This window comes from Miniopterus natalensis, chromosome 12 (genome assembly GCF_054644295.1).
Source record: "Miniopterus natalensis isolate mMinNat1 chromosome 12, mMinNat1.hap1, whole genome shotgun sequence".
Lineage (NCBI taxonomy): Eukaryota > Metazoa > Chordata > Mammalia > Chiroptera > Miniopteridae > Miniopterus > Miniopterus natalensis.
Window position 1 is genome coordinate 64,498,557 of NC_142092.1, and position 122,011 is coordinate 64,620,567.

At 51.4% G+C, this 122,011-nt stretch overlaps 1 protein-coding gene across 6 annotated transcripts; it reads right to left on the reverse strand.

Annotated features, from left to right (window-relative positions):
* Positions 1 to 3,809: 3,809 nt before the first annotated feature.
* RGS3 (regulator of G protein signaling 3) lies at positions 3,810 to 111,629 on the reverse strand. 6 transcript variants are annotated; one of them, XM_087822877.1, is made up of 23 exons: positions 111,548 to 111,629; positions 101,270 to 101,320; positions 98,794 to 98,852; positions 97,627 to 97,721; positions 96,585 to 96,653; positions 88,948 to 89,008; positions 87,680 to 87,770; positions 87,002 to 87,057; positions 81,999 to 82,080; positions 81,115 to 81,220; positions 80,016 to 80,367; positions 79,115 to 79,154; positions 74,945 to 75,141; positions 72,542 to 72,625; positions 67,151 to 67,262; positions 62,630 to 62,673; positions 57,122 to 57,244; positions 18,692 to 19,624; positions 10,516 to 10,580; positions 7,029 to 7,130; positions 6,573 to 6,634; positions 5,793 to 5,959; positions 3,810 to 5,085 (listed from the first exon to the last, which is right to left on the reverse strand). In XM_087822877.1, exons 1-23 carry the CDS (start codon positions 111,624 to 111,626, stop codon positions 4,900 to 4,902), a joined length of 3,216 nt encoding a protein of 1,071 aa, XP_087679003.1. In that variant the 5' UTR covers positions 111,627 to 111,629; the 3' UTR covers positions 3,810 to 4,899. The 6 variants fall into 6 exon arrangements, with proteins under 6 accessions (XP_087679003.1, XP_087679004.1, XP_087679006.1 ...); XM_087822879.1 differs by lacking the exons at positions 3,810 to 5,085; positions 5,793 to 5,959; positions 6,573 to 6,634; ... (1 more) ...; positions 10,516 to 10,580; positions 18,692 to 19,624 and adding an exon at positions 51,927 to 52,776; XM_087822878.1 differs by lacking the exons at positions 87,002 to 87,057; positions 87,680 to 87,770; positions 88,948 to 89,008; ... (3 more) ...; positions 101,270 to 101,320; positions 111,548 to 111,629 and adding an exon at positions 85,981 to 86,084 and having other exon boundaries at positions 4,008 to 5,085.
* Positions 111,630 to 122,011: the final 10,382 nt, after the last annotated feature.

Below are 122,011 nucleotides of genomic sequence, written 5' to 3' on the forward strand. Positions count from 1 at the left end.
ACACACACACACACACACACACGCGCGGCTTGGATACCAGTCCCTCACCCCACACAAAGCACCACCTGCCCCTCCAGAAGGTCCTCAAACAGGAGGAAAAGCTTGATTTTCCTTGTTTTCCAGAAGAAAACAACAGAAAGGGGGAGGGGCCGCATGCAAGGTAGAGGAGGGTTTGGGGCAGGCCAGCCACCTGCTGGTGTAGGTGCGATTCAGTTGCTCCTGAAACTGGCAGGTAGGACCCTGCTGAACCCACGTGGAGCAAGGGACCCAACCCCACCCTCTGGGGCCCTGACCTTGTCACTGAGTCACTGGCCATCTCTTCTCAGAAACTGACCATGAGGCAGATGCGGAGGCGGCTTCCTCCTGCGCAGCTGTTTGGGGTTTGGCCTGACCTCGCCTCCTGGATCAGTCAGTCACGGCCCCAGGCCTCCCTCCTCTCTCCCACATGGGGCTCCCCTTCTCTGGCTGGCCCTGTGCTGAGGGTTTATGCATGTTTATTATCTCACTGAGTCCACGTGAGTCCCATGAGGTGGAAATTATTCCCATTTTATGCATGAGATGACTGAGGCTCAGAGAGGTGAGGCAACTCATCACACAGCTACACTGAGAACTGAGATTCAGCTCAGGACCAAGTGTCTCTACACATTTCAGCTCCTGCCATCCCTTAGCCTGACTTAGAAAGGCTCTGCCCTCAAGCCAAGGAGAGCCTGTGGTAAGAGCCCTCATCCAAGCCACTAAATCTCAGCCCGGCTGGAGGTGAGGCTGCCTGGGAGTCAGGGATCGGGTCCCAGCTCCGTCACGACATACTTGTCCACTTTCTCTGAACTTTAACTTCCTCATTTGCAAAATGAACACAATGCTCAGACCTTCTCCAGACCTGTTGTGAGGACCGGTGGAGATGAGGCCTGGAGTGCCCTTGGTGCGTGTGGCCGTAGCTATCATTTTGAATCCGCCACCTGTCACTGCCCGCCCCACCCAGCCAAGCCCTCGCTCCCACGCGGGCTGAGCAGGCCCAGCTCAGTCCCAGCTATTCCTCATTCTCCTTTTCCAGCCCGAAAAAGGGGCTCCTCAGGGGCAGGGGCCAAGGGTACCCCCCCCCGCCTGCCCAGCCAGGGAGAGGACAGGCAAAGCCAGATGTTCCCCAGATGTTGCCGACTGTAAGCAAAACAATCACACAGGAGCATTCCTCTGAGGCCCAGCGGTTGTTTGAGGGCCTGAGCGCTCTGAGGAAGAGGCGGGGAGGGCCTGGGGCAGGCTTTGGGAAGAGGGGTGAATGGCCGAGGCTTGCTGGGGTAGGCTGTCAGTGGGAGGCGCTAGAGAGGGGCTAGAGAGGGGCGAGTAAGCAAAGGGTCTGGGGAGCAAGGCAGGGAGGTGAGGGTGGGGAGCTCAGAGGAGTATAGTGACAGTGACCGTGAGGGGAACAGGGCGGAGTGAAGCCTGAGAATCCGGCTGCCCTGCCACCATTGCCCCTTCCCCACCCCAGGATCCCCGCTTCACAGGGAAGGAACTTAGAGCTCCACAGGGGCTCTCGGCCCCCCTGAGCTGCGCCTGGAGAAAATGAGCTCCCTGTTGCCGGAGGGAGGCAAGCAGAACCCCAAGAAGGGGCCCAAGCACCAGGCAGCAGTTTGGAGTAGAGGGAGAGTCTGGGAGGCCCTTTCTGCCCCAAGCCAGGCCAGGAGGCCAAGAACTCCAGGGACTTGACTCACCCGCAGTAAAGCTGAAGCTGGCACAGGCAGGCCAGTGCTGAACCTCCACCGGCTGGCATCCAGCCACGCAGCACTGCCGTGCCCTCTCCCCTTTCTACCCTTCGCACCCTATTCGTCAGCTGACCCCAAATGTGCCCAGCGAGGCCAAGACCAGGCAGAGGTGCAGAGACAGGCTGTTCCAACTTAGTCCCTGGAATAGGCCAGCTTTGTCCTCTAGCAAAACTGTTCCTAGAAGGACAGGGAGCTGGGGTCTGAGACTAAAAGCTCCCTGTCCTCTCTAATAAGGGCAGAGCCCGGGCTGGGCAAGTGGAGGAGCTTTGCCCCGTCCCTCTGACCCTGAATAATGATGTCACTTACAGCAGCTCGTGCTGAAGGATCGCATCCCTGTGCCAGGGACTGGGCTGAACTTGCCACAGGAATGACCTTGCTCAGTCATCACAGCTCTGGGGTAGGTGCCAAAATACGATTTACAGATGAGAAAACTGAGGCAAAGAGGGGTTACATGATTGATTCAGATTTGCAGTGACAGTCAGGTGGGGCCAGGAGCTGAATCTTAGAGCCTGACTCTGGGCCCTGGGCCTCTCACCTCACTGGATGCTGCTTCCCTCCCTCCCCCTCAGTCTTCCCACCTGTGGGATGGGGAGGGAGCTGGACATACTGACCTCACAGCTCTCAGATCCCACACTGACCAGCCTGGGATTGCCAGGCAGAGATTAAGAAACCCACCCCTTCCTCATATGGGAAGCAAAAGTGGGGACCAGGCCAAAGAACACTGTACAGGTAAGGGGACTGAGGCCTACGGGGAAAGGGCTGTACCCAAGGCCCCCTGGAGCCCAGGGCAGAAGGACCAGGCACCTTTGCAGTCTGCTCTCCAGCAGCCTGGCAGAGCCCAAGCCCCTCTGAGGCCGAGGGGCCTGCGTGTGAGTCATGGAAACAGGCGGTGGGGCCTTCCGAAATGGGAATTCCATCTGCCTGACTGTTCTCCTGGACTCTGGTTTCCATGGCGATTTGGGGTGGGAAGGTGGAGGGTCTGGAGGAGGGCTACATCCCTGGCCTAAAGAAGGGGAGTCTCCTGCAGGCTGTGTCTCCTCCAAGCAGGAGATGTCCTTGCTTCCAAATAGGAGCCCATCTCTGCTCCCCAACTTTCCTGCCTCCCCGAGGCACTGGCAGCTGCACCGGTGGGAAAGCCCTTCCCCATTACACAGCCACACAGGGCTCACTGGCCAGCTCCTGTGCCTGGAAGGAGACAGCCCGACTCCTGGAAGAGCTCACATTCGGTGCTAGGGAAAAGGCTATAACATGCATTGAGCACCTACTGCATGCCTAGCCCCAGGTTACACCTCTGGAGACCACCATCTCTGATGCTTTCCACATGGGGGTGGCCTCGCCCAGGGAGACCAGCAAGGGAAAGCAGGGAGGAGAGTGGCTGCACAGCCCCATGTCCTTTGCATCTCCAAGTCCCCAGTGGGCAGACCTGAACTCAGGACACCAGGCAGAAAACAAGATCCAAGGAGAAGAGTCCAGCCCCTCCTGCAATAACCAACTCTGTCCAGCCTTAAGTCAGCCTAGCTGAGCCAGTCCCTGCCCTCAGACCATGCCCTGGCCCCTGCCTGAGACCCTGGCAGGCTGTATGTGTGGGTATCAGAGGAAGCTTTGGCATCGGCTTGGCCTAGGTTCCAGGCTCTCCACCCGCCACCCCCAAAAGTGGGCTGGGGCCTCCCCTGAACTGTGGCTTTGGACCAGGTCTTTCCTGAATTTGCATCTCCTGTGAGGCACAGAGGGGGAAGTCTTCCCCAGGGCCACAGAGGGTCCCTATTCCCTGTCACCTCCTCAGTTCTTCCTTCTGTCCTAAAGGCCTCCGAGAGCCTGCCTATCTGCAGCTGCTGCCCAGCCGAAGATTCTGGCCCATCTATCTCACCAGTCATCCCTGTGACACCTGAAAGTTCCACCAGAATCTCAGGGTGCAGAGGGCAAAGAAAGGAAGGAACTTGCTGAAGGTCACATAGCTGGTGGCCGAGGTCAGACTCCATTCTGTAGCTGGCAGAGGACAAGATCCAGAGCTTTGCAGCCAGTTGGGCTTGGGTTGAACCCTGTCTCTGCCACTTGCCCGCTGTGTGAACTCGGACAAGTCACCTTACCTGCCTGTGTTTCACTCTCCTCTCTGTGAAATGGGGATGACCCCTCCTCCCAGGCTAGCAGAGAAGATGGTAAGTGGAATGAGCATTGAGCGTGGCGGAGAACCTGTCACCGAGGCAGAGGTTGTCAGGGAGCAGCTCTTGCCAGTGTATCGTGCCTATGACTCCAGGATGGGAGTAGGTGGTGGCTACAGAGGAGAAGCTGGACCAACAGCCCAACTACCAACCCTCCCAGTCCAGTCACCCTGGGAAGCGTCAAAACCAGGAACACACAGAAAGGGTCCAAACCAAGAAATAACACAGGCCTTTTATTTGCTCCAGAACTTGGCTGCTGTGTGGTCGGAGGGTGTCATGCTTTCCCAGGGCCCCTAAGGGACCTCCTTAGTCGAGGGGCTGGATTTCTGTGCGAGGTCAGACTACATCACCTGCCCCTCCAGGCCTCCTCAGGCCAGAAGGCCCAGCAGCCTGCCTCGGGTGCCTGGGACCAGCAAAGCCCTGACACTGGAAAATGACGTCCACCGTCTCTGCAAGGTGGCTTTTCACAAGGCATTGGTTAAAATATTGCACTTGTAAATTAGGAAAACTGATGAGGCAAAGGTTTCCTGTCACAGGAAGACATGCCAAGCATCCTACTACTGTTTAAATAAATAAAACTCAAGGCAGGGGTCTTAGCTGCGAGCCCCAGTGGCCCCCCTGGAGAGCCCCGGAGCCTGGGCCATGCCCCTGCCCCATCAGCCAGCTCTTTAAGGAACTTGGTCAATGTGAGGTCTCTGCAGCAGGGAGCAGCAGCTCCGCATCTGGCTCAGCCAGGGCCGCTGACCTGCCGGGGCCCTTGGGCCCCCTCGTACCGGGGCAGCGGGGACCCAACAGGGCCAGTCCTTCTCTCCTCCAGTGGCCTGGGCCTCTCTTGGTCCAAGCCTCTCATCCAAATGTCCATCTGTCTGTCCGGAGACGTGGCCTCTGGGGGCTTGGTTGCCCCCTCCGTCGCGGGGGAGAGGGAGATGTAGGAGGAAGCCCAGCCCTCCTGGTGTGAACGCTGAGCTCTACCCTGGTGACCCCTAAAGGGGGGGACTCATCTTCTTTTGGTTAATGAGGTCCAGGTAGAGGTCAGAGCGGAGAAAGCGTGGGTACGAGTCCTTTTCCATGAGCCCAAAGATGCGCTTCTGTGCCAGATCGAAGCAGCCCCTCGTGACGCTCTGCAGGTTGTCCTTGGTGTGCTCCCGTGTGTACGAGTCCAGGTTTACCTTCAGGGGCAGAGTTGGCATGGTCAGTGCTGCCTGCAGGGGGCTCGCCTTGGGGACTAGGGGCAGGGGTGGGACCTATCCAGCCTCTCACCTCCAAGCCCCCCTGCTCCACAGCTTAAGGTTCAGCGTGGAGGCCCCCGGGTCAGCAAATTCAAGTCTTAGCTTGGTCACTTACGCCACTTCTAGGGTCAGGCTGCCGGAGCAAATCACTTAAGTGCTCTGAGCCTCAGTTGTCTGATCTACAGATTAGGAGTAATAGTACATTCTTCAAAGAGTTGTGCATTAAGCAAGGTCATCCATGTTAAACATATAGGGACTGGATCACAGAGCATCCCTGTGACTGACTGCACGCAGTGCCTGCACACGGTAAGCACTCTACAGGTGCCAGCTGCTATGATTAGGCTCGTCAAGACTGTCCCTCATTTAAAAATGAAGAGAATATTAAAGCCTATTTTACAGGTTGTCATGAAAGCATAAGAGCCCATTCAGAAAGGGCTTAGCATCGCAACACAGGCCATTTTTGTTATCAAAGGCATTCAGTTCTTCCTGAGGCCCCAGCTTGCTTCCTCTCCACCCAGGACACGCGTCCCTAAGAATCACTCTGTCCTCTCCCCTTCCTGATGTCCTCCTTGAGGCATCCAGGTACCCCAATCACTAAGAGGCCAGGGGCGGGGGGACAGGGCTGAGGGCCCAGCCCGAGGCCCTACCTCCTTGCACGCCTGGATTGCGATGTACTCAGCAAAGATCTTCTTGGCCTTGGCTGCCATCTTGGACTGAGACTTGACCTTCTTAAAGTCCTCGCATGCCAGCCAGAATTCCAGGTTCTCCTCACTAAACTCAGTGCGAAGGAAGGCCTGGAACACTGCTAACCCATCTGTGAAGAGAAGTCCAGAGCCTAGGTGAGAGGGAGAACCAGCCCCTCCTGCCTTCAGGACCCCCCGATTACCCTCTTGGGACTGTTAGGGTACAGATGCTGGGAAATCCCGCGAGCCTGAAGCCCTAGGAGGTGGTCCCACCCCTGCCATTGCCTCTTTGTGGGTCTTGGCCAGGTTTCTCCCCATCTGTGCCTCAGTTTCCTCATCTATAAAATGGGCATCGTCGGTCAGTCTCCTGGAGCCCTGTGAGGATCAGAAGGGATCCTGCCCATGAGAGGATGGGCACATTTGGCCCAGTGCAAGCCTCAGTACAGGGAAATGTTTATTGCAATTCTGGGAACATGGGTCTGAGCACATAGGTCCCAACGGCCTCTAGCAGGCAGTGCCAGCTCCCACGGACAGGGAGGGGCTGGCAGAAGTAGGCTCCAAGGCAATACCGAGGGCCTCAGCCCGGGCTCAGCCTCTCCCAACAACAAGGACACCTCGCTGGGCCCAGTAAAGAAGGAAAGGCCACCTCTGCAGGATCAGTCGCATGCACCCTCTGATGTGGGAGAGAAGGCCAGAGAGAGGGAGGGAGAGAATCCAGGGAGGGGGTCACTGGCCCCCACTTACATTTGTGAAGCAGCAGCTTCTCCAAGGACTCGCCCCATTTGAGGGCCTCCTCCGAGGTGGGCCTGAGGGGAGAGGGAAGGGGCACAGTGAGGGCACTGTGAGGCTCCGAAAAGTGGGGTGGCTAGCTCTAGGCAGCCTCTGTTAGCTGCTCTTGGTGCGGGCAGTGGCTGATCCTGATTGGGGAGCCCAGGAGGGGTCCACCCCTTTCTTGGGGCCAGCAGCACTTCTAGCCCCTACCTTGCCCCTGCCTGGCCCCTGCCTGGCCATCCTTCCCAGGGCAGCTGTTCCCCGAGGGCTGCTGCTTGCAGGTACCAGGCTCCCTCTATCAGAGCCTCCATCCAAGCCAGAAATGGATGAAGCCAGCAACATCCCTTCCCCCTTAACTCCACCACCAGCCCCCCTCCCCCGGAGACCAGTGAGCACCTAAGGGGTCCCAGGGTGCCAGGGAGGACCTACTTGAATGACTTCATCACTTTGTCTGCCTTGCCTGCTGGCTGGGCCCCAGGGGACTCGTTCCGCCGCCTGAAGATGCCCAGCTTGTTCTTCATGTCCTTGGCTCTGGGGGCAGAAGCAGAGAAGGGGGTCGGTCAGCCCGGCACGCTCGGCGCCTACAAATTCAGGGTGGGGAGGCCACGGGCTGGGGTGAGGGGCACCTACTCCTTCATCGTGTGCCGCCTCTGTAGGTTCCCGTTGCGCGTGAGGTACATGCCTCGGAGCATCTCTGTAGGGCCCCCCACCTTGGGGCCCGGGAAAGTCTGCAGGGAGCACCCGCGGGCTCCTGCACCCCACTCTCGGTCCCGGCGGCAGGCGAGCAGCAGTGGGGCAGGACGCAGCCAGCCGAGCGTGCTCCCCGGGATCTGAGCAGGACGCCCGGACTCCCAAGCATAGGCTGGGCTGGGACTCGGACGGGAGGAGCCAGGAAATGGGAGGGACCAGGACTGGGAGCAGGAAAAAACCCTCCCGGCCAACCCGGCGAGGGAGCCCTGAAAGGGGCTGTGTCTGCGCCGACGGCCTCTGGCCCGCCCCGGCAGGAAGCCAGACCCAGTTATTTGTGAGTGGTCTCCCCCGTTTCCAAGGCAGCGCCCGGAAGAGGGAGAAAACAAGTCCGCAAATTGCTGGGAGGGAAGGGGGAGGGAAAGGGGAAGGGAAGAGGGGAGGGAGGGGAGCCTCCGCACACCAGGGTGGCAGGACTGGCTATTTTTAGGCAAGAACTATTTTTAGCTTAGCGCCCCCCCCCCAGGCTGCAGATTTCAGTACTGGGAAGCTGCTGGCAGGAAAGGGGTTAAATGTCCCATGCTCCTGTGTACTCCCCCCCTCTTCTCTAGACCCCCTACCCTGGGCACCTCCGGAGAATAGCTCCTGCCAGCTGGCCTCCCAGCTTCCAGTCCCTGGCTTTGGACACTCCCATCCACGAACATGCAGAACGCACCAAATATCTTAGTACAACTTTAAGCTTCAATAACTTCAGAAGTACAAGTCCTATAAACCTCCAAAAACGGCAATTATTTAATTTTTAAAACATTTTGTTTTATGATTTTGAATAATAAATGTTTTGTTTTAATTTTTGTCCCCACCCTCTTGATTAAAGATGAAAAATGCTGATTGAAACCAAAAGTTTAAAATGAACGATCTAAATCACAAAGCTAAGTAAGTGCAAAAGAAATGCAAACCATTCAGCTTTCAAATGTGTTGTGTAAGTCTGCAGCCTTTATACTTCTGAAGTTATTCCAGCTTCAAATGGCTCTATGCTCTATGGGACACCCCTGTAACTGAGGGAAGTGGTACCCAGTGGAGGTTAAGAGTAAGAATCTGAAGCAGACAGTCCCGGGTTCAAATCCCAGCTCCAGCAGTTACCTACTGTGTGTCCTTTGTCAAGTTACCTAACCTCTTTGAACGTCATTTTCTCATCTCTTAAACGGGTGATAAAGGTACTCACCACCTGCTGGGGTTGTTTCAAGGCAAGGATAAGATGCACATAAAGCTTAACATGGTGTTGGGGCAAAACTGCTCCGGCTTAGGAACTGAGGCCCACATGCCCACTGAGGGTCTGGAGCAGCTGCCCAGGGATGGGGACCCTGCTCTAGAAGGTTCCAAGCCAATGAGATAAGGCCAAGCAGTCAGGGATTGGCAGCCCTCTGGGTGAGGACTGGGCCCTCAGAGAGCTCTGGGGTGGCCAGGAATAACAGAGCACAGCTTCCTGAGCTGGTGCTCTGAGAACCCCTGCTCCAGGCTCACACTGTCCATGTGGGGACACAGAAGCCAGGAAGGGGGAGGGGCTTGTCTGAGGTCCAACCTTCAGGGGCTCCTTGCTGGCTCAGAGCCCACAGTGTTTCTCTGCCACTGGCCCAGCCAAGCCTTTCCTCTCAGATGCATAGCTGGGTAGACCAACAGCTGCAGGGCACAACTGGAGAGGTCCTTAGAAGCCCTGATGGGCACATGAACATTTTGAGAAAGGACAGCAGAAGTCAGAGGACAGATCAGGGACTCACAAGACGAAGCTGAAGGAGCATGGCCTCTAATCAGAGCCATGAAAAGATGGGCTGAGTGGCCTCTGGGCTCAAAAGCTACATAGCAGGGGTGCTATGAACTTCCTGCAGAGTGCTTTGCACCAAGCTTAAAAATGACTGGCTCTGAAGAAAAAATATATACATGTATGTGTGTGTGTGTATTAGAGCCAGCATGCTAGGTTTCAGATCCCACCTCTACCACTTACTTTCTATGTACTTCCTGCCTCAGTTTATTTGTAAAATAGAGTAAAAAAGAAAAAAGAAATTGTAAACTAAAAGTAATGGTAAAAATTAAATTAGATAACGTGTAATACACATAGAACAGTATTTAGCACAATAAATATTAGTTATTTACATTATTATCCCAGATTCTAAAAGTCCTCAACCAAACTCTTAAGAATGTGACCTGCTGGCCTTCCAAAGGCAGAGCCCACTCTGAAAGGAGGCCAGAGTTGATGAACCAGGGTCGCTCCAGCACCCTGGACACCCACCTCCACTGCCCTCTTCTGCTCCACCCAGGGAGCACCACCCACAGCAGCTCTGGCCTGGACCAGGTGGTTGGTGGAGAGGACTATTTTTGTTTGTGCATTTCACCTTCCCTAGAAAGTGTGACTGTTCCTGGCTGCAGACAGAAGCCTGAAGTTGCTGCAGGGAACTGGGGAGGGCAGGGGAGCTGGAGGAAAGAGAGTTTGTAGGGCAGTGGACTCCAGCTAAGGTCCAGACAAGGGAAAAGGTTGCAGGAGGCATCTGGGAAGGATCCCTCTGCTCCTCCCCCAAGCCCCACTTGTGCATAATGGTGGGCACTACAGAAGGGAGGAGGGGGCCCCCTCCAGGGGCCACCATGTGTCCCTCTGCAGTCTCCAGGGCCTTGGACCTGGGGGTAAAAGGAAACCCAAGGAGACACACCATTAACCGGCACTTCTAACAAACCCCAAAAAACGAAAGTGTGAGTGGCCTTGACCGGGGCCAGAAAGGCCTGGGGAATACGGGATACGTTATCTGGACCAGCAGCGCTCCCTCCTGGCAGTGTCTGAAACTGTTAGCATTCAAGAGCCAAGAGGAGAAAGGGGGATGTTACCAACTCTCTGTCCAGCCCTTTCTCGGGGGAAGCAAAGAACTTGTCGAGGTCACTCAGCCACTACTTGTTGCGGAGGCTGGGACAGGGCCATGGCAGCCTGGCTGGCTGCTTCTGCTTGGTTCCCTGTGGCTTCCAGGTACTGAATCAGCACCTTGCCTCACGCTACATAGATGCTGAGGGCAGTGCTGGACACCCAGCACCCTGGTGACCTCACCGTGGGGCCACTGCTAAGTCCCAAGACCCTGCTGTTCAATGGTGTCTGTCTGGGGCAGGACTGGGTGCAGCCCCTTCTCCCCACCTGTACCCCTGGAGGAGGAAGGGGGTGCAAGGGTGAGGACCATGAATATTTCCAACGTACAGGTTTTTGCCCTTTCTCTTCCGGGAGCCTTCGGCATCATCCCCAACTGTGTCGGGCCCACTCATCTGTGGAGAAAAGACAGATACATTTAATCGGGGTATTCAGGGGCTGCTGCCTGAGCAAAGAGAGACTCGGGGATCCAACACCTCCTGCAAAATCACCCCCACCCCCCAAAACCCCCACCCCGCACAGAGCAGGTGAGGGAGAGAAATCCCACTACAGAAATGGCCTGTCCATGGATGCGGCTGGCTTGGCAGGGCCTCCACCCAAAGGGATCTCCTCCTAGTGCACCTAGGACCTGGCTTTCTGGAAAAATGCCAGAGGCATTGCTGCAGGCAGTAGGGCAGGCTGGAGAGTAGCGCTTCAGTAGGTCTGCTGTGCGACCGGGCCCATTGCTGTCCTTCTGAGCCTCTACTCCTTAATTTCAAAATTGAGATCATAATGACCAACTCAGGATTCTGAGGTTTGAAAGATACCTGGGATTGGTCAGCGGTGTGCAAAGTGAATTATTGCACAGGCCTGAGAGTACCTCCTTTGCCTTAAAACTTTCCATAGCTCCCTAGTACCCTCGGGATAAAATCCAAACTCCATAACATGATGTACAGGGTCTACCATCTTAGGATCTAGGCAGAAAGTTTCATTTTACCATCCATTAGAATTCCTTCAGTTAACTCTCCAGCCTGACTCCTGCTCCAGCAACCTCCTTGACCTGCCTTCCAACCAAACAGAAGGTCTTCACTTGCCTTGGCCCCTCACGTCAGGCCTTTGCTCATGCTAATCCTTCCATGGGGAATGCCTCTGTGACTCTCCCACATCCCTCTCCTCCTAAGACCCAGCTTCAGGAAAGACCTAGACCTCAGGAAAGCTGCTTAAATGCCTCCTCACCTGGGAGCCCTCCCTGACTCCTAGACTAAGGTTGTGTCCTTTTACCCCCTTTGAGGTCCCCACTACATCCAAAATGGCTTGTTCCAAATCTGTCTTCTCCACTGGAGAAGGTCTCTGTCTGGGTCACCTTCACCAGACCTAGTACACATTAGTACCCAATAAATATGTGTAGAATGAATGAATGAATGAATGAATGAATGAATGAAGAGGGAAAGCAGCCTGGGAAAGACACATCATGAGTCTCATACTGCTTGATTCAAAGCCTGCCACTTTATCCCCCGGGGCACACTTCAGCCCGCAGAGCCCCCCCACTCCACCCCCACCTCCTTCCGCCGCCTGTGCTGTGCCCCTTCCTGGAATGCCCTCTCCTCTTCTCCCCAGTCTCCACCTCCCCCCAGTCCACCACTCCCCCAGAACACTCCAGACTCCCACAATCTCTCCTGGGGCCCCCTCTGTCTCCCTTGCCCTGCCTGTGCTTGCCTGTCCTTCTCCAGGGGAAACAAGGGCCCCAACTGTGCCACCCAGAGCAGAAGCCCAGGAAATGCTCCGAGACAGCAGAGGAGCCAGAGCTCAGAGAGGGATGGGCTTGGACTCTCTGTCCCAAGACAAGATAGAAGGCCTCCAGGTGTGGATCTCAGCTCTGACTCCTCATGAGCCCCACCCTGGGCCTCAGTTTCCTTATTTATAAAATAAAGAAGATGGGCTAGGCCCTAAAATGCTGTATTAATCTGGAAAGAAAAGTAATCCAGACACATCCAGCAGGAGGAGCTACTAGCCTCAGGGAAGCACCAGCCATCTGGTGGGTGGGTGGATGGATGGCAGGATGGATGGATGGAGTAGCGCATTTACAGAGCTTGTACTATAGGCCAGACCTTGGAATGGGCAGTATTTAGGTACTATCTCATTAATCTTCAGAGTCAGTCCATAAAGTAAGCAGAGGCTCAGAGAGGTTAAGTTATTTGACTAAGGATACCCAGTGTTTAACTGACAGCTGGAATCTAGGTCTATCTGAATTCAAGCCGTGTGTTTCTCCGCCAGAGGATGCTGCTACTCAAACACAAGAACCGAGTACATTTTTAATGTTTTCAGTGAAAGACTCAAGGGAAATGCGGCCTCCTTCCTGAGAACGCTGTGCCACCAAGGTTGTAAACACGTGTGTACGTGCACACACAGGCACACGCCCATCTGTGATGTGAGATTCCAGAGCTTGGTTTGCAGCCAGGCCTGGTATAGATCCCACTTCTACTGACTTTGGAGAAGTCTCCCAGCCTCTCAGCTTCAGCATCTTTAGTTCTAACACAGGCATAATGATCACCACACACCCCACTGTTGGAAGATTCACTAAGAAAACATCTGGGCTCCCATGGCCCAGCCTTGGCACACAGTGCACCCTCAGTACCCAGGGGCTGCCAGTGTTCATTGCCCACTGAGGGTTACTCTGTCACCCATTGAATATACAAGCTGTGGTCATGCTGGCTGGGCTAGGCAGTGCCCACAGCCCCCACCCGTGGGAAAGGGCCCTGGGCGCTGCGCTTCCTCCCATTCTAACCTTAGCTTCCGCACTTTATCAGCGCCACACAATGGGCCTGGGGACCACTCCCACCCCACCCGCCACCCCCAGCCTCGGTACTGCTGGGAAATGGGTTCTTCCTTCCACTGCTGGGAGGGGGTCATCTTCGGGAGAATGGTCATCTTCAGCAAGGACCAGACCAAGCCAATTGCCTTGAGAGAGAGGCCGGGCAGCTCTGACCCCGGGAGTCAGCCCCCAAAGCAGCCAGGGAAACCCAGGCACCAAGGAGGTAGGGTGTGGAGTTGTGGGCCAGAAAGAGAAGAAACTAAGATGAAAAGGTGGAATTCTGATTTGCAGCCCTAGAGTGGCCCCCAAGGCTCCTCTCTATAGGAGCTGCAGCAAGGCCTGCCCAGGGCTGGCACTCAGAGGGGCTCTCCTTCCCATCTGCTGCCCACCATCTCTGTGCCATGTGACCCTCCCTGATTAATGGCTAATGGAGGTGAGGGGAGCCCAGAACCATCTCCCCTCACCACAGACAGGAATCCCTGGGGCCTGCCCAGCCCCACCCAGACGCCTCCAGGGACAGAGAGCTCATTGCCTCTTGGAACAATGATTAGAATTTTTATTGTAATTAGAACTATAATCATAGCAGTAAAGATTCTAAACTGCCTGGATTTGGATCCCAGCTCAGTCATGTATTAGCTAACAGACCTCAGACAAGTTACCCTTCTCTGTGCCTTGGTTTCTTTACTTGTAAGATGAAGGTGATAGACCCACCTCTTAGGCCTGTTATGAAGATTAATGAAGTTAACACCGGTGAAGTGCTCAGCACAGTGCCTGCCCATGGACGTGCTCGATAACTGTAAGCCATTGTAACTGCTGCTGTTACTTGATGAGCACTCACTATGTGTCAGGCACTGAGCTAAAGTGCCATTACAAACTTGACCTAATTTAATCTTCGCAACAATTCTAAGGGCTATTTGCTGTTATTTCTCCCAGTGTACAGGTGAGGAAACTGAGGCCCAGAGCAGCTCAGTTATCTCATGGACTCTCAGAGCTGGCAAGTAGCAGAGAATTTCAGGTCCAGCTCCAGAGCCCACCCATGACTGAGGGCTCTCCTGTCAGCAGGGCCCAACCTGGTTCCCCCTACTGGTCCTGACCTGACTTCCAGAGCCCCATGGCCAGCCTCGTTGCTCTCTGACCAGCCCAGCCTGGCAGGCCCCATGGAACCATGTGGAAACACTGGATACAGACTCTACCCTTATTTGTTTAGACACAGGAAATCATTTTTCTTTAAGCTTTTCTTAAATAGGAGGCTAGAAGGTGTGATCACATCTTGGAGCTGGAAGTCATCTTAGGAGCCCTCTGTCTGACCCACAGCCTAGAGGGGAAGCTTAGTGTGGCAGGGCGAGCCCCCTCCACTGATAGCCTCTGCACAAGCCTCCGCCCTGAGGAGGAGGGAACAAGGAAGTGTGGCCTGGGAGGGGCCCAGCCTCTGTCTCCTCACTGTCGAAAAATGACCTGTGACTCTGGGCTGGGCCAGGCCTGACTGCGATGCAATTCAATGGCAGCATCCTGGGCCCAGACACAGATACAGATGCTCTCAGGGCTTCCCTGCCTCCCTGGGGTAAAGGGAGATGGTTCTGGGCTCCCCTCACCTCCATTAGCCATTAATCAGGGAGGGTCACATGGCACAGAGATGGTGGGCAGCAGATGGGAAGGAGAGCCCCTCTGTGTGCCAGCCCTGGGCAGGCCTTGCTGCAGCTCCTATAGAGAGGAGCCTTGGGGGCCACTCTGGGGCTGCAAATCAGAATCCCACCTTTTCATCTTAGTTTCTACTCTTTCTAGCCCACAACACCCCCCTCCCCCTTGGTGCCTGGGTTTCCCTGGCTGCTTTGGGGGCTGACTCCCAGGGCCAGGACTAGATCTGCCTGGCGTGGCCTCCAGGGAGCAGCCAGCAGGGCGAGGGTCTGGCAGCAGAGGGCACTGTGAGACAACTCAGCTCAGCACAAGGAGCCAGGCCCAGGGCGTGACTCATGGGATAACCTTGTGGGGTCTTCTCCTCTCTGGACCTCAGGAGGCCCAGCAGTAAGATGACCATAGCCAAGCAGACAGCACCTTAGGTCTGTCTGGTTCGGACACTCATACTCAGTAGAGGTCACTCAGTGCACAAAGAGGGCAGGATGACAGGTGGGGGAGGGTCAATGTAGGGATGGTCATCCTGTGACAGGCAACTTGTGTTCCAGGCAGCCTCCGCTTGGCCACACAACTGCACAGTGACCAGCCTGAGGCCGTGCCAGCTCTGTCTGGCACTCCTAGGTTTCACATCGCCTCAGGGTCAGTGCCATGGGCAAAGAGCTTTCTACATGCGGCAACCTTCTTGAATCCCTGGACAACTCCAAACAGACTCAAGTCTTCCCATTTGATAAGAGAAGACTAAAGCTCAGAGAAAGATGTCACTTGACGAAGGTCTCAGGACCAGGCAGGAGGAGGCAGAGCTGAGACTGGAACCCGGGCCTGTCTGATTCCACAGCCTGAAGACTTCACCCCCCTCCTCTTCACCTCTTGCCTGCAAACAGTGGGCTGTCGGCACCCACTGACCCACCCAGGAGAGCCAGGCCTAAGCCAGGAAGATGGAGGTCATGGAAAAGCACTGCCTCCCCAGCTGTCAGCCCCCACCCCTGGCCATCACCAGCATGAGGTGCACAGGGCCTGGGGTAAAGCCAGAGAGGACGGGGCAAGGGTGAAGCTGCTGCCCAGCTGCTCTTGCTGTATGGTCTGGGACAAAACATTTCTCCCTCGGCCTCAGGCTCCAAACTGTAAGACGGGTAGAGCTGGGCCCACCTTGAAGCAGTGTGTGAAAGCTAGAAAAGGGAGCCCGGCCGGGCGCGGCTCAGCGGTTGAGCGTCGACCTAGGATCCAGGCGATCGGGGTTCGATTCCTGGTCAGGGCACATGCCTGGGTTGTGGGCTCGATCAGTGACTCTCATCATTGATGTTTCTATCTTTCTATCCCTCTCCTTTCCTCTCTCTGAAATCAATAAAGATTTTTTTTTTTTTTTTAAAAGGGGGGAGCTGGAGGCATGTGGTGAATGCTGGGATGACTGTTACTCTTCTTGCTGCTGTCCTCCCTCCTCCTCATCAACGTGATTCCCATTTATGGCGCACCCACCAGGTGCTGAGTGCTAGGCCCTGACCTTAACATTTTACCCAAGTTGGGTTATTTAATCTTCTTAGCAACCCTACAGAGGAGGTGTTATTACCATACCTATTTCATTGATGAGAAAACTGAGGCTCAGGGAGGGGCAGGGACTTGCCCAAGGCCCCCTGCCAGTGAGGGATGGAGAAAGACCAGGGTGCTTGTCCAGCCTAGACCTTCCTTCCCCTTGACAAGGGTAGGTTTCTTACTAAAGCTGTCTGGCTGGAGGGAGCAGGACACGAATGATGATGGAGGATTCAAGGCCTGGGAAGCAGAAGCCACACAGAAGAGCAGCCACCACGGGGCTGGGGGCAACTTCGGAGGCCCTAAGTTCAACCACTTAAGCCCAAGAAAGGAAGCAGCAGGCTAAAAGAGGGTGGGGAAGGAGAATGCCAGTGTGAACCCTGGGCACCCAAAGGAGAAAGCTGAGGCAGGAGAGAGCTGGTCCAGCCCTGCTGGACTCCCAGGCAGAAGTATCTATCCCAATACAGGAGCTGAGGTCAACTAACTTGAACTAGAAGTGTATGCATGAATGTGTGTGAATTTATCTGTATTATGAGTATTTGTATTGGAGCAAGGGGGGAGGGGAGAGAGCTTGGAAGGGTCTGATGGGGGGAGCAGGATTAGGAGGCCCAAGGCAGGCGGTGGACCTCAGCCACCCCCCAGAGAAGAGTGCCCAGGCCTCCGAGTCAGATGAGGCCACCTCAGTAGGACAGAGGTCTGGACTCTCTCTTGTAGGAGGTAGATCGAGAAATGGCCTAAGACAATGATACTCAAACTATGAGGAACAAAGTCCCTGGGGGGCTTGTTTATAATGCAGGGTCTGAGCATCTCACATGGAAATTCTGATTCTAGAAGTCTGGGGTTGGGGACTTAGAACCCTAGATATTAATAACCGCCTCCTGGTGATTTCAAAGCACATCAAAGTTTGAGAACCACACGTGTTTGCAGATGAGGAAACTGAGATCCAGTCCCAACTCCTCCGGGATTTAGTTCCAATTCCTGGACCCAAAGTTTAAGGTCCTGTTCTTGAGGGCTCCAGCCTGCTCTGCCAGCCCGACCACCTTTCCACAGGTGTCCTCCCAAGTGCTAAGTTGGCTTTCTTGCTAGTGGCTTCGAAGTTAAGGTTTCCGAGGCATGTCCCAGCTCTATGGGGACGCATGCTGGAAACTTAGTCACATCTGCAATGGGTTTGGAGGCAGGCACAGCAGTGGGGGTGCCATGTGGCTGCCATCCCTGCAATTCAGGAATACCTGCTCTAGTCAAACTGTGCACATTTCTGTCCAGGTCATGTCCTCTTTCCCAGAATGCCTGCCTCAGCCTGTCTGCTTATTCCAAGGCTAAGCTGAGGGGAGCTGAGACAAGGGAGAGCTGGAAGACTTCTCTAGAAGCCTTCCCTGATGGGCCTAGGCCCTGGGATCTCTCCTCCCTGAACTCACAGGTCCCTGAGGGTCTGCTGCCCTCTGGGGACACTGACCAGCCCCACTCACGCAGCCTCACAACAGTTGTCACAACAACACCTTGCACTGCACTGGCTGTTGGCACCTCAACAGCATTTGCTTAGCGCCTGCACTAATGTCATTAGGCCCCAGGCTCTTCTGGATCATTCTCAACCACCCTGGGATATTGAGTACCATTAATCTCTGCTCTTCAGATAAGGACACTAAGGCCCACAGGAGCTCAGTGACTCACCTAAGGCCACACAGTAAGAGAGAGAACCCAGACTCAAGCTGGCTAATGGGCTTCAAGGACACGGCGCAATCATGTCACAGCTAGGCCACCTTCCCGGCCCACACAGACAGTTCATCCCTCCCAGGTTGAGACGAGCCTCACACATTTCTGGGGCCCAGCTGTGGCACAAAGAACAGAGGCTGGCACACAGCAAGAAATCAATAAACACTTATTCCTCTACTTATAAATATTTGCAGGAGGCAAATAGCATGATGGTTAAGAGCTCCAGCCCTGAAGCCAGATGCTAATTCTGGTTCTGATATTTAAAAACCTGGGCAAGTGAGATAACCTCAGTGCCTCAGTTTCCTCATCTGTGGGGAACAGTAATAGTGCCTACTTCACCAGGCTATTGTGGAATTAATGAGTTGATGTAAATTGCTTAGAATAATGCCAGCATAGAGCAAATGTGTGTTGTCATTGTTGTTGGCTGATGGATTTCTAATCTGGCTGGGCCTGGACCAAGTCTAAACTGTAACTGTTTCTCTAGCTGCTATCTTGGATCTTTAAGATCCACATACACCATGTCCTGGGCTAGGCCGCATCTGCTCTCCTTTCTGTGGGGACCCCCAGTACAATGGAGCCGTAAGAACACAATGTCCGGAGTCATAAAGTCATGGGTTTCAGTCCAGGTTCTGCCTCTGGTCTCTCCGGGTCTCAGTTTTGTTCTCTGTCAAATGGGTATAAGGCTCATTGGAAAAACTCACTGGAAGGCTTAGCAGGAAGGTCCTGGTAGGGGTGGGACAAAGTGCCTGCTCCTTCCCTGCAGCTCCTGGACCCCACCCTACCCCACCCTACCCCACCCCACCCCACCCTTTCCTGGACCCATTCCTCTTCCTCCCTCCACCTCCTTACCTTCCTGTGTCCCGTGAAAAAGAGGGAAAGGTGGTGCATGGAGCCGCCGTTGCGGCCGAGCTCCTTCTTGAGGGTGCGGGGCGAAGGCATGGCCCAGGAAGACGCGGCACCCTCCCCGTCGGAGCAGTTCAGGGTGGTGTCGGAGGAGAAGCAGGGCCCGCGCGCCTCCTGCAGCAGGCTGCCCTCGCTGTGCGTCCGGCGCCGCAGCGAGTTCTGCACGCGCAGCGACAGGCCGCCCTCGGCGCCCGGGCCCGTCTCGATCATGCTGCTGCGCTTGGCCTCGCTGCGCTCCCCGTAGTTGTCGTCACTCGTGTCCTCATCATCGTCTTCCTCCGCCTCCTCCCCCTCCTCCGCCTCCTCCCCATCTTCATCCCCCGAGCTGCCCCCCTCTGCCCCTGCAATGTCCAGCCGGACCTCGGGAATCACAAAGGCTGGCCTGGCGGCCACAGGCGGGCCCCCGGTGGCTGCCGGGGGGTCTGCAGCGCTCGTGGTCTCCTCCGGAAGGGCCTCAGCTGGTAGGGGGGCCTGGGCTGGGGGCAGGTCTTCACATGGAGGAAGGTCTTGAGCTGGAGGGTCCTGGGTGGCTGGGAGGTCTTTGCTGAGCGGAGGCTCTTGGCTGGGAGGGGGCTCTTGCTCAGCAGGAAGGTCCTGGCAGGGAGGGGGCGCTGAGGCTGCAGGGGGTTCCTGGCATGGTGGGGAGTCCTTGTTTGGTGAGGGTTCCTTGCAGGAAGGTGACTCTTTGCTGGACAGGGATTCTTGGCCTGGAGATGGTTCCTGGCCAGAAGCAGAGTCCTGATGGGGTGGAAGGTCTTGTCCTGGAGGAGGCTCTTGGCCAGGAGAGGGGTCCTTGCTGGATGGGGGGTCCTCGGCACCTGGCCCCTTCCCTTCCTCCAAGGGCATCTCCCTTTTCTCATCCGCCTCTGGCTCAAACATCTGGGAAACAAAGAGAAGACAAAGGGTCAGAAGGGGAGGCTATGAGATGCCAGGTTCTGTGCACATAGAGACTGAAACACAATCAGGCAGAGGCCTGAGCCCCACACCCTGCACTCTGCACCCCACAGTCTGAAAGCTGAAGCACCGGATGGAAACCTGAAAGCCCCTTTGGCTTAGCCGTATAAGGGGTCCCGGCCTTATAACTTCTTGAAACTTCTTGAAACTTCTGCCCCATCAAAAACATGGTCATTGAGGCCAGGCTCTCTCTGTGTTCATGGACAACAACCAAACCAAGCCCCAAGCCAGATCCATCACTGGTGGGAGAATCTTGGACCCAGCCAAAGGGTACCTTCTACCTGAACCAACATTTTTTAAAAAGTGTAGTGAGTCATTCAAATGAGAACTTGCTTTCCACAAAATGAAAAGCAGACTGGTACAGCCACTGTGGAAAACGGTATGGAGTTTCCTCGAAAAATTAAAAATGGAACTGCCATTTGACCCAGCGATCCCACTTCCAGGAATATATCCTAAGAATCCTGAAACACTAATCAGGAAGAATATATGCTCCTATGTTCATAGGAGCGTTATTTACAATAGCCAAGATCTGGAAACAGCCCAAGTGCCAGTCAGAGGAGATAAAAGAGCTGTGGCACATTTACACCATGGAATACTATGCAGCTGTAAAAAAGACCCTTTTCAACAATATGGATGGACCTGGAGAGCATTATCCTAAGTGAAATAAGCCAGGCAGAGAAAGACAAGTATCACATGATCTCATTTATATGTGGAGTCTAATGAACAAAATAAACTGACGAACAAAATAGGAACAGAGGCATGGAAACATGGAACAGACTGACAGATCTGAGGTGGGGGAGGGGGGCGGGGGCTGAAAGAGATTAACCAAAGAACATACTATATGCATATATGCATAGCCCATGGACACCGACAATATAATTCACGAGGCCTGGGGGGGTGTGGAGGGGGACATCTGTAATACTGCCAACAATTAAAAAAAAAAAAGAACTTGCTCTCAATGTTTAAGTGTCTTTTTTAAAGTATCTTTTTGATACTAAATGGAATGAAATGAGAACTTCAAAATACTGCTGACATCTGGACTAAACAGATGTCTCCGACACATGGAACTGAGGGACCACCCAGGGACTTTTAAACTGTGCCTGGAGGAACCTCAGGAGTTCCACACACAGGAAAGAAATCATTTTCCACCTTGCACACAACCCTGAGAACGCTGGAAGTTTTTGCTGGGTTCCTGTGGATTTCATTTGCAGAGGGGAAAACAGTGCCCTTGATGAAGTTTGAAAAGCAGCTGTCTCGCACGAAGTCAGGCTCAGAGATCAGGAGTGTCCACAGTGCCGAGGTCACAGGGGAAGCGGGTCTCAGGCCTGCGCTCATCAGAGTCAAGGACTTGGAAGGCTGTTGCTAGAAGTATTTAGAGCCTAGTTTCGATCGTGAAGAGCTGTAACCAACTAGGACTAATGAGAAAGAAAGACACCATATCTACGCAGAAACTGCAGATACATGAGAATGTGTGATGTGTATATACGTGCGCACACCAAGAATTTCAAGGGAACACGCCCCTAGAACACAGGTTAGGAGCTCTTGCTGTCGAGACCCTTAATGTCCATTTCACAGATGAGAAAGCCGAGCGAAGAAGCAAGGACTTACCCTCCACTGCACAGCCACCCAGAGACTGAAAGGCTGCACCAGCAGCTGAGAAATTTTATTAGCTCTCAGGAGTCCTGGGAGTAAGTGGCCAGCCATGGCTCAGGGCAGCTGCAGGGTACAGCACACGTGTCAGGGGTCACACTGGGAGCAGCAGAAGGGATGTGCAAACTAAGTGTGGGTGAGAACCACCGCCTGGGAGCATGAAAGTGAAAGCGTCCCATCCCTGGGGAGGTGGTGCTTGGAAAAGGGAGGGGAGGCCTCAGATGACTCTAGGTGATCTGGAGGGTCTGGTTCGCAGGCATAGACAAAGACAGGTGCCCACACACTCCCATGGACTCCCTGCCCTGGAAATCCTGCCAGAATCTGGGAGATGACACTACCCGGGGCCGTCAGACCTCATGGCCTCAGACCCTGCAACATCAGCAATCCTGAATCCCCATTGCACAGAGAGGGAAGCTGAGGCCCAAGAGGGGCAGGAACCAACCTGGACTCACACTGTGGGGCCACATAGAGTCAGTCACTAAATCCTCTGAGCCTCAAGGTACCCACATATTCAGTGGGACATCTGACACACCCAAGTAACAACCAAGAGAACATACTATAGAAAGTATAAAGCACTCAATGGGATTGTGGTGGTGGTCGTCACAGTGACTTTAAAAAGAGATCTGGAGACCTCAAACAGCAGCACATCTTTCCCAGGGACTCCTAGAAGCAAATTCTGTCATAGACCCCCAGTCAAAGTTGGTAACAGTTCTCCCAATCCAGAAATCTCATCTGGAAACTAAGGGCTGTACTTTGCCTGATCAGGCTGCTCCCAGGCAGACAGACCTGTGGCCGAAATGACAGGAAGACTGACAGCCCAGCCTGGACAGTGGCCTAGGGACTTGCCCAAAGGCACCAATCAGGGCCAGGCTGAGGTTAGAGCCTCAGGCTTCTAGCTCCATTTTCCCAAGATCTCAGTCCCCAGAGCAGCCCAGATCCCCGCCCATTGCCCCACCCCCAGGGAGCTTTCTCCATCAGGAAAAACAAACTGCCCAAAGCCCGCTCCTAGACAATCCACTTTTGCTCAGCTCACCCCCACCTGGGAGGACCATGGAAGGAAGCAGCAATTGGTGCCCTGGAGCCTGGCACTAGTGGCTTGGAGAGGGAAGCAAGCCGAATTTCCCCTTTCCTGAGGGGTGGGGGTGGGAGTGGGAGTGGGAGTGGGGCCGGGCCTGTCCCAGCTGTGACTGCCTCCTGCCTGAGCCTGCCCACCCCTCGGGAAAGTGCAGCAACAGACCCAAAACCAGAAATGCAAGTCAGCCTGCCTCTGGAGGCCAAACCAAACAAAGCCGGGAGGAGAAGTGCCACTGTCTCCAGAGGTCCCCTGTCCAGTCAGCTGAGAAACCACCAAGGACTGAAGGGCTCTCAGAATGCCCAGCTGTTTGGTGCTCAGACGTGAGAGTCAGACTTTGGTTTTGATCCCTGTAGCGCCACTTCCCAGCTATGCAACTCTGCCCAAGCCTTCCAACCTCTCGGAGACACAGAGCTGAGATATCACACTGGACTCACAGGCCTGGCCCAGCAGGAGCATTTGATGAAATGGTGGCTATCATCAGTCTAGTTTTATTTTAGGGATGGGGAAACTGAGATCCCAGAGGCCAAGAAGATTACCAAAGAAATCAAGAGAGTGATTCAGTCATGTCTCCTGGCAGAGGGTCTCTCCCTGCTTCCTTAGACTGTTACACACAAGTGTTTGGGACCCCCAGGGTCTAGAAGGAGGGGGAGCAGGCTGAGCACTATCAAATCTGGGCCGATCCCCCGCAGGCAGGTACTAGCAAACAAGGACCAGAATTCATTGGTTCTGTCCTGTGCTCCTGATGGGCCCCCCAGGCAGGTTTGGTCAGGCTGTGTTCTTGGGAGAGCTGGGGTGGAGCCTCTGGAGCAAATACAGGAAACCTCAGAAATCTGGGGGGAGGGGTGGCAAGTGAGAGAATTAGGAAAAGAGAAGAGATAAAGATAAGGGAAGATGCCAGGGGTGGGACTGTCCTGTAAGCAAAGAAATGACACATGCAGAGCCGTGCCACATGAAAAGCGTTCTGGGCAGGATGAGCAGGACAGGGTCGGGGAAGGGGGACAGGACTGGGGCATACGTGCACTCATTCACTCTCCAGGCACTGAGTGAGGCCCTGGGGGAAAGCAGAGGACAAGTCGGACACAAGCCTGGCAGTCAGTTCAGCAGAAAAAACAAGAGGTTGGACAATGGGTCTTATCGAGCGTGGTGAGTGATCTGATGGAGGAAGTACTAGCGGCAGGGGACACCCAGTTAGGTGTCTGTCGCAACTGACTGGGGTGACAAGAACCCAGCCAGAGGGACCAGCCTGCTGGCCCAGGGCCTTGAGTCCAGAGTCCTCAGTGCTCCTGTCCCCCTTCTGCCTCTCAGTCCCATCCATCACTTCTCTGGCTTGCCTGGACCAGAGTTAATTCTGTCCATGTCTCGCCTGCTAGAAGCACACAGGAAATGAACCAGGCGCTCTAAATGGAGCTGCTGCTTAGGATCTAATCAAATCCTCTCCCCAATCCAATCCAGGGCTCGGAACAGGCTGAGGCGGGGTGGTAGGTGTGACACCAGAGCTCTTGCTCATAGCAGCTCTCTCTAGACCCCGATCCCCACCTGCTGTTGCAGCTGGGGCTGGCAGTGGGCTGCTGGAACTGACTGGCTCAGTGTCACACAGCTACTAAATGCGGAGCCAGGTCTGCTGACCCCAGAGTCAACCTGCAGCTCTCACTCTGAGATGACTCATCACATCCACTCCACATTTCCAGCTCCACATGCACCCTCAAAAACCACTTCCTGAATGAGGTAGGAGGGCGTGGCATGGGAAGGCGTGAACTAGGGTTTGCCTCCATCGCAGGGTGGCCCTTACATGGCTAGGATTTGACAGAAAGAGCGCTGGACATAAAGCCAGGAGGCCTGGGCTGGAATCCTCACTCCATTATTTGCTAGCTGTGTTCCCGGCGACCACTTTAGGTTTTCTACCATAAAATGAGATGAGGGTGCCTCTTGCCCCCTGTCCCAGAGAGCTAAGGGGATGGAGTCTGAGAAAGGACGGCAAAGTGCTCTGTGACCTCTAAGTCCTTGGAGAAAGGGAGCGGCTATTCGAATTCTGGCCAGCGTTTGACCTCCAGGCTTGACCTTTGAGATGGGCTGCTCCTTCCAGTTTGGCATGCTCTGGGCCTGGCTTCTGGGTCCCTGGCTCAACGCTGGCCTCCAGGAACCTCAGTTGCTCGGCTGACAATTAGCTCCCAACCCAGCCTCAGTCCAGCTCCTCCAGGCTGGCTTCTTGACACCCAAAGGCTGGAGCCATCACCTGCCTTGGGCCGCCAGCTCTGGATACTGATCCCGACTTCATACTGGCTGGGTGGCCTCAGGTGTAACCTTTCTGGTCCTCAGTTTCCTTAGTCATAACACGGGATTAAATAGCTCTTTGCAGTGTTGTGGAAGGAGGGACTGAGCTGATGTCCACCTGGAGCTCATCACCATGCTGGTACATGATTTACTCCAGAAACAGCAGTCACAACCACACAGTACAGTCCAGCTTTGATAATGTTCACCTTGGGTTTCTTCCAACAGATCCGATGACCCCTTCTCCACTCTGTCACAGCCTGTTCACTGGAACCATCCCAGGCTCCCTTTCATCTCAGTCCCTCTTGCTCTCTCAGGCACCCATCCACTCCCCAGGCTACAATTACCATCTGCACCATCTAGCCACGGACAATGCCCAGTCCACTGCCAGCCCAGACCTGCCTCCTAAGTCCAGTCCCATCAGTAATTGTTCACTAAGCACTTGTGGGACAGTGCTGCCCCCACTGTTCTAGGCTCTGTGGACACAAAAGGGAATGAGAAAGACATGACCCCTGTCCTGGTGGAGCTTATAGGCCAAAGAGGAAGGACTGACATTAACCAAGTCATCGCCCACAGAAACATAACAATGAATACAAACTGTGGTCCATTACGTGCAGGAAACCTATAAGGTGCTCTGAGAGAAGAGAGGGGTGGTGGGAAAGGCCACTCTGTGGACTGACACTGAGCCTGAAATCTGCTCACTGGGCTGGGAGGGGTTCCCTCGGGAGGAAGCAGCAGATGCAAAGGCCCCGAGCCAGAAAGGCTAGCACCCTGGTGGAACAGAGAGGGCGCCTGTGGGGCTGGAGTCCAGGCATGGAGATGGAGACCTCCCAGCAGTGCACCCAACTCAACATATCCCAAACGGAATGTATGGTCTTCCACTGAGTCCATCCCTCCTCTCCCAGTCTCTGTATCAATGATGCCAACACCAGCTGCCCAAACCGGGGACCTGGGTATCAGTCTCCCTTCCTTTTCCTTCACTACTACCCCCTTGGCCAATCACCAAATCCTCCTGATTGTCCCTCATAAAATCTTAAGAGTGATTCCATTGTGGGAGGTGATGCATGTGTGGGGACAAGGAGTGTACAGGAACTCTCTGTACTTTCCTCTCAATTCCTAAAGCTCCTCTAAAAAATACAGATTATTAATTTTTAAAAAAGAATCATCTTTCCACCCCCTCCCTCTCCACTACCACCCCCTCCCTCCAGCCCACTGTCATCTTCCATCGGGATTGATGTGACCTCCCAGTGGCAGTCCAGACCCCTCTGTCATTCTCTGAGCCGTGCCAGGGGAGACTTCTAAGTGCAAACCTGACCCTGTCACTCCTCTGCTTGACACTTGGCGTGGCTCACCAATGCTCTCCAGATAAAGTCCAGACTCTGTGGCCCTGAGAGACTCTGCTCTCCCTCTAGCCTCACCACTCCCCATCTTAAGTGTTTGATGAATGAATGAATGAATGAATGAATGAATGAATGAATGAATGAATGAGTGGGAAATCCAATGAACTTCATGGGGCCACCCAGACTCTTCCTACTCAAAGTGTGGCCTGTGAACCAGCAGCAGCAGCAGCAGCAGAATCTTAGACCATAATCCACACCTCTTGGATCAGAATCCGGCATTTTACTGAGATCCCAGGTGATCAATTTGCATATTAAAGTTTGAAAAGCACGGATCCAGACTATTGGTTATCAACAGAGGAATATTGTAGAGTCACCTGTGGAGCATTTAAAAATATCTGTCTGAGCCCAATTGCAGACCTACTGGATTCCCTAAGAGTAGGGCCTGGGCATCTCGGTTTTTTCTGACTCCCCAGGTAATTCTGTGAAGCAGCCTCAGTTAAGAAATGAGGCAAGTAAGGCCCAGAGAAGGACAGTGACATGCCCAAGTTAACACCACAGAGGACAGAATCCAGACCAGAATCTAGTTTGGGGCCAGTTCTAGCACACACCGCTCCCTCCGTGACGAGAAGCCGGTGAGAAGAGGCATGCCCTCAGAGCACCCGTGCCAGCATGGGGAGCTGGCAAGCCTGCTGGACTCAGCTACCCATTCATGTTCCCTAGAAACAGAGGCCCAGCTGAAGGAAGAGCGAGAGGAAGGAGGACATGAACTGCAGACTGAAAATTCTCTCTTCCTAAAGGATCCCACAGTAACTTACGGGTCTCTCGGGGGCTCGGGAAGGTGGGGAGCGTGCCCATTCTAAGGAAAACAATACTGAGACTGAGGAGAAGTAGGTCACTCAGTTCAGGAACTCTCAAGACAAAGCCACCCTGAGGCATGAGAAGAGAGGAACCCCCACTAAGAAGCTTTTCCTACTCTTAGCACTGCCACCAGGTTAAGCAGAAGGACATACCTCCAGGCCTGGCCTTTGGAGCCTGCTGGGATGCCCCCCCACACACACATGTCCAGCCTCTCACTGGGCAGGAGGTGGCAGTTTCGAAGGTCTGAGTTTCCAGTACTAAGCCCTGTCACCACCTCACCAAGCCTCTTCTCCTCTGGGGAGTCAGACACCACTGTTTCAATTGTCCGGGGGAGGCTAGACTCACAGTCCCCGCCCCCCCCCCCCGCCCTGCCCCCCAATAGCCCCAGGGACCCATCCCTTCCATACCTGTAGCTCTCTTCTCATCTGAGAGGCAGGAGCAATGAGAGCAGGGGTTTCCCCAGCCTCTTCCTGTCCCTGTGGTGACTGATGCCTCCTTCAGTCAGAAGAACACCAGGTCCCTTGGGCCTCTCCTGCCCCACCCACCCCTGGGCTCTCTGCTCAGGAACCAGTTCACCTGTGGGCTCCATCACCACTCCCCTTCCCTCCTGGCACCCTCTTTCTCTGCCTGAAAGTTTCCCTATTATCTATCTTCTCAAGCCCAGTTCCTGCCCATCCCTTGGAGCCCAGCTAAATGCTGCCCTGGGATGGCCTGGCTAGAGGGCTCTCTGCTCTCCTGCTAATGCCTGGCCTGCCCTCTCTCATGGCCCTGAGGCAGGCCCTGCTTTGGCTCATCAGGATTGAGTCTGTGGCTTACTCACCCCCACCTCCACCCTCACTCCCCGAGTTACTCAGCAAATACCTACCGATCCCCAGCCATGAGCAAGGGCCTGTGCGGGAAAACGGACCTAAACAATGGCAAGACCCGTTCTCCTCCCCGAAGGCATCAGGACTATGGGGGAGAGAACCAGGTAAGGGGCCAAGGCAATCTCCCACCCACCCACTACCACCGCAGGGGGCTATGAAAGCAGAAAGGGATGGGAAAGGAGACAGCATGGAACATTCGAAGACAGGCAGGTGGATCTATGGAGCGGAAGGGAAGCAGGGCCACGTTAAGGAATTTAGACTTTTCCCTGAAAGCAGTGCAGACTTGGGGCTGTGGAGATAGGGAAGGTGGAGCTAGAGATGGTGGAAACAGAGAACGGTGACAAAGATGGGGAGGGGAGAGAGACCATTAATGGAGCGTCCACTGGACACCAGGCAGTGACAGTTGCTTTACATACTCTCACTTCCAGCAGCCCTATGAGCTCCATAAGGAACCTGGGACTCAGAGAGGTTAAGTAACTTGTGCAAGATCAAAAAGCAAGTAGAGGAGTCAGAACTGAAGCCATGGTCTGCCTGGCTCTAAGGCCCGGCTTTTTCTACTACCCCATGATCTCCTCTCCTGCTCCCTTCACTGCCCTCCCTCCCTTCCTCCAAAAGACTTTTACCAAGCACCCACCTGGGCCAGGCACTGTGCTAGGCATGGTGAGCAATACCAGATACAGGGGCCCGGCTCTTACCTATAATCTGTGGAGACTAATGGGCCGACGTCTGACTCACCCGGTGGGGGAAGGGGTGGTACAGAATTCCGTACACATGGCAACCCTCCCAAGCTCTCTGCCTTCCAGGGACCACTTCACAGACAGAGCCAGCAGCATGTGGCTTCTCTGATGTCTACACTGGGTGTCAAACAAAACAGCTCTGCCAAGCTAGGAGGACCCCAGGGAAGGGCACAAATGGCTCTGTGGCCAGGAGACCAGGATCTGGAGTCAGGCAGGCCTAGGGTTGAATCCCACTGAGTGGCTGAGTCATGTGCCGCCTCCCTCACAGGGCTGCCAGGGGGTGGGAGGCAGGGCCTGGTGCACAGTATGCCCAGCCCACCACACCCTTCCTCTCCACTGCCTGACTCTCCATCACCGGGAGCACCAGGGACCAAGTCCAAATCTACGGCTTAACTCCAAACAACAGCTCAGAGAACAGGGAGCACTTTCAGAGCCCGGGTGATGGAGAGAAGTCTATTGCCAGTGAAGCAGTGGGGTCTGGAGACAGACAAATCCAGATTCAAATCCTGACTCTGCCACCTCCTAGCTCGGTGCCCTTGGCCAGGCTGCTTAACCTCTTCAAGGCTCATTTTCTTTACCTGTAAAATGGTGATACAAGTAGCGAGGACCTACAGCACAGCACAGTTGGGAGACAAGCCACATAACTGGGGTGGACATCTGGCCATGGACTCAGCTGCAACCCTGTGGCCAAAGGTCACCCTCCAAGGCACGCTGCAGCCTCGGCCACTGCCCCCTGAAGCAGATGCCTTCTGTCTCTGTGGAGGGGTGACACCCAGGCTGGATGTGGCTGGGTTTATAGCGGCTCCAAACTCATTCTCCTGCCATCCTCCCATCACAGGACTTCCCCTCAGGTCCCTCACATGCACCAGTCTATACTCCCCTCCTGCTTACAACCCCTCCATCCCTCTGGGATAGTCCCAGCTCCGTACCCTGCTTGTTCTGCCCCTGCCAGCTGGCCCTTCTGCTATACCATTTCTCCTCTCTCCCCTTCAGCCGGTCTGAACTACAATTGACCTTGAACAACACAGTTTTGAACTGCACAGGTCCACTTATATGTGATTTTTAAAAATTTATTCTTAATGTTGAAAGTATTACAGATGTCCCCTTTTTTCCCCCATTGACCTCCTCCACCCCCTCCTACCTCTCCCCAGGCCTTCTCCCACCCCCTCCACCCTGCACTATTGTCCATCCATAGGCTATGGATATGTGCATACAAAAAAATTCATTGGTTAATCTCTTCCTGCCCCCTTCCCTCTGAAATATGTCAATAAAATATTGTGCATGTATTTTCTCAATAATATTTTCTTTTCTCTTGTTTACTTTACTGTAAGAATATAGTATATAAGATACATAAATACAAAACATGTTATTGACTATTTATGTTATCAGTAAGGTTTACGGTCAACAGTAGGCTATTAGTAAAGTTCTGGGGGAGTCAAAAATTATACATGGATTTTCAACTGTGCAGAAGGTCGGCGCTCCCTAACTCCCACATTGTATAGGGGTCAATTGTATTTGTATTTCCCCAACACCCTACTCTCAGGCACCTCTAAACCTGTGCTCACTGTAGTTCCTACCTAGAAAATTACCCTGCTTTCCCCTGTTTATTTGGCAAACTCTTACTCATCCTTAAAACTCAGCTCACCCACACATGTATTGCCCGTTGATTTCTAACGAAGGTGATATTGCCCTACAGTGAGAAAGGTCTTTTAAATAAATTGGATACCCACTCAGAGAAAAGGAGTCTCGGCCTCTATATCACACTGTGCATAAGAATCTAGTCCAAGTGGATTTTAGATCTAAATATAAAACATAAGACAATTAAACTTCTAGAAAATAAAGTAAGAGAATATATCCATAACCTTGTAACAGGTCAAGAAACAGAACTCAAAAAACATTCTCCATAAAGAGAAAGACTGAGAAGTTGGACTGCATTAAACTAAGAACGTTTTCAAAAGATACCCTTAAAAGTGAGAATACAAGCCAGAGGGGGAGGAGATAGCTGCAGTGTGTATATCCAACAATAAACACTACCTAGAATGCCCATTCTGTACTAGAATATTTTTAAGCTCCCACAAGAATAAAAGCAGATAATCCAACAGAAAACTGGGAGGAATGCTTGAACAGACACTTCACAAAGAGCTCCTTCAAATGGCCAATCAACATATGAAAAGGTCATCAAGGAAATGCAAACAAAAACCAGTTAGATATCAGCATATCTAATCGCAATAATGTCAATAATGTCAGTGAGGACATGGAGCAACATGCACTCATCCGAGGCTCCAGGAAGGTGCACCGGTGTCACACTATGGAAAATTATACGATGGTATCTACTAAAGCTAATTATATACAACTCTGACTCACAGTTGCAAACCGTAGGTATTTACCCAACAGAGAAGTGAGTATACATAGTGCTTCAATAGACCTGCGCAAGAGTCCTCATAGCAGCACTGTTCATTATAACCTCCAACTGGCAACAGCCCAAATATGCACCGATAGTAGAAAGGGTGAAGTGTGGCACTCGCTCAACAAAATACCACACAGCAACGAGAACGAGTGAAATCAAACTTCACATAATAGCACGGGCAAGTCTCCCCATCAGAATGCTGATTAGAAGAAGTCAGCATAAAAGACACACTCAGTGGCTCCATGTGTACAAAGTTAGAAAGCAGGCGACACTAGTCAACTGGGGAAGTCAGCAAAGGGGTTACCTTGGAGGCAGTAGTGACTGAAAGGGGGCAGAGGGGGGTTCCCAGGATCCTAGAATGTTCTATTTCTTGTTCTGGAGGGTGTGTTCACTTTGCAAAAATTCATTGGCTATATACTTCTAAACTTTCTGTAAGTTCCACTTCAATTTCAAAGTCTATTTAAAAACAAACAAACAAAAGCCTTCCTCCCAGTGTCTCCCCTGCTCCCTGGGCTGGGCTTCCTCCATAAGCCCCTTGTACCCACCTCTGACAGCACAGTCCAACTGACTCTCCCCTGCAAAAAGCTGCTGGACCACCTCCCGAATGCCCACTCTGTGCCAGGCCCTGTGCCAAGAGCCTCACTCCGCCCACATCATCTCATTCAGTAACAGCCACCATGAGGTAAAGTGTCAGCGCACTCCGGCTGCTGGCATGACCCCATGTCAACGCACATGAAGCATTTCTGGTACACACCTCATCTCACCTAACCCAGTGAGGCTGGGCCACTGCCTGAGAGAAAGGAGGCACAGAGAGGCCAGAGTCTGGCCCAGGGGCACGCAACTGTAAAGTTGGGGAGCATGCCCTCAGGTCCAGAGCCCACACACTACAAGCACACGTCACTCAGCCTCCCCCAGGATAAGAAGATGCACGTGGCTGGAGACAGGCGATTTTTATGGCTGGGCAGCAATCACATCTACACCTCAGAGGGGTGCGCAGACCAGGACAGAGACTGCTCCTTTGATGGGCAGGCGTCTGTGTAACAGATTCAGCCTCACCCCCTGCAGCAAGCTTCGCTGAGGCTCCCAGGCTGGGTTGCAAGCTTTCCCAGGATCCCCACAGCCCCCTCCCCAAGCCTCCCCATCCAAGCTGGGTTGTTACCATCCATTACATGCCTGTCCTGGCACCAGACTAAAGACGGGGCCTTGTATGTCTATACCTCCAATACCTGGCAATGCGTGGCACTCAGTAGACATTAACCACGTGCAGAAGGAAGGAAGTGAGGGAAAGAGGGAGGTGCGTGGACAGGACAAGTACAGAGCAGCTCCTTGGATCAGTGGGAACTTCATTAACCGAGGTCTGAGCAGTGAAGGTTTCCACATCCTGGATGGATATCAGTTCGGAACCCTGACTTGAGGACTGGCACGACCATGCCACCTTTCGTCCCATGGCCTTCCCCCGGCAGCCTCCAGGCTTTGCTCAAGATTTCAGCCAGCCATTTGGCACCCAGAGGCTCTGCCCAGCTCTTTTCTGCCTCTCCCCAGGTCTCCTGCACTCTGCAACCCGGTCCCAAGTGTCTGAGTTGCCCTTTATCCCAGGCTAATCCCATCAAAAGGTAAAGAGGACACCACAGAGGGTCCTGGCTGCATGAGGGAAAGTGTGCCCAGTTCTAAATAACTTATTGTGCCCCCCCGCCTGTCTAAGTTGGGAGCTGCTGACAATTCTCTGCCAGCAGCCTTAGCCTCAGTGCCAGGTGCAAGCAGGCTGGCCTGTGGCAGGAGGGAGAGGGGAGAAGCCCTGGGCCATCTGGACTGATGACCTAGGCCCTTTGCCAGAGGAAGAAGGTATCCTGGGACCCTTTCTCCTCTCTTCTGTGCCTGAAAGCTTTGATCTCACAAGTGGCTCATGGCCCTGGCAGCCCTCTCCCCAATCCTGCCTCACCCCATCCCATCCAGAGGCCTGGGTGCAGTGGGTTGTGCAGGGAAGGTGGCGGCTCCCTGGGGCTGAGCCTGGCTGGCCTGTGGTGAGTGGCTCCAGCCTCTGTGGGCTGAGCAGGCTGAGCGGGCTGAGCCATAAGCAGCCTTGTTTATCCCTGAGAGGAATGATGGCTTTCCCTGAGCAATGACATCTTGGAAACAGCCTGGCTCCACAAACAACAACAAACCTCCTAGCCTCGGCCTGGGCTCCAGCTTGCATGAGAAGGCTTCTGGCCAGAAGTGCCTGATAACAGGTTGGGGGCTGCTTCCCTGCCGAGCCAGACCCTGGCCTTGACCCAGGAGGAGAAGAGGGTCTGCAGAGAATCAAAGAATCGGATGGCTGGAAGGTGCCTGGCAATACCTGGTCCAGTCCCTGGTTGCTCCAAAGGCGAAAATGAGCCAGAAGGGGAAAAGGCATATTTGCCTGAGATCCGCCACTGAGCAGGGACTAAAATGTGCCTCAGTGTCCAGCCTACTGGCAAACCAAGGGCCTTCTCTACTGCACACACTGCTTTTCTAGAGGAGAGCCGGGCTCCAGCCAGGAAGCCTAGAGGTCCTAGAAAAAAAAGCGTCAATGGGGAGTCCAAAAAAAGGGAGCACCAAGACGGAAATCAGGTGCTCAGCGTGGTCCAGTTGGTGTGATGGAGAGAGACCCGGGCTGGGGAGCTGGAGACCTGGGTCTTATCCCCACTGTGCTGCTGAGTCACATGTAACCTCAGGAAAGTCCTTCCTCTCCTCCTTCATTCCCCTATCTGTCCAAAAGGCAAATGGACTCAGCCATCTTCAGGGCCTTGGAGAGCAAAAGGAAAAAAGCTCTAAGGCCCTGGTTGGTGTGCTCAGTGGTTACAGCATCGGCCCAAGCACCAAAGGGTATCAGATTCGATTCCCAGTCAAGGGAACATACCTGGGTTGCAGGTTCGGTCCCGGTCCCCATTGGGGCATGTGTGGGAGGCAACCAATTGATGTGTCTCTCTCACATCGATGTTTCTCTTTCACTCTCTCTCCCTCCTCTCCCTCCCTTCTACTCTCTGTAAAAATCAATGGAAAAAAGATCCTCGGGTGAGGGTTAACAACAACAAAAAAAGCTCTAAGGAGCCCCAGGAACCCAGCTGGGAATGAGCACTCCCTTCCTCAGCTGTGCCTCTTGTAGGGAAACCAGGCAGACCACTGGCTGAAGAGCCACCCAGATCTAGCCCCCTGGTTGGCACCATCTGAAGGGGGCCCACGCTGAGCTCCAAGCCACTACAGTCTGTGCAAAGGACCATAAGCATTGCATTCAAACAAGCCAGGGCTGCCCCTTCCACCCTCAAGCCCAGGCCACGGTGTGGATACCATCCTAGCCCAGTATGACCTGAGTGGGCTCTCCCTGTGGCCTCACCTCCTGTCAAATCTACACACTTCCAATTCCGTGACCCTATGGGAGCAACCCTGACATGCAGAAACTAGGGCCCCTCCAAAGGGACTCCTTGCCAGGCCCTCAAGTTGGTGGTACCACTCTCTGCCAGGCAGAGCTAGGAGATGGGCAGAAAGCTGACCTGGACATCAGTGCTTGTCCTCAAGGAAAACCCATCCTAGGGGAGGATCCCTTTCCTCTCGTGCCCTGGGCCGCAGGCTAGGCCCTTGGGCCCAAGGGACAAATAAGGCCCATAACCCACACAAATAGGACATGAAGCAACCACCACGGTGCCACCACCAATGAGCAGAGATTCCAGCCACAGTATTTGCTCTCATTGTGAAAGTTTGGGTGGATTAAGACCTGGGGGAAAAGAAGAGATGGACTTTCCAGGAACAGGAACAGCATGTGCAAAGGCAAGAAAGCTGGGGTGGGGTGGTCTCATTGATACCAATAAGGCCAATGATAGAGGCCTCATCAATGATTTCTGGGTCAAAGCCCTGGAGATATCCCAAGAGGGGGCCACTTGCCTCAGCTGCCTCTATCTCCATCGTCCCCCTGCTGCTTCAGATGCCTGGCTGGGCCAGGAGCAAGCCCTGCTGTAGAACTTGGCTCCCTGAAGGGCCCGCCCTGGGCTAAGCCATGCCACGTGCTAGGGCTGGGGAAGAGGGGAGGTGCCCCTTGGCTGGGCAAGGAGGACTCCAGGGGCCCTGGTGGAAACTTTGACTATGTCGGCAGTGCCTTGGCTGGGATCCCGCGGGCATTGGTGGGGCAGGCACTGCGGCTCCTTCCTTCTAGGAGATATATCCATTCCAGCCATCTCGAGAAGGGAACAGCTCCCAGCCATAGGCCTTAGGGCAGCAGAACGTGGAAAGTTTTTGGTGAGCAGCCCGGTGGCGCTGTGCTGAGCAAGGCATCTCAAGTCACCAGTGCCAAATTCACAGCTGAAGTACACAGCTCAGGCTGGGGTGATGGTACCCACATACCCTGTCCTCACTGTTCCAGGAGGCAGAAGTCCATCTTGGTCCTGGCCATAGACCTGCTGTGTGAGCTTGGACATGGCCCCTACGCTCTCTAGACTCAGGCTCTTCTTCAGCTCTGAGGTCCCAGGGCACAAGGGCTCTTCCTGAAAACCTCAGGACAAGAGTAGAGATGTGGGGCCTCCAAGTTAAAGCAAGAATTGGCCTCTGCCCACTCACAGTGGCCAGCTCTGTGGGGCGAGTGGGTCCCTAACCACTGCCCCCTGCCCCCTTCCTTACAGGTCTCATCAGCTGGAGCCAAGGGAGCAGGTGCAGGACCTTCCCAAGGGGCTCAGGGGGCAGCGCATCCCTGTGCGCTTCCAGGGTCATTTCAGAAGAAGCCTCAGGGCTCAGAGGCAACCCCAGGGGCCAGCCCCCGAGACCACCCCGGTCCCCGACACGGAACTAGGCGTGTGCGGTCAGCATCCCTGACATAATCACCAGCACCACTAGCTGAGCACTCCCTCCCCAGGCAGCGTCCCGACTTCTGGTTACCGAACATTCCTTTCTCCCAGAAAGAAAAGCCGAGTGCCCAGCCAGGAAGTGGAGAACAGCACGGGGCAGAAGCACGCCCCTGCCCTGCAGGGTCCCCACCCCTCACACACACACACACACACACACACACGCACACACACGCACACACAGCTATCTCAGATCAGAACATACACGGCGTGGCTGCAACATGCCCATCAATGGCTGCCCTGGGGAAGAAACAATAGAAACAGGGGCACAGGGTGGCTTGGGCAGGATCCCCCCGCCCGCCACACACACACCCTGACACCGAGGCACCTACCCAGCACACTCCAGCAGGGACCCAGGCGACTTGGGGCTGCCGCTGCTGCCAGCCCGCCCGCCCGCCCGCCCGGGGCTCTGCCGGGTCTCCGCCCGGATCCTCCCACAGGCGGGCGGGCAGCGTGTCCGTGGCAGCTCCTGGCGGCCAGCCGGCCGTGTCAAGCAGCTGCCTTCCCAGACAGAGCTCCTTTGTGTCAGCAGAGCTATTTATGGACTTACCCAAGTTCCCCAGGGGAGCGATACCTGCTGGGAAAAGCAGAACCAAATGACCAGGTTCCACCTCCCACATCTAGGTAGCGTTTCCAAAGCCCTTGCATCACTCGGCCCTCCCCCCCCTCCCCCCCCCCCCCTCCGGAGCCCTTCCCAAACACACACCCTGTCCAGCCAGCTGCCACCACTCCGGAGAGAGGCTGGGTTTCTTTCTTCCATCAGACAGAAAACTCTGATTTCCCAAGCCACTTTCACCCAGGGAGTCCAGATGTCTCAAACAGGAGCCCGCCACAGCCCGGCTCCCGCCTGCGAGGGGCTCAGCTAGCTGCTGGGTTACCGCTCACGCTTGCGGACCCTCGCTCCCCTACCACCGGTCCCCAGGGCCCAGGCTGGCCCCCCGAAGTGTCACTCGGAAGGGAGAGGCATCCATCCCTCACAGCGGCACCCCTTGGTGCTAGGATCCCAAGCTGGCTGCACCCCACACACATCCTGAGGGCTCCCCCTGCGGAGGCAGTGCAAAGCCACCGGCCACCGCTCAGGAAGGATGGAGCCAATCACTGAGGCTTCCCTGTCACACCCCCACCCCCATGCTGCTCTCATCCCAATGGGTAGCTGCAATTCAACCCAGGTCCTGCAGCCAACACAGGATGGCTCTGCAAATGCCACCGCCTGGGGCTGGGGGGAGTGGGAAAGTGGCTGTTTCAGTCACCTCCCAGCAGCACCATCCAGAGCAGCAGGACACATGTTTTTATTTAGCAGTTTTCTGTACCAAACTCTGGGGAATCAGAGATGGACAAAGAGCTCAGGGCTTCCTCCCCTCAATCTGATGGTACATTACAATAGCCCAAGAGTGAGGGCCACAAGTGAAGGGGACATCCCAACAGAGGGACCATGGGGGGCAGAGGAGAGAACAGGAGACTGGGAAGCAAGCATCCCCGATTCTAGTTCCAGCAGCAGCACTGGCTGCCTGGGTATCACTGAGCAAGTCCCTGCCCACCCCCGCCCTTTGGTTTCCTCATCTGTAAATTGAGGCTGACAACCCTTGACCCGCCCACCTGTGGGATTAACAGAGGATTCAATGATCCCCTACCAGGCACTATTCGGAGAGCTCGGCCTTCATTAATTTATTTAATTAATCACCACCAGCACCTTGTCAGGCGGGGACTATCACTACCCTATGAAGAACCCGGGGCACAGAATGGCAGAGGAAATTGCCCACAGTCACACAGCTAGTTGGGTGTGGAGCCAGGACTGAACATCAGTGGGTCGGACTCCAGGTGCCCACACCCAGCCACTGTGGGGCCCAACACTGCGGAAGCGGCTTTGCCAGCACAAAGCTGTTTGGTGCTGCCGCTATGGCTACTGCAATCGGTTGCCTGATGTCAACAAACACACCCTGGGCTGTGCCTGGGGCCCAGATTTGGGGTGCCCATCCCAGAGCCAGCTCCAACCTGAACATGAGCACTACCAGAGTGGCACAGGAAAAATGGTGCAGGAAGGGCCCCACTCTCCTTTTTCACCCCGCCTCACCCCACCTTGGCCGCCCTGGACTGAAGCGCTGTCCCTTGGCCCTTACTCTCCCTATATTGGCCCTGATGCCTCTGAGTGTCTATCCCTGCCTGTCTCCTGCCCCTGTCTGTCTGACTCTCTGTTCCTCTCTTTCTCACACATACAAGCATGTGCATGCATGCTGTTATAAGAGAACATCCTTTATCAGGGTCCACCTGGCGCGGTCCTCAACAGGTAGGCACTTACAAACTCCAGCCAGTGCTGGGCCTTGTCCCTGGGGGCAGAGCCAGGGCAGTCCTTGCAGGAAGCTTCCAGACTGGAAGACTGTCATCCTACAGGCTCCTGGGAAACTGGGAAGGTGAGTCCCAGGAGATGGTCAATTCCAACAGGGTTGACCGATCCCCAGTGGGGCTGACTGGTTCCCAGGATGAAACCTGTGGTGCTTGGGATAAAATTTCTTAGGGTGCACAGCCTGAATATAGGGTCCCTTGACATGAGAGGAGCCCTTGAGCTTCAGTCTTCACCTTCTTTCAATCAACAAATAGTTCCGGAGCACCAACTATGTGCCAGGCTCTGTGCCAGGCCCTAAGGGCTGGGTCCTGCACTCATGAGGCTGACAGACATCAGCAACACAGTCAGACTAATGAGTCCATAAATAAACATTGTGCCACGGCGGGCAGAGCAGCTCTGCCAACCCAGGGCACTGGGGCCAGAACAGATCCAGAAGGCATTCATCAATGTCCTGGACCACAAGGATAATCAGGGAAGGGCATGACAGTCAGTGCCTCGGGCCCAGGCATCTGCCAGGCCAGCTGGGAAAACATCTAGTATCTGGGGGAGCCCAGGCAGTCACTGTCCTCTGCCTGCCCATAGTTTCAGACACAGATCAGAGGGACAGGTGGGCCCTCCCAGGGCACAGCCTGGAGCAGGATGGGGGAGTCAATTACAGCCAGGCTATCTAAGCTGGAGGGTCCTTGGAGATCTTTCACTCCCATTCCCCATTTACAGCCAGTGAAACTGAGGCCCAGAGAGGGAAAATGACTTTACCAAGGAAACAGAGCAACTGAGTGGCAGGGCTGGGACTAGGGGTTGCAAACTCCCAGTCCAGTGCTCCTTCCAGCACATCCCAGTGCTTCTCAGACCTACATAAATGATGGTGCTGTTCAGTATAGGAGGGATTGGGATCCAGGGAGCAGCAACATCTAAGTGGCTCATCTGCCACAGAGATTGGCTCGTGGGTACTCAGGGCCTGGGCCCCATTTATTGATCCACATATTTTATTTACCAAACACTTATTTGACAGTTACTATGTGTCGGCAGTGTTCAAAGCACTTCCTGGTTACTGACTCCTTAAATCTTTATAACACTATCAGATATGATATCTAATGACACCATTTTATAGATGGGTAAACAGAGCATAGAGAGATTAGGAAACCTGCTCAAGGTCACACACTAGCAAGTGCATAGCTACGGATCAAGCCTAGCCCACTTTCCACTGTGCCTTGCACTACTGCACAGGGCAGCCCATGCAACCGAGGAGTCCCCCCAGCAACACTGAGAAGCCGACTGGCTGGACGGCCCAGTCACCCAGGCGCACTTCCCACTGTTCAGGCAAGCTGGCAGCAGCTTCCAGGGCTCGGACCAGGGAGCAGTGTGTGTAACCTCCTATTTGGGGGATGGGGGGCAGCACCCCCAGGCAAAGCTCAAAGCTCTAGAGATGCCCTAGGGAAATGTGGCAGCAGCTGGATATAGCCCAGGTCCCCTGGACAGGACGCTCTCCTGCAGCCCACACCACCGCCAAGTTTCCCCCATCTTCCCCTACTGCACCCACTGCATTAAACCTGACACATCCAGGCCTGCGGTCCCAAGATCGCATCATGAGCCCTGCCAGACGCAAACCCACCCACCTGCCACTGTAGACTCTACCTTGGGGAGGCCGAGCCTCGGTAATGCTCTCCTCAGAGAAAGGAGGGTGCCTGCCAGAGGCTTTAACGAGCTTCCTCAACCTGGCTTCTGATCCAAAGTCCACTAAGATTTTGTTCCAGGGTGGGGAGGAGGGTGATGCCGCTATGACAGAAACTGGGCACAAGCAAGGGAGAGGTATGGTCCCAGGAATTCCAGAGCCTACGACAGACTAAGACCAAGCCCTGCCCCCACCAGCAGCGGCTGGGCTTTCATTACCCCTGGACAATGAAAGGGCCAGGCCTGTGCTTGGGTGTCTAGGGTAATGCAAGCCTCAGCTGGGACACTGCTCCCCTTCTGCAGAACCCTTCCCCCGCCCAACCTGCTCCAGAAGATGACGACGACGCTGGGCTGCCCTGGGAAACTGTGGAATTATGTATATGCCTACCGAGCCCATGCTTTGAATCTGCTAACCCACTCCGAGAGCTCTGGGCTTTCACTCATTGGATCTTGCAGCCCTGGTTTGGGGGTCTATGGATTCCATGCAGAAAGGCCCTCCCCACCAAAGAGTAGGCCCAGAAACAGTTATTTGTTATTTCCATAACCACTGATCCTACTATGTGCTGGAGCCTGTGTTCAGGGAAGCAGCCTGTTCCCAGGGTCTGACTTGAAGGGGGGCATGGCTGACCCTGGCACTGATCCTACAAGCAGGGACTATCCTGTCCAGTCTGGCCTCTATGACCCTAACACCAGGGTAGGGGACAATCTCCCACTGCTGGCTGAGGTCATGCACCTGGCTCTTCCTGGTGGCCTTCGCCTTGATCTTGGGGCATATGCTGCAAGTGGTGGGGTGGGGTGGTCGGGTGGAACAGAGCAGGCATCCTCAGGTTCAGACTCACAAGGAATCTGGCCTGTAGCCTGCAGAGCCAGGGTAAGTCCCTTCCCCCTTCCTGGCCTCAGAGTGAAATCTCTAAAATGAGGCCACACAGGCATGTCTGGTGGCCCCAGTCCCACTCCTGCCCTTCAGCGGTTAGTCCCAGGCCCCTCCAGGCTTTCTCACTGACGAGTTTCAGGCAGGGGTATTTAGAAAGAGCACAGGCTTCAGAATCCAAAAAATCTGAGTGTGAGTTATGTTGGGCAAGTCACTTCAATGGCCTGAGTCTCAGTTTCCTCATCTATACAATGGGGCTATTACCATCCATCTCACTGGGTCCTGTAGGGACTAACTGAAGGTGTATGTGGAGGGCCTGGCACATGGTAAGTGCTCCATAAAGAAGAGCGTCATTGTTGTCATCTGTAAAAGGACAGAATTCACCTTGAGAAGGTCAATGCAAAGAGCAAAGTTAAATGTGCTATCCTTGGAAGGTCTAAGAGATAAGGACCGGACTGGTGCCTGGCATGTACTAACAGCTGATAATCATGACAGTCATTGAGCAACGGGCTGCTATCATCAATCCCATCTTATAGATGGGGAAACGGGGGTTCAGAAAGTAATGGGAAACAGGCAGTGCAGCTCCAACGACGTCTATGTTATTAACCTGTATGCTCTGCCCCCAATTCACGTTCCCGAAACGTCTCTCCCCTTGCCATCTGCCTCTTCCTTGGCAACTTTAGGCAATGGGGACAATTCCCAACTGCTCATGGGAACTGTATCTCCCAGCCACAGCAAGAAGAAGCCCATATGCAGTAAAAGCCAGGAGACCAAATATCCTCCCTGGAGATCTCGCCCTGAGAGCTGTCACTGGCTGGATTCTGCCTCCAGCTTGGGCGCATATCGCAGTCACTGACCTTGGGCGGCTGCAGTGATACAGGATGGCCAGCAGCTGTGACCATCCCCCTTCCTGGCTCCAGCCCACGCAGCCATATGTGGGCCTGAGGTTTCAGGCTTTTGGGAACAATCCTCGACCCACTGAACTTTTGCCAGCTCCAGGGACAGGTTGTGTCCTGACTACTCGAGTTCCTGGGAAGTGTTCAGCACAGAGCAACTGACTCAGATATGTGGAGGCCAGCCTTGTGGCCTTGGCTGCTTGATGCGGTTCATCCACACACTCCCCCGAGTCTACCCCCTGCTTGGACTGCTGGGCCTATGCCCAGGCCACCAAATCAGAGGTCATAATCCTGGTACTTCTGGCAGTATTACTGCCACCACTAAGGGTGTGAGCCAACACATATGCAGGTAGAATCAAGAGATGGAGGGGGTGAGGTCGATTGTCGGTGATACTGCTCAAGGTCCTGAACTCAGCTATGCCTGAAGGCTACCCTCCATAATCCCATCAGTTCCATTTCCTAGCTGAAACTAATTTGAGTTGGGCCCTTGTCACTTGCAACTGGAAGAGTTCTGACTAATACACACTGCATCACCAGTACTTAGCCCAGTGTCTGACATACAGGCACTCTGAAATTATTTGTTCACTCAGGCAGTCAATTAACAAACATTTCACAGTGAGAAGGTGATCAGGTTTGCTCTTTAGGAAGAGTCACCTTGGCTGCTGTTTAGAGAGGTGACTCAAGGGACAGAAGAAGTTACAGGGAGATCCACAAGGAGGCATGCAGTAGTCCCAGGGACAGAGATGAAGCCTGAAGAGGGTGGCAGAGCAGAGGGAGAGGGAGGAAGGGGAAGATCCCCAACTCTAAATGCACTGGGAAACCTCTGATGATCCCATCTCCTCTTTGGTATCAAGCCGTTTTGCTTCCATCATTATAGCATCCCCATGTTTTCTCCCCCTGCGAACACTCCAAATTTTACTGAAGGGTCCTGGGGCCAGGGTCTGGGTCGAGCCTGAGGGTTGGATTTGATAAGCAGGGAGTACAGTGTAGCAGCTAAGAACATGGGCTCTGGAGTCAGATGCCTGGGTTTGGATCACGGCCTACACCTCCTAGGTATGAAACCCTGCACAGTCTACTCAACCTCTCTGTTCCTTTGTTTCTTCATCTATAAAATAATAATAGTGTTGGGAAGATTACATATTGTGGCAGAAGGAAAAGGCACATTTGATAAATATTAGATGCCATTATTACTATCAATATTGTTATTATTTGTAGTAGAAAATCAAGAAAGAGGGAAATGAACACATAGAAAATAAACAATTCCAGAAATTAATAGAAAATTTCCCTAAACTAAGGGAAGACTTGAGTCTTCAGAGTGAAAGAGCTGAGGTCAGTACCAGGAAAAATTACCAAAAGAGAGCAAACTAGAAATAATCTAGCAAAGTTTCTAAATTCCAAAGGTGAGAAAGCGAAGTCCTGACCATCTCCGTAGAGAAATCTGAGCACATTGAGTAAGTGCTGCGTGAGTTACAACGGGGATGCAGGGCGCTGCCCCCGGGTTTCCAGGGAGCCCGACTGTTAGACTAATAGTCCTGGATCCTTTCCTCAGGAAAAGGGCAAACATTTTCAAACTTACAAAGACTGAGGAAGTCTGCTACCCACCCCTTTCTGGAAAAATCACTCGAGAAAGCTCTCCAGACACAAATGGATCAAAATCAAGAAGTCAAGAGTGAGCTGAGGAAGTACGTTAGAGGCCGACGAGCAATGAAGCCAGGAACATTTATTCACTTAACTACTGATAACATAATTGAGAAGTTAAATGCAATTTTAGTAAATGACTCTTAAAACATAATAGAGCTAATGTTTAAAACAGTAACAATTAGAAACTAAAATTCTAGATGCTTCCAGCAATACTGAGGAGGTATGGAGAAAAGCAAAGGGACGTACGGGCCAGCCCACATGCTTACTATGGGTGGTTGGAGGCGAGGACAAGCTATTCTAGATCTGGTGTCATTCCTGATATTGAAAAGTGTTTGTGAAAAAGTAAGCATGAAACCACTAGAATTAGGGTGCATAACTTCAGAGGAAATAAATTTTGCAGAGTAGTGGGGATTGGCCTTGGGATGCTGACTACTATTAAAACATATTATGAAGCTATAGTAATTAATATGAACCTGATGTAGTATTAGACAGATTAATGAGGGAGCCAAGAGCATTCAAAAACCCACCCGCTTATGTGGGGAAATTTGGTCTATAAGTGAGAACGGAAAGATGATTAAAAAAATAGGTTTGGGGCCCGGCCAGGCGTGGCTCAGCAGTTGAGCATCGACCCAGGATCCAGGAGACTGAGGTTCGAATCCTGGTCAGGGTACATGCCCGGGTTGCGGGTTCGATCCCCAGTCAGGGGCGTGCGGGAGGCAGCTGATCAATGACGACTCTCTTATCATTGATGTTTCCATCTCTCTCTCTCTCTCCCTTCCTCACTCTGAAATCAATAAAGATATACTTGAAAGAAAAAATAAAGACATATAAGAACTTTAAAAAAAAAAGTTTGAAAAATTAGTTTAACTATTTAAGGAAAAATAATGAGAGTTCCATCAGACACTAGGCACTAAATTAATTACAGACAAATTGAAAATATGAATGTTCTTGAATAAAATACAGAAGAATATCTGCTATAATCGGAGTGTGAAAGGCCTTAGGAAGTGTAGCCCTCTACCCTCCACCAAAGGTTTGATTATGAAAAAACTTGATTACAAAGAATATTAATTTCTGAATGATAAAAGATACTATAAATAAAGCTAAAAAACAAATGGCAAACTGGAAAAGATATTTGTATTCTATATAATAAGTAAATGGTTAATATTCTGACCATATAAAGGGATCTTACAAAGAAGACAAAAGGCCCAGTAGAAAACTGGGCAACTGATATGAACTGACGAGCAAAGAAGAAGAAATATAAATGACTAATAAATGCAAAGAGAAGTAGAACCTCACTAATAATCCAACCATTACAAATTAAAATGAAAAAAATCTTTTCACTTCTCATACCAACAAAGAATTAAAAGAGCTTTACCACCTAGCGTTAGGTAGGGTGCAGGGGAATGGGCACGCATTCACTGTTAATAGGAATGTGAATTGTACATTTACTTAACCTCTCTGTTCCTTTGCTTTCTCATCTGTAAAGTGGGGATAATAAGAATAGTGTTGGGCAGATGACATGTTTAAACGGAAGGAAATATTTGCAGAGCACTCTGGTAGTTGGTGTCACGCTCCGTCCCAGAGGAAAATGCGGTAGGACTTAATACACGGGACAGTCTTAGATGTTTATTGCAGGATTGTCCACACTATCAGAACACTGGGAACGCCTGATTGCACATCGAGAGGGAGTGGTTAAATAAGTGATGGTCCATTGGATACTAAAAGGAAAGAGAGCCCAGCCAGGCGTGGCTCAGCGGTTGGGCGTCAACCTAGGATCCAGGCGATCAGGGTTCGATTCCCAGTCAGGGCACATGCCCGGGTTGCGGGCTGCGGCCGATCAATGACTCTCATCATTGATGTTTCTCTCTCTCTTGCTCCCTCTCCCTTCCTCTCTCTGAAATCAATAAAGATATATTTAAAAAAAAAAAAAAAAAAAAGAAGACATCCCTCAGTGGGATGGACTCAACATTTAAAAAAAAATAAAAGGAAAGAGAGAGAACTTTAGGTATGGATGTAAAAGATTTATACACTAGATTGAGTTCTAAAAAATTAGTTACAGAAACTTTTGTATGATGATAAAAAACATAAAAGGCTAACAAATATCATTATAGAAAGAGCTCCTGTGAACTAATGATTTAAACGATAAACAACCCAATAAAAAATGAGCAGAAAAAACTTGAACATGCTACTCGCAAAAGAGGCAACATAAGTGACAAAAAGGCACATAAATAAATGTTCAGTATCTCTAGTAATCCACAAAATGAACCTACTCACAGTGCTGGTGAGGGTGTGGGGAAACGGGCATTCTCTTACCCAGATGTTTGCTTGGGGCTCAGGGGTTTCCCAGGAAGCAGGATTTCTGTGCTAAAAAAGGCAAAGTTCTGGGCAAAGCAGGATGAATTGGTCCTTTTAAAGTATGGATTATATAGTACAACAGTTCTGCAGGGTCAATAGGTATCAAGAGCATCTTTTATAAATGCATACCCTTTGACATGGAAATTCTACTAGGAATTTATTCTAACAAAATGTTCATTCACTCAACAAATATCTGTGGAGGGTCAATCATTTTCACTGGATGCTGGAGATATACCAAGATACACCTACGAGGGTTTTTTTAATATCAGGTTTTCGTAACAATGAAAAAATGGAAACTACCTAAATGTTAAACTTCTGGAGGTTATTTAAATAAAGCCTGTTTCATCTACACAATGAAAGATGCAGGCACTAAAAATGATGTGGTTAGAGGATCATTTATTGACATGGAAACGTGGATACATGACATTGTTAAATGGGGAAAAGCAAGTTAGAAATCTGTGTGCACTAGTAACCCCAACTTGCAAATAAGATATATGCATGTATAAACAATTGCCTGACAGGATACACCCCAAGATGTTAATAGTGGTTATCTCCAGGTGTTGTGACTAAGGGTGAACTTCATTTCCTTCCCCTGGTTCATCTGATTTAAACGTTTTCTTCATGATAAACGTGAGTAACTTTTGCAACAACACAACAATTCCCACAAGAACCCAGTGAGATGGATGTCTTTCTCTCGTTTGACCGCTGCTAGGTGACCCACCAGTAATCCCATAGCTAGGGAGAGGCACAGCTGGGATCTGAACCCTGGCCTGCCTGCCTTGAAACTCTAGCCCCTGCCTCTACCTGAGCTGCCTCTGCTTGTTCCTGGGGCAGGGCAGAAAAGAGGTCCCAGGCCACGACAGCCCCTGTCCTGCAAACCAGCTCTATGCCAGCCCTTGTCCTCTCTCCCTGCAGACATCTAGGCGGCAACAGAAGGACAAATCAGCGAGGATGGAGACACCAGCAAAGGGAAAGAGTGGTGCTGAAAGGCCAGCTGGCAGAGGTCAGGGCTCAGGGCAGACTAGAGGGGGACTCCTCGCCTGCTGGGCGACTCTCAGGAAGCCAGACCACATCCGGCCCCAGGAATTCCCAGGCCCTGTGTGCTCGCCCAGAGGCAGTGACAGAAAACCTCACCAGGCCTGCAGCCGCCCTGCTGAAACAGCAGGAGGGAGACAGCCTGCCATCTGGGACCTTCTCCCTGGGCTCCGTGGCTGCTGGCCAGTCCTGTCCCCCCTCCTGGCCTCCAGAGCCTCCTCTTCTGTATGAGAGGGGGACATGAGGGCTGATGGCTCCAGCACCCTCCCAGATCTAAAGTCTGAATCTATAGCACTTCTTCACAAAAGGCCTGGCAGGAAGAGGAAGGGGGTGAGGTCCCACCCAGCTCCCGAAGGAGCCCCCTCCTCTGCCCCTCAGCTCTGATCCCACTGCTATTTTTAGAACTGCTCGGACCTCCAGGTGAAATACAGCAGCCTCATTGCCTCATTCATTCCACTCCAGCAAGAACACGCCAGGACTTTATAGACAAGCCAGCCTACTAGACAGCCTCTGCCCACGCCTTCAGCACAGCCATTTCTCACTATTTCCATTACAGCCCAAAGTGGTGACGTACTCTTTCTAATGACAGTATAGCTGAGTCAGATGACGAGAGCATCTCTAAGACAACCCGTGTCCCTCCCCTTTCCCAACCTGGCAAACTCTTCAAAAGTCACTAAAGAGGAGCACTGGCCTAGAAGGTAAGGGATTGGATCCTAGTTCCAGCTCTGGCACCAACCACATACCAAGTTCTTGCCTCTCTTGGTCTCAGTTTCTACAAATCAGCTTGTTAATCAATTGATCTCAGTGGGGGGAGCTCTTCAGCTCCACATTCAAAGATTCTGTGGTTCTATCAAATTTTTAGTCACTCGTAAAATAAATACTATATTCCCCAATTTGGGGGTTTGTGTTGAAGAGAGATGAAGTAATTTGCCCAAAGTCATACAGGAAAAATCAGGATTTGAACCAAGATCTTCAGAATCCTACTCTAGTGGGAATCCAAGCTTTGATCTTGCAAAGCTGAGGTGCAACGGAGAAAGCTCAGAGCCAAGAGAGTCAGGACACCTGAGTTCTAGTCCTAGCTCTGCCAGTAACTTGTCCCATGAGCCTGGCCAGGTCACTTCCTGTTTGTGATCCTCAGTCTCCTCGTTAAATTCTATAACATGAAAGTTTAGAATCATGTGACCCAATTCAATTCTACAACATCTACTAAGGACCAGGCAGTCACAGAAAAAGAAATTATAAGACCTCCATTGGCTTCCAAGGAGCCACAGTCTCGCAAGTGAGACACATCTGCCTGCCACACTGTGCCGAAGATGAACAAAATACTGTGGAAATGCAGAGGGGGACACAGGCCTAAGAAAGGTGTCTTCAGGAAGTGCCAAGCCCTGAAGGTCAGGGATTGCATCCGGCAGAGACAACAGAGGGAGGCAGGCAACAGCAGACAGAAGAAACAGCCTAGACATGAATGTGCACAGGGAATTTGGGAAGGGGAAATAGTCCAGTGTGGCCAGGGTGCGAGCACAAAGCAGGAGGGCGATGCAACCAGGGAGAGCCTTGAGAGCAAAGCTGAGACCTGAGCCTGACTCTGAAGACGATGGCCTCCCACACTGGTCTTGAAACCTCCCTTTCCCCTTCAACTTGGATGGTCTGTGATTGCTGGAAAGCAGTAGGACAGAGCAATCAAAAGCAGGTGCTCTGGAGCTGGGCCGCTCAAGTTCCAATCCCAGCCGCCACTAGCTGTGTGACCTTGAGCAAGTTTCTTCACTTCTCTAAGACAGCCCCTTCACGTATCGACTGGGTATAATGGGAGTAAAGGTGTAAGGGGGAGAATGAACCCCGTGAGGCTGAATGAGGGTTAAGAGGCCATGTAGGTCAAAAGCTTGACACTGGGCCAGACTCGCAGTACATGTGCTCACCGAATTACCTAGTGTTATTGTTCTATCCTTAAACCAAAGATCTGGGAACAATTTGAAGGATGGTGGCCCTATTCAGAGAAAGGCTTGAGGTGAGATAAGGTCAAGACAGGCTCAATGATAAGGTTGTGCTGTCTTTGTTAAGAGCTAAAAAAAAGCATAGCAAGATGGCTGAGTCCAAGGGCAAGATGCAGAAGAAAGCAGTCTCTCTATAGCCAGACAGGCAGCAAGGAGGTGGGAGAGGAGCTGGAGAGACTGGGAAACAGCTGAGCATTTTAGGAAAGAGTCTGCTTCTTTGGGGGATATCTGAAATCCAGTCCAGTTACTTAAGAGTTGAGATTTGAAATCAGTTAGCAAGATCTGGGCCCAAAACCTGGAACAGTCTCTCCCCACCCTCGACAGGGCTCAGGGTCGAAGGCCTTCTTCCAAGACTCACGCTCAGCGCACCTGGCCTGAACCTGAAGTCATTCCTTTCTGCCTTTGGCCAATGTCCCATTGCCGCCAAGTACCCCAAGGCTGTGTCTGCTGATCCTCTCAAATGCCAGACTCAAAGGGGAAGGGAGTCACCCGACAATCCCAGTGCCAACCCCTACCCCACCCCAGCCTGTCTGAAGGAGCTCCACCTTGTCTTTCATTTCAGACTTTTCAAATCTTGTGTGAAGCTACTGATCCTTTCAGCCTGAGCCACCCCTCAGGAATATGAACTCTGGAAGTGCCTTCTCCACTGTGTGGAGAATACTGCATCTCACCTATTTGTCCTGAAGCATCCCCCCCTAGAGCTTAAAGGGCCGCAGCTTCTCCATGCAGGAGAGTCCCCTCCTGCCTCTTGCTGGAGGAGAGGACTGATTGCTCTCACTTTCATCCTGAAACGGCAAATCTCTGCATTGGGAAGAGCAATGGATTGGGTTCAAAGGCCTTGGCTTGAGAACTAGCTCGGCCTCTTAAGTCTCTGAGTCCTAGTGCCTTTCATCCACGAAACCAGGCTGCTGGGAGGCCTAGGGGAGATAATGCCTGGGGGCCAGGTTGCCATCTCCGAAGCCCTTGCTCTCACTGTGGGGGGCCCTCCCCACAAGATGAATCTCCTGCACCTTCACTTTACAGAACCATCTTGGTAACGTGTGCAAGAAATGAGGATTTTGGTGACAGAATTTATGAAAAAAAAATTAAAGAATAAAACATAATAGACAGACATAAATAAATGTCATCATTATTTCCAACAGGTCCCAACTCCCAAAGGGCCAAAAGGTCCAGGGCCAGCAGAGGCCCCCCAGGTGACTGCGTACTGGAGAGGCAGAGTGTTTCAAAAGACCCAGAGCCTGGGACACATGAGAACAGGATCAGAGGGTGTAGGGGGAACTAAAAGGATCACTTTGTATTCAAATCACACAGATGGCCTTTTCAACAATACATGCTTGTGCTCCCATCCTCCCAGCTCCTAGGGCCTGAGACACCAAACCAAGACAATTGGCCCATCAGGAAAGAGACCATTGTGTGTGTTTCTCAGGGTGATTTATGTGGAGGGAGGGGCTCGGCTGTGTTTCCCGTGATTATGACTCTCAAATGCAATTCTGATCACTTGTGTATCTTCCTGGACCGCCAGGGTGGATGGGGGTGCTGAAGAGCAGTGGCCACCGGTCAAATTTCATCTTCTCAAGCCCGAGGAGCCAAATTAATTGAGTCATCCATTTGAGAGGCAGAGCAGCAACGGTACTTGGACCACAGTTGCTGGGAAGACGGGGTTCTTCCCGAGTGGATGTCTGCTTTCCCAAAAGCCAGCGGGCGGAGGACCCTGCCGTGAGCATCCGCCCTACTCAGCAGCTTACTGAGACAAGCTGAGGGAAGAGCCCTGTCCCCAGCGCTGGGTGCTCTGGGTCCTCCATTTCCCTGTGCCCAGAACTCCCGTCCTCGGCACCTGTCTGGTGGACAGAGGTAGGTCACCAGGTTCCAGAGAGACAAGCGTGCTGTCTTCCCAGACAGGTGGTTCTCCTGCGCCCCACATTCCCCTTAATGTCATTCTGTGAGGGCATCAAATGAAATCAAGTGCGGCTGCAGGACTGTCTGTGCAGACCCAGCTGCTCAGCATTAACCCTGCGCTCAGCCCTGGCTGACAGACACTGTGTGTCACTTGTCCCACTTCAGGCCCAGTCTGTTCCCCTGCTGGGGGCGGCCTGGTCATGGGCAGATACATTCCATTCCCCATTAGACTGCTGATACCACATGCCTGGTCTTTCCTAGACTGGGAGGAGGGCAAGTGGGAGGCAAGGGAAGAATCCTCTTCTGGGCCACCCTTCTCCACAGCAGTGGAGCACACTCACCAGGGCACAAGACCCTCTCTAAAGACACTTACGAGGTCTTACAGGACATGGTGCAAAGTGTCCAGGGTCTGGAGCTTCTCTGGTCTGAGCCACCTCTCTAACCTCTGACCCCCTCTTCCCATGCAAGTGACCCTGCTTCTGCACATCCCCCTCGTGGGTAAGCAATGTCACTCACACCTGTGGCCTTGGGCTGCCCTCACTCTAGGTCTCCGCAGTTAGGAAAGGGTGTGAGAGCTGCCCAGCCCTGGGCTCCGGTGGGGGCTGCAGCAGGCAGGGAGCAGGCTGAGCTCTAGTCACTGTCCCCTTGGTAGGTCTCTCTTTAGCCTTGTGGCAGGACAGTCCCCTCTGGAGTGCTGAGCCACACCTAGCCCTGGTCCCTGACTTTAGAAGCTGTGCAGAAAGAAAATCCAAATCAGTTTCCGGAGGGCTGTGTTCCAGCTTCGGACCAGACCACTCAGCACAGGATGGAGGGAGAGCACAGGCACCCCTGCTGCGGCGGGGGCTGTGAGCTTCCCACCTTGGCCAGAAGCAGCCCCTGCTCCCAGCTTCCAGAGACATTCCCAGAACTCAGCGCTGGTCCCTACCCAGGCCTGGCAGGAGGGGGGTCTGGGAGGAAGGCCCCCATCCTCACCTGCGTCCACTAAGAGAATACAATGAAGGGGGGTGGGGGGGGAGAAGCAGGGAATTCTCTCTACTCACTCCAGAGCCTCTACCACATCCTGGCGTTTGGCCACTCCCATCCTCACCTCCCCAGCCACCATCCAGGACAGGCCACCACTGCCCCTCACCTGAAGGACTAAAGGGACCCCTAATGGATCTCCTCACAGCCACTTGGGCCTCTCCTGAGACTGATCTAGAAATGTGCCTGAAAATCTGCGACTCCCTTTCTCAAAAGCCTTCACTGGCTTCCCACTATATCCAGAATAAAATCAATGAAATATTAACAACCACAGTCCTGTGCGATCTGGCCCCCACCCACCTTATCTGCCTCCTCGCTAAGCTCCAGCGACAGTGGCCTGGTCCCGTTCCTCCCGGATGCCAAGCCTTCCACCTCAGGTCTCCGCAGGCTGTCCATATGCCTGGAACGCTCTCTCCAAAGTCCTTGACTGCCTAAGTCCTTTCCGGCCTCCAAGTCCCGGCTTAAAAGTTATGATCTCCCCTACTCCACCCACCCCCCCACACAGCAATCTAATTAATGTTCTCTCTTAAAGGAATCCGTTCTTTTACTTCATAGATTATCACAGTTTGCAATCACGAGTGTGTGTGTGTGTGTGTGTGTGCGCGCGCACGCACGTGCGTGTGTGCTAATGTTCATTTATTTAATGTGACTCCCCCACTAGGACAGAAATGTTGATAAGAGCAGAGACCAGGTCCATCTCATTCTCTACAGTATCCCCGGCTCCTAGCGCAGAGCCTGGCATAAAGTAGATGCCCCCCAAAATATTTGTTGAATGAAGGAAGGAAGGAATGAGTACAGATGCATGAATGGGTAAAGGCGTCTTCGGGCAGTAGAGGGTCATGGCACTGTTCACCACCGGGTCTGACCTCTGCCACCCTCTCCTGCTGCCCCCAAGGCAGGCGCTGGAACCACCAGAAGCCCAGATGCTGTTTCAGCTCCTTGTTCCTTGTAGGGAATGTTTCTGAGTCTTCTCCAGTTGGGACTTTCTGATGCCAGTCTGCAGGTGCCCACAGGACCTCTCACACCACTGCAGTCCTTCTGATGCCAGTCCACACACACCCGTGGGGCTGCTCCCTTCAGATGACCCTAGGCCCACCATGTTGGTCCTCAGATTTGGGTCCAGTTGAGGTGAGGTTACTGTGTGGTAGGGGATGCCCAAGAAAGGGTTAAGTTGCCAGGAGCAGAGTCCTGCCCTTGGGTTTGCTCAGCCAATCAGAGTCTGTCCTGATGAGGTAAAGCTTCTATCCTGGGCAGCATTGGTAGCGTTGGCCAGCCCCATCTCCTGCTGGAGAGGGCCGTAAGGGTGGAGTTTCTGTGGAACCAGACAGAACTGGAATTAGCTTGCTGCCCGCTCAGGCCTGGGCTGCCTGGCTCCAGGACCTGCCCCTGTGCCTTTCTAAGGTGCTCAGACCGACCCTGGCACCTCCATCTCCGGGGTCCTGTCTAGCTGCCCAGGAGAGATGACAAGGTGGTACATGCCTCAGCATCACATCTGGGAGAAGTCTTACAGCCAGAGTGGACCCAGGAGTCCTCAGTTTCCCTGCCTGGGCCCCGGGATACAGCAGTTGGCACAGGAAGTGACACGGAGCAGTTGTCACATGGGCTCAGAGCAGATGCATTCAGCTTCAATAAACAAGGCCACTAGATGATTCTTCCTATACAGACTCAACTTTAGTAATAATAATTCACAGAGTTCTTCTTGTGCGCCGCTTTGCTAAGCGCATGACAGGAGTCTACACGAGAACCCTATTCATCCGTGTACTTTGCTGATGAGAAAACTGAGTCTCAGAGTGGCTCGGTGCCTCGCCTGAGGCCACGGAGTGGTAAAGCTTATATCTCCCGTATCGTTTGCTATGCTATTTTTGAATGATCTGTTGGCATATCTGTCTCCACCGTTGGACTGTGTCTCCCAAGGAGAGAGTATGACAGATTCATCCGGGGATTGCCACCATCAGGCCCAGGGCGTGCCCTGAGAACAGGGCAGTACATGCTGTCCTGTGCCCCCTTCTCATCCATGGTGGCTCAGTCAAAAGCCTACTCTCCTCAGACGCTTCCCGATGCCCTGTCCAACTCTGTGCACGTGGTGGGCTCAGTGGAGGGTCAATGAGTGGACGACAAATGTGCAGCCAAGCCCCCACTGGACTGCTCTTAGGATCCATCAGGCATGGCCTTTAATGATCAGATTGGCACTTCACATCTGTCTAGTTAGAGAATTCCAGAAGGACATGAATCAGGTCTCATTCATCTCTGTGGCCCCAAAGGACCTAAACTAGCGTCCGGCACAGAGCAGGCATTTATTATGTATATTTTATTAAACAACCAAAGTAATATGTAGCTGTCTGTCCCTACTAGCTTAGAAGCTCAATGGCCACAGGTAGGACCACCCGTGAGTTATTCTAGATGAGACTCAGGGTAACATGTTCCGTGCAGAGAGTTTAGTAAAAGCTACTGCGGGAGGAAGAAGGAAAGTAGGGTCCCTCCAGGGTTAAATAATGAAGAGAGGGGCAGACAAGGAGGGAGAGGGAGCGGTGAGCACAAGACAGAGGCCAGGGCGCAAAGGGGGTGGCCATTGACTTCTGCAGAAAGACGGAGAGCAAGCAGGCCAGTCCCAAGCAGCCTCCCACCTGCCGTGGCCAGCTAAGAGTGGGCAAGGAGAAGCAATGGATTCCCCAGAGAAGAAACGCAGCCCCCCTGCTGCCTGCCTCACTGTGTCCACCCTGCCACAACCGGGCCCCCCACCCTGCAACCCACAGGCCAAAGGCACCTCAAAGACAGCACAGAAAGCCTGAGCCTGCCCCTCTCCACCCCCAAGAGAAAAACAGACCTGGCCCCTAAGATAGCAGGTTTCACAGGCAACTTCAGGGTATATAGCTCCCTAATGGGGCCGGATGACCCCAGGTCCTCAGCTTTCGTGATAATTGCAAAGCTTGAAGAGCTGGAAAGAGCCACAAGACCAGTGCTCGGGTGGAATCACTGTGGTCACAGAGGGAAGCGGTGGCCAAAGGTCACACAACAAGTAGTGGCACACCTGCCTCTATCCTTTCAGTCCGTCTTGCCCTAATTCCCTCTGTCCTTCTCAACAAGCATTTCATGTTCAGGGTACATCACATTTGTTGTTTTGCAAATTTGGGGAAAACTTTGTATTCCATGAAATGTTTGAAGAATCCCCATTCAAAGGTGTCAGCAAACACCGCTGAAAGGAACAGGGTGGAAAAGGGGCAGCATAGGAGTTTGGGGAGGTGCCTTGCTAACCCCTCTTTCCCCTGAGAGGCATTTGAGTGGGGGCGGGGGCGGGGAGTGGCTTGGACAGTGGTCTCCATTGTGCAGCAGAAAGAAGAAAAGGCATTAAAAGTCATGCTACTCAGTCAGGACAATTGGTCAAGCAGGGCTCTCTTTACTTAAAGAGCAAGAAGCTCTGCTTGGCCTTCCCTCTTCTGTCCCCTGGAGAACAGCAACCCTAGTGGAGAGGCTGTGGCCCAGCCCTTGGCGAGGAGGTTCCCAGCCACCTCTGTGGCTGCCAGGACCTGATGGAGCTGAACACAGGGGAACACCTGTGGCTGGGTGAACAGCCACCTGGGCTGCGTCATAAAGGTTGCTTGCAACTATATGGGACTGGAGAAAACCCTATTTACCAACCTTTCCTCAGGGAGCATTCTGTGAGTGAGCAGAAGAAATAAGTTGCTAAGACTCTGTAATGTGTATGGTGGGAGTGGGTAGAGTTGGGCAGCAAGACCCCCAAGGGGCCTGCAAACAAAAGACAATTACATAAGTGCCTCCTAAGGAGGGTGGGCCGAGTGGGGTGTGTGAGGCAGAGCTGGGCCCAGGTCTCAGGGGAGGAGGCAACTCTGAAACTATCCCAGCAGTTAGCCTCTCCTTCTTTACCTTTCTCCTACCCAGCAAACAACTACTCCACTAAACACATGCTTAAAGAGTTTTAATTTGCCTGCCCAGGATGCCCATATATGTTGGTGTGGCCCAGAAGCCAGGCCCCAGAGCCTGGGGCCCTTCCAGGGTCAGTCAGCCAAGCCCGCAGCCCCTCAGGGGCTAGAGCGTGTCTCAGAAACCCAGGCTGTATTTAGTTGACCGATGGTGACGAGGTTCCCCAAGGTATTGAGAAGGCTGTTGCCAACACACTCCAAGCCCAAGAACTCTGAAGCTGGGGCAGAAAGAACTCTTTTCCCCAAACCAGAAGGAGCTAAGCCGAAGCCACAAGAAAGCTGGAGGACAAAAGTTCAGCCATGCGACATCCCAGGGGCTGTCCCAGTGAACAGGGAGTAGCCTGGCTTCTGACTAAAACCAGCCTTGGATCAAGAGTGCAAGACAACCTATAGCTTCCACGGGTCTCTGTTCAGTAAAAGAACCTGACCGTGGGAACCAGCCAGCCAGTGTAGCAACAAGCGGCCTTGACGGACAGAGGTCAGGGCAGTGCACTGCCCACAGCTATTAAGTGCCTACTGCATACCAAGCACTGCTATGAACTATATGTGCATCATCTCCTGTAATTCTCACAACAATCCTTTGAGGGGGGAACTATTGTCCCCAGATGAGGACAGCAAAGCTCCAAGTTGGTATAGTGACTTGTCCAAGGTCACACTGCCAGTCAGTAGCAGAGGGATATACAAAAGTCCATGTTTTTCCCACAGTCCTCCCTCATCAGTTATTCTTGCCCCTGGCTAGAGTGAAACAAGATAACAGTCAAGTCTGAGGTTCTATAATTCTCAGAGGCTTACTCCCTTAGGGAGTAGCTGGGAAGCTGCTGTGCACCACTGCCCAGCCACCTCTTCCCGACCTTCTGCCCTCAGCAGACCCCACTGCCCCCGCCGTGTGCCTGCTGCCCTGGCACGACAGGCTTGAACACCAGGAAGAAACAAGGCCAGCGAGCATACAGGCTGCTGCTCTCCATTACCCGCTTCCCTGTCCAGACCAGCCGCCTTGGCTTCCTTCACAGTCGATCAGGCCAAATCCCAAAATGGCCACAACTTTTAGCTAGAGAAGGGACCTGAGCGAATCACAAATGGGGAAATAAAACTGTGCCTTGTAGCCGGCATCTGGGTGACAAAGGTCCAGCTCCCACCCTGTCCCCTCCACAGGCACGGGACCAGCTGAGGGGGCCTGCTCCACAGCAGCCTCAGACGGCGTCTAATCTTCCCTGATACTCCAGTTGGCCGGCCTCTGGTCCCCAGCAAACTCCACTTAGCTCCAGTGCGCTGTGACCTGTATCGAACTAGGACAGCTTCTGCCGCAAACATCCCCTCCCAATTATTTCTGCCTTAGGCCAGCATTATCCACCAGTGTGCTGCCCCTGGCACAACCAGTCCAATGGCAGAGGGGGACCACATGCCCAGCAGCAGCAGGGAGGCAGCCCAAATTAGACCTTGTCATGGGCAAACCAAAGAACACAGCCGAGAACTGATGGGTCATGCTCAATTTGGCTCTGTCGCTCTACCCGAGCAATGTGAAACTCACTCAATACACCCAGCAAAATGCCAAGGGGGAGAGACATTCGAGCACAGTCCACCCTGCCAAGAGCTCGTTGCCCAGATCCGACTCCTGAGCTCAGACTGGTCCCAAGCTCAATTCGGAGGCTCAAGGGTCCAGGCCCCTGAGGGGAAGCCAGGCAGCCGAGGCTGGGCGGCAGCCGCGGGCGAGGCCCTTACCTTGCTCTGTGGGGGCGAGGCCGCCAGCTGTTGCTGCTTCGCAATGTTCTCTGACAGGCACCAGCACACTCTCTTCTTCTGCTCCTGCGAGTGCGCTTCCAAAGTGAATAAGCACTCTGCCTTCTGACGTCAGGGAAAACAGAAAGGGACGGTCAGGGCTGCTCCCTGGTTCTGGGGGCTCCCAGGCCCAAGCCCATCCCTGGGCTCCGGCGGGCGAGGCTGCCGCAGGGAGCGGAGTGCCCACTAAAAGCCACAAATGCACACTAATCCCCGGTGACATCGAGGCAGCCAGAGGAGCAAGGAAGCTGGTTGGGGGGCCAGCTGGCGAGCCTTGTGCCCACAGGTTGGGGGAAGGGAGGGAGGCGGCGGTTCCCAACACAGTGGAGGCCTATGGAGAGCCACAGAATAGAAGTGGCGAGGTCACCCCCGGGCACAGGCAGCACAAAGCAGCAGCTGGGAGAGCACGTGGGGAACCCAGAGGGCCAAGGTCCCCGCTCCTGATGTTCTGTGGAGCCGGGACCCCCTCCCCCACCCAGGGCGCACTCATCTGATCACCAGGCCAAGGCTGGATGGGTGATTGACAGGCATACCAACAGGAGCCTTTGGAAAGTCTTTGGTGGACAGTCACGTGGCCTCCTACGGCCCCACTGCCGCCTGGCCCATGAGCTGGGTCTGATCCATAACTTCAGCTCCATCGGGTGCAACAACAGTCCCTGGCACTGCTGTCGTTTAAATCTCACTTTGCTATTAAACCTTGTTAAGTGCTGCAGTCTTGTCTCCCCAACTAGACTAGAAACTCCTTCTTGGAAGGCCTTTTTCATCTGAACTTAGCGCAGTGCTTGGCAAGGGATGCCTCGGTAAGCTCTGGCTCCCTAGAGGGACTTCTGGAATAAGGTCAAAGCCAGGGCAGCGAGGCCTGAGGGTCAGGGGGCTGCCAGGACCCAGGCACTGAGCCCGAGGTCCTGAGAGTGTGCTGGGGCGGGGAGGGGCGTTACAGCCGGCCCAGTGCTGTCATCCAGTGCAGCATGCTCCGGTCAGGGGATTAGGAGCTCTTTCTGACTCCGCTGGAATTTGATTACAACCTCACAGGGCTGCGATTAGATGAACTCAGCCAGGGAGCTAAGAGCGTGAGCTGGATGGCTTGAAACAGAGAAGACAGTGTTTGGATGCAGCCCTTCCGCGCCGTGCAGTTGGCAGGGCTGGTTTGAATCCCAGCTTTACCACTTCCTAGCTGACCACCTCGGGAAAGTCTATAAAATGGGAATGATGATGCTGTCACCCCCGTCTCAGCGCTACTGGGAGGCAAGTGACGAGAGCCATCTCAGGCCTCAACAGACAGCAGCTACTGCTGTCGTTGCTCAGTACTTCATCTGTTTTAATACATATTTATCCAGCACCTGCTCTGTGTCAGGGATTGTACTAGCCCCTGGGGGGAAAGGGGAAAATAAGAGAGTCAGAGCTCTTGCCCTCAGGTTGGGAGCAGACAGTAAACCAATAAACAATTAAACAACATGATTCAAACTGTGAAAAGGCCGCAAAAGAAGAGGTCCCTGTTAGAGCCTGGTGGCCAGAGAAGGCCTCTGAAGGGGCCGCTAGGGTGAGGCTTGAACAACAAGGAGCCAGCAAAGAAAGTGCTGGGAGAAACTGTGCTCAGAAGGAACAGCAAATGCAAAGGCTCCGAGCTGGGTGGCTATTGGTATCATCTAACAGCATTTGGGAGCATTTTCTACCATCCAACACAACCCTCGGGTGGGGGCACCTCCCATGTTAACTGTTCCCTGGATATAGCCATTCCTCTCCCGCCCGAAAGTGCTCAGAAGCGGATCTTCCAAAAAGCATCAAAAGAGATAGGGAAGAAAGGCCTGCCCCCAGGCTTCTGGGAACTGGGTGGATGGGTGAGGCAATCCTATCACTTAACAACAGGTCCCCTCCACATCCCAGAACCCCCAGCCCACTACAGAATAGGATACACCCAGCAAAAGACCCCAAGATTCCCCAGGGAGAAGTCAGGTGGGGCAGGAGACAACCAGCAGGCCCTCTGCTCCCAGTCTCACTGTGTTCCCCATGTAAGGGGAGGGGTGAGGCAGGGACTATGGCCCCTTCCAGCTTGGAAAAGGCCATCACTCCACAAAGCTGGCCCTGGCTGGAGCCTTCTAGATTCTGCCTCTACCTTGCTGTTTGGATTTCAGCAAATCCTTTAAACTCCCTGAGCCCCAAATTCTCCCCTTTCAGTTCTGAAGCAGGAATTCTGCCATCATAATTCCTTTTATCTAATTAACAATTTTAAAAAGCACTTTCCCATCTGTGATCTCAAGAAAGGCTTCTAATCTTAAGGACCTACCCCAGGCCTGGCCCGGTGGCTAACTGTTTTGGATGGGTACACATTATCAGGAAGCCCTTGCTCCCAAGGCTCCTCTTGAGCTGCTGTCTACAGCTTTGAGGCTGACCTGGCCAAGAGAGACAGCATGAAGCCAGTTCCCTCCAGGGAGGCTGAATTCCCATCCACCTAAATCTGTCTAAATCAGGCCGTAGTGCAGTCCTGGCTGCCCCTGCACGTGAACTGTGGCTCTTAATTCACTGTGTGATCCAACCCATCAGTTGCAAGCTGATGCATACCCTGCCCTCAGTAGCAGGCTCCAGGGTCAAGGGTGTAAGCTACCCCGAAGGCATTCTTACACATCTCATTCAGAGGCAGGGCCTCTTGACTGCAGTGTGGCCAAGCACAGACCTCTCCAGGCACAGCAGCACCTGGCCCAGACCTCTCCATTCCAACATGAGCATCCCCAAGTCCAACCGGGGACCCAGCTCCTCTTGGCCTCTTTAAAACTCCAATCCTGCCTCACCTCCTTGTTCCTAAATTAATATTATCTTTGTAAAAACTAAAACCTCTTCTTCTACGATTTATATTTGTTCACTTGCTTTGACAAACATCCCCTCCTTTAATTCAGTTCTCCCAATGGCCCTGTGACACTGGGAGGAAGAAAGGCACAGCTGCTACCATTTTTCAGATGAGAAACCAGGGGCTCAGAGAGGTCAAGTTGGCGGCTCCAGGAGGTCCTCAGGAGAGGAGACGTTCAAAGTCTGTCTTTGTCTCCTCCAGAGCCTGTGATCTTGCCACATTTGTATAACTGCATATGTACATTACAAAGAATGTGAGACATTCCTCTTAGCTTTCTTTTTAAAAGATCAATAACTCTAATGGGGAGGAAATGAATATGGAAAGCTCTCCCCCTGTTATGAAGCTGACAAAACAACAGCTCCCATTTATTGAGCACTCACTGTGTGCCAGGGTCTGAGCTAAGTGCCTCGGACACAGCATCTTATTGAATCTCATTTAATCATTACAACAACCTTGCAAAGTAGGCTCATTGGCCTGGTTTCAGAGAGGAGTATGTGACTTGCCCAGATCACTCAGGTAGGAAATGTCAGAGTTAGGATTCAAATCTAGGTCTTAACCCCAAAGTGCAGACTGAAATTAATGGAGCTGGAATCAGATTCTACGTTAGAGAATGGCCCCTGGCTAACGTGCACTTTGACCCAATGCCCCTAGTACTCTGAAGCCAGTAGTGGGCTGCATCTGTCCCATGGATTTGCGGGTGCTGAGGGACACCTATCCAGGAGAACAGAGACCTCAGGGCCAAGGACTGCTTATGGGAGCCCCACCCAGGACGTGCTGCTGGGGCACAATCAGAGCAACTGCCACCCAAGCAATTGGGGCTTTCTCAGTGCAGTGGAAAACCCTCTCCAAATCCTGACTCTCTTGCCCTGGCTTCTCTGGGTGCCACCTGCCTGTTAGGCGATGAAGGGAAACCACCTGTCGGAAGGTCCAACTAAGATGCGAGTTCGGGGTTCTCCGTGGGATCCAGAACCATGTGTCAAGCCTGTCCCAGGCAACAGGGCAAACAGTTTCCTCTTGTCTCCATTACGGACGGACATGCCCCTCATAGACAGCAGCCCATTAAGAGAAAAGAGAGGCTTCTGGCTGCCTGTGAGCTTCAATCCCCCAGCCCCTTGGAGTCAGATCACCTGGCACTTTACTGAAATAAAAGGCCCCAGATCAATATCCCTTCATCAGTCTTTGGAAGGCTAGGAGGTCACAGCCCCCAGGAAACAAATGAGCAGAAGTGCTTTTCTCTTGGAAAAACAAGCCCAGCTTGGCAAGAAGCTCTGTTGGCATTAAAGAGCCTGGAGCTTCATTTCAGGCCCTGCCACAGAGAATCGGAATCCAGAGGGGTGATGATGGAGGGGCCAATGCGCCGGCTCCTCCCAGCCTGGCTCACAGCTTCTAAGCTGCATATTGGCTCTGCAGAACTGAACGCCCGCTAGCCCTGAAGTGCCTACACCAGCTACTCCCAGTGCCTGGTGGATGTGCTGGCACAGGGGAGGCAATCCTATGCCCTCGGGTTGCCATTCTAGGCAGCCAGGGTCCCCAGCTCAGCTCTGACAATGGGCACTGCCCTTTGCAACTCTCTGCTCTCCCCTGTAGCCAACTTATCAAATGTCTTGTTCCCAGAGGTCTGTTCACCCGAGGGGATTCTCTCAAAGGCCTGCACCTCTTATCTTAGCCAGGAATTGAAGGAATGACTTTCAATCACAAATGACATACACTCCTCCCTCTTGGCCAGCCAGTGTAGACTATGCTCCACCCACAGGGTGTGGCCAATGTAGACTTTCCCACAGTCAGGCAGGTTCCCAGGACTGTTGAGTGAGACAGAGGCTAGCAGAAGCAGAGGACAGGAGTGGGTCTAATGAATGAATCCTTGCTTGGGACAGAGAGCTCCCCTGCTCATATTAGCAGAGACACAGGTTGGGAATAGAAAATTCACTGAAAGTCTAAAAGAATTTCATGGCTCAGTAGCTCTCAGCTTTTTCATTACCAAGAGCCTCCGATTAAACCTCTGGTTTAATGATATTTTATCTCCCAAACCATATCAAGCAATAAGCTGTTTGCCCAATTTTGCTCAGCAAAGGCATAACACTGCCCATCCGAGATTCTGATCAGACTGAGATAACCAAGAACAGCAATCACACTGAGGGGGGCCTTCAACCCCAAACAGACACCTGATGTGTTATTTAGCCTGTATTATCTGGCTCAGTTAAAGGTACAATTACCTTTAGGCCATTTTAAACACTGACAAGACCCCTAGGAGGGGTCTCAGGTGGTACTTTCTGGAAAAAGAAGAAGAAAGAGGCAGGCACTGGAATTAGGGTAATCTCCAGAGGACCGGCTCCCACCCTCACTATGACCCCTGCAGGAGTGGAGCCCAGGAGGTCCTGAGCAGGAGGCCATAGTGTCCTCCACTCTTCTACATGAAGGTAAGAGACACAGGGGCAGGGATGGCTGGTTCCTATTCTATAGGGCAGGAAACCACCATGCCAGACCTGCCAGGACCCCTGCAGGAGTTGGGATGGAGGGGGCATCAGAACCCTGGACTAGGACCCATCCCAAAATCTCCCCTCAAGCTCCAGGTCACATATGTTTCCTCAAAGTCAGAGAGAAGGGCTCACCTCTGCTAGATACAGCACACAGAATTTCAGGTCTTCCGAAGAACCTTTGGGAGCAAAAAGTGAGACTTGCATTAGAATTGGCTACTGTCTGAGCAGTTTGCTCAAGCGCAGCCAGCTGTCTCACCCAGAGGGCTGTATGTGTACTTCCTGGGAAAAGAGAAAGAAGCAGGCACAGGAGACAGGGAAATCTCTGGAGCAAATGCCATTTAGCAACTAACCAGGTTGTGGCCCAGCTGTAAGGCCTGTGCCTGTGGTTCAGTGCGACTCAAGGAATGCTGAGATAGCACCCCTAGGAGAGGCAGCCAGGAGCCCGCTCTGGGCATCAAACAGCCAGCCGATGGGAGCTACCATCCACCCCAGAGGTCTCTTCCTTTCTGTGCTGTGACACCCACCACCGCCCTCCTGCATTACCCAACCCTTCACTGAAGTTTACTCCACCTCTTGGTCTGCGCTCGCAGCACTGAAGGGAAGGACAGAACGGGGGCAGAGCTCAGCACGGCTCAGAGCCTCGTAAAAGGCTGACGAGCCTCCGGAACCCAGGGTGCCAGGAAGGAGCCGCAGCTGTGGGAAAGCAGGCAGCAAGGTTGCTGACCGGGAGAGACCTCAGTCCCATCAGAAACCCTTCTGAACATGAGGCTCAGCTCTGACTCTCCAGAGTGTGGAAGTGGGGCAAGTGTAAAGGAAATGGGACGGGGCCATTTGGGTTTCTATCTAACACTCCAAATGCTTTTGCCATTTTGAAATGTAACAAGGAGCCATCTGGTTCCTGGGTTGGCCTTCCCACTAACAAATATTTGGATTAGTTTAGGAGGGATCCCCAGTCAGGGGCTGTGTAGGGCCCAGAGGGGCTTCCCCACCCAGGTCTGACCTTGCTGTCATTTTTGAAAAGTCCTCTTAAGCCTGGACTGAGATCCCAAACTGAGCCATTCACCAAGGCCTCTCTACCCTGCGAGACAAGCCAAGAGGATTAGCCTCCATTTTCCAGATGCAGACACTGAGGCCCAGGAGGGAAAACAACTCATACAAGCCATAGAGTAAGAAAGTGAGAGCTGAGATTTGAACCCAGCCTGCCTCCACAGCCTGCGCTCTGACCACCATGTGACACTTCTGCCCCCAAACCAATTTACTTCTCTGTCATTCCACCAGGCCATGTGCCCTGAGGTAGAAATGTCTCCCTCTGCTCACCCTGGCAGTAGCACTGAGGTGGACTCTGAGGATGTGTCCAGAAAATGTCACCTACTAAACTTAACTCCAAGCATCCAGTGGCTGGAACCTCAGCGGCTGAGTTTTCAAGACTGGGCACCTGGCTCCCCAGGGTGGACGGAGAGCCCAGGAATCAGCTAGACATTTCCAGGCCATCCTGAGAGAACAGAGCAGGCCAGGAAGACACACTGTGGGCGGGATGCTGGCTGCTTGGGAGGCAGAAACACAAAGAGCAGCAAAGTCAGTGGGCGGCAGAGGCAGGAAGAGGCCACAATGGGCCCTGGCTGACCGGAGATGTCCCAATTGTTAGCGATAGCTCTCCGCCTGTTCCCATTACACTGCGATGCAGCCCCAATGAAGCTTGGGGAGAGCTGGGCAGGAGGGCAAGACAGATTTAAGCAGCCACCAGCTTGGAGCCCTGGGGGAGGAGGGCACTCCCAGCCCCTAAGCTGAGGCAGTGCCTCTGGTCTCTTTCAGTCACTCATTTGTCCACCCAACACACATTCCTTGAGCACCCATGATGTTCTGGGCCCCATGCTAGACCCTGGGAGTATGCTTTTCCAGCGGAGATAAGCACCCTTCACACACGTCACTCAAGGGAGTCCTTGGTCCCTGGGTGGGGCTGATTCTCCTCGGCCAGGGAGCAACCCTCACCAGCACCAGCCTGCAGGAAAGGCTGTGTGTGTTCCTTGTTTACCATCTTCTTTGCCCCAAATTGAACTCTTCACACATGTTGATTTGAAAGAAACAAGAAACCTAGGAGTGTGAGTGATGTTAATCATTCGGCCAACAGAAGCTGCAGCTGAGCCCCAAATGCATCTTAAAAGCCTCTCAGGTTCTTGCTGCTGCAGCGGGTCTCTGGGGGCACAAGGGAGGCAAGCAGGAAATCGAGCACCAGGGCTGGGACATTGGGTCCTGCAGCTCCAACTCCGACTGCAGGAGAAGGGGTCACTGGACTTCTGAGAACCCCAGGACCCACGGGGCTGTCTCAGGGGACAGGGTTCAGGGGAGGAGACAAGGGCTCCACCAATGCCTGGAAAGAAATCTAAGCAACGGAATGTGCACCCTGAGTGCTCAGTGTCACTGAACCATTTCCTTTGCTCTCAGCAGCTCATGGGCTCCCTGGAGACCCATGTTCATTGTTTGCTCACAGACACTGCTGGAGAAGGGCAAGGCAATTGGTCTGCACCAAACCAGCTGCCCAGAAGACCCAGGGCAGGCATGTGCACATGTGTTGTGCACACGCACCACCACCCCCATGCCAACCCAAAGGGCTCTAATAGCATGGTCATCTCTCCTAAGGAGTGCTGGCCTGGGCCACCCTCAGCTTGCCATCTGCGGGGAGAGGATGTGGTCTCCAGCCCCAGGAAGCCATGCCTGCACAAGGCTGTTGCTCACAGGAGCTCAGCATCTGAAAAGTATCTTGGCAACACCTCAAGGCCCTACACCACCCACCTACCATGACCATTCACCACCCAGTGAGGACGGAACTCACCCTGCCTCTAACTTCAAACCTTGGGTCTGGGGACCCAGGAGGGGAAGGTCCAACCAATTACCAGTCAAGGCCCCCTAAGGGGTAAGGGCTGGACCTATGGGCACTGTTCAGCTTCCCACAGCCACCTCTGGATCTGTCTGGGAACATCAGGGCTGGGAGGGAACACGAAGGACTAGCCCAAGAAGCCCAGAAAAGGGAAAAAGTCAGCTGAAGTTACATAGCACATCAGCAGCAGAGCTGAGCCCAGACCCCAAACTCTCAGCGGCTACCCTTGGCTCTTCCATTGCCCTTGCCACTCCTCCCATCCCAAACCCTACCCAAGGGACAGGCAGTCTGAGTCCCACTTCTTTTCCCTCTGTCCTTTTAACAGGAGGATGGGCGCTGTCCCTCAATAAGAGTTGGGCTCTATAATCAATCAGCCCATGTTACCAAGCACTGCCCCCCAGTGCTCCTCACAGCTAAATGGGTCCCCGATTGTCTGAGCTGGGGATGGGCAGATGCACAGAGGAAGAGGCTGTATAGCATGTGTGTGTGTGCGTGCGTGCAGGGGGCTGGGAGGGACTCCACAATGGGCATGTAGGGGAAGCTGGTTAGAGGGAGGGAGGAAAGGGCAGAGCAGCAGGAAGCCAAGGACAGTAGCTCTCACCTGACCCCCTCCCATGGGAGCTCCCTGAACCGCCAGGGTCTGAGCTGAACTTGCTCAGAGGGCTGCTCCTCACCACCGGCCTTGGTCAGGGGGAGCCTGGCCTCTGAGCGAGGTGACTTGCTTTTTCCCCTCAGTGGCTGCCCTGGTCAGTGGGCAGGAGGAAGGCAGAGGCAGAGAAGAAGTTGTAAGTGACTTCCTGTGGGGTGGCGAGATGGAGGTTCTCACACTGCCTGGTGTCTAAGGAGGAAGGCCAGCAGGAGCTGAGCACATAGGTCAGGTTTGCAAATAGGCAGGAAGTTTTCCTGGAGCAAAACCCGTCAAAACAGAATTCTTTCACTGGGTAATATTTTCCTCCCTGCCCGTCAGCCATGCTCAAACAGGTCTGTTGTTGTTTTCATAATCTGGGAGAGGAAATCAAGCCCCTTTCAGCGGAGACCTCAGGCGCCAAACCAAACCGCTCAGCAGATACTCCCAGCTGGCTTCCCGTCCCAGAGCGGAGGAGGGCACGGTGGAAACTTTGGGGTAGAGGTTCACTCCACGCTTCCACGTGCTCCTGCCTGCCAGCCCCCAGCCGCATGTTCCTGGGGCTCCGCATGTTCCAGGTTCCTGGGGCTCCGGCCAAAGCAATAAAGCTGAGTGGGGAAGGAGCAGTAGTCTCTTGCTCTGAATATGTGTGGTGAGTGCAGTGACAACTAGCATTTACTGGGCAGCTGGTGTGGATGAGGCACTTTGCATATATGACCTAATTTAATCTCCACAACAACCTTCTGAGATACTATTGGTATCCCGCATTCACACATGAGGAAACAGGCTCAGAGAGGTTGTGTAACTTGCCCAAGGTCACACAGGTAGTGAGGGGCAGGGCTGAGATCTGAGCACAGGTCCAAGTCCAAAGCTCTTCCCACTTCACTCCCTAGCCTCTCTAAACACCTGTGGAACAGAACCTCCCTGCAAAGGTCGGGGTGTACAGGAAGGCTTGCCAGCCTAGAATGAAATACCAGTGCCTGGGAGCCCACCAGCCCAGGGGCAGGACCTGACCACGCATGCTTAAAAGCTCCACTGGCAGCTGGCTGCTCAGCACCAGAAGGGCTGGACCCAACCTGAGCATCCAGGCTGCTCAGAGCAGTGGACTCAGGACAAGTGGGGAGGGCCCAGGGCACCTTGGGCACAAACTTACCTTCCTGAAGCTTCACACTCTGGAGGTAGAGGGGGTTCCTCAAGACGTTGCAGCGGCCCGGCTCGTCCTCCTTGGTGAAGAGCAGCAGATCCGAATAGGCAAAGAGTGTCACCTGTGTCAGGTGACAGCAAACAGAACAGCTCTTCAGCTGTCCCGAGACCAGGAGCCACAACCGCCCCAAAGGTCCAGGGAAGGAGTCCTCATTGTCTTAGGCAGAACCAGGAGCAGACTAAGTGTGGCCTCCACCAAGAGCAGAGACCTCACCTGGAGTCAAGACCGCCCCTTTGCCCTACAGTTTTCTATAGCTCCACTCCTCACAAACAAAACAGAACAAAAACATAAACAGAACAAAAACCACTGAGCCTCACCTTCCGTGGCAGATGGCCCCTGCAAGCCTCTCCAGCCTGACACCCCCAAGGCCCACATCTCTGTCTGAAAGCCCCTGGAATCTCCAGCCCAGCACCCTTGGCTTAGCGCCTCCCTGGAGCTGCAGGATGTCCTGCATCTGCTTGTACTGGCCTCTACACATCTGGCTGAAAGAGCACTGGACCTGGACTCAGAAGTGACAAGGCTCTATCCCCCTAAGGAGCCATGAAAACTTGGTTAAGTCTCCTGAGTTTTCGCATCTGCACAAACGTGGGAGTCCCTGCCCGGCTCCCTCACCGGCTCCTTCACAATCTCTGAGCTGACAGTGAACTGAAGCATAGTGCAACGCGAGGTGCTATTACCAAGTTCCTTGCGGTAATTTTAACTGCAGGAACCCGCAATCAGCTTAAGAAGCAGCCAGTTACTCATGCTCCAATGCAGACATAACTTTTATCTCTTTTATGCACTAGCTGCTCCAAAAATAAAGGAGAACGCTATTTTTAGACATTATAGGTAAACCAACAGGCATGCTCAGCATATTTTTGTGCCATGAAAAATCCACTTGATTCTCTAATGCCACTAAAGATTACGCTGTTCTTTGTTGTGTAAATCCTGCAGTGGCCTTTAGTCAAGAGCAATGAAATCCAATTTTAGATTCTTCGAAGAAAACAAAATATAATTATGTGAACTTCCCTTGGAGGTGTCAAAATCTGATGCTTCACCTCTTCTGAAGGAAGCAGAGTCAGCCAGCAGAGCTTGGCATTCGCTACTAAGGGCCACAGGGCACACGTGTTGGATTGTCACTGAGGTTTAAGAAGCCAGCATGTAGACGTTTAGCTATCAGACTGTTAAAGATGACCCAACTCGACCTCTGACTACCCCACAGGAACCCTGACAAGGCTATACAAATATGGACCTATAAGGATGTTCTCAGCAATATTTTCATAATAAAAAAAGTACATAAACTGAGGTTGAAGAGGGGAAAGGGAGTCAACTATACACACAGAAGGAGACTAGACTTTGAGTGGTGAGCACACAATGCAATGTACAGACAACGGATTATAGAATTGGACACTTGAAACTTACATAACTTCATAACCAATGTCACCCCAATAATTTTTTTTTTTTTAATAAAAGTACATAAACTAATGGGAGCAGAGAGTGGCAATGATGTAAAAATAAAGAATAAAATAAAATAAACAATAGAAGAGTTAAAAAAAAGGGTATAAACACCCATCAAGAGAAGATGGGTAAAATAAATTACGCTACTTTCACATGGTAGAATGTTATGCAACTACTAAAAGAATAAAGTAGAGCTATGTGGACAGAAGCTGAAATCTGTCAAAACAGTGCCATGTGCAAAAATACCAAGAGTATAATCCAATTTTGTGGGGGGAAAACCTATAAATCTGTCTATATTTAACATTTTTTAAATGTCTATGATACCACACTCTTCACTCTGGGGAGTGGATTTTACTTCATACATTTCTGCTTAATTTGCATTATTTTGCAAGGAAAATCTTTTACTTTTGTAATTTAAAAATATGTAAATATTTTCCAAAGGACCACTTGACTTCTTGAGCATAGCAGAAACACAGAGGTCTGAGGGAATCTGGGCCACAGAGTCAATAGGAGGCGTTCTTGGGCAAGAGCTCTCACAGGCTCTGGCTCCTCTAATGGAACCAAACAGGAGGGTTCTGGAACCCTGGGCCGGAGGGGATCCTATTGGGGATGCTATCCAACCCCCTTCCCACCACAGCCCTGTCCCAACACAGCCTATCAAAAGTCGCCATTTGTTGAGCACTTACTTTCTGCTCAGTGGATCCTTGCTTGTATATAACATCATCGCCCTCAATTACAGGTGAGGAACCTACAGCTCTGAGAGGTTAAGTGACCTGCCCAAGGCCACACAGCCAAGGACCAGGTCAGGTCTGGCTGACCCTGAAGTGCTCACTATACAGAGAGGTAGCAAAATGCCTCCAATTGTCCTGTTCCTGAATGGGAAAGAATCCAAGCAGGGCCAAAAATGAGGAGCGAAGGAGACCAAAAAATAAATGAAGTTAAGGGAGGGGAAGAAAATGATCTGAGAGCTCAGAAGGATTTGAGGGGTCAGCTGCCTGAGGAGAAGTCTTCAAAGTCCAAAGAGTGAAAAGGGGAAGGCTCTAAGCTCACCCAATACAAGACACCCTCAGGCTGCCCAACCCACGGAGGGAAAGCTGGCAGTCACCTGTGGACCCCTGAAAAGCTGGCAGGGGAAGGGTTAGAGAAGACAGTCTGTTAGGAGCCTATAAAGTCAAAAATTGGCCCAGGCCAGAAAGGACTGGATAGAGGGTAACTGCCCACACGCAAGGTGCAAAAAGCCCCAGGCTGCTGCTCTGCCCCTATTCCCAGAGCTGGAAATGTGGTCTAGACAGGAAGTGATTAAAGCATGAACGAAGAATTTCCCCAAAGGTCGGGTCAGGGAAAGGACAGAGCTGGCACACGGCTGAAGGCAGGGCAGAGGGGCAAGCATGCCAGGGGAGGCAGGTGGGCCCCTCTCCCATCTCACCGGCATCCTGCGGACTTTGCTTCAGCAGGAGCCACAGCAGCCCACAGTGGAGTGATGCCCATCTCCATGGTCCTATTACCTGCTACCCACCAGGTGTCTTCCCCACACTTGCTCCAAAGACACATCTGTTTGCCCAAAGAGTCATGGGTTGAGGGATTGCTTGGTTAGAGAATCATTGAAACTCGGAGGGTCACTTCTCCCAAGTAACCCTAACCAAGCCTCCTCCAGGAATCTGGCCTAAGGGCAGGGTTTGCAGAAAAGACCTTAGTGCCTTGGTTAATGGTAAACTCGGTGAGTCAGTGAGGGTGTGTCTGTCTTGGGTCCCTTAGTTTTCTTGGAAGCTCTAGCACAGGGCCTGGCTACACTGTAAACACTCAGTGCCTGTTGTTTGAATGTATAAATCAGGTTACTCCATTATGCTGATTTGGCACATTAATGAAGTCTGTGACTTCCCAGAGGGGGTGTGATGAGGGCAGTTTATGGTGTGGGTCTGGACCAGCTCACAGACGTTAGCAAACTGGAGCATGCTCAGAGCAAAGACAGGGGCAAGAACCAAGGGGGAATATTCCAGAATAAAGATTCCTGCCAAGCGTAAGGGGGAACTTTCTACAGTTTAGCACTCTCTGTTAACAAAACCAATGTTTGGAAGGACGGCCTCTGCAGACTCAACAACTGGCTGCAAACCCAGCTGGAAGTTGCAGGGAAGCAATGAGAAAATGACGGCTCCTGAGGACTAACCAACACCAAGATTCTATGAACTTATTCAAGCTCCTCTTGGGCTGCTTTATATTTTTGGCCTGAATAACATGACAGGTTACCAAGACGCACATATGTGCTTCCTTATTTATTTTACTTGTCTTCAAATCGCTTCTTTCAATCTTCAAAATCTTCTTGGCTCTAAGGCTCCAAAGACCCACTAGCAAAGAGCTTTGGGGCAGACTGTGATCAGGTTATGGCTTCAGCTTGTTTGCTGGTTTGTGTTTAAACAAACAAGCCAGAGGCAGCATGGGATCATGGAAAGCACTGCTGAGCCAGAGATCAGCGTGCTAATCATGACTCCATCCCTCATGAGCCTTGAGACCCTCAGGTCCCAGTTAATCTCACTAAAGCCTCAGTTTCCTCATTTACAGAGTAGGGACAACTGTGCCTCTCCTGGGGGTGCTGAAGAGCTCACTGAGATCTGGTGAGTGACATGCATGCACAGTGAGGGTAACATAAGTGCTCGGTGTTTGCAGACTTGGTGAGTGGACAAATAAAAGAGCAAATTTAGACTAACGTATGTATCTTATGCCATTTCTAAGTGCTTTCTCTGGAATCCTGTGAGTTCAGAGCCCCACCTCACCCTGACCCTGGCCACCTGACTTCGCTCCACCACACCCTACTGAACACGCACAATTCCACATGACGTCTTATTCCTAGAACTCAAATCCCCCTCCATAGATGAAGTTTTCCTCCCATGAAGTCAATTCAGAAGCTGTGCCAAGGTTCTCAAGAACACTCCCCAAGAAGAGGTCTAGAAATGTAGTGAGCAGTGCCAGTGTGGTAGAAATAAGCTTGCGGTCTCCCCAGGGAGCTCCTCTGAAAGAGACGATGCTCATTTGGAATATATGAGCTCTGGTCTGCTTGTTCAAAAAACAAAACAAAAGCAGCCTCCTGCTTTAGCCGCAATTACACATAATGTCCCAGAATGCTGGGCTGAAAGGGCCCTTAGAGGTCAGCTGCCTCAAACACACACACACACACACACACACACACACACTGTTGAGATGAGAAGACTGAGGAGGAAGGAAGAAGTCATGAGTGAGCCCCCAGGTAGCCTTGAAGATCCCAGGGCTCTGACCTCTATGCCCAGGTAGGTTTAAGCTCACAGGACCGAGCTGGAGCCTGGCTGGCTCTGGGGATCGTGTGGGTAAGTGAAATTCCCTGGGTCAAACATCAGCAGGGGCCAGCTCCCCAGGAAGAGTGGCCTGATCTCCACACCCTGGCCTCTGAGCTAAAGCCCAGGAGAAATTTCAGACTTATCCCTTCGAAGAGGATTTGGGATTTGGGTTAATACAGACCCACAAAACCTGCATAACTGATGCTCCTCTAAAAATTCCCTTGGGCTAACAGCTTTTATCTTCTCACCTACAGAGGCACTCATCACAGCTGGGAGGGATGGCCATCTCTTCCACTTCTTAGAGGAAGTTAGGACCATGGGATGTCTTCAGGGGCTGGGCAAACTTTCTAACCACCAAAGATGGACTAAACAGCTTTGAAAGGTAGTGAGTTCCTTACTGCTGGAAATGTCCAAGAAAAAGCTGGGTCACCATTTGGTAAGGAGGGCGTGGAGGGAGATGGAGGACTTTTCAGATTTGTTCTGCCCTGAGATAGCACAATCCTAAGACCATCAGGAAGCGAGAGAAGTTAGGGGCCTGGAGGATGGCCCAGGAAGCCCACCAGGACACCCCACCGGGAAGGGCACGTGTCAGGCTTACCTCAGCAGCCTTGTTCCTTCCCTCGTACAGCAGCAGCTCCTCTGACAACAGGAGGGTCCGGGCAGGGTTACAAAGATCTAAAGGCTGAAAACAAAGTGGGCAGTTCAAAGGGGCCTGATGGAGATGGTTGGTGGGGAGAAGAAAGACAGCTTGACAAAGCCAGACACGGAAAAGTCTGCCAGCCCTCCCCGCTCCCTGAGAGCCCACACGCCCCCTCACACACAGATGGAAACAGAAAGACAAATGGTCTGGTCCCCAGCGGAACTGCTGCTGCCACCTTCACCGCCACCCTCACCGCGAGCGCTGCGCTCTCGGCAGGAAGTCCAACCACGTGCTGCAGGCCTCCCACCCCCGCCCCTCCACCGCTGGGCTCCTGGGACTTCCCAGGCCCCACACGCCCCCATCTGTCCTGCTCATGCCTCGTGGGATGGTCCCTGCTGTGAGGTCCGGGCTCTCAGGATACCAAACGGGGCCAGATTTGGTCACTTGAGTCCCTTCAAAGCCAGGCCAGTCCCTGCTCTACATTCACTGCCTCCTTCTCAGGCATCAGTTCCCAGGGACCAATTCTCACCCAAACCTCTCACCCTACACCACCACTCTGCCCCATGCCCTGCCCACCCCAGGGAAAGCTCCCGAAGCTCTGGACTACCCCACAGGACTCATCCTCACGACTGCATATTTATAACACAGCCTCCAGGCACCTGGCCCCAAGCAAGGTGCTGGGGGAAAGGTAATGAAACAAATGTCAACTACACACAGCAACATGGATAGATCTCACAAATCATGTGAAGCAAAGTAAGCAGGGCCCAAGAGAACACATGCAGAATGGTTTCATTAAATAACATTCAAAAAGAGGCCAAGCCAAATGTGTTATTTAGGAAAGCACGCAGAGATGGTAGAACTAAAGAGAAGCAAGGAAATCACTGTCATAGCGTCAGGCCAGCGGGTACGTCTGCTGGGAGGAGGGCATTCCAGTCAAGGAGAGATAAACGTGGCCTCTGGCCTGGTGGCACTGGCCGATTCCTTCATCTTAGTGCATAGCCGCTTTATAATTATTTGTTAAACTGCACATTTAACTGTTGTGCCATTTTTTGGTTTATATATTTTATCATTTAAAAATGTTTATAACTTTTTAAAAACTCACTTTAGCTTTTTTGGAAAAATTAAAAAATGAAAACCAAAAATAATCCCGGTGGATGCCAAGACCTTTGCGGTTACACCCCAAGAAACAGAAGAAGCCAAGAGAAAGGCAAAGGGCAAGCCCTACCAATGGAGCTGTCTGGGAGATGTGTCGCCTGCCAGAGGTGCGTGGTGCCCTAAGAAGTGTATCTAGGATCCACTAGATGTGACAGGCCTAGAATCAGATGCTGGGAAGACCAGAGAAGGAAGTAATGGTCAGAAATGAAGCCCTTGGGACATTGTCACCTCTATGCTGCTGATGAGACGATAAACTAATCAAGTCTTTATGAACAGCAATTTGTCAATATGTATAAAGAGCCTTTAAATGTTTATGATCTATGACTCAGTCATTTCACTTCTAAGAATCTCTTCCAAGGAAAATAATCAGAGAAGCAATTCATGTACAAGGATTTTCATCACAGAGTTATTTACAATAGCAAAAGAAGCAGACATAAGTGTCTGAATAGGGAACTGGTTAAATAAATACAGCACATCTATATAATAGAACAGCGTGCAACCACTACAAACACAGGCCCAAAAAGTATTTAATGATGTGGGAAATGTTCATGCAATTCTCATTTTAAAAAGTCAGCAGGATATCAAATGTACAATAATGCCTGTTTGGGTCTTTTTTTAATGTGCATATGCACACAGAAAAGACACCTAAATGCTCACACTGGTTATATCCTGGTGGTGAAATAAAAAAGATTTGGAAATGGGGAGGAAGAGAGGGAAAAAGAGAGGAAAGTAGGAGAAGGGAGATTTATGGGGATCTCAGGCCGTCAGCTACTAGACCAGACGTTTGCTTAGAGCGAAGAGACCGGACAAGATGCCAGACCTCGAGGCACTGCCATGGTCACTTCCAAACGACGAACCACTGGATGGGCCAGGAAGCAGAAGCCTCAGTACACAGGCACTGTGACCACACAACAAGCAGCTGGGTGTGCCTGGCCTGGCCCCAGAGAAAGGGGAGGCTGGGGGGAAGCAGGGAAGGGACCCCCTTGTTGCTGGGCTCCCCTGCCCCCACCCTCCTGTTCCACCTCTTAGAGACCTGTGCTCCTTCAGTATAGCCCCCAGAATCCTGAGCACCTGAAGCTATTTGTCTTTCCCTAAAGTGAGGCCCCCAGTCCTGGAATGAGGCACCATCCCTGAGCCCTGAGGTAAAGGACCCTCCTCTTTCTTACCTTCCCTTGAGGGAGTGCTTGGGGCCAGCCACCAGCTCACCTGAACAAAGACAGGGAAGACCAGGACCTTGGGAGCTAGAGTGACATAGGTGCCATAGCTCGAGTGTGGGGGGTGTGGCCTCATGACTGAGCAGTTCTGGTAGTTCCCGTGGCCCTTCATGGTCTGCACCGTCTTCATCAGCCGCGACTTCTTCCCCAGGCCTGTATAGGACTTCCCTTTACTGGGACTCCCTGATTCTGCAGAACAGAGATGGGGGACCATGAGGCATTTCTATTACCCCTGCAAGGCATCCCCTCTGCAGAAACAGGGAACAAACTCAGTCAACAGCCATTTGCTGTGAGCATCTGCTATGTGCCAGGCCCTGCACAAGATAGGGAGGCCTCAGAAGGGCCTTGAACCTCAAGAAATTCCCTCACAATCCATGAGAGACACTGACATGTAAATGAGCAGCCCCATGGCTAGGACGGAGCTGGGAACCACCAACTGTGATGGAGGGTCCATCAACTCTTTGGGGAGGCAGACCCCATCTGGAGACCCAGGGCCCAAATCAGACTTATCAGTTTGGCCTCGTACTTATAAAAATCAGGAAATCGCTCATATTTGAAAAACCAGAAGCTCTGACCTCTCCAGGCCCACAGTCCCACCTGGAACAATCACTTGGGGCAGAGCAATGCTCTCCGCTTTCCACCACTCGCAACACTCCCTGCACATACCCAGCGCAACTCTCCCATTCCATTGCCTCCCAGGTCCCACGAACCAAGCATGTGGAGATCCAGTCTCTGTGGTGGTAGCAGAGACAGTGGGCTTGCCCAGGATGTATTGGGGGCTGCCTTCTCTTAGTCAAGGGGGCTGGAGCAGCCAGGGTCACTAAAGTCAGTCTACAGTGAGGAGTGGCACCTGCTACTCCAGCTCTCAGGGAAGAGCACCAGCCTGAAGCCAGGTGGCTGTGCCCAAACCCCACTCCTCTGCTTACTAGCTTGGTGACCTTTGGCAGCTCACATCCCCCTCAGAGCCTTGGCTGCCTCAACTATAACAGCACCAGGCTCACTGGGCTGCTGTGAGGATTAAATGAGATACCCAAGTAAAGCCCCTAGAACACGGCCTGGGACCTATATGTGCACAGTAAAAGTTAGCTGCTAACTATCATGATTGCTGTGGTTGTGATTCCTCCACACGGAAAGGCAAGTTTATCAGGCGCCTCGTGGACTCTGGGAATCCTGGGCTTTATCACAGCCAGGAGGTCCTCCTGGCTTGGCCACCAACGCACAAGTTATTCTAACCAAAAAAAGGAGAGAAAGACGGGGTGGGAGATACCCCCGGGAAGAGAACAGAAGACAGCAGGGGGTTCCTCTTTAAAAGGTCACTTTTGGACACACGCCCTCACCCTGAACAGGGGTGGCCTGCAGGACTTTATCACGTCCTGTCCCATCCAATGGGCAGAGGGGCAAAAACACAGAGTACCTAAAATGTCAGAGATTCTTGGATGCAAGCAGGTAGGAGGCAAACTCTAGAGCATTCAGGCTCCATGCATCCCTGGCCTCTCTGAGGATTTCTGCTGACCAGCCCTCCCTGACCTGCATGTCCCGGGGTCGAGGCCTCCTTCTGCCACCCCCAGTCTTGGAAGCCAGGGAGTGAACAGGTGGTCTGACCCCAGCTACATCTGGGGAAGCTCCCCACCAACGCGAGGTCCACGGCCTTAGAGGAAAAACTCAGCTCAGAATGTTTCACACTTGCTTTCTACACCCACATCAAGCTCCTTCTCACCAAGTGAGGTGAGAAAAACAACTTGACACCCCCCACAAGTGACCACCTATCCCCACTGTATCTTGGGGTAGCACTCAAACCATAATCTTAAAATCGTTTAAACCACTTCCTGCCTCTTTGAGGAGGCACTTAGAGAGGAGCAGAAAGAGCCTGAGTCCAGGGCGGGGGTAGGGCGGAGGGGCGTACAGACATGCACGGACGCACTTACACACTCCTCATCTGGCCCTGACTGGCATCAGCCCCAGGGTGGGTCCGTGGGCAAGGTCCTGGCTCCTTTGCTGAAAGAACCCAACCTGTACTAGACTTACCAGGGGAATCACTTTGTAAGTTATATAAGTGTCTGACCACTGTGCTATACACCTAAAACTAGCATAATATTGAATGTAAACTGTAATTAAAAAATTTAAAAAATAAAATTTAAAAAAGAACCCATCCTGTGTCTCTCAGGATTTGAGTTGGACAAGACACCTGAATTTGAGCACTGGCTTCCCCAGAGCCCCTTCTCTGAGGTTCCTTCCCCTCTGAGTCAATGTTATCTCCACTGCAAAGTGGACGTTATACAGACTGCTGGCTTGCCTGTCCGTCCCAAGGCCAATCGAGCCAAACCCAATGGGGAAGGGCTTGGTGACTGGTACCGGAGTATGAGTGCACGAGGGGCTATTACAAACCCCCAGCCAACAAATAATCCACCCATCAGGGCTGGCATAGGACAGGACTGCTGGGCCTCAAACCATACTGTGATCGGGGTCACAGGGTCAGCCTGGAACTGGACAGTCTAACTCCACACAGGCAAGCCTGGACCAGAGAAGGCAAAGCCATACAGGACTGACAAGCAGGGGCCTGAGGCAAAACAGACCAAAATTAAAGAAGGGTACCTTTTGCTGATGCCAAAATCCTGGCCCCAGGCCCCCTTAGTCTCAGACTTTTAAAAGAATGCATCTCTTCCCTTCCTAGCCCAGCAGCAGAGCGTGGCCACAGAATCTGTGCCTTGGGCTTGGAGAGTCATCAGTAAGCCCTTTGACACACACCTCTGCCTTCAGGTGGAAAAGGTCTGCTCAGCTCTATTTTACAGAAAAGGCTACTGAGGCCTGGGGTGGTTGAGTGACTTGCCCAAGGTCATGTGGCCAGTAAATGGTACATGGCAGGATCAACCCAACCTATTTGGCAGTCATGCCCTCGAGCCCCATCTCTACACACCCCTGGATAATGTGTGACAAGTGGGCGCAGCTCTCCAATGAGCCGGCCCAGGCCCTGCCCTTAATGAAGTCACCATTTAGCAGCAGCAGCTCCACTCTAACCAAAAGTACCAGCTAAAAGCTTTTTAAAAACTCAGTGTTGAATCACTATCCAGAAGGAACTCCTCTTCAGAAGGAATACAGATTCATTTCCGACAGAACAGCCCAAGTGCCCAAGTGTCCCAGCCTGGAGAGAATGGAGGTGTCTTCCGTGAGCAGCAATGAGCCTGATGGGAGCCCTTTCCCCTGAAAAGGCACAAGCATTCTTCCAAGTCCCCACTCTGAGCAAGCATCACCTCCACACTACTGACAAGAGGGAGATGCAAGGACACGGGTGCAAGTGGCTGGGAAAAGGCCACTCTCAAGGAAGGAGGTCAAAGGGCATTCTGCAGGCACTAGAGGGAGGGCTCAGGCATACCCAAGGTAGGCATAGCGAACCAGCTGGCAAGGTTGGTCTCAACCCTCCAGCTACTCGAGTCAGAGGTCCCCAGCAGGCGCACAGGGGGCCTGAAGGAATGCCCAGCCAGCTCCAGCAGTGAGACTGATATCTCGGGCTTCCTAAGAGAAGGAATTGATTTTGAGCCCAGCTTCTCTCCCTGGCTCATAAAAAATAGGGCCAGGGTTTGAAGGCCATGGGAGACACCCGTGCATTTCAAAGACAACTGCGCTCTGTGTAGCATCTCTTGGTATACAGGCTACTACCCACAACCACTATCTTCTTTAATCCTCCCACAACCCTCTGAGGTGGGAATTATCAGCCCCATTTTATAGATAAAGAAACTGAGGCTCAGTGAGGGACATGAGTTGATCACACGGCTAGAACTCCAACTCGAGACCTCCTAGCTCCATATTCCATGCCTCCCTTCCATGCAGACCTGACTGTGTTGCCTACAGCACCTAACATATATTGGTTGCTCAGTGACTGGATGAATCTCAATTGAATGCCTGAGTCCTAAACACCACCCATTAGACACTCTGGTAAGATCCCCTCTCTTCCTCCTTAGGCGGGCGCCAAGGCAGGAGGACACCAGGGTTCTATGTGGGAGAAAAACGCACCAAGAGGAAACAGAGTCTGTGTGAACATGCGGGGGGGATCTTGACTCTGTTGAGAAGGCCTCCAACCTCAGAGGAGGGGGCTGGGCTTGGCCTCCCAGCTGACCTCGAAATCTCCCAAGGGCTCAGAGGGCACAGCAGCAGAGGTCCAACTCACCTTCAGGGATGGCATCCTCCTGGTACACAGGCCGCAGCAGCTGCAAAGCAAAGACAGGAGAGCCACCTCAGCCCCAGGCACGGGGCAGGACAACCCACAGTCTGCTCACCCAACCTGGGGATGGGAAGGGAGCACCTCAGGACATGAGGGAAAACAGCAGTCCTGCTACCAAGCTGAGAGGGGGCTTGGAAGGAAGCCAGAATCCTCCAGAATATTAAAGTCGAACAAGGCTATAGCTGTCAACGAGTCTAATCCCTTGGCCAAGTCCCCAACTTCCTTGATGGCAGCTTGTTCCAAAGAGCATTCCATGGAACATTGGCACCGTGGGATGCTAACAACCCTGCCACAGGGTGCACACTCAAGGGGGTCTGGGAAATGCTGAGTTAAACAAGGTTAATCCACCGTCTCCACAGTGGGGTACCCTCAGAGCCTCAAATAGGCTAATATGCTTTGGGATATTTCTCAAACTTATTTGACCTCAGAACACTCTTTCCCCCAAGAGTATTTCATGGGATTAATGTCTTGGGGCATGCACTCCATCACCCCACCACGCCATGCAGTGTCTGCTTTCATGCCTCCTATGACAGGGGACTCACTACTACACACAGCAGCCCACTGCATTGTGGAAAAGTGCAGACTGGCACAAAACTCTTCCTTCTTTTCAGGTGCACTCTTCTACTTTGTGACACCCCCTGGTTCTGGGTCTGTGCCCTAAGGCCACAAAGATTCACCTGCTCTCTCCACCCAGGACAAGCCCTGCAGCAACAGAGCTAATGCACACCCCGCCTCCTTGCTCAGCACTCCCATCCCCTTGCAGGCTCCTCCCCATGTAATTTTGAGCCTTTTCCTGGCCTCACGCAGGGACCCATGCCCTTCACCTTCCCGAGCCAGCTGTTCATACCTGGCTCCCAGGGTTCAGCGGGGCCAGGATGATGTAGTTGGGGTCGGTGGGGGCAGTGGCCCGGGACAGCGCAGGCAGGGTGTGCTGGCCCCCGCGCTTGGCCACCTCGGCGTAGCGCTCCCAGCCTCCGAGCAGCAGCCCATCTGAGCTGTCACATACCAGATGGCAGCTGTGGCGCTGCTCAGGCCGAGCCTGGGCCCCATGGGTGCAGTTCTTCTCCCGCTTGTTGGGGGGTGACAGGAAATCATGTGTCGATTTGCAGGACGCCCGCCGCAGGACCCCTCCATCGGGTCCTGGCTTGACTTGGGGGACCATGCGCCACACCAGTAGGATGATCTCACTGGGGCAGCTCCTGGAAAAAGCGGGGGGATCACACAGAGAAGCTGAGTCTGGGGGAGACCAAAGTCAGCGGGGGGGCAGGGGCCTGCAGGGGCAGAGAGGAGTAGGGGGTGGGGAGAAGCCCCTAATGTCAGAGCAGGAAGGGAGATCAGAGACCATGTAAAACAGAGACAGCACAGGGGTCCCTTAGGACAACTCTAATGGACTGGCAGAGCCTGAGAAGGATGCTGAGGCCAAGGCCAGGTTAAACAAGAGAGAGTACTAAACTCAATTAGTGACGCCTGTTGTGGCCAAAGTACAAGCCAGGAGGAGCAGGCAAACCACCACATGCGTCCCCACATCCAGCCATCTAGAAGCAGACCTGCGATGGGCCATGAGGGTTCTGCCCCGGCAGGTCACAATTTAGAGGACCCAAACATTTCAAAGAATATTTTTAATTGGGTCACTGGCACACTCGCAACATCGCCACATCCTTTTAAAACAATGGGCTGAGCTCTGAGGTAGCAGAAATAAGGAGCTAAAGTAGAAAGCCGTCCCTTGGAGCCGCATCAGGAACCACAGGCTTTGTTGGAGAGCTTCTTCCCTGCTCTTTGCTCTTGAGCCTAACCTTCCATTTGCAGGCTGAGAAACTGCTTCCCTGAGGTGCAGAGTGAATTGCTGACAGCTGGGCAGAGGAGGGAAGGCTAAGGCCGGTGCCCAGGGCTGGGGAGGGGAGATGTGCCATCGGCCTGGGGCCTTGGGCTGCCCCAGCCCCTCTCACCGGATCTCGTGGGCCAGCTCCACGCATTTCCAGTGCTCCACGGGCCTCTCGTTCAACTGTAGCACAGTGTCCAGCTGCTGCAGCCCTGCCCTCTCTGCCGGGCCCCCTGCAGGGACAAAGACAAGACACTCAAGCCCATCCTTTGCTTCCCCAGTGACCTAGGACGAGGACTGCCCCTGTCTGTTTCTTTATCTGTGAAATAAGGGGCTGATCTTGGTGGCTCCCAGGGACCTGAAAGGAACACACACTTTGCCTATTCACACTTCTCCGCTGTCTACCCTTCCAGTCAGTCCCTCCCACCTCCCCAGGGCCTCCCACCCCACTGAGAACCCTTCCTTATTGCCAGGCTCACACACTTCATTCATTCCCTCAGCACCATTCATTGAGTGCCAACCTCGTGCCCATCCCCCTGCAGGCACTGGAGCCCATGCAGATCACTGAGCCCTGGCTTCTCGTCCTAAGATGCTCACTCTGTGATTAGGAGAAATCTTTTCTTTATGAAAATAGGGAGGGAGAGCCTATGTTTAAGTGCTAATCAGGCTTGGAATAGGATAAAATACCGATTCCAAACAGAGTTCAGAAGACTCATTTTCCCATGCAACCACTATTGAAAATATGAGTTTAGTTCCAGTTTAAAATGCTTGGGAAACAAAATATAAAAATATATTTTCATTTTGATTAAAAAAAAAAAAAAAAAAAAGAGTGGGTATGTTTTCACAGACGTCTATTTTATCTGTGGTCATTTAAAAATATTATTCTTTTCCTTCTGAAAAACGAGGACACACTTTACTCCATTTTGGGGCTCCCCTTACATTCCAAGGTCTTGTCTGCAAAGCCCACATGTGTGGTGGGCAAATGGGGCTGGCATCACCCAAGACACTCACCAGAATCCACAGCCTGGACTCGAACTGGAGAGTCACAGCAGATGGTGAAGCCGAAGCCGTCCTTTCCCCTCGGGATGGTGATCTAGGACACAGCCTGGCCCAGTTACTCCCAGGGGCCGATCCAAGGTCGGGAAGCCCACAGGCCCCATCCCAGAGCCACCCTCCTCTCCAAGGGAACCGGAGCCAAAAAGGAGGCTTACCAGCCCCTCGCCATCCCTGTCCCGGCCCAGGCATCTTGACCACTGGGTTATGGGCCAAGCAAGAAGGCTGGGAGCTCAGGAGGAAAACCCAGGCCAATGGGAGGCTGGGATGGAGAACGCCTTGGAAGGGCAAACCTCACTTTCCTCAGCCCCAACTGACATGCAGCCTTTTAGCGAAGAGCGCACTGGACCTGCACGTCTCCTCTTGGCCAGTGGTCCACTCCTGCTTGGTCCCTTTCTCCCTTTTCCCCAGGAGTTCACAGACCATTGGCCCAGGGCTGGCCCTGGGATGAGGGCTCAGAGATAAAGCCGATCTGGTTGCTGCCTTCCCAGAGGACAGGAGAGGGAAGACAGGGACACACACATTCACAACCTCAAGTCACAGGTCACAGGGCAAGTGCTGGGGTTCTCAGGGCATTCCATTGCCAGAACCTCAAGGCATCCAACGAGGGCTCCCAGAGGAGAGGGCAGGCGAGGACACAGTCAGGCCTCCCCGCTGAACCTGAACTGGCCGCTGACCTCACTGTGCCTGCTGAGGCCTGTGTGCATGGAGCTGCACAACCCCTCCTTTCAGAAGTCCCCTGAAAGGGCTGTGCCATCTGGAAGCTCTTTACAAGGCAGTGATTGAGTTCCTGTTGCATGCCAGGCTCTGCTGAGGCTCGGAAGCATGAAGCCTGGCTGGGCTTCTGGCTCCCAGAGAGGCATGAGGGTGCATGGTTCTTTCCAAAGCAAAGCAGGACCTGACACACATTGCAGCAAAACATGGAGACGGTGTTGGGAACAGTCCTTTGTGCGTGGTTTCGTGCACCGCAGGAGCTCAGCAAGTGCTAAGTTAATGAGGACAGCCCAGCAGTAGCCCACTGGCAGCGGGAAGCTGTGGGGGTGCAATGCAGTCTGCTGACTCAGTGCAGTTCAGTCTTGCTGTGCTCCCCCTCTGTGCACCCCTAATTAGGATTTGGGTGGAGTGTAGAAGGCCCAGCCCAGCCAAAAAGCAACTCCAAGCTGCTGGGAGCAGGTGCATGAAAGCAACAGAAAAGAGGTTCAGTGAGGTCCCAAGAGACCCACGGAAGTGGACGTGGAGTGGGCCCTGGTGAGGCACAGGGAGGGTATCCCAGGCAGGCTGGGAAAGAAGCCAGCTCAGTAAGCCTGGAAAAGGTCAAGGGCCACCCGCTTGTCAGGAGATTCTGTCTCCTTCCTTTGGAGGTTGTCTCTTCAAGGCTAGGTACCGGGCATTCACCGGCCGGCCAGCTGGCCCGACGGCCAGGCATGAGGAAGGGTAGGGCCAGGGGGCCCAGGGTGACCAAGGCCCTTGGAAGCTGCCGGGAGGCCCCTGAGGCTCTGCTTCCCACCAGCCCTGGGCCTGGATTCAAAGCGAGTTTGTAAAACAGGAAATCTGACAGACAAGGGGAAGGGGGAGGGGGGCAGGAAAATCCCCTGTTCCCATAAGAATTCTGGGAAAACACACAGCTAAGACAGGAAGGGGAAAAAATGGAAAGAAAGAAAGAAAAACAAACCCTGGAGTAAGTGCGGAAAGCCCAGGCTGAGGCTGAGGGAGGCTGTCAGGAGCCTCGTCCACTCCGTACGACCGGGGATGTTAGGGGCCTGACGATTCACCTCCAACCCAAGCAGAAGCTGGGATTCTAAAGTCTTGCCAGCCCTCCCCAGTCCTACCCACAAGGGCCTCAGCCCTCTGGCCTAGGTGCAGGCTCTGGAAATCGGTCCTAGCACCTGTGGGCGCGGTGCTGACAGTTTGGGGACTGGCCCCAGAGTTGAATCTGCAGTTGAACCATGTGCTCCAGCAAAACAGCTTCCCACAGCCACACCCTGGTCCCCTCATCCAGGTGGCCCTGTGGACCGGAGCTCCTGCCTTCCTCAGCACCAGCCTAAGAAGAGCCAGCCAGGACAATAGTCCAAACCAGCTGGGGTGGGCAAGGACGGCAACAGGACAGGGTATCAGGGAGCAAGGGGGTGGGGCCGAGTGAAGGAAACAGAATTCCTCTCCAGCCATCGTGAGCGCAGGCCACCTTGAGAAGACGGGTCCAAGCACCTGATCATCAGTGCAGCCCTGAGTGGAATGCAGGGAGGGCTTAGTGCGCCCATTCTAAAGAGAAAGAAAGTGAGTAAGTGGTGACCTGCCCTCTCTGACCTCGGGCCTCAGGTCAGGGGGTGAGGAGAGCAGCCCTGCCCTGACTCCGGGACCTCGGTGCTCCTGGCAGAGGCTGTCCTTCCTGGGGGTGGTCCTTGCTCTTTCCCGTCCAAGGCAGGACCTGCCACTGCTCCTGGATCTCACCTCGCTTCTGCCCCCCTGCCTGTGTCTGGTCCTCCCCCACGCCTAGGCTTCCATCACCAACTGCCACCATTCACTGAATGGACCAGGTGCCGTGGCTGGCACTGTATGCGCGACAGTCCACTATTCTCCCAGCATCATCACAGGGCCTTCTCATCCCTTTCCACTGACGGGGAGACTGAGGCTCAGGGAAGAAACGTGATGTGCTCCAGCCACAGCTGAAGAAAGGCAGAGCTGGATTTGAGCCCGGGTCTGACAGAAAGCGGGTGCTCTCAACACTGCTCTGGTTACTAGCATAGGACTGTCTTGAACTTGAGCCCCAGAGCCCCAGGCACAGCCCACACTCATGCCTGGCACCATTCTGACTGCAACGTGCCGGTAGTCCCAAGGTGACCAAGGACTTCTCGGCCTCCCATCCAGGGCCTTCTCGGCCTCACCACCCTGCCACCCAGATGCTGGTGTGGAGGCGCTGCTCTGCCTGGCTCCAGGAGGGCAGGAGGGCAGGAGGGCAGGTGGGGCCGTGCAGGGTGAGAGGACTAAAGGGGAACATGTGGGTTCCCTAGCTGCGGCGCCTCGGGGCAGGGGGCCTCTCTGGGCATCGCCCTCGGACCTAAGGCTGCCTGTCCGAAGGAGTCAAGACCCAGATTCCAATCTGGTAGTTAAAACACACAGAGGGACTTTTCTATAGTTACAAAATCAGAACCATTTCTTAGCTCCCATTAAGCTAGGACATTTCCAAATCTAGACAGCCCTTGCCTTCACCCTCGCTAACCCCATGGCCTTTTTATAAGAAAAAATGTCCACCACAGTTTTCCAGAAGAGGCTCAGAGACTATTGGGCCATCACTCCCACTCTGCCTGCATCCTAAGACCGGAGGCTAAGTGGCCAGACCCTCTCAGTGAACTTGGGCTCCACAGCCAGACGATTCGGTGTCACTGGGAAGGAAAATCATGTGTGCATATATATCCATGGGTGGTCATGTACAAGAAAAATCATATGCGTACATATACAAAGAAACATCCTATCTCACATACAAGCACACACCAACGCAGGCAGAAACAGTTGCCCAATAACGCACACACACAATGCAGGACAGGCACTGCTGTCCCATCGGAAGTAGGGAAAGTTAGCAAAAGCCCCAGCTGCTCAGCAACCTAGCCATTGCCATTCTCAGGCTTGGGATGCTTTTTTAACCCACACTCCCGCAAAATAAATATAAGAGAAAATCAATAAGTAATCTCACAGGGGGCACCACCCAGCCAGTGATTAGAACAATGCAGAGCTGGGCATCATCTGCCCCTAGAGAGGGGCAGTGGGTAAAGGCTGGATCTCAGGTCCAGCTCCTGCCTCTGTCCTCTCCCTGGATCAAAATGAACCTGCAACGCACAGGAGGGGACAAGAAAGGCCTTGCGAGAAGAGAAGTCCTGCTAGGGTAAACCCCCAACCCTGACCCCCAGCGTCACCCCATGCAGCCCCCAAAGAGCTAAGCACCCACCTGGCGGTAGCGGCGCTCCGAGCACACCTTGCAGAGCCCATTGAAGCGGTTCATGGCTGCGGGTCCTGCCTCAGCTGCCGCCCCATGAAAACCCAGCTCTCCCCCCCAGCAGCGGGAGCCCGCACTGCGCCCCGTCAGCCTGGCATGACCGCCCTGGGAAGCCCGCCCCGCAGAAGAATGGCAGGAAATCACCTCTCACCTCCCCAAGCCCTGTCTGTGCTGTGTGCCTCAGCACGATAAGGCCGAAGGCTTCCTGAAACCTCAGAATGACAAGGAAGAGGGAGAGTTTTATATTAAAATTCCTGTCAACTAGTTAGTATTCCCCGGGCCCAGCGGGGAGAGGGCGCCTTTGTTCTGGCTGCATTCTCCGCCATGGGCCACTTTGTGATTCCAATGTTCTCACAAACACCCCTGGCCACAGGAGAGCCCAGGCAGAAAACACGGCCCACTCTGTAACAAGGCTGCCTCCCCTGCAAATCCCTGGGTCCCCATAGCAAATCCAGGGGACCAACCCAGCCTAAGGAACCCAAGCATGCTCACAGAAACCATCTCACGACAAGGAATATGAAACATTTGGAGTCTAAGGACCTGCCTGCCACTCAGCAGCTACTTAAAAGTCAGTTTCCTCACCCATGTAAATGGGATGCTTTCAGATCTGATTAGCCCATAAAGGCAAATTGGGAAGGGATTTCCAATCACCAGACGATCCAGCCTCCTCATTTTACCCTTGAAGAAGTAGAGGCATAGACGGTCAAGGTCACACAGCCGGGTAGGATGGAGCTGGTAGTGGTAACTTGGTATAGCCCCTCCCTGAGCATGAGTAACCGAGAAAAGCTTAAGAAATAATCCCTTAAAAATGCACAACCTGCTGAGTTTCCAAGCACCAAGTGAACCTGAGTCTCAGGCACCAAGTACTGTCTTGTCTAGGGGTCTCCTGGGCCAAGCGACTGACCAGGAGTAGGTTAGAGCTCCTAACAGTGTGCAGGTCCCACGAGTCTTGCCCAGGCCTGTCCCCACCTACCTTAAGTTCTTCCCTGTTCTCAGTGTCCCCACCTCCTGGCATTCTCAGCAGTGGATCTGGAAGGCAACAGAGCAGCATTAGAAAGTTTCTGCTGGCATACAAGGGTCTGTCCCACAGACCACCCAGAGGACCAGGCCAGGTGCCAAGCCCATGTGGCCACTCAGGTTACTTCTGGCCTCTAGGCTGTGGGGATGTCTGAGCTCTGGTCAGGCAGGGGCTCAGGAGCCAGAACTGTGTATGGGAAGGACAGACAGAGGAAATGCAAAATCCAAGTCCTGAACCTCGGGACTCACAGCCAGGCCCACATGCTCTGTCCACAGAGGTGGGTCCCCAAGGTGAGCAAGGCAGCTGCAGGGGATGCTGAGACCATGGACTCTGGGAAGGGGCCATGTAGAAAGCTTCTGAAGCTCATCCCTCCACGAGCTAGGGATGGGACTGAACCATGTGGGGTCAGGTCTACAACCCTCTCCAAGGAAAGTCCAACCAGATAAACAAAAGTACATGGGCACATTCTAGCAGGTGCCCGTGAGAAGTCCCTGGACCCATGGTCTGATCATAGCTGGAGTGACAGCTGCCGAAAACCACAGGCACTGATGCCAATACCCAGGAAGGAAGGAGGGGGGAAAGCCCTGGGGCGTCAGCACATGTGGGTAGAGGCTGAAGGTAGTGTGCATGTACCTATCAGGGGCCGCAGTCGCCGCCTGGCCACCCTCAGGTGCTTGGTCCGGCCCAAGTCCTTCCCCAGAAGGTAGTACCAGCCACTGATCTCCTGTCACAAGAGAAGACATGACATGCTCAGAGGAGGCAGAGGTCACAGGTCAGGTAGCCACCAATCCCCCTCAAAAAGCAGCAGCTGGAGATCCTCCCTCACGAGCAGAGATAGACACTCCAGCCTTCCTGCCTCAAAAGGAACTGCCGTGCCTACACCTCCAGGAAGCCTTCCCTGATGCTATGGACAGAGCTGGTCCTCTCTTCCGCCGAATTCCCACAGCCTCTTGTCCCTGAAGAACAGTTGCCTTGCATGCTTGCCTCCCCCACTAAGCTGTGCACAGGCTCTTTGATGTGCCTAGCACTGTGCCGGGTATACAGTAGGAGCCCAATAAATGTTGACAGAATAGAAGGGAGGGAACGAGGAAGGGATGGAGATGCCAGAAAGTGGGCATCCTGAGGCCCCTGAGCACTCCCCAGGGCAGAAAGTCTTCTCCCAACAGGGAATGAAGCCTAGGCTGCAGTCAAGGCATTTGGGACACACATGAAGAATAAAGGGTCCTCAGCCACCTAGTTGAGACTTTACTTTCAGGACACAAAGCTGGGTGATAGGGCCACCTGGCAATTCCATGCAGTAGGCCACCAGGACATCACCAGGGATATGCAAGGAGAGCATGTCCCTCCCCTGCTCAAAATCTTCCAATTTGGGGGTGTGGTGCAGAGTAGAGACAGATAGGGATTGGCTGTCCAGGGCAGGGGACTCTAGACCCCAGAGAGTCCTCAGCCAGCCAGAAGGAAGGCTCCACAGAGGATGTTCACTCCACCCCTGGGCATCTGCTAGGCCAAAACCACAAGACCTGGTAGATGACATCAAGGTGGCCCCTGGAGCAGAGCATACGAAGTATGAAGTACGTGGCCCTCCTCCTCCAGGGCAGTCCCAGGAGTGCTCTGAGCTCCAAGGGACCTGCCAGTGTCCTCAACGGCAGACACTAGTCCCGGAGCCTCCTGGGAAGCCTTGGGGGATCCTAACAACTGCTCTCTGACAAAAAAAGAACCAAGCTGGACCCAAACCCTTGGCACACAGATGACAAATACAGTATTGCTATTCAGGCCACAGGGCACCTGTCTCAGTGGGGCACCATCTCACAGACAGAAGCCCTGCCCAAGGGCTTCTAGACAAACCAACTCTGGCTCCGCCTCCATGGGGTGACCCTGCCAGAAGCTTCCCTAGCACTCACCTTGCCTGGAGTCAGGAGAGACCTCACTCCGAAGCTCATGCAACCGATGAGTCCACTCTGTCTAGGAGAACAGAGGCTTGAGTCAGCACCTTTTCACCAGGGTATATGGGGAAATCGATTATCAAGTGTAACATGGGTTTGTTTCAAACTTCATGAGTTAGACTGGAGAAAAGTTATTTCTCCATTTCACAGATGAAAAAACTGAGGCTCAGAGTTGGTCCCCTTCCCAAGGTCCCTGGACTAATTAGCGGCAGTGTCCCGTGGGAAACCCAGGTGTTGTAGATCATGGGGCAGCGCTCCCTCCATCAACCACAGAAGCTCAGAGCTGCCTCACAGGTTGTAACTATTCTGGTGCCGGAAAATCCAAAGAGCTGGTCCCTGCAGGAAATTTCAGCTCCCACATTAGCTGATGATGCTCAATTGAGGACAAAGTTATGGGACCTCAAGCTCAAAAAGCTGTCTCAGATCCAGGTAGGACTTGGGCAGTCCTTGGACAGTTTCAGATCAAGATCCAAACCAAAACAAAAGTCGCCAAGACCAACTTGGCCTGGTGGCCAGCTGGACAAGCAGGCATGAACCAGGGCCAGGTTTCATGGGGAGTCACTATGGTGAAAGGCTGAGTTCAGTCGGGTCCTTCTTGGCTAAGAGTAATTTAAAGTTCCTTGAAGACTGTTCACCACTGAGTCCCAACAGTCAGGCACTGATACTTGGCAGCTTTCAATAATGTCGGCATAAATCAATACTAATGAAACGCAAAAAATAATCTTGCTACTGTGAGAGAAAAGGAAATGTACAAATCTGTCATTTAATGAGAAAGACGCCCACAAAAATATTCACAATGCTTGAATCTGGTAGGCGGGATTAGAGGTGGTTTTGTTTTCTTTGGGTTTTCAGTGTTTTCAAATTTTCATAGAGAGCAAGCAATACTTTTGTAATCAGAAAAAAAAAATGGTATAAATGTATGTGTATTCTACCACATCATTTTCTATGCTAACACTAGAGCTGCTTTTTAATTTTTCTCTTCTCCTCTCTCCTAGCAAGCCCCCAACTCAGACCCCTTCAGATTGGTTTACTATTAACCAGGAAACCACAAGGGTATTTAGACTGGAGCACAGCCCTGACAGTGACATCAACGTCTGAAAGACCCACACAGATCTAGCATGTTCTGTGGAAGGCACCATAGCAGCGCCAAAGATGGAACGAGCTCCTGGATGGGCAATGAACTCCCTGGAGATGTGCCTCCCAGAACCTGGTCTAAGGGGGCCTGAGCGAGGCTGGTGGCTTCAGCCAGGGGTGCACCACAGAACCCCCTGAAACACCTGTCGACATCCTATGCCCCAGAGCCTGCTCCCAGAGATCCAGACCCAGCAGGTTCCAGGCAGGGTCCAGGCATGCAAGTCTGCAGAAAGCACCTGCCCTTGCCTGCCCCGGTCAAGGACCAGTAGTCTAGAAAGCCTTTACTATAAATACATATTGTTTGGATTCTCCGGAAAGGGTAGCAGCTCACCACCTAACAGTCCTAAGCAAAACAAAACTGGCTTGTTGAGGGTAACCAAGACAAGCGAGGGGCAGAGATGCAGAATGTTGGGGCCTGATCCTCAGACCAGCAAGCCTGCCCTGAAAATTCACATTCTGCACCTGTCTGGGTCCCACCAGCTACTCTCACTCGGCTACTCTCCCTGCCTCACTCCCTGCCCCCATTTCCCGCAGCCTGAACTCCACCTGCTCCACCCTCTCCTTTGCCTCCCCCCATCATAGAGGCCGTATTAATAATTCACGCAAAGAGGACAATGCGATCACCCCAGTAAAGCGGCCCTTCATCATCCCCTTCCCTAGCTCACCACCAAAAACAAATACTCCTCCCTCCTGGAAAGTGGCCAAGTCAGCACTCACGGGGCGAGGCAGCCGTGGGGACCGTCACCAGCGCAGACGCTGATCTGTGCTGCCATTCCAGAAAAGCCTTGTCAGGACTTTGCCAAAGTCCTCATCACCAATTTAATTGTGTTTGTCAACACAGACAAGAGCAAGCCAGTTGGGATGGAGGTGCCCACACTGCCTTGCCGTACACTTTTCTTCCACCCTGGGCCTGGCTGCAACTTTCTAGGCCTCCAGGCACAGTGCTTCAGCTGTAATAAAGGCGGCCTCTCCCTGCTCTTCAGTAAGTTCAATTTTCATTCCCGGTGCTTAGAGAATGCAAAAAGGTTAATAGCCTCCTGTGAGCTTTGCTTCCTGCTAAGGGGCCTCCAATGATTTTATGAAAATTCAAGCAGAGCAAATTGTCACAATTAATGCCCGTAAGCAGGACCCCCTCTCTAAGTGTTCTTTAATTGGGCACTTCTTAAGCCTGCTTTTGAGAAATGTTTGGAGGAAGAAGGACTTCTTTTACATGCAACCTGAGCGCATAGCAATATACCGGCCAGCTTATAAAATTGGGAACTAGTACGCAGCCTGGAGACTGCCTGAAATTTTGCTAGGCACAAAGTCCTAGGGGCCAAGTCTTAGTTACTCCTGAATGCTGAACCCTGAGCTCAGAGTCTGGTGAACTCGGCGAAGGCTTGACAAATGGATGAATCCATCACGCCCGTGGTTGGCAGGCACTGGGCAAGGAGCCGCAGCATTAAGGAAACAAGATAAACACGCAGGAATTTAAATAGCAGATCAGGACAGCAATACAGGGATGTGATTAGACAGGGCGAGATTGACAGATGAACAGTGCAGGCAACAATGAGGAAAGCTCAGGGAGGCAAGAGGTAGTTGGGGGCGGAGGTGCTCGAAGAAGGTCTAAAGAGTTAAGCCAGAGAGAACATGTTAGGCGGAGGAAATAGCCTTGTCAATACACAGGCTCAGAGGAAAGGCTTCATGGAACACTCAGGGGGAGCTGTACTTGGCTCAGTTTACTGTTGAGCATACGGTAGGAGACCCACTGCAACACAAAAGGCATTATTTTGAGGGAATGCACTTTAATTCTCTCTCTCAGGGACCTTAAACTATTTCTGTTGCAGGGTTACTCCATTAAATCTCAATTTATTTTTAATTTGATGGGTTAAATTGAACACATTTTTCCATTCATTATTTCTTTCCTTAGGCTCCATCTCTGGTCACAAGCTTTCTAACATTGCAGCACTGTACTTGGCACTGGGGTCCTGTTTATGAAAGGAGATTAAAGGAGAGAGTACACTCAGAGCACCCACGACCATGTGACACAGAACAAGCCGACTCTCCTTAAATGTAGGCACTATTAACATAAAAGATTATGTTCTTCAGACTTATGCGTGTTGTTGTTGCTGTTTTTTAACTTGGTGCATAACATTACAATTCTAAGACTGTTCTCTGGCCATAAGTTCTGAAAATGCTATGACTAGAAGCTTTCATTTGGCTTTCACCACATCATCAAACAAAACTTTTAAATAGCTCAGTTCCACAGTCCATGATATTAAGGAATTACTGTTAATTTTTAAATGTGATAATGGCATTGAGGTTGGTTTTTTTTAAGCCATCTTTTATAGATATGTAGAGATGAGATGATATGATGTTTGGGATTTGCTTTAAAACAAGCCACTGGAAGAGAGGAAAGGGGAAGGGAGATGAAGCAAGACCGGCAATATATTGGTAATTGATGAAGCTGGGCTACGAGTATGAGGGTGTATTATATGCTATTTTCTAGCCTCCCACATGCTTGAAAATGTCTATAATTTCTTAAAAACTCATAGAACCTGAAAACTCAAAGTCACCTTAGAGATCAGTGCACTTTACAGGTGAGGAAACTGAGGCCCAGAGCAAGAAAGGGATTTACCATGGTCTCACCGCAAGTCTGAGCGAGGCCAAAATCTGGTGCTCTGAGCCCGGTTCTCCTCAGCTCCCACTGTGATCACCGTGATAAGATGAAATCAGCAGCCCTTCCCTAGATCGTCTCTGCAGATCATCTTGTTTCCCTAATACACGTTTAGAGCCATCACTGGAAGGATCGTGAAACAGATGCTTCCCTTTTATCTCCTATCAGATGTAAACTGTCACTGCCACCTATTCAGCTGGATGGCATAAAAAGCAATGTTATAAATGCTATGGGAAGCAGTCCAGGGCCTGAGGAACACATGCTGACACAGAAAAAGTCAGATTTGGAGTCATTTCTCACCTGTGTGAGATTGTCAACTGTACTATAATGTGGTTACCAGGACATGAATTTGGTGCCAGGCCACCTGGATTTGCATCTTGTTTTCACCACATCCTAGCTGTGTTACCTTAGGCAAGTTACTTAACCTCTCTGTGCCTCTGTTTCCTCACCTGTAAAAGAGCAACAATAATCCCTACCTTATATGGTGTTATGAGGATGAAATTAGACAATGGAATATGCTTAGATTAATGTCCACAAAGAGTGTACATTAGGTGCTTAATAAATACAAGCTGTTATATATCCTCAGTTCCTGGGTCTTCATAAGCCTCACTTTCTTACTCCCTGAAGAGGGGGTCAATAATAATTCCTACCTCTCAGAGTCCTTATGAGGATAATTAAATGAAATAATGTATGTAAAGTGCTTGGCACAGAGAAGAGTTCAATCAATGTTTGTTTCCTTCCTCCTGTAATTGTCTTTCATGTTGATAAGTTGAATGCCTGTCCTTCAGAGAAGCACAATTTGATTTGAGAGCGTGGAGCAGGGCAGAAGTTTCCTGCAAGCGCTCTGTCTGCCTCCTCCAGCTCAGAAGCCTCCTTGTTCAGATGCTGGATCAATACTGCGCCTGCCACCGGCCGAGCCACGGAGCCGGTCTCCGTGGAGCCAGCAGCTTTGTTCGCGGGGCTCCCTGTTCCGAGAGCAGGTCTGTCTGAGCCTGCTTTGTCCTTCTTGAGCTTTGGGTTGGGACTGTGACCACAAGTTCAACTGTGTTTTGTTAATAAGGAATCTCACTTTCCCAAAATAGGCAACAAGTGGAGACACTCACTGCCTCTGTCACGCTGCCTCGAGGGGTGCTGACTCACTCTCCGGGCTCACCTTCTTTTCAAAAAACTGTGAACTGCACTGCTGACTTCTCCAGCAGCTCTTGGGCTTGCTCTGCTGGCCCAGGAGGGTGGGTCACAACCAGGGGAGTGACAGCTCCCAGTGCGGTGTCTGCCTCCAGCACCTGCGCCACCCCTTGCCTTCACCCAAAGGACTGCTAGATGTTTCTCCAACACTCTCCTCTGGCTCCTTCAGGGCTTTCCCTTCAAGACAGGATTCTGACCCTTGGTCCCTGTCACTTCGGGGCAATCAGACCTGCTCAGAATTTCACCCACCATTTTGGTGGTCATGACTCTCACATCCTAACATGGGCACAGGCCTCTCTCTCCCCAAGCTCCAGGTCAGCAAAGGAGACCCTACTCACAGCTCTCTCCTGGCTGCTCTCCAAGCACCTCCATCTCACCATATCCAAAGCTGGTTCCCTTCCCCTCCAGGACTCTCTGACTTAGTTGGGGACACCACCCGATACCCAGGAGTCATCCTTGACTTCTCCCACTGCTCTCATCCAAATCACCACTAAGGACTATTGATTTACCTCCTAACTATGTCCTGGGTCTGTTTCCCTCCTCTCTGTCCCTAAATCATCTCTCTCACAGATCACCACAAGAATCTCCTAGTTCCTCCCCAACCTCCCCAGGATCGACCAGAATGATAGATCTAGAATACACATCCGCCACTCCCTTGCTCCACACCCTTCAGTACATCTCCGTCACCAGATTCCCAAACACCAAGCTGGCTGCATGAGGTTCACGCTGAGAACCTGTGTAAATGCAGAATCCTAGGACCTGCCCATGAAGATTCGGGTGTGGCACCTGGGAATCTATGCTCCTCACAAGCACCCCGGGGGATTCCGATGCATATCCAGGACTGAGAACCACTGGCCCTTGGGAGAAAACCTGTGCAATCATCAGATTGGGCTTTCACCAACTTTGTCTTCTCTCTAGCCAGGGCCTACTTTGTACTTGACCCTCCAGCAAGACCAATGAGTTTACAGATCCATCCACACTCCTGCCCTGCCCCATCCCCTCTACACTCTACTGGCTCTTTCCTCTGTCCTTTTACTTGAGCATCCAGGGGGCATTACAGTGTTGAGAGCGAGGACTCTGGGGTCTAACTGCCTGGGTTCCCATCCTGGCTCCACTGTCCAATGGCTGTATGGCTTTGGGCAAATGACATCCTTTTTAGCTTCAGTCTCCTCTTCTGAAAACTTAAGAAAAAAACATACTCCTTGAAGAGTTGTTTTAAGAATTAAATGAGATAAAGCACTATTAACCCCTGTCTTGTGGCCAATACCCGGTAAATGTTTGCTCCTATTATCGAGGCGATATCCTCCTCATCACCCACACCCCAAAGTCTCTATCAGCGATCCTCTCGAGAGCAGGATGGTCTCTGATTGACCACGTGTCCCCAGAACCTACGACAATGTTGCCACATTAGTACCCAGGAAACGGCAGCTCAGTGAATGAGACGAGACCTACAGGGCCATAAGCACCATTCCATGATAAAAAACAAACAAAAAACAGATGCTCTATTAAAAGACAAATTCTTCATTATGAAGGCTGAACAAGGCATAACTTTAAAAAGCATGCTAGTTATAAAATTTAAGGTACTAAGAAGCATTCGACCTAAACATATTTTCTGGGTCTAAGCAGGTGAGTTGAGCTGATTTTCACTCACCTAGACCCTTTTTTGGTTCCCATTTGGTTCTATGATTGCGTGACAGATGTTCCTGGACACAGGGTTTCCAGATTTCTTAGGCTGCACCAGGTGAAGGAGCCCCTGCTGCTCGGAGTGGGCCATGGCCATCAGTCAAGTGCTCTCACCACCACCCCCTTCACAGCTAACCCTCACCTTCATCTACCCAGAACACCTGCCCTGCTCTACACTAAACACTATTACCCGTGACCACAGCTGCCTCCTGCGTCCTGGGCTGCCTGCAAGATCAGCCTGTCTGGAGTCTCCTACACAAAACTCTGCACCTCCTGAACTGGCCTCATCATGGTAGCCTGAGCCCACCAGGCACATTCCTGCCTCCTTGCCTTTGTTCATGCCATTCCCCTGCCTGGAATACCCTTTCTAAGCTCCTCTCCTCATCTTACTCTTGATCTTTTCCCAAGTTCAAAATCCCCCTTTCTGCATGAAGGCTTGTTGATCACCTCAGCCCACAGTGAACTCTCCCTCTTCCCAGTTTACTGCCCTATTACTCATTTCATTCTTTTATTCATTCACTAAACATCTATGTGCCAGGCACTGGGTACAGTGGTGACTAAAAGAGAAATGGGCCCACTTCTCATGGAGCTTCTGCTCCTGTGGGACTGAGCCTGTGTGCGCTGTTACTATAATTTGTCCCCATGCAGTGCCTGCTGTCCCTTACTGAAAGTAGGTGCCTTGAGAGCAGAATGTAGGCTGGCTGGCATCCCCGGTGGCCAACACAGTGTCTTGCTGATACCAAGGGCACAGCCAATGCTCTTTGATAACACTATCCTTGGCATCACCTGGAGTGACGGGGACTTGGGGGGTGCACATTTAGTTTTGCCACTGCTACTCACTCATCCACTAACTGAGCCCCTACTGTGTGCTGGCCACCTGGATGCCACCCACAGGCCCAGGGCAGGATCTCTCCTCGAGCTCAGCAGTTCCCCTCACCTGGAGTCATCTGCCCTGTTGCACACAGTGACCAGGAGGCGTTTCTGTTCCTCTTCTTCTTGGACAGGACTGCAAAACAAACCAGATGGTCAGAGTGTTCATAGGGCTGAGCTCCAGGACAGGCCCAGAGTCCGACATAACTGCATAATCTGGAAATAACCTACACATCCAACCATAAGGAGCTGGTTAAAAAGCTCAGGCACGAATAGTGTGGGAAGTGAGTACGGACATACACAGGAGAGTTTACATTACATTGTTAAGGACAAAAGGAAGGTTATCACACAATATTATAGAACAATTCCACTTTTATAGACACACACGGGCACACACACACCCACAAATTCAAAGACCTAGAAAGAAAAAAACCAAGACATATCAGTGATAGCGGGGCTGGGAGGACTTTCTTTTTTCTCCTTTTTGCTTATCTATAATTTCTATTTTTCTACAATAAGCGAAATTGCCTTGAGTGGTTTGAAAAACAACAAAAATATTATTAATTTGCACTAATGGGAAAATCTGAAATGTCCATTACCTTCCCGTTGGCCCCAGAATTCAGGGATGGAGGAAAGAAAAAGTAGTAATAACAACAACACTCAGCGTTGCTGTCTCACCGCCACCCCAGCTCTCTCAGGTGGGCACTACTCTCAGCCCCGTTTTACAAACAAGGAAGCCAGGGCCCAGAGACATTAGCAAGTTTCAAAAAGAGGCCCGCAGGCCAAACACCCCTCAGCTTGGAAAATTCCTTCCGCTAAAGGAGAAAGCTTGGCCCAGCACAGTGGGAAGTCGCCTGCTCCCCAGGGGCTGCCAGCCTCAGGCTGGGCATTCGAGTTACGAGGTCCAGCCAAGTGAGACCTTATCACTGTGGACCTCACGGCCGGGCCAGGTGCCAGGGATGCAAGGACACAGTGAATGAGAAAACAAAGACATCCTTTAGAAGTCACTGTTTTTCTGCTTAGATCTAGCCCTAGGTTTGGCAAACAGGGCAGTGTCCAGATCACCACTCCTTCCCTCTCCCGTGGGGGCCGCCGCCCCAGGCCCTTACAAGAAGAAGCGCTCCTGGAAGATGGGCTCTCTGCAGCCGGGCACGGTCTGTGTCTCCTGACAGCGCAGTCCATGGTCCTCGGGGATCAGAGAAATCTTGAATCAGAGAAAAGGAAGCGTTAGGTGATTCCTGTGGCTATGCCGTTACCTACGCCTACAGGCTGGCTCTGCACATCTCCAGTCGGAGGCCTCCTAGGTGCCCCCCCCCCCGCCAGCCTCTGCAGAGGACGGTGTGGAGGCCTCAGGCAGAGGCTGGGAAAGAATGAGGTGCCCAGGCCGGAGGTGGGATCAGACACCAGGACAGGGCCCCGCAGTGTGTGGTACCAAGAAGGCAGCCACAGGACCAGGCAGAGATGGGGTGGGTACAACCTTGACCATCTCTGCTCTTCCTCCAAGTAGAGAGGTGGCCCCCAAAGCACAGGCCTCCTCGCTTCTAAGTTCCCAGCAGCTGCTGAGTGCTCCCTTCACAAGAGGCTCCAGGTTACTCTGCCAAGGCCCCCAATCCATGCTCTCGCCCCATTGCGCTCATTGCCTGCCTCAGGCTCCCACCCTGCTCCTGACCAAGTCCTTACCCACTGGGACGACCAGCCTGGGGGCTTGGGGAAGGATGCAGAGAAGTGCGTCAGTCCCTGGCCCTGGCATCGAGGCTGCCACACTCCGGGAGGTACTCTGCCTTTGGCTCTGGCTAGAAGTAGTTCCCCCACCACAGGGGCCTCTGTCTTCACCGCAAGGGCCCCCCTCGGGTGGATCTACCAGCCCTCAGAGACACTCCCTCCACTCCACCACCCAGACCTGGCTACCCCACCTCTGATTGGGAGGAGGGGGAGGGGTGAAGATGTTGCTTTCCATGAGAGGGTTTGGGATTATCTGTGAATTTCTACCACCCACATGCTCACTGTGCTCACCTATGTGGATGACAATCACCCAGAAGATTCCCACTCTTGCAGGAAGCCCTAGGCACCAAGCCAGGCTAAGGGAAGGGGTCTATCGCAGCTCAGGGCCTCGTCACTGGGCAAAATAAATGCCCACTGACCAAATGATGAGGCAGTCACTGTTACCCCAAACGGCCCTAGGCCCACAGATGTGCTGGACCTTGGGGCTCAGTTCAGTAACATGACCCCTCAGCACCCCCATCCCACCCATCCCCACCCCGACCTCCATTATATACCTTCACGTAGGGATCACAGATGCCAGGATCTTTGCTCATCAGACCTTTGCCTTCCACGACTAAACAAAGAATTTAAATGTTGGGGTGGGTGAGTGGGAAAGATTATTACCAGGCCCTTAATGTGCACAACCACCATTGGATATTAATCCCTCTCTGGTCTAGTCCACTCCCACCATCTCGCACCCTCAGGCAGTACCCTCACCAAGCCAGTATAGGGTGTACTCGGTCCCCTAATTCTTACAATGCATTGAGCCCAACCCCTCATTTAATGGGGAATATGAGGCTATGAGGGGGCCGGAAGACAATAAGAAACGTGTCCAAAGTCACAAAGCAATGTGATGGCAGACCCATGTCTCTCGACTCCCAGGCCGGTGCTCCTTCTACCACACAAGACTGCGTCCTGGGAATGGAGGCTGGGCCGGAGAACTTACTCTGCACAGCGATCTGGCTGTGGCTGATGAACAGCAGAGCACAACAGGCAAAAGCTTGGGTCCAGGGACAGACGCAAGCGTGAAGCCCAGCCCAACTGCTTACTAGCCATGTGAGCCCGAGCAAGCAGCTTCACCTCTCTGAGAATGAATTTGCCATTTTTTAAATAGGTTTGTGATAATAATATCCACTTCACAGGGTAGTTGTGCTGCTTAAATGAGATAATGTGTCTAAAGTAGTTAACAGAGCCCAGCCGGGTGTGGCTCAGCGGTTGAGCATCGACCTGGGATCCATCAGGGTTCGATTCCAGGTCAGGGCACATGCCCGGGTTGCGGGCTAGGCAGCCGATCAATGACTCTCTCATCATTGATGTTTCTCTCTCTCTCCCCCTTCCTTTCCTCTCTCTGAAATCAATAAAGATATGTTTAAAATAAATAAATAAAAATAAAGTAGTTAATAGAATGTCTGGCAAGTATGTAACTCCTCACAAACGTCTGTTAAAGAAAAGAATAAGCCCTGGCCAGGAAGCTCTCAGTTCGTTAGAGCATCGTCCAGATACGCCAAGGTTGCAGGTTCAATCCCCAGTTAGGGCACATACAAGAATCAACCAATGAATGCATAAATAAGTGGAACAACAAATCTCCCCCCCCAAATCAATAATTTAAAAAGAAAAGAATAATAAATAAAGGCAAAGGCTAGGTGGGGGTGGGCTTCAGGTCTGGTCATGAAAGCAAGCAAGTGTGGCCCATTTGCCTGAAGACTGCAGAAGTCAGACAGCAGACCTGGCAGAAGCTGAGCCTCTTTTCTATTTTCTCCTGTGTTTGGTTTTGATTGAGCCCTCGGGTTTGGCTCAGATGAAGCTCCTGTACTCTAAGGCATGAGGCCTGGGAAACCAAAGGAGAGAGGGGAACGGGCTGGACGGGATGAAGGCCTGAGACTGGGGTGAGGCCAAAGCAAACTATGCAGGACAAATGGAGCGGTGGAGGCCAACATGCATTTTGCAAAAACTGTTTGCACAGCTGGAGTCAGGCTCTGGCGGGCAAAGAACCCCCACTCTGCTGGTCCTTGGGAACTTCACCTTGGGCCCCCCCAGGACGAGACCCCAGGACCCCAGGCGCCTGCTGGTCTGTGCTTCCTGGTATCCTAGTTACTGTTCCTGTGTGCATCCTTCCCCTCGAGGGTGTGGTCAATGAGGGCAGGACCCAGGCCTGATGAGCCCTGGGTCTCCCTGGCTCTCAGGGGGATGCACTCCCATGCTGGGGGGCAAGACAGACCCTGGACTGACCAAGGTGACACAGTGCAATCAGGGCTGTAATGAGGACACAGAGGAGGAAGCAACAAACTCAGCCCAGGCAGGTGGGTCAGGAGGTGATTCCTGGAAGGGAAAAGGAGCCTTCCTTCCTGAGTCTCAATGACGATGAAGGCAGGCATAGGTCTTGCAAAATCAGAGGAAGAGAGAGTTACTTTTCTTTCTTTTTTTAAGTTTATTTTTTATTGAATTTACTGGGGTGACATTGGTTAATAAAATTATATAGGTTCCAGGGATATAATTCTACAGAGTTATTCTTCAAAAGGAGTTCAAAAAGAAGGCAGGCTATTCCAGACAGAAGGAACAGAGGGTGCAAAGGCACAGAGCATTAGCGAGCATGATGCATTCCAGGGAATTGCACATCACTGGACAGAAAAGGCAGTGGAGGGTGCCTTTAGCAGCAAGAGCCAGGGAAGCTGGAGAGACAGGCAGGGCCTGAGAGGGAGGTGAGGGAAGCTCTTCTGTGGCCTGCTCCACAGGGGCCAAGGGTGATGTGGAGGTGCCCAGCCTGCCAGGGAGAAAAGCCCACTGAGTGGACTCCATCACATCAGGAGCAATACCAAGGAAGGGTCTCTAGACAGAGTCCCAAGTGAATACCTACTTTTTTTCAATGGACACATGGAAGGACACTATACAAAGATGAGAAAAGACACCTTGGCCCATGGTAACACCACCTCCAGGCAGGAGGCTGAGCGGCCCGCCCCTTCCCTGGTGGACCTGGCATGCAGCCATACTCACTGTGGAGCAGCAGCATCCGGTCCTGGGCGTCAATCGACAGCTTCAGCTGACCTAAGGGAATGAAAACAGAAACAACTTCACCTTGTCTCCTTGCTGGGGGAAAAGTGGAGTACGGGGACGGGAATGCTCTTCTGTTCATGGGAAGCGATTCAAAACTTCACAGTCTCCGGGTTAGGAGGGAGCTCAGAAGCCACCTAGTACAGCCTCCTCACATCAGAAGTCCCTCTGCAGCACCTCCAGCAGTGGTTCTCTAGCCTACACTTACACCCCTCTGGGGATGGGGCACTCATTACTCTACAAGGTAGCCCAAAACAAAACATTAGGACATCCTCACAGACACCCAGTGGCCCTCTGGCATGGGCAGAGGAGAGAGAGGACCACATTCCTCTTCAATGACATGTTGAAAAATCTTCTCTCAGTCCAACAGACTCTCCTTAGAATCTCAAGAAGCTGCTGAACTCAATCCACCCAGTGGACACACACTGGGGAGACAAAGAGGGCAGGCAAAACCTCCCAGCCTCCGGCAGCCCTACACATCAACCGGAAAGCCCTTCCATCTGCTCCATCCACAACAACCCTGTCTTAGTAGTCATCTGCTTCTGCTTGATCACCTCCAGTGATGAGGAACTCGCTTCCTGAAATGGGAGCCCTTTTGCTTTTGAGATAGCTCTGATTGTTCAATGCTCCATCTTTACTGAGCCAAAAGTGGCCTCTCAGTAATTTTCATTGCCTGGATCTCACTCTGCAGTGTGGGATTGCTCCTCTAGACCAAAGTCTAAAGTCCTCCCACCATTCCTTGGGGCACAGTGAGACATCCCTCATCATTCCACTCTTCATCTCTAGACATGCCCCATGGAAATGGGATGGTGACTGGGGCTTGTGCTTCGTTGCTGGTTGGAGGAAGGCCAGCAGGGTTGAGAGAACAGAAAGGAAGGAAGCTCCATGTCTCATAACTCTGTAGCAGTCCACCAACCACGGTGATCTGGCAAGTGCTTGCTCCTTGCTCTTTGGGGTGTTCAAGCTACAAGCCCAAGCAATCCAGGCTCCAGCAAACCCTGATTCATCTCTCCACCCAGCAGAAATCCCTGCTGCTCTCCTTCCCAGGTCACTGATCTCAGAAGCCCAAGAGGCCTGTTCTAGTTCCAGCACCAACTAATCTCCTCTTTCAGAGCCACAATGTCCACAGCAGTGAGGTGGAGCTAATTAATTATAGGGGTTATCTCACTCTCTGAGCTGTGTGGGGATCAGATAACGCTGGAAGGTGAGGAGGTCCTTGGATGAAAGGCGCCAGGAGAATCCATGGTATTATTAGCTACAGGGCTGAGCAATTACCACTTTGGGACTCCCTCTGAGAAACCTCCTACAAAACCTGTGCCTGATACAGTGTGGGGTGGGAGAGGGAAGATGGAAACAGACAAGCAGAGCCAAGCAGGGCCAAGATGATCGAACCTCATCAACTCAAAGGCATCTATGTTTAGCACACAACATTTTTTTCTTTTCTGAAACTGTTACCAGTGCAAAGCCAGCTCTGGCCCGAACATGTTTGGCTTTCCAAAGGCATGAGAACCACTGTGCTGATAACACCCATCACCTACCAATGGCCCTTTCCCAGAAATCAGGATCGAGAAATCTCCCAACACAGTGGTCACTAATTCCATGCGACACACATCTGCCAGCACCTGCACGAAGCCCTGCGTGAGGAAGGGCAGGTCTGAACAGCCCAGTGCCTGCCAGCTCCTCGGGGAGCTCACAGCGCAGTGGCTAGGACAGTGGCACCGGCAAGGCCAGGGGTGGAACTGAAGCAGCGGATGGGCCCGGGGCGAAGACTGACTCAGAAGTCAGGTGAGTCCGCATCTCTCCCCGCAGCTCCCCTCCAGGCCCTGCCAAGCAGGTCTCTTCAGGAAGGGCCAGCGTGCACCGCACCCTGTTACAGCAGAGAAACAAACTCAGCAGACCAGGCTCCAGGCTCCAGGCCCCAGGCCCCAGGCCCCAGGCCCCAGTAGAGGGCACACCCTATCCCAGCCCGTCCTTGGAGCGTAGACAAGGGCAAGATGAAGGGCGAGACCTTTCCTCCTGCCATGCCTGTGCCCTCTGGCCTGCCCCCTCAGCCCATTCCATCACATGTCTGAGGCTGCTGCCCTGGCCGGGTGGCTCAGTTGGTTGGAGCGGTGTCCAGTACACCAAAAGGCTGCAGGCTGATTCCCGGTCAGGGTACATACCTAGGTTGTGGGTTCGATTCCCTCTCAGGCATGTTCAGGAGGCAACCGATCAATGTTTCTCTCTCTCTCTCCCCCTTCCCCTCTCTCTAAAAATCAATGAAAACATATCCTCGGGTGAGGGGAAAAAAATATCTGAGGCTCCGAAGTCATCTTGCCCAAAATTCTCATTTGGTAGCTCAACAAAGGAAGGTGACCAGGCCCAGAGTGACCAGGGTAGGCCGAGCCAGAACTGAAGACTAGAACTCCGTCCAACTCCAGCACTGTTTCCTGGGTACCGAGCCAGTCTTCTAGAACACTCGCAGCCCTCTGCTGTGCACCATTGCAACTGCCAATGCAACCCTGGGGTTCAGGAGCAGAGAGCCATCAGGCATGAGACAATGTGCCACAGCTGTACTCGAAAAGCCGAGAGGAAGCCAAAGAGAAGGCAAACTCGGAGAAATGTCCCCAAGTTTAGAAAACTAAATCACTAGAAGGGACCTCTAGCGGGTCTAGGTACCAGCTAATCAAGCCCCTCACAAGCCCCCCAAATCTCCAGTGTTGGCAATATCCTCGCTTTCTTCCCAGGCTCAGGGGTGGCCTATGAGAGTACCCAGGGATGTTCAGGCTAAAAAGCCTGACGTCATCCTCATCAGGGTGTTCAGGGGCTCTGGGGAGGACACGTCTCCAGTTCCCATGGGGCTGCAGTTGGGCACCAACTCTGTCTGCAAAGGGTGGTGGCGAAGGCTGCCCAGAGAGGCTGCAGGAGTGCACCAGAGAGCTGGGTACGAGCGGCAGAGGAAGAACAGGCGGGGCCCCGTATAGCAGGAAAAACACTGGATGAGAGTGAGCTCAGAAAGAGCAGAGAAGGCAACGAACCCAGATTCTGCGAGGACAGGACAGGGAGTTCAGACTCACTGGGCACTGTGGGAAAAGGGTATGGAAGCCGCTAAGAAACTCAAGCTGGTGGGCCTTCCTCACAGTAGAGGAGTGCAAGAAGGTGAATTCTGACTCTCGGGACACAGTCAGGAAGACACATACTCAGGAAACAAAGCAAGAAGACGGGGGCTGCACACCGCCACTGGGCTCAGGGGTCAGCAGGAATGTGTCCTAGAGGGATCCCGTGGGACCCCGGGATGCACAGAGAATACTTCTATGAGGGACTTGTCTAGCTAGCATAGAGTCCTCTCACAGCCCATTCGCCCCAAGTGCCATTCCCAACTCGGAACTGCCACGTGTGGGAAGCCACGGAAGGGGCTGATTTCAGGACAAATGTACAAAGGAGGTTGGGTCTATGTGGAACCGAGGCAGCCACTAACACTAGAGATTTTCCCTCCGTTTGTGAAGACTAGTCCGTGTGTGCAGGAGGGAGGGAGCCTAGCCAGCTGCCAGGCCCCCCACCCCACCCCGTGGGCCCAGCTGCCCGACCCAAACAGCAGCCTGATAAAGGCTCAGAGGGGGTTATGCATGTTTATGGATCTCACTTTCTGCCCTGTAAGGGACAAGTGGTAGGCAGGCTGCAGGGGTGTAGGGGCCCCAGGAGCCACACGGCTTCGGGGATGTAGCCCTGGAGAATTTCAAGCGTATGCTGTTTAGAAGAGTGGGAGTCTTGAGTTGAGTTCCATCCAGAGCAGCAGCCCTGGCCTCTGACGGTGCCCGGTGCCCGCTGGCAGAGAGACCCACAGAGCAAAAGTGAGCAGGGGGCTGCTGTGATGGGATAAAAATAGCGATGGGTCAATCCAGCCACTTCCATTTGACTCTCTGCTTCCTGTGAAACCCGATATTACTGTGGTTTCCCAAGCTGTTTTTCCTTTCAGAAATAGATTGCTCTGGCCAGTCTAAGTCAGCTAACATCTTGACAGCAACTCCCGAGAGAGATCCTGAGCAAAAGCCGCCAGCTAAGCCATTCCCAAATTCCTGAATCGCAGATACAGTGAGATAATAAATGTCTGTTTGTTTCTTTAAGCCAGTGGATACTGGGATAATTTGTTATGAAGCAATACATAACTAATAGAAACCCAGATTGCCTCCACAGTTAGGCAACAGCGATCTGATCTCAATTCTGAGGCAAGTTTTCAATTTTAGAATTTGTCAAGAAAATAGTTTTAAGATAAATCAGTATAGTATGACTAAGAAACCAGAAGAACTCCTGTTTTGGGTTTTCTTAATAATAAACAATTTTGATGGATTCAAACCATGCTGTTTGTTTACCACTAAACTGCAAAACCTGGAATTGTCCCACATTAACCCTAAGACAGGCCTGCACATTCATGAAAATGCTTCACCTGCACAACAAATTGTTTTCTTTTATACACAGGTGTGTACAATGCCATAACATATAAGCCCTGGCTAGTATGGCTCAGTCGGTTGGACCCAAGGTCTAGTGCACCAGAAGGTTGCAAGTTTGATTCCTGGTCAGGGCACATACCTGGGTTACGGGTTCAATCCCTGGTCAGGGAATGTACGGGGGGGGCAATCAATTGATGTGTCTCTAACATTGTTGTTTCTCTCTCTCCCCACCCCCCAAAATCAATTTTCAAAATTTCACATTAATCTGTCTTTTGCAATTTTCCTTGAGATTTTGTTATAATAATTTTTAATCACATATGTAAAGTCATGTAATTTTAATTCCAAATTGTCAGTTTTACCACATTTTATAAATTACTCAGCATCCATATCTACTTCATATTATAGACTTTTTCCCATAGTTAAATGTTATTTCATGAGTGTTTGTTATGCGCTTGTGGTAGCTTTAAGCCACACAATGGAGTCAATAATTTATTTTCATTATGTTTTCTATTTGTGGGATTTTTTTCACTGTCAAATAAAAGTTCCCAGCAGAACAAGTTTAATATGGAAAACACAAGAGAGGAGGCATGGAACTATGAACAACGCTTGGGTTTTGGGGTCAGTAAGGCCTGGTTTGAATCCTGGTTCCACCAACGATGATCCCTAATCACCACATCTTTAGTTTCCTCACCTGTACAATGGGAAGAATGACAAGTTCTAACAGGGCTGTTGTAAAACTGAGAACTTATAGGAAGCACCTGGCAAGTGAAAGGCTCTCCCACTGCAATGAGAGGAGGGAAGGAGGGGGAGGAGGGAGGGAGGGCAGGGAAAGAAAACTCGGGAACATTAGAACACACGTGAAGGGACTTCGATTTCTGGGATGACAGACCCACTGAAGAAATCTAGAAAACCAAACAGAATGTTTAAAAGCAGCTTCTTGGAGATGTAACAAGATAAAGAGGAACGACAAAGCAAGATCTGGGGGGATGGTGATCTGTGGAATTAAGTTTAATGATTTCCTGAGCTAATTTTCTCCCGAGTGTTTACAAATTCCAGAGAGGCGACTAAAAGACTGAGAGGCGGGGCAGTTTCTCTCTGCCGCTTGGGACTAGAGGAACAGGAGTTGGAGACGAGGGCCTGGCAGGAGGTGGGGTCCTTCTAGGCCCCCAGTTTTGGATTGGAACCCGAAAGGGTTGCTCCTTGGGAACTGAGCTAGCCATGGTGAGACATGGTTCAAGGGACTGCAGCTCAACTTCAATTCAATCGCAATCCCTACCATTCAATTAAGATTATTCCAGGTTGCTAGTGACCTCAAGCACCTGATAGAAGTAAATAAAGATCTTTTTGAGGGAAGATATCATCCCAGGTCTGCATTAATTAATGATGAAAAATAACAACTCTGAGCCTACCTTCTGTAACAGACACAGCACACCTAAAACGCAAAGAAACAGGATGGAAAAAGGCCTGCCAAGCAACTAGAAACCAGAAAAGGTTGGGTGGCTATGTTAACATCAGTAAAAGGAGAATTTATCTCTGCTAAAAATAAAAAGGATTTCATAACAATAAAAGACTTCATAATGGTAAAAGACTTCATTATAATAAAAGCCTCAATTCTAAATAATAATTCTAAATTTGTGTGCTCTTAATATTTCTTCAAAATATATAAAGGAAAAAACTGACAGAACTATAATGAGAAACAGACAAAATTACAATTATAGTAAGAATGTTAACATGCCTCTCTTGGTAACCGATAGAACAAATGGGGAGGGAAACAGCAAGGATATAAAATATTTGAACAACACAATTAGCAAACTTCACCTAAGCTTGACATCTGCAAAGAACCCTACACCCAACCACTGCAGATCTTTTCAAGTACACACAGAACATTTCTAAAAACTTACTCTGTGCTGAGCCATCAAAAGACTGAAAGGATGCAGAGCATGTTCTCTGAGCAAAATGTAAGATAAAGAATAAAAAGATTACAGAAAATCCCCAATATTTGGAAATTAAGAAAGGCGCTTCTAAATAACCCATGGATTCAAGAAGAAATGACTATGAACCTTGGAAAATATTTCAAACTGAATGATAAAAAGCAAAGCTACATATCATCAAATATGAGGCTTCTGGATGAGGGACTTGTATCTAGAATATATAAAGAACTCTTAAAACCTAAAAATAAGAAGACAAAGAGCCCAATTTAAAAATGGGCACAGGATCTGATTTAACTTTTCTCCAAAGAAAATATACAAATAGCCAATAAGTACATGAAAGGCTGTTCGATATCACTGATCATCAGGAAAATGCAAGTCAAAACCACAAGGAGATACCACTTGACGCCCACAGCGTGGCTAGAATCGAAGTCAGATAATAGCGAGTGAGGCTGCGGAGACAGCAAAGCCCTCCCGCCTCCTCTGCAAACGGGAGTGTGAAATGGTGCATCCACCTTGGAAGAGTTTGGCAGTTCCTCCAACAGTTACAGCCAGAGGTACCATTGACCTAGCAATTCTATGCCTAGGTATGTACCCAAGAAAACTGAAAACATGTGTCCACACAAAATCTTGTACATGAATGTCCATAGCAGAGCATTATTCCTAACAGCCAAAAGACAGAAGCAATCCAAACGTCCCTCAACTAACAAATAAATAAACAAAATGCGGTCTATCCACATAATGGAATATTGTTCAGACGTAAAAACGAATGAAGTGCTGGCACATGCTAAAGCATGAGTGAACCTTAAAAACATTATGCTGAGTGAAAGAAGGCAGTCACACAAAAAAAACCACATACAATTCCATTTATATGAAATGTCCAGAATTGGCACATTTTATAGAGACAGAAAGTAGATTAGTGATTGTCTAGGACTGGCTGAGAGGGGGGACTAGAAATTAGGGGTAATAAGCTAAAGGGTGCAATGTTTCTTTTTGGAGTGATGAAATGTTCTAATACACAACTCTGCAAATACACCAAAATCCATGTAATTGTACACCTTAAGTGAGTTAATTGTATGTATGCAATTTATATCTCAATAAAGCTATGGAGATTTTTTTAAATCATGTTAGCAAATATACTAATAACATTAAAAGATAAAATCCTGAAGGAAAAAAAAACTTATGCGCACCTATAATGGCTTCTTCAAATTACATTATTTCTCATAAAGAAAAATCCCTCTGGAGTACAAGTGTTCTAGCCCCAATTTACATACTCTCCCCTCACCTAAAGCCAGGTCACCTCCTTAGAAGGCAGTGTATGGCCAATTAATGTTACTTGAACATGCCCCTTACTCGGGGACAAAGGTTTGGACTCATGAGTGTGCACACACACAGAATATAAACCACTTATACCATACAGTACTCTCCCTGAAAAGAATTCTGGTCAAAACAATTTGTCTCTATAGTTCCAGAGATGCTGGAAATTTAGCTCCCTTTAAATGTTTGTGTTCAGGAAACTTCCAGCTGGGCAGCACCTTCATCTGGTTCTTCCACCACAAAGCCCTTTGCTGAAGGCCAGGGGCTACCTGCCATGCTGGGTAAAGGCCAGTGAACAAAGGAAAGCTTAGCAAAGATCTTCCTGTTAAGGGAGTCCATGTTGGTGACCAAAACTGACTCTGAATCCATAGCTTCCATAGCTTCCAAACCTGCCTGATCCCAAAGTATTTTTTTTGACTTCTTAAAATTACAGATTCCCAGGCTCCGCTCCAGATCTAGTACACTGGGATTTCTGGGAGAAGATCCTAGGAATCTGTGTTTTTAATAGGCTCCCTAGGTGTTTCTGATAATTGGCCAGGTTAGTAACCACTGATACAAATCTTCACTCATGAGCAGACAAGCAAAGATCACTGGATGTATGAAGTCAGCAGCGTGGAAAGGGGGTGGCTTTTATCAAGGAAACAAGAGTTAATTCAGGAAACAGGAGAGAATTTTTCCAGTGTCAATCAGTGTACTTGGAGAGATCTGAGAGGGGACTGCATACCCAAGAGCAGAAGGCTCCCCACCCCGCCAGGTTCCTGCCTGCCTGCTGCATACTCAGGTCAGTCCCAGGTTCAAGCAGCAAGCTTCCCTGAAGCCATCTGAGCCAGCCCTGAGGCCCTGGCTGGGCAGGGCATCCCTTCCTGCTGGTCTAGACCCTCCCCCACTGCCTAGATCTGGCTGGGAGATTAATTCCATAGAAGCAAGTGGAGCGATGCAAGTCAATAGTCACATCATACCAGTATAAGGAAAAGAAATGGGTTGCAAAACTGTACTTACAATATAATCTCTATTTTCTTAAAATTAGACACAGCATTGCCCAAACACACACAGAAATAAGTCTGGAAGGACATAACCCAAAATGGTAACAATGGTGTTTTCTGGGGAGTCAGATTACAGGTGATTCTTTTCATTAAGTTTTCAATAATGAATACATTTTGCCATAATACAGAAGAAAAGACAATGAAACAGTTTTACTTTTTAATCAGGATGCAGCTAATGTAACAGGGCCTCACAGCTCTCTGACTCTTCCCTGACCCAGCAACTCAGATCATCCTGCACACCCCCCTTGTCTGGCACAGTCCCACATCCCAGGTGCTCAGGAATTGCCTCCGTGTTGGAAGGACTAAATGAGATGATGCCGGTAAAGCACTTGGCACAGGCATGGCACATGGTAGGTGCTCAACAAATGGTGGCTAGTTACCTCCACCAACTGGACCAGTGAATACCAGGATGCCAGACCACAGGCCACTTCTAGGGGTCAAGACACTGCTATTCCATCACTTCCTCGGCCCCTAGTTTAAAGGCAGGCTGTGAAGAGCCGCGTGTGACAGAGGGAGCGGGAGAGGAGGAGGGCCGGAGCCCCAGGAAGGGCCTGACTCCCTGGGTGCTCTGTCTTTGAATTCTGAGCAAAGTACAGTCACGTTGCAGTAACTGTCCCAACTTTCATAAAGAAAACTGTATAAGGGTTCGAAAACGTTATGCTGGGCAGGCTGCCTCGGAAGGCTTCAGCTCAGGTACCAACTGTCACTGGCTCACTGGGAGACCTTCCTCTCCGTGGATCTCAAGTCTTCACAGAGGAAAAACAATCCCCCCTCCACAGGGAGTTGCAGAACCATCGAGGAAACCAAGGGAGAGCCGTGAAGGGCTGATTCTAGGACGGCCGTTTTCTTCAGGAAAGCTACTTGGAAAGCTGGGTTTGTCCAGACCATGGGGCAGCTGCTGTCCAGCTGTTACTGGGGCGCTTGGGGGGCAGGAGCCTACTGCCCACTTCTTTCCACCTCAAGCCCCCAGGGCAGCCCTGTGACCCTCCTGAGAGCCTGGTCACTCCTGGAAGAGAGGGTTCTCCCATTCTGCTGCGGGTCAGATATCCACTAGAGCAGTCACACTGGAGCTTCCAAGGCGCGCCCACGAGGAGCCAAGGCCGCCTGGGCTGACCCGCAGCTGCCCTGTCGCTGCGCCAAAGGAAAGAGGGCCCCGGAGATGTAGTAACAAGGCCCTGATTAAACCCTGAGCCCCCCACTAATGGGAAACTCAGTGGTGACAACCTGAGTCTCTGAAAGATTAACTGGGGCATGATTATTCCCGCCAAGTGAGGCAGAACCAAATGCGCTTGGCAGGAGCGGCCAGGCAGCAGGTGGTGCCCAGCGGCTTGCCCGGCCTGAGCCTGCGCCTGGGCCCCTCCTGGGCAGCCACAGGAGGAGGGGGCCAGAGGAGGTGCCCTAAAGCGAAGGATCGCCTGCTCCGGCCTCACCTGTCACCGTGGGCGCCCTTTCGGGGCGCTGAGAGCAGGGTGCAGCAGCCCTGGCAGCGGCCGCACGGGCACTTACCAAAGGTGGTGAGGTAGAAGGACAAGCCCGGGTGCGCACGGCGGCTCCCGAGGGAGACGCGGTGCAGGGAGCGCGCCATGGCCGCCCGCTCCGGCCGGCGGGAGGCCTGCAACCCGAGGCGTCTGTGTTGCTCCCCGGTAACCGAGGCAGCAGGTTCACCCGCCCCCACCCGCCCCGGCGCCGGTGCCTCTGAGCCGCGGCGGGCGCCTGGGCCGGGCTGCTGCGCGCGTTTGAACCGGCGGGCGCGCCGGGCCCTGATTGGCCCGCGCGGGTTTGAATGGGGAGGCTTCCACCTGACGGAGCAGGCGCGGGCCGAGGCGGCGAGGCGCGGCCCCCCGGCGGCACGGGCAGCCGCCAAGGCCGGGGTGGCGGTTCTCCCCAGAAGCCCGCAGACGGGCAGCCGCGCCAGGGCTCCTGGCTCCAGGACGGCTCCAGGCTGGAGGGGCCATCCCAGGAGAGGCGTGGCCCCTGGGCTGCGCACCGGCCGCGCTCGGCCTGCTGGTCCAGCTCCCCAGGCCAGCAATTAGCCAGGTTTGTAACATGCTTCTGAAGCTCAGACCTGTAATCACCGGACCTGAGCAAAGGCAAAGGAGCACCCTCCTGGCCCAGGGGACTTTGGAGAAGTGTTCTCCACACTTGGATGGGCCCACCCCCCAGGCTGCAGCCCCATCCCAAGCCCTGCTCTCTCCCTCTCCTGCTGGAGCCTCCTCTTGGACCAGAACAGCCTGACACAGGTCCAGACTGGAGCAGTTTGCTCCAGCCAGCCTTATGGTCCTGCATCAGCAGTCTGGTGCCAGGGGACAGGAGGACAGGCTCCCAGCATCTGAGGGGACAGAAACACACAATACGCAGAGGGGGTAGATGCTTTCAATCTCCAGAGCCTGCTGCAAGGAGGCAGAGCTGGAAGAAAGGTCAGCCCCTGAGCCTCTTTGTCGGCAAACATTCATGGGATGCCTCCTGGGAGCAGTTTCACACCAAGACATCTGCTCGGCAAATCTCTGACTGTGGCTCCTGTGGGAGGGAAAGCTGCTGGTCTTGTGTAAGTCTAAAAATGGGAAGTGTCAGAAGTTGCCAACTGGATATTTGTGGCTCAGCGATCCACTCAAGACAGGGTTGGGGGATGTAAGAGAAAAAATGGGGAGAAAAGTTATATATATTGAGTACCAGGTGCCAGGGGCTGAGCTGGGCAATTTACACACAGCATCTCATTTAAGCTTCACGGTAAGCCTAGGAAGCATTAGCCCCAATTTACCAGGGATAAATCTGAACCTCAGGCAGAGCAGGTGACTTGTCCAAGGTTGGAAGCTGAAATTTGAACCCAGGCCTGTCTGCCCCAAAGACCACCCTCCTTCTCTTCTTCCTTGGCCTCCATTCCTGCCCCATGGCCAACAGCAAGTGGAGGGAGCAGACTTGCTGCCTTAATTCAAGTAATGTAACTAGATGCCACAGGGCCAGCTGGCCACCAGCAGGGAGCAGAAACTGGAGAAGGAGCCCAGAAATCAGCAAACTAGTGGTCAAGTGCAAACAAGTCACATAAAAGCCAGTGGATTGCTTGAATCCTGGCACTTTGTGAGGCCCTGCTCTAACCTTTCCCCAAGCCTCACACCATGAGCACTGCCCTACGCAGGGGCAAGCCAACTCCCCTGTCCCCAGACCAGTGGCAGATAGACTTACCTGCGCCCTGGACTTGAGTGTGCCTGATCTTACTCCTAGCTGGGAAGACCCAGATAGTTTTAGAGGCCAATTCTATAAGACCTCCAAGAAACAAATAATGTCAATGTAATTTAAACTGTTTCATATCTAGCCCAGCCAGTGTAGCTCAGGGGTTAAACATCGACCTGTAATCTAGGAGATCACTGTTCAATTCCCAGTCAGGGCACATGCTGGGGTTGCAGGCTCGATCCCTAGGGGGCATGCAGGAGGCAACCAATGAATGAGTCTGTCATCATTGATGTTTCTCTCTCTCCCTCTCCCTTCCTCTCTCTGAAATCAATAAAATATATAAAAAAATAACTTTCATATCTAGAAAAAATGGGGAAAAAACTGTCATTGTTAGATATGTCTAGGCAAAGACAAAAACTAGATAAGGTTAGCAACAGACTATAGACCAAAGGTCAAAGATAAAAATAAGAGAGAAATTAATTAAATAGTAAACATACATAGAAAAGATCTAGTAAAAAATGTGACAAAGGTGGACCCACATTCACCCACTTTTGATACTTTTTTTTTTTAAGAAAAGTCAGGAATCTCTAGTTTTTAATATAGTATCTCCTAACTTTTAAATATTGGGTATTCACTAAAAAAAATTTTAAATATTATGTAGGCCAAGTAAAATATATCTCTGCCCCATAACATGTTTGAAATCTCTGCTAGACCAAATCTGACTTATGGATATAAACACAAAAATTTTAAATAAAATATTAGCATGTCAAAACCAGCAGTAGATTCATGATCAAGTTTTATTCCAGGAATGCAAAGATGGTTCAAATTTAATTAATGGACATATTAGTCCAGGGGCCCGCCAACTATGCCTACAGGCCAAATCTGGCCCACCAACTATTTTTATGCAACAAATAACTAAGAATGGATTTCATCTTTTTAAATGGTTGAAAAAAATAAAAAATATTAAAAGCTTTTCTATGGCCATAAAAATAATTACAATTTTTAAACTAAAAAATATATTTATAAAATATATGTCATATATGTGTATATGTACAAAGAAGTCTTACAAATCAGTAAGAAAAATATAAATGTACCAACATGAATAATCATTGCACAAAAGAGAAAAATAATTGCCTAATGCATAAATTACTAGTAACCAAAAAAATAACAAAGGGAAAAATCATCTGGTCCCACCATTTGCCTTCAGGAAATTCAAGCATTTGTATTTATAGGTGAGGAAACTAAGGTTCAGAGTTGTTAAATGAATCAGGTTGCTAAAATAGTAAATGAACAGTGGAGAAATAAGAATCCAGCCAAAGAACCACTATAGAATATCATCTTTCACACCAATCATCTCAGACTATCTAGGCTACAACCTAGAAGGACTAAGACCTCCATGATTACTGACACATTAAAATTCAATTCAACAAATGTTTGCTAAGCTAAGCACCTATGTTGTGCTGAGCCTTACACTGAGCACTGGGGATATAGAAGCAAACAAGATGGAGCTTACGATCTAGTGAGACATTGGATGAGTGTTACAATAAAGGAAACACAGTAACCTGCAGAAACACTGACTAGCATCTCAGTCTGGGGAGTTGGGCACACCAAGATGATAAAGGAAGTCAGAGAAGACTTAAAGTCTGACCTGAAGGATTATTTAGCTAATCAAAAAGGGTGAAGGAAGGGTTACAGGCAAAAAGAACAAAACATGCAAAGGTCAGCAAATGAGAGAAGTGTTGTATATTTGAGGAACTGAACAATGGGAAGCAGTGGTAGAGAACTTACAGTGTGAGGGAGGAAGTAATATGCAAGAAAGTAAACATCATGCAGGGCTTCATATATTACTAAAAGGAGCTCAGGGTTAATCCTTAGAGCATAGGGCAGTCACCAAAAGATTTTAAGCAAGATCCCAAAGGCTTTAATTTATGTCTTAACAAGATCACTCTGGCTAACATGTGAAAAAATGGATTGCAGTGGAGGAAGGGTAGCATGAGGGTTGGAATAGAAAGTGCTGGTAGGTGAAGTTTTTTCCAGTAATTCAGGCAAAAGATAATATTAGCAGTAGGGATGGAACGAGAGAATCAACAGGACTTGATGATTGATTGGAAGATAAAATGCAGGGAATCCTAGCTTGAGAAATTAAATGTGTAGAAGTGCCCTTTCGGGAAATGAAGACTGTAGAAGGAAGGGCTGAACTCAGGGAAGACTTGATGAGTTCAACTATGAGCCTGCCAAGATTGAGTCACCTATGTGCTGTCCAAGTGAAGTTGTCAAGTGAACTGCTGAATATACTGAACAGAAGTTCAGGAAAAATACTTACGCTAGAAATACAGATTCAGAAATTGCCAGTTAAGCCATGGGCATGGATAAGAGAGCCCACGGAGAATGTTTAATGTGAGAAGGCGACTCAGGAAAGAGCCAAGAAGAATTCCAATGGAAAAGACAGGCAGAGGAAGAAAGGCTAGAAGGAAAGCCAGAGAATGTATTAAGAAGCAGATTATAGTCAATGATGTCAAATACTGTTGAGAGGTTAAGTAGGTTAATAACTGAGAAGTGTCCATTGGATTTAGCAACAAGGCAATCATTGTTGACCTTCTATCCCAGAATAAAATGCTGGAAGGCAACAGCTCCACATGAATGAAAATGTACAAAATTCACTCTAAAAGGAAAAATACCCTGGGCTCAAAGCCAGAGAATATTCTTGGGTCAGGTTTTTTTCTTGTCCTAAATTTAAACAGCCGGAATACTTTGTTAAGTGGTATTTTATTCACCCTTGAAATGCAGGAATTGCCTTTTAAAAGTATTTCTGCAATTCATCTTCAAGTTAGAACATAGTATCTTTCTTTGGGTTAGTGATTCTCTACAGAAGCAGATGCTAGTTGTTGTAACTACCACTGAGAAACTTTCACTTGCCTAAGATGCAGAAAACTTTGGTGACCTAAATACACAAACAGGGTCTAATGGAACTAAGTAAAAAATTCAAGATTTCAAGTGATCTGAGAGGTGTTATTTCAAAGTAGATGAGACAGCCACAGGAATGTAAAATAGTAAGTTGAGTCCAAAGATAAAAGCCAAAGACTTGAGCCAGAAAAAAAAAAGCCAAGTCCCCATCTCTTCTAGAATGGGTATGTCCTTGTAGTTATGTCGGAAGCCCTTTTAGCTTCTTTAGGAAGCACCCCTTTTCCTAACCTGATAACAAGCAACTTGGGTTGGCATAGTCGGAGGCTCCAGAGGCCCACAAAATGTTTTCCAGACTTAAAGAATTATAAAAACTTCTGCCTCCAGCCAAGACATTGTAACGTCTTGGGACAGGATCTGATCCAAAAAAGTGGATTTTCCCTCACACCTGAAACAACTAAAAGACTGGAAAAAATATATGGAAAGATATGGACATCAAACAACAAAGTTCAGTGATCCCTGAGAAAAAGAAAACCAACAAGGTGAGCCCTACGATTGCCCCAGCTTATTGCCTGGAGAGACTTTCTGAAAGGGAGAAGGAACCCAGGCCAACTCCAAACCTCTGAGTTGAGGAGTTCAGGAGGGAGCTCAGATTCACAGGACAGAGTATCAGCAAGGAAAGGGCTGCACAAAGAGAGCTCCAGAGATCTGCAGAGGGTCTCCCCTCAAACCTTCATCCAAGTGCTGATGAGCTCATGGGTGTGAGAAAAGTACCTTGAGGCTGGGAAAAGAACCACCCCAAAAGATTAAAAGGAACAACCTTTGAAACTCCTGCGGGACCAGGAATAGTTCTTATTTTCATCAGCCAAAGTAGAAAGACATCCTAATTCACGGTGTACTGGGTAGGTACTCAGAAGGGCTTTGCCTCAATTTCAGGGAATAATTAGCTGTATACTAAATGATGTCCTGTCCCCATCTAAAAAATCTTAAAAGCAAGACCCAAAAGAATCAAAATGCATCTCAGAACAAGCTCAAGAATATTTATAGTAATACAAAAATATCCAACACCCAACAAAGTAATAGCACAATGTCTGATATCCAATAAAAAGTTACTAGGTATGCAAAGAAACAGGAAAATATGACCCACAGTGAAGAGAAAAATCAATAGAAACCAACCCAGAAATGACACAGATGATAGAATTAGCAGGTAACATATTAAAATAGCTATTACCACTATATTCTGTATATTCAAGAATCACTTTGAAAGCATGTTAAGTAGAGACATGGAAGATACAAAAAGAGCCAAATTGAATATCTAGAGGTGAAAAATATAATGCCTGAGATGAAAAAATGTACAGGATGGGATTAACAGCAGATTAGACACTGCAGAAAAAGGATTAGTAAACTTGAAGACAGACATAGCAATAGAAACCATCCAAAATAAAACACAGAGACTTTTTAGTCCACAAAAGAAAAACAAACAAACATACAAACAAAAACACCCCAGAGCATTCATAAGCTGCAAGACAACTTCCAGGAGCCTAATAAATATGTAATTGGAATCATTGAAGGAGGTACGAGACATAAAATATATTTGAAAAAATGGGTAAAAATTTCTCAGATGTGATGAAAGCTATAAACCCACAAATCCAAGAAGCTCAATGAACCCCAAGCAGAAGAAACAAAGACACCTATACCAAAGCACATCATGATTAAACTGCTTAAAATCAGTGATAAAAAGAAAACCTTTAAAGTGGCCAGAAAAAAACCCTCACATTACATAGAGGAACAATGATAAGAATGACATTGGACTTCTCATCAGAACTATGTACCAGAAGACAGTGAAGCAACATCTTATAAGTGTTGAAAGAAAAAACTGCCAACCTAGAATTCTTTACCCAACAAAAATATCTTTCAAAAATGAAGGTGAAAATAAATATTTTCTCAGACTTACAAAAGGTGAATGAATGGATTGGTCATTGACAAACCTGCGCTACAAGAAATTTTAAAGTCTTTCAGGCAGAAAGAAAATGATACCACACAGAAGTCTTGTTCTACACAAAGGAATTAAGAGAACACCAGAAATGGTAACTACATGGTTACATAAATAAGAGTTTTTTCTTATTATTTAAATATCTTTGAAAGAACAATATAACTAGGATAGGATTCATTAACTGAAACCACCCAGAGCTCTCTGCAACCTGGAATAAATTGTTATATATTGTCTTGTCCAAATTCTGATAATTGAAAGAAGCAAACTCCAGGGAAGCTATTAGCAAGTTCGCATTTGCAGTCATGTGGGAATGTTTCTACTTATAGAACAAAATAATATAGATATGTTTAGTATAAAATGCAGCAACCACAGCTGAGATCTGTGGCTCAGCTGGATTGCACTCAAGCTTGAATATAAGGGTTTTGTAGAGCAAAGCCACTTTCTGGATCAGTATACTGTGATAATGAGGTGCCCTTCCAGTGCACAGATCACTCAGGAACAGAGGTCATGGAATCCAGAGATCCCAAAAATTATCCAGGGAAATTTCATCAGGAATATATCTAGGTTGGTTTTACTGGAGCTGTAACAGAGAAGTGGCATGTGTTCCCTTTGCTTTCAGATTCTTATCAATCATTCTTGGACCCCTTTTTCGGCCCCTACCACTCTACTGAAACTGTTCTGAGGTCACCATTGACTTCCTAATTATGAAGATTACGTACTTTTCTCAGTCCTCATGCACCTTGCCTTAGTTTTCCTCCCACTTCTCTGAATATTCCTTTGTTTTATGACTCTTCCTGCCTTCCAGAGAGAGTAATTTACCCAGTTATGCCCTTTCATTTCCTCCTCCCTCAATATTCTCCCCTCTGGGATCTCATCCACTCTTATTGCTACTCTTACCTATTCCGATGATGACGGCTCTCAAACCTCTCTCCAACCACAAGGCCCAGGGCCACCTCTGCTTTGACACTCACCAACATTCTCCCTCCTCTCTGCACCCACCTCTGGCAGCTCTGTGGCTCTAATTGTCCACTTCCATATCTTTTTACCCTATTAGATTGCGGGCAACTCTAGTGCAGTGACTGAGATGTGTTTTCTTGGTAGCTGCCTACTGCCCAGCCTAGTACCTAGCACACATTTTAAAAAGCCAAATCTTGCTAAGAAACTCAGGTCTAAAATCAGCATACAAGCATAGATTATGAGTAGCCAAAAGTACCCTTAAGTAAGCCATTAGTCTCCTATAAAATGCACATGGTATTGTAAATCAAAAGGGGGACAGCAAGTTTACTTTCCCCATCTTGTACTCCTGCTGGGATGCACTTTCACTGAGTGGCAGAGCTGGAACAACCCCCACCAGTTGCATTATATTCTGCCACTCCCTCCTACCTGTGCTTCATTTTTTTATTGAATTTCCATAAGTGAAAAGCATATATAACAATTCCATTGCAAAGGTTTGATGTTCAGGGATTCCAACTACATCAAAGGTTGATCTTTCTTTAAACTGATTCTTCCTTTTCACTTCACAGTTTCTGATAATGACAGCACCTCACTACATCAGGCTGAAAATTCTTTAACTCCTCCCTCTCCCTCTTTTCAGGTTCCAGGTTCTTGCTAATTCTTCCATTGTACAGTGTACCTTTGTCTCCACCCTTATTGCCACCCACATAATCCAGGCCTTGATCACCTCTCACTTTGACTTCTGTGATAGCCTCCTAATTGATCTCGCTGGTCTTGCTTGTCTCTCTCTAAATCAAGTTTCACTGCCATTATATTAACATTTTGTAAATGTTAGTCTACTCTCTGTAGCCTGGCATTCAAGGCCTGAACAATCTAGTCATAAGCTGTCTCCAGTCCTACCTTTCACTCATCCTAGACAGGAACACTACTCTCCTTGCCTACCTCCCAAACTTTTCCTATCTGTGTCAATTCTCTCCACCTAAAGGCTGCCTCCACAAACATCTCCACTTGCCAAAACTTAACTGGGCCTCAGATAGCAGCATCCAAAGTACCCACTCCCCATTGCTGTAGCCAGCTCCCCCTTCGTACCACTCAGCTCACACTGCTACATTATAGGTACCCTAGAGAAAAGAGATACGTCATATATGTTCTTTATTCATTCGCTCATTTAGCGTAGATTATTGAGCATTTACTATGTACCAGGCATTTAAGTCTGTGCTAAAGATATGCACTGAAGACAGGTGCCACTCATAGAACTAACAGTCTGGCAGGAGAGGGTGACAGTGGACAAGCTGTGAACCCTCGAGGCTATGAGAAGTGAAAGGGGAGACTCACCCTGACAGTGGTTAGGAAAAAACTCCAAATAGGTAACATGTAAGCTGAGACCTGAAGGACGAGTAGAAAGTAGTCAAGCAGAGGAGGGAAAAAGAGAATTTTACAAGTTGAAGGAAAGGTACAGAAAAAAAAAGTCCAAGGAGAGCTCATTAAAAACAATCATTGTTGGATCTCATAGAATAAGGCGTGAGTGCAGGGCCTGGGGCTGGGGGAACTGGCAGCCAAGTCAGAGCCCTGCGCGTGAGACTTATAAAACAAGCAAAGGAGCCCGGGTGGTTGAGCATTGACCTAGGAACCAGGAGGTCACGGTTTGATTCCCAGTCAGGGCACATGCCTGGGTTGCCAGCTTAATCCCACAGGAGGGGGCGTGCAGGAGGCAGCCGATCAATGACTCTCTCATCATTGATGTTTCTCTCTCTCCCTCTCCTCTGACAGAATCAGTAAGGACATATTTTTTTAAAAAAATGCAAAGGAGGTTGATTTTGATTCTGAGGGCAAGGGAGAGTTTTAAGGAAAGTGGTATCAGGATCATATCTGCATGTTGGAAAACTGGGAGAACAGATGATAGCAGGAAGAACAGGGGTTCATCCCTAGCCAGTTTGGCTCAGTGGTTAGAGCATCGGCCGGCGCTCTGAAAGGTCCCGGGTTCAATTCCAGTCAAGGGCATGTACTTTGGTTGCAGGCTCGATCCCAGCCCCGGTTGGAGAGAACAGGGGTTCATGTGGTAACCTGGATGAAAGAAGGAGCAGGAGGAACAGACAAGAGCATAGATTTGGTGACTAATTAAACTCGGAGCCATGAGTGGAAAAGGTCAGAGGCGATCACACAGCCTAGACTAGTGCTTTGCACATAAGTGCTCAATTAATATTTATGAAAGAAATGAATAAATAAGTGATTGAATGAAAAAAAATGTACCAATGAATGAGAGGCAGAGAAAATTATTTTTAGAGATCTTTCAAGACAGAGCCATCCTTAGAAGTAATATAGACCAAGAAAAAAAAAATCTGAACTTGCTGGTTTATACGTTCCCTGAGTTTTTAAACAGGTGAAATCAAGATAAATTTAGGAGACACAAAGCAATATCAGAACCTCAAAGTGCTTTTGGTGTTTCTAATTTCCTAAGTGCTGCCTCCCTGTGTCTCTGCTCCCAACTTCCCTAAATCTCAGGCCTCTGGGCATGTCCCAGAATTTTCTACACTTCTGAAATAGTTCCTCCAAAGACAATCTAAAGTGTTCAAAGACTAATTAATTTGTCAAATATTTAATGAATGACTACTACAAGCTAGGCTATAACCTAGGGCTATAACCATAACAATAAACACTACCCCATCCCTCGGGGAGCAACTAGTCCCCTTGGGCATTTAAATTGGGTCACATATGTAAATGGTAAAATGTGGATTTTTCTCCATTTACTCATAAAGAAGTCTCTTTGACTGTAGACATTGGCCTCAGAAATAACCAGAGGCCTCTCATCATTGAAGGATATCATTTTCATAAGGTGACATCGCCACCTAGTGGTCCTAAACAACTTTACGGCTTGATCCAGGAAAATTTCTAGCTGTATTCCTGGGAATGACTCTCCACCATGGCCCCAGAACTTCTCTTCTATCAGGATAATC

Excerpts from the sequence above, each read along its gene's own strand:
- RGS3 (XM_087822877.1), bottom strand. The coding sequence starts at position 111,626 with ATGGCGCGCTCCCTGCACCGCGTCTCCCTCGGGAGCCGCCGTGCGCAC. Across the intron at positions 82,081-87,001 it reads AGAACAGGGAAGAACTTAAG|ATCACCATCCCGAGGGGAAA; the intron begins GTAGGTGGGGAC and ends GCTGTGTCCTAG. Across the intron at positions 19,625-57,121 it reads CCTCGCCCCCACAGAGCAAG|ATGTTTGAGCCAGAGGCGGA; the intron begins GTAAGGGCCTCG and ends TTTGTTTCCCAG.